The 137,016-nt window shown below is 38.6% G+C and overlaps 2 long non-coding RNA genes across 7 annotated transcripts, besides 4 other annotated features; one reads left to right on the top strand and one right to left on the bottom strand.

Annotated features, from left to right (window-relative positions):
* Nucleotides 37,614–38,254: an enhancer, noted in NCBI's record as "NANOG-H3K27ac-H3K4me1 hESC enhancer chr15:81989805-81990445 (GRCh37/hg19 assembly coordinates)". NCBI's record gives its function as "activates a minimal SCP1, AML or CMV promoter by ChIP-STARR-seq in naive H9 embryonic stem cells {active_cell/tissue: H9 hESC(naive)}" and the evidence as "EXISTENCE:reporter gene assay evidence [ECO:0000049][PMID:30033119]".
* On the bottom strand, nt 46,415–68,817 carry LOC105370921 (uncharacterized). The gene is made up of 3 exons (XR_932526.3): nt 68,537–68,817; nt 67,436–67,550; nt 46,415–47,308 (listed from the first exon to the last, which is right to left on the bottom strand). It is a non-coding gene; the product is annotated as an uncharacterized LOC105370921 (long non-coding RNA).
* Nucleotides 60,881–61,440: an enhancer, noted in NCBI's record as "H3K27ac-H3K4me1 hESC enhancer chr15:81966619-81967178 (GRCh37/hg19 assembly coordinates)". NCBI's record gives its function as "activates a minimal SCP1, AML or CMV promoter by ChIP-STARR-seq in naive H9 embryonic stem cells {active_cell/tissue: H9 hESC(naive)}" and the evidence as "EXISTENCE:reporter gene assay evidence [ECO:0000049][PMID:30033119]".
* A 1,839-nt stretch (nt 68,818–70,656) lies between the features above and the next one.
* LOC102723985 (uncharacterized) lies at nt 70,657–120,787 on the top strand. 6 transcript variants are annotated; one of them, XR_007064735.1, is made up of 4 exons: nt 70,669–72,620; nt 73,580–73,718; nt 75,008–93,709; nt 120,676–120,776. It is a non-coding gene; the product is annotated as an uncharacterized LOC102723985 (long non-coding RNA). The 6 variants fall into 6 exon arrangements; XR_001751636.2 differs by having other exon boundaries at nt 71,907–73,718; nt 75,008–75,704; nt 89,698–93,709; XR_007064738.1 differs by having other exon boundaries at nt 70,657–73,718.
* Nucleotides 83,179–83,679: an enhancer, noted in NCBI's record as "H3K4me1 hESC enhancer chr15:81944380-81944880 (GRCh37/hg19 assembly coordinates)". NCBI's record gives its function as "activates a minimal SCP1, AML or CMV promoter by ChIP-STARR-seq in primed H9 embryonic stem cells {active_cell/tissue: H9 hESC(primed)}" and the evidence as "EXISTENCE:reporter gene assay evidence [ECO:0000049][PMID:30033119]".
* Nucleotides 83,740–84,240: an enhancer, noted in NCBI's record as "H3K4me1 hESC enhancer chr15:81943819-81944319 (GRCh37/hg19 assembly coordinates)". NCBI's record gives its function as "activates a minimal SCP1, AML or CMV promoter by ChIP-STARR-seq in naive H9 embryonic stem cells {active_cell/tissue: H9 hESC(naive)}" and the evidence as "EXISTENCE:reporter gene assay evidence [ECO:0000049][PMID:30033119]".
* Nucleotides 120,788–137,016: the final 16,229 nt, after the last annotated feature.

Here is a 137,016-nt window from a genome sequence, read left to right as displayed (position 1 = left end):
TTGAACTAGTTTACAGTCCCACCAACAGTGTAAAAGTGTTCCTATTTCTCCACATCCTCTCCAGCACCTGTTGTTTCCTGACCTTTTAATGATTGCCATTCTAACTGGTGTGAGATGGTATCTCATTCTGGTTTTGATTTGCATTTCTCTGATGGCCAGTGATGATGAGCATTTTTTCATGTGTTTTTTGGCTGCATAAATGTCTTCTTTTGAGAAGTGTCTGTTCATGTCCTTCGCCCACTTTTTGATGGGGTTGTTTGTTTTTTTCTTGTAAATTTGTTTGAGTTCATTGTAGACTCTGGATATTAGCCCTTTGTCAGATGAGTAGGTTGCGAAAATTTTCTCCCATTCTGTAGGTTGCCTGTTCACTCTGATGGTAGTTTCTTTTGCTGTGCAGAAGCTCTTTAGTTTAATTAGATCCCATTTGTCAATTTTGTCTTTTGTTGCCATTGCTTTTGGTGTTTTGGACATGAAGTCCTTGCCCATGCCTATGTCCTGAATGGTAATGTCTAGGTTTTCTTCTAGGGTTTTTATGGTTTTAGGTCTAACGTTTAAGTCTTTAATCCATCTTGAATTGATTTTTGTATAAGGTGTAAGGAAGGGATCCAGTTTCAGCTTTCTACATATGGCTAGCCAGTTTTCCCAGCGCCATTTATTAAATAGGGAATCCTTTCCCCATTGCTTGTTTTTCTCAGGTTTGTCAAAGATCAGATAGTTGTAGATATGTGGCGTTATTTCTGAGGGCTCTGTTCTGTTCCATTGATCTATATCTCTGTTTTGGTACCAGTACCATGCTGTTTTGGTTACTGTAGCCTTATAGTATAGTTTGAAGTCAGGTAGTGTGATGCCTCCAGCTTTGTTCTTTTGGCTTAGGATTGCCTTGGCAATGCGGGCTCTTTTTTGGTTCCATATGAACTTTAAAGTAGTTTTTTCCAATTCTGTGAAGAAAGTCATTGGTAGCTTGATGGGGATGGCATTGAATCTGTAAATTACCTTGGGCAGTATGGCCATTTTCACGATATTGATTCTTCCTACCCATGAGCATGGAATGTTCTTCCATTTGTTTGTATCCTCTTTTATTTCCTTGAGCAGTGGTTTGTAGTTCTCCTTAAAGAGGTCCTTCACATCCCTTTTAAGTTGGATTCCTAGGTATTTTATTTTCTTTGAAGCAATTGTGAATGGGAGTTCACTCATGATTTGGTTCTCTGTTTGTCTGTTGTTGGTGTATAAGAATGCTTGTGATTTTTGTACATTGATTTTGTATCCTGAGACTTTGCTGAAGTTGCTTATCAGCTTAAGGAGATTTTGGGCTGAGACAATGGGGTTTTCTAGATATACAATCATGTTGTCTGCAAACAGGGACAATTTGACTTCCTCTTTTCCTAATTGAATACCCTTTATTTCCTTCTCCTGCCTAATTGCCCTGGCCAGAACTTCCAACACTATGTTGAATAGGAGTGGTGAGAGAGGGCATCCCTGTCTTGTGCCAGTTTTCAAAGGGAATGCTTCCAGTTTTTGCCCATTCAGTATGATATTGGCTGTGGGTTTGTCATAGATAGCTCTTATTATTTTGAAATATGTCCCATCGATACTAATTTATTGAGAGTTTTTAGCATGAAGGGTTGTTGAATTTTGTCAAAGGCTTTTTCTGCATCTATTGAGATAATCATGTGGTTTTTGTCTTTGGCTCTGTTTATATGCTGGATTACATTTATTGATTTGCATATATTGAACCAGCCTTGCATCCCAGGGATGAAGCCCACTTGATCATGGTGGATAAGCTTTTTGATGTGCTGCTGGATTCGTTTTGCCAGTATTTGATTGAGGATTTTTGCATCAATGTTCATCAAGGATATTGGTCTAAAATTCTCTTTTTTGGTTGTGTCTCTGCCCGGCTTTGGTATCAGAATGATGCTGGCCTCATAAAATGAGTTAGGGAGGATTCCCTCTTTTTCTATTGATTGGAATAGTTTCAGAAGGAATGGTACCAGTTCCTCCTTGTACCTCTGATAGAATTCAGCTGTGAATCCATCTGGTCCTGGACTCTTTTTGGTTGGTAAGCTATTGATTATTGCCACAATTTCAGCTCCTGTTATTGGTCTCTTCAGAGATTCAACTTCTTCCTGGTTTAGTCTTGGGAGAGTGTATGCGTCGAGGAATTTATCCATTTCTTCTAGATTTTCTAGTTTATTTGCGTAGAGGTGTTTGTAGTATTCTCTGATGGTAGTTTGTATTTCTGTGGGATTGGTGGTGATATCCCCTTTATCATTTTTTATTGTGTCTATTTGATTCTTCTCTCTTGTCTTCTTTATTAGTCTTGCTAGCGGTCTATCAATTTTGTTGATCCTTTCAAAAACCAGCTCCTGGATTCATTAATTTTTTGAAGGGTTTTTTGTTTCTCTATTTCCTTCAGTTCTGCTCTGATTTTAGTTATTTCTTGCCTTCTGCTAGCTTTTGAATGTGTTTGCTCTTGCTTTTCTAGTTCTTTTAATTGTGATGTTAGGGTGTCAATTTTGGATCTTTCCTGCTTTCTCTTGTGGGCATTTAGTGCTATAAATTTCCCTCTACACACTGCTTTGAATGCGTCCCAGAGATTCTGGTATGTTGTGTCTTTGTTCTCGTTGGATTCAAAGAACATCTTTATTTCTGCCTTCATTTCGTTATGTACCCAGTATTCATTCAGGAGCAGGTTGTTCAGTTTCCATGTAGTTGAGCGGCTTTGAGTGAGATTCTTAATCCTGAGTTCTAGTTTGATTGCACTGTGGTCTGAGAGATAGTTTGTTATAATTTCTGTTCTTTTACATGTGCTGAGGAGAGCTTTACTTCCCAGTATGTGGTCAATTTTGGAATAGGTTTGGTGTGGTGCTGAAAAAAATGTATATTCTGTTGATTTGGGGTGGAGAGTTCTGTAGATGTCTATTAGGTCCGCTTGGTGCAGAGCTGAGTTCAATTCCTGGGTATCCTTGTTGACTTTCTGTCTCGTTGATCTGTCTAATGTTGACAGTGGGGTGTTAAAGTCTCCCATTATTATTGTGTGGGAGTCTAAGTCTCTTTGTAGGTCACTCAGGACTTGCTTTATGAATCTGGGTGCTCCTGTATTGGGTGCATATATATTTAGGATAGTTAGCTCTTCTTGTTGAATTGATCCCTTTACCGTTATGTAATGGCCTTCTTTGTCTCTTTTGATCTTTGTTAGTTTAAAGTCTGTTTTATCAGAGACTAGGATTGCAACCCCTGCCTTTTTTTGTTTTCCATTGGCTTGGTAGATCTTCCTCCATCCTTTTATTTTGAGCCTATGTGTGTCTCTGCACGTGAGATGGGTTTCCTGAATACAGCACACTGATGGGTCTTGACTCTTTATCCAATTTGCCAGTCTGTGTCTTTTAATTGGAGCATTTAGTCCATTTACATTTAAAGTTAATATTGTTATGTGTGAATTTGATCCTGTCATTATGATGTTAGCTGGTGATTTTGCTTGTTAGTTGATGCAGTTTCTTCCTAGTCTCGATGGTCTTTACATTTTGGCATGATTTTGCAGCGGCTGGTACCGGTTGTTCCTTTCCATGTTTAGCGCTTCCTTCAGGAGCTCTTTTAGGGCAGGCCTGGTGGTAACAAAATCTCTCAGCATTTGCTTGTCTGTAAAGTATTTTATTTCTCCTTCACTTATGAAGCTTAGTTTGGCTGGATATGAAATTCTGGGTTGACAATTCTTTTCTTTAAGAATGTTGAATATTGGCCCCCACTCTCTTCTGGCTTGTAGGGTTTCTGCCAAGAGATCCGCTGTTAGTCTGATGGGCTTCCCTTTGAGGGTAACCCGACCTTTCTCTCTGGCTGCCCTTAACATTTTTTCCTTCATTTCAACTTTGGTGAATCTGACAATTATGTGTCTTGGAGTTGCTCTTCTCGAGGAGTATCTCTGTGGCGTTCTCTGTATTTCCTGAATGTGAACGTTGGCCTGCCTTGCTAGATTGGGGAAGTTCTCCTGGATAATATCCTGCAGAGTGTTTTCCAACTTGGTTCCATTCTCCCCATCACTTTCAGGTACACCAATCAGACGTAGATTTGGTCTTTTCACATAGTCCCATATTTCTTGGAGGCTTTGCTCATTTCTTTTTATTCTTTTTTCTCTAAACTTCCCTTCTCTCTTCATTTCATTCATTTCATCTTCCATTGCTGATACCCTTTCTTCCAGTTGATCGCATCGGCTCCTGAGGCTTCTGCATTCTTCACGTAGTTCTCGAGCCTTGGTTTTCAGCTCCGTCAGCTCCTTTAAGCACTTCTCTGTATTGGTTATTCTAGTTATACATTCTTCTAAATTTTTTTCAAAGTTTTCAACTTCTTTGCCTTTGGTTTGAATGTCCTCCTGTAGCTGAGAGTAATTTGATTGTCTGAAGCCTTCTTCTCTCAGCTCGTCAAAGTCATTCTCCATCCAGCTTTGTTCCGTTGCTGGTCAGGAACTGCGTTCCTTTGGAGGAGGAGAGGCGCTCTGCGTTTTAGAGTTTCCCGTTTTTCTGTTCTGTTTTTTCCCCATCTTTGTGGTTTTATCTACTTTTGGTCTTTGATGATGGTGATGTACAGATGGGTTTTTGGTGTGGATGTCCTTTCTGTTTGTCAGTTTTCCTGCTAACAGACAGGACCCTCAGCTGCAGGTCTGTTGGAATACCCTGCCATGTGAGGTGTCAGTGTGCCCCTGCTGGGGGGTGCCTCCCAGTTAGGCTGCTCGGGGGTCAGGGGTCAGGGACCCACTTGAGGAGGCAGTCTGCCCATTCTCAGATCTCCAGCTGCATGCTGGGAGAACCACTGCTCTCTTCAAAGCTGTCAGACAGGGACATTTAAGTCTGCAGAGGTTACTGCTGTCTTTTTGTTTGTCTGTGCCCTGCCCCCAGAGGTGGAGCCTACAGAGGCAGGCAGGCCTCCTTGAGCTGTGGTGGGCTCCACCCAGTTCGAGCTTCCAGGCTGCTTTGTTTACCTAAGCAAGCCTGGGCAATGGCGGGCGCCCCTCCCCCAGCCTCACTGCCGCCTTGCAGTTTGATCTCAGACTGCTGTGCTAGCAATCAGCGAGACTCCGTGGGCGTAGGACCCTCCGAGCCAGGTGCGGGATATAATCTCGTGGTGCGCCGTTTTTTAAACCGGTCCGAAAAGCGCAATATTCGGGTGGGAGTGACCCGATTTTCCAGGTGCGTCCGTCACCCGTTTCTTTGACTAGGAAAGGGAACTGCCTGACCCCTTGCGCTTCCCAAGTGAGGCAATGCCTCACCCTGCTTTGCCTCGCGCACGGTGTGCGCACCCACTGACCTGCGCCCACTGTCTGGCGCTCCATAGTGAGATGATCCCGGTACCTCAGATGGAAATGCAGAAATCACCCGTCTTCTGCGTCGCTCACGCTGGGAGCTGTAGACCAGAGCTGTTCCTATTCGGCCATCTTGGCTCCTCTCCCATCACTATATTTTGTAATTCTGAATTACTCTTATATTCTGGGGAATAAATTTTGGCTGCAATATTATTTTAATTTGTGACATGATTGGAGAACATTTTATTTAGAATATGTATAGACGTAAGTGAAGCAGTTTGCAATCTTCCTTTTTCGGTTATTCTTGTCTGGCTTTGTTATATGAGTTTTGCTGGGCCAGTAACATAAATCAGGGAATTTTCCATTTTTCTATGCTCTGAAACACATTATATTACATGGAAAGTTTCTGTTTCTAGAAAGTTTTATAGAACTTGCTGGTCAAATGTTCTGACTTATTTGTCTTTAGGGCATAGAATTTTAAGTAAGGACACAGCTTTTATCTTCCAATTGTTGGTAAAGACAGTTAAAAATATGAAGTTAAATTGATACTTTGACATTCCCTAGACACCCCCCGACACATCCTAACATACCACACACACACACAACACACACACACATAGACCCTAATCCACCAACAAGCAAAATCTCATATCGTTTCAGTTTGGATCAGTAGAAGGAATTAGAGAAGAAACTTCATAAAATTCATCATGAGGGTGAAAAGAGAAAGGCCTGGAGAGAAGTAGCTGAACTGAATTGAACACAAAGCCCTTTAAGTGATGTTAACCTCTTTTAATCACAAAGATAGCACAAAGGTTCTGTTCAGCTGGAGTCTTGTGCAGCTTAACACGTCAAGTTTGATTTAAGAGTTTTAAGCGTGGCTGACGCTGTTGTCAAAAAGTTCTTGTCCCAGAGGGCTAACAAAGTAGGGTATCATTTTACTTTGCAAATATGCAAAGAGTTTAGCACAGGGTCTGGCTCATGGTAGGTATTCAATAAAATTTGGTTTTCTTCTCCAGGACCCATTAAAAATTTCATTTCATCTGAATATATTCACTTCTATTCTACATAAAAGAAAAGGTAGCAGGTAGTGATGTTGTTTAACTTAGTAACTGGAAATGAATGCCAGCTGCGTGAACTTCATTTGCAATCAGAATTTCACAGACTCAAGCAAATCTGGAGGTAACAGAATAAAAATTATTTTGTAAAGGCACAGCAAATCCAGTCAGCCAAACCTCGTCCTTAGAGAAGATTGGATTTTCAGTTGGCTTCCATATGGATCTGAAATTCTTTTCCTTAAGATTTGGCAATTTATAATCCCAAGATGTGAAGAGGTGGGCAAGCATGCCTAAACTAGAAGTTTCAAAAACAATGAATGAATCAACCTTCCACTAGCAGAAATTTCAGCTTTGGCAACAAGTTCAGAGAAAGTCTCATTATATCACACACAAAACAAAAAACATTTGTTTTACTTTCACAGATCATTCCATACATTCTTTCCATATTTTGGCATAATTCACTGGTTCTAATATAATGCAAGCCTTACACTTCATTTTAATTCAGTAACTAGAGAACCATTGTTTTAAGGATGGCTGGGTTAAAATCAGCACAAGCAGATTGGGGTGTCAAGATACCAAACATCTGCTGAATGTGAACATATTTCAGATGGAAGTAATATAGCTAGATGTTTGATATCACATGGAAACAAACTTTTGTGATCAGAATCCCTGTATAATAGCTATAGAGAGCTATAGATAAACACATTGTTTATGAACTCTCCACTGGAAATTATACATATGTGTCAGACACCTCCAGTTGTCTACTCAGTTTTCACTCTTCCTTTCTTCCTAACAAAATGTCAATTTGGGTCAGAGTGGTGATATATTTTTCTAATCTGCATTGAAGCTAGGGATGAGTATGTGATAGAATTCCAGATAATTAGATATAGGGAGAAGTCCACTAAGGATTTCTGAGAAATGTTTTTGTTTTCTTTTCCTCTTTTTCGTGTTGTGTTTGTTGTGCTTGCCTCCATTTCATTTTATTTTCCTGCCTGGAACACAATATTGAGGTTGGAATTGGAGCTGCCCTCTTTTGACTCATGCATGTTTCATGACGGAACATGCAGAAGAGTAAGAAGCCATATGCCAAAGATGGTGGAATAGAAAGAGAGACAGTGCCTGGGACATTGCCTGTGGAGGATGACTTACTATTTAAGAAAAATAAACTCTCATTTGCTTAAGCCATGATAGTTCAGTTATTATTATTTACAGTTGAACGGAATTCAGTTTGACATTCCATAGACATTTTTTCTTTCTCTTAATTTATAATGATTACTTCCCCATATTACCTCTTTGCGGAGGGAAGAGTTGGGTTCATTTGAAAAACACAGAAGTGCTGATGCTTATATTTTCCTCATACTGAGATTATTGCTTCTTTCAGAGCTAATGATTCCCATCAGTGCATGCAGGATTATTTGGAAAGGCAAAACAATGCAGGTCTTTATAGTCAGTGGAAAGGCAGGATCCAGGTGACTCTTGAGTTCCCATTATAGATCTTTGCATGAAAGTTACGCTGTGTGCATAGACGCCTATGACTGCAAGAACTCAGGATTCCCAGAGACTTCAGAGGATCACCTTTCATGATTCAGTGGCTTCCATCTCCCAGATGAGGATCCCACAGATTCAGGAGTGCCCAAGAATTACTAATTGTATGTTTGGTATTTTCAGAGTTGACAATATAGAAAACCATTCAATAGGATACCAGGACATGCACAAATGAGAAAAGCGGTCCATATCATCTGGCTGCCTATGCTGTGCCCTTGACTTTGATGCAAAGTCAAAGTTGCAGTTTCCTATTGCTCCCTTATGATGGGAGAATATCTTGTCCAGTTTATTAATAAGTATTAATCTCAACACAGAGATCCAAACAAGTTAGTCCTTTATGACATAACTCAGACTAGAGCTAATGACCACCTAGTGACCAGAGTAGATCTTGATAATTTAGTACCACACTCCTTTCACATTCATTTCCAGGAGAGTTAAAGTCGTAAGTCTTTTTGTGCTTTATAAATGACTTTTTTAAATTGCAAAAGCAATAAAGATCGTTACAACTCAGCAAACCTTCTTGAGAGTATAACACACCTCTTCTAACCCTACTACCTCAAATACCAGAAACTCAGTTTATTCTCTCGAAGATTATAAGGGTTTTTCATTTCTATTATTTTGACTTCTGCAATTGCACTTGTGTCCTTCATGGTTTGTTAATGTCCCTGTCTATAGAAGGTGCATAGGGAAAAGGAGAAAAGGAAGTAACCCAAGGAGTCAAACCTACTTCTTAGTCCAGGAGTTGGGTAAAGAGTTGCAGGAAGCATTATAAGTAGATTGCTCTGATTCATAGCCCACTGCACCCTCCCATCTTATCCATTTCTATGGAAAATTAAAAATTGTTTACAAAAACAAATTTGAGGGACAGGAGGAATGTTGACATTAGTCATAGATGTGTCTTAACCATATGGCTTTAATAGAACTACTGTGACAAAAGCCTCCAAATACTTTTATCACAGAAAAAAAACTGCACCAACTAAATAGAGTTTTGTTTTGATTGGTTGTGTTAAAATATTTAGAGAAATGAAAAAAAATATTGGAGCCCATAGAATTTCTGGCTAAAGCCAAGAGTTTCAGGTGGAAAGGCAATGAGGAAGTGAGCTAACATCACATTGTCCAAAGAAATGGCCACATGTCTCCACTGAGGTGAGCCTTCTGGGGGATGAGAGATGGGGATATGGAAGCCAAGAGCCCCGGGGATTAAACCTACTAAGTCTTTTGTAGAGAGGACCATGACCAGAGTTAACAGAGTTCTAGAGGGGAAAGCAGTTGTGCCAGAGATAAAATGATTGAGAATAGCTTTGGTGAGGGTCACCAAGACAAAGAAAGCCTACAGGCTGGGGAAGGTGGGACAGAACCAACAATGCTATGGATCAGCCAACTGGTTGCTTAGCTGGTGAGGAGAGTGCACTGGGTGTGCCAGTTCAATGCAGGGAGAGATAGAAAAAGTATAAATGAGTACAGTTTGTGGCCAGATAAGTGACAGACCTGGCTAAACTCAAACAGAGCCAACATGTGAGACAAATGCAAGAAAAAGAATAAGGTAAGATTAAACCAGTAATCAACAAACTTTTTTCTGTCAAAGCTCAGACAGTACGTGTTTCTGCTTTGAGCACGTAAGGTCTCTATTACAATTACTCAACCCAGCCTTTGTAGTACAAACATGCAGCCTTAGACAAATGGGGGTAGCTGGGTGCTAATAAAACTTAATTTATGGAACTGTAATTTAAATTCACATAATTTTCATGTGTCACAAAATAATCTTTTTTTCTCAACAATTTAAAAATGTAAAAACTATTTTTAGTTCATAAGCTGTACAAAACTAGGCAGTGGGCCAGGGCTATAGTTTGCCAACTCTATATTAAACAAAGACAAAGTGGGGGCAGGGAGGGAGGGGGATGAGAAGGTGGGTACACAAGGCAAGTCTTGAGGTTTCTGATAAGATGAAAAGATTCCGGAGGCATCCACCATCCCCAGTTCCAATAGGCTTCTTCAAAGCCCAAGCAGGAGTCAATGTGTTAAGTAAGCACATCAGATTTAGGTAGCAATGTATCTTAGTGGCTGGAATATTTATAGCATTTTGTCCTTTAACAGAAATATCTTTCTTTATTAGCACAGAATAGAATGAAAATATTTTATTTCTGTTTTTAAAAGAAGGAATTATATCAAGCAAAATTAAATGGTTTTTTGTTGTTGTTGTTGTTCCTTATTCTTAATTTTTTGATATCTGGAATAAGAGTTAGCTATCAGATTATGCCATCCCTATAGGTACCACCACTCACTGGGGCTGCTACCAAGTAGCATAGTTCCTTACAATATCTTTTTTTTTAAGTTTTAGAATTTACCTCTGAAAATCATACCTTCATTAAGTGACATGAGATTTCCAGGGAGAATGACTTTATTTGGAATCTTTGTTCTTTTCTTCAGAGCCAGCATGTGTTAAATTGCAGGCTTCCCTGCAGCAATCTGCCAGAGTCCTCCTTCAAGGAGAATCTTTTACAAGTTTTCTCCATGGGAATTTGTACTTCTTATTCAGATGAGGCACTGAGATAATTGAATTTGATTGAAAATGATTCCTATTGCTGATTAGCTAATTGGGAAGCTTTTTTAAAGCCAGGCTTAGTGCATTAAGGCAGCCTCTGCCTCTTTTTCATCTTATATTTTTATTTCCTTAAGACAATCCTTGGGACATGGTGCAGGCTCAGTCAATGTTTCCCGATTGAGTGAATGAGTGAATGTATGGTTAAGTCATATGGGTGAGTGGGAAATAAATAGATGTTGTAAAACAGAAGATATTTCTGGTGGCTGTAACTATAGGTATCTATGCTTCTAGAATTATAAGCAGTTACATAAGCAAGTAGTTGGAATGCAAATTTCCTGGTTAGTGTGCCTTGATTTTTTTTCCTTCAAATCAGGGATTCTGGGTTTTGCAAATTTGGATCATGTGTCATTTGCATATGACTACACAGCTGTGGTTATTATTGGAGCCATTTCTTGCCCATAATTTGCTTTGTCGAATGTCCACTTTGAAATGTGGATTGGCAGGAACAGAATCAGGGATGTTTTCATGGTTATATGACATGCTTGAGGATTCTTGTGGGGATCTGTGGCAATTTGTGTATGTGATAAAGTCATCAGGAATGAACAGCTATGATAACTGAGGAATTATGGTGCTTTATTAGCCTCTGAACCCAAGATCAGACAAGGAGAAAAGCAGGAAAGACCTGATGTTCAGCCAGATTTTTTAGAAGGAGTAAACGTAACTCCCTCAATTCAGCTCCTTGCTTTGTGTTGTTTTTCTTTTAAACAATTTGTATGAAATCAATGAGACTCTTCTCATGATTCTTCTCACTGAAAACAGATAGTTTTCTGCCTTAACAGAAGAACTAGGTGTCAATGGTTCTACGCATTTCTGCCATAGAAGAGCAGGATTGCAAGTTTAGGGAGACAGGGGTAACCATGGTCAGATAAAAAGCAAGAGTTTCAGGTAGAAGGGTTAAGGAGGAAGTAAGCTAAGGACATGTCATCAATGGAAATGGCCATGTTTCTCTATTTCAGTCACACACGTTTAGGTGTCATGTTTACCTTGTGATCATGGCCTAAGACCTTCTAATAGTGCCCCTTTCCCTGGGGGTAGATCTGGATCTGGATTCTGGGGGCAGGTGGAACAAGCATCTGTGTGGGGGTTAAGTGTAATCAGCTTGCCCTGGCTTGGGCACATTGGGGTCCAGTCAGGCCAAAACGTTTCTTTATTCAGTCATCATGGGGATGAATAATAATTGCGCATATGGCCACTGAAATCTGTTTCCCCTGTCTGGCTTGAGCTGGGTTGGGATTTTGCAAATTGGCACTTGGACAACTGCTTTTCCACTGCTGAAGTGTCAGAGCATTGCAGATCAGCTCATAATCCTTTCTTGGCCCAGGACTTCCAGAGTTATTGCAAACTGTAATTGCAGAATGGAGTTGCAGGCTGTTCATGTGGCTGCAACATTTCTTTTACAAGCTTGTACAGAATGTCAGGGAAACTTTATTTTGCATTTTTATGGGCAACGTAAAGAATGCTTTGTAAATATCTTGAAACTGAAAAAACCTAACCCCAACTGAAAAAACACACACACACACACACACAAACACACAACTTTAAGAAAGCTTATTCTTGCTAATCACAAACATTAGGTATCTATCGATCAAGCAATTTCCTGGCAAGAAATACCACAAGAGAAGTCTCGAAGGGTTTTACAAATGTTGACTAGCTCATGAACCACAGCACATACCAAATCTTTACAGAAGGCTACGTGTAGAGGAATTTCACGTGCTGTTTGGGACTGCTTTCTTCTGCAATGAAATCTGGGAACAAAATGGCTATAGAGTAACTTGAGTCTAAATAGAAAATGGAAACATATGTGGGAAATTTTGCTGACCAGAAACTAAGCGTTTGATAAATGTTTGTAATGATTCCAAGGATATTTAGCTTCTCTATTAGTTGACCCAGAATAAGGTGTGGTGATCTGTGTGTTTGGCTTACAACCAAATACAAGAGAATGACCAAAGCAAACAACTGGATCTGGTGGATTCAGTAATCAGGGAGTGCCTTAAGTAAGTTGTAGTTACACTACATTCATTAATACAGAGCAAATAGCCAGGGCCAGGGTAGGTTTTCCTGCATCAGCATTTAAAATCCACAAGGTATTATATAAGCTACCAAGTCACAATAACAAATCAGTGCATTTCCTGGAATCACTGAATCAGAACTGGAAGGAACCTCAGAGGTCATTTAATCTGCATTTCCTTCCAAAGAAGATTTCCTTTCCTTTTAAAAAGCCATATCACTCTTGTCTGTCAGCATTTGGTTAAGTATTTTCAGGGGCAGGAGGCTCATTACCAAAGATGCCCTTTGGTTAATCAGTTTTCACTGTTTCATTGCTACAGCTTTTTTTTGTTATTGTTGTTGTTTTGTTTTGAGCCTCACTGTTGTTTCCACCAGTTCTTCTGTTCATTTCTGAAGGCTCACAAAGCAAGTCAAATTCCTAATCTCCATGGTGGCCCCTTAGATCTTTAAAGACAGTTCTGATGTTGCTCCTGGGTCTTCCAATTGGTTAACATTTAATGTTAACAGAAAACATTAAATGAGATGGCTAAAGAGAGTCCAAACATAAGTAATTACAATAATTGTGATCTTATATACAGCCACTTTACAGTTCTTGGGTAGACTCTAGACCAATAGTGGTGTCACCTGCAAGTAGTGACAGTTTGTTTCTTCCTTTCCAATGCTGACACCTCTTATTTCATTGTATGATTACCATTGGATAATCCATCAGGACATCTGTCATTCTGTATCCAAAGGCATGTGGGCTTAGCTACTTTTCAGCATCTTTACTGCCCCCTTCTTGGTCTAGGCCACTGTACTGTTTTCCTGGGGCCTCCATGACAAAGGAAATAGGCTGGGTGGCTTTAAGGACAGAAATATATGTTTTCACAGTTCTGGAGGCTAGAAGCTCAAGATCAAGGATTCAGCAGGGTTGGTTTCCTTTGAGGGCTGGGCAGAAGGACCTTTACCAGGTCTCTCTTCTTGGCTTGTATGTGGCTCTCTTCTCCTTTGTCTTCACTTTGTCTTCTCACTGTATGTGTACATCTCCATATTTCCTCTCCTTATAAGGATAATTAGGACCCATCCTGATGACCTCATTTTAACTTTATTACCTCTGTAAAAAGACCCTATCTCCAAATAAGGTTATATTCTGAGGTTCTGGGGGTTAGAACTTCAATATATGAATTTTAAGAAAAAACAATTCAGTCCCTAACAGCGGCCATCATCTCTCATCAGGATGACTTTGAACTGCCTCTAAAATGGCATCCCCATGTCTACTTTGGGTTTCTCAATCCAGTCTCCAAAGAATAGAGGTGACATTCCTAAATTGGGAATAATGTTATGTCATTCTTCTACTTAGTCTGTCAATAACTCTCTAATAAATTTAGAATCCAAAGACATACAGGCTCTTTACGACCTACACCTTCTCATCTTTATCAATTTCACTGATTTTTTTTGCTCTCCATGCTCTAGTCACATGAATCTTTAAATTTTAATACTGCAATTCTTTCTGGCCTCTGGGCCTTTGCTTGTGCATTTTCCTATACCTGGAATGCCCTTTGCTTTACTCTTCCTATAGCCAGATCCTCGTAATTCTTAGGTCTAATTCTAGGCTTAAATATTTCTCAAAGAAGACTTTCTGATCTTCTGATCTGTATTAGTCCGTTTTCACACTGCTATATGGAAATACCTGAGACTGGGTAATGTATAAAGGAAAGAGGTTTAATTAACTCACAGTTCCACATGGCTGCGGAGGGCTCGGGAAACTTGCAATCATGGCAGAAGGCGAAGGGGAAGCAAGAACCTTCCTCACAAGGTGGCAGGAGAAGGAAGAGTCGAGGAGGAACTTCCAAACACTTTCAAGACCACCATATCTCATGAGAACTCACTCAATGTCATGAGAACAGCATGGGGGAAACCGCCCCCATGATCAAATCAGCTCCCTCCCTTGACATGTGGGGATTACAGGTCCTTCCCTTGACACATGGAGATTACAATTCGAGATGAGATTTGGGTGGAGACACAGAGCCAAACCATATAACTATCTAAAGAAAGTCCCCCTCACTTCTCTATCTCAGCCTTCTGTTTGTTTTCAACACAACCTTTAAAATAGCTTGCAGTTATTTTGTGTTCACCTAATTTTGTCTTTCTTTTCTGTTAGACAGCAGATTCTAAGGTGCTTACTATTGTATTTCCTATATCTAATACAGTACATAGTACACAGTAGGCACTCACACAATATTGAATGAATTGCTAGATCTTTAATACAATGTTAAATACTAATGATATTCGCAGTCTTATCTTGTTCTTAACTTTAGGAGGGATGCTTCTAATTTCCCACCATTTAGTTGTGTTTTAAATATAATTTTTATTTCAGGCTTCTGGTAGAGATCTTTAACAGACACTACTGGCTCCCTAACTGACATCTTTATTTCCTTTTATTAAAACTCTGATTTTATTTGAGTAACCCATGCTCTTCCATATGTTTCCTCTCGGTAAATAATGGTAATTTCACTCTCATTACCAGTGATTTGTCCAAGACTGAGATTATGACGAAATTGTGGATAACGAGACAAACGTTTTCTAGATGAAGTTCCCTGTTTTAAAACGGGACTGTGAGAAAAAATAATCCTCCTTCCAAGACACGTTATTTTTGCAGAGTAATGTTATGACTGTGAACTAGTGAGTAAAATGCTAATAGACTAATATATGCTATATATATATATATATAGCATATATTAACACATATGTTATATGTTAATATATATATATATATAGCATATATGTTAATATAATGAGGATGTCAGAGTAAAAATATGGAGAGAAACTATAACCTTGGTGATTTTTTTTTTTTTTTTTTTTGAGATGGAGTCTCACTCTGTCACCCAGGTTGGAGTGCAGTGGTGTGATCTCGGCTCACTGCAACCTTTACTTCCTGGGTTCAAGCGATTCTCCTGCCTCAGCCTCCCGAGTAGCTGGGATTACAAGTGCCCACCATCATGCCTGGCTAATTTTTGTATTTTTAATAGAGACGGTTCCTCCATGTTGGCCAGGCTGGTCTCGAACCCCTGACCTCAGGTGATCCGCCCACCTTGACCTCCCAAAGTGCTAGAATTATAGAAGTGAGCCACTGCTCCTGGCCCCTTGGTGATTTTGAGCTACTTTGATTAACTATCCTGGGAAGCACTCAAGACTCCTCTTTTTTATCATTTAAGGCCAATGAGCAGGAACTTTCTAATACTTATAGCTAAAACCTAATTTTTTACAATATTGCTTATTAGATTATTGAAGTTTTCTTTTATATCTAACTTACTAGTTTTTTCCCCCCAAAGAAACAGGTTCAAATATTTTTCTTCCTTATCTTTTGAGAATGGAAGTATAATTTTTCTCTTTTAACCCATTAATGTAGTAAAGATCTTCAGTATGTGTCCTAATGTTGAAACTCGTTTGGCTTCCTAGACTAAACCAAGCTTAATTGTGAAGTAATATTCATTGTAATACTTAACTGGATGCAAACACTAATGAGTATTTTATTATCTGTGATATTTGCACCTGTTTTCAGAAGTAAGATATCTATACTTTTGTTATTTTGTTTTCATTTTTTGCTTCTATCTTCAGTTTTGAGTATCTAGGTATGCTGACTTGGTATAATACATTGGGAAGTTTTTCATGTTTCTCTATGCTCTAGAGCAGTTTCTTAATATTGAAATGTTCTCTTCCTTGAAGATCTGGTAAATTTATTCTATAAAATAATCTGAGTAGATCCTTTTGTAGCTTTTCAATCTTTTGTATTGTTTTGGGTTTGTTTACATTTTCCACTTCTTCCTGAGTCAATGTTGGTGATTAACCTATTCTCGAGAATTAATTCACCCATGCTTTCAAGTGTATTTCATAAGTGTGAACACGATACTCTCATATTTAAATATCCTTTGTATCTGTATATGTGTAATCTTCTTTATTCTTAATGTTGCACACTTGTACCTTCTCTAGCTTTAAAACATCAGCTTTTAATTAACACACGAACACAAAACCAAACACTGCACGTTCTCACTTACAAGTGGGAGCTAAACATTGAGTACACATGGATACAAAGAAGGGAAAAATAGACACTGGGGCCTACTGGAAGGTGGAGGGTGGGAGGAGGGTGAGGATTGAAAAACTACCTATGAGGTGTTATACTAATTCCCTGGATGACAAAAGTATGTGTACAACAAACACCCATGACATGCAATTTACCCATGTAGCAAACCTGCACACTTACCCATGAACCTAAAATAAAAGTTGGGAAGAAAAAAACTCAGTTTTACTAGAATTTTGTGTATTTTGTCTCTAAAAAAAACACTGATTTTATTGATTAAGTCAACTGGGATTTTCATTTCTTTATATTGCCTTAGACGTCTGACTTTATCTCAGCTTCTTGATATATTAACTTCAACTACCTTCCCAGATATACTAGTCTCCTTATTGTCCTCCTACTCACCAGATACTTCTTTTTAGCCTCCATGGTTTGCTCCTTCACTTCTTCCGAACTCTGAATGTTGCTGTTTTCCAGGGTTATGTTTGCTCTTTTCCTTATCCTCACAGACCCTCCAGGTAATCTCATCCAGAAATCAGTGAATAATGGTTGTGGATGTGGGATCTGGATTTAACGTACTTAGAGCCTCGTTTCAATTCTGCTACTTAATAGCTGTGTGACTATGGCAAACTTAAAAATGTCTGTGCCTCTGTTTTCTGAAGAAATAGTAACAGTACCTTCTTCAAAGAACTATTGTGAGGATGAATTAATTTATGCAAAAACCCTAGAACAATTCCTGGAACATAGTTCAGCTTTCTATACATATTAGCTATTATTACCACTATTCATTTCCAAGCTTTAAATATTATTTACCTGCCGATGAGTTTCCCCAGTGTCTCAGTGAATGGCACTACCATTTATTCAGTTGGAACAGTTGCTGGGCAGGACTTGATCTTATTTGTCCACTGAAGTCTCTCTAGCACCTCAGCAGTCTCTGGCACATTGTAGTTGCTCAACAAACATTGAGCATGGAAAAATCTACGAATACCATTTTGTCTACAACTCATGAATACAGTGCCATTATTTCTAAACAGTTTATAACTTCAGCTTTAATAGTAGAGTCATATGTGTATGATCATGAAAGCTTAGGAAAAAAGGTCACAGTAGAATTGAAAATAGAGTATGCATTCCAATTAGAAAGGCAAAAAAAAAAATGGAATGAATAATTATGTGATCAAACCCACAATTATAAGTAAAAGAAAAAAAGAACGTGTTTATGCACAATGAGTAACAAACATAAAGGAAGATGGAAGGAATAAAATTGAATGGCTCAGTTCTTGCATTACATATGAACAAGTTGAATTCTTTCATTAAAAATATATAATAGTTTTAGGTTTTACATTTAAGTCTTTAATCCATCTTGAGTTAATTTTTGTATATGATGAAAGGTAGGAGTCCAGTTTCAGTGTTCCACATATGACTAGCCTGTTATCGCAGCACCATTTACTAAATAGGAAGTCCTTTTTCCATGGCTTGTTATTATTGCCTTTTGTCAAAGATCAGATGGTTGTAGGTGCGTGGCTTTATTTATGGGTTCTCTAACCTGTTCCGTAGGTCTGTGTATCTGTGTTTGTACCAGTACCATTCTGTTTTGGTTACTGTAGCCTTGCAGTATAGTTTGAAGTCAGGTAGTGTGATGTCTCTGGCTTTGCTGTTTTTGCTTAGGGTTGCTTTGGCTCTTTGGGCTCTTTTTTGGTTCCATAAAAACCCCAGAAGAAAACCTAGGAAAGACCATTTTTGACACAGACCCTGGCAAAGATTTCATGACAAACATTCCAAAAGCAATTGTGACAAAAATAAAAGTAATTAAACAAAAAAAATTAAAAATTAAACAAAAAAAATAATTAAACTAAAGAGTTTCTGCACAGCAAAAAAAAAACTATCAACAGAGTCAAGAGAGAACCTACAAAATGGGAACAAATATTTGCAAACCTGTGTGTCTGGCAAAGGTCTAATATCCAGAATCTATAAGGAACTTAAATAAATCACCAAGCAAATAACAAACAACCCCATTAAAAAATGGGCAAAAGGCATGAACAGATACTTCTCAAAAGAGAAGACACATATGCAGCCAAGAAGCATATGAAAAAATGCTCAACATCACTAATCATTAGAGAAATGCAAATCAAAACCCCAATGAGATACCGTCTCACACCAGTCATAATGGGCTATTCCTAAAAGGTAAAAACAAAAAATAACACATGCTGGTGAGGTTGCAGAGAAAAGGGAATCCTTATACACTGCTGGTAGGAACGTAAATTAGTTCAGCCACTGTTGAAAGCAGTTGGAAGATTTCTCAAAGAACTTAAAACAGGTCTAGCATTTGACCCAGCAATCCCATTACTGAGAATATACCCAAAAGAATATAAATTGTTCTACCGTAAAGACACATGCACATGTATGTTCACTGCAGCACTATTCACAATAACAAAGACATGGAATAAACTTAGATACCCATCAGTGGTGGACTGGATAAAGAAAATGTGATACATATACACCAGGGAATACTATGCAGCCATAAAAAAGAATAAAATGATAGCCTTTGCAGCAATATAGATGCAGCTAGAGGCCATTATCTTAAGTGAATTGACACAGGAATAAAAAAAAAACAAATACTGCATGTTCTCACTTATAAGTGGGAGCTAAACATTGAGTACACGTGGACACAAAGAAGGGAATAGACACTGGGACCTACTTGAGGGTGGAGAATGGGAAGAGGATGAGGATTGAAAAACTTCATATTAGGAGCTATGCTCACTACCTGGGTGATGAAATAATTTGTACACCAAACCCCAGTGACACACAACGTACTTATGCAACAAACCTGTACATGTACTCCTTGAGACTAAAATGAAAGTTCAAAGGAAAAAAACATATAGATTGTGATTTTTAAAAATACACCTATATGTTGTTTTTAAGAAACACACTTAACACAAAATTACAAAGAAAACTTGAAAACAAAGGAGTGGAAAAGAGACACCAGGGGAAATAGAAACAAATTTCAAGCTCTGTTGAAATCATATCAAAGGGGAATATCATGTAATGATAAAGGGCACAATTTATGAATTGCAGTCTTAACCCTCCCCCTTCAGAAAAAAGCAGGTAAACAATGCCACACCAAATAGTACAGTACAGCTGTCCTCAACATTTTTGGCACAGGGACTGGTTTTGTTGTTCTTCTGGTTACATGATAGGGTTACACTTGGGTAAGACCATCTAATGCTGGCCAATACGTGTTAGTGGAAATGTGTTCACTCACTGGCACTGTTAGAGATAATTAATAAGAAATAAATTTTGAAATAATAATTGAATCAAATAAAAATTTAAAAAGTCATAAAATATCTTAACACAGTAAAGCATATGGGATGTGGTTATAGCCTCCAAGGGAAAGAGATTGCCTTAGACATTTGAATTATTAAACTGCAAAGGTCAATGCAAAAAACTAAGAATACAAAAAATTAATAAAAAGATAAAAAGTCAAAAGAGAATTAAAATTGAATATTAATAAAGATATAATCTGATACTGTTAAAGAAGAAAAATAAGATAAATAGATTTTAAGAAGTCTCCTTGCAAAGACTGTTGTGAGCTGGATCAAGGGGAAAAGAGAGAAAGGAGAGCCAAGATAAGGAATTTTTTTATAAGGCAAGTGTTCATAGCAGATTATTCACAATAGACAAACAGTGGGAGCAACCCAAATGTCCACCAATGGATGAACTGATCAAAAAACTGTGGTATGAATAATACAATGGAGTACTATTCGATATTTTTAAAAAGGAAGGAAATTCTGACACATGCTACAACATGGATGAACCTCGAGGCCATTGTGTTGAGTGAAATAAGTCATTCACAAAGAGAGAAATACTATTCCACTTCTGTATATTCCACTTCTGTAAGGTATCTAGAGTAGTCAGAGTCATAGAGACAGAAAGTAGAATGGTGGTTGACAAAGGCTGGGAGGCGGAGGGAATGGGGAGTTATTGTATAGTGGGCACAAAGTTTCAGTTTTGCAAAATGAAAAGGTTTCTGGAGATGGATGGTGGTTATTGGTGCACAGCAATGTAGAATGTACTTAATACCACTGAACTGTATACTTAAAAATGGTTAAAATGGTAAATGTTATGTGTATTTTATTGCAATTGAAAATAATAATTTATTAATATTTATAATTTTTTTGCTTTATTTTACTTTATTTTTATTATTATACTTTAAGTTTTAGGGTACATGTGCACAACGTGCAGGTTTGTTACATATGTATACATGTGCCATGTTGGTGTGCTGCACCCATTAAATCGTCATTTAGCATTAGGTATATCTCCTAATGCTATCCCTCCCCCCTACCCCCACCCCACAACAGGCCCCGGTGTGTGATGTTCCCCTTCCTGTTTCCATGTATTCTCATTGTTCAATTCCCACTTATGAGTGAGAACATGCGGTGTTTGGTTTTTTGTGCTTGCAATAGTTTGCTGAGAATCATGGTTTCCAGCTTCATTCATGTCCTTACAAAGGACATGAACTCATCATTTTTTATGGCTGCATAGTATTCCATGGTGTATATGTGCCACATTTTTCTTAATCCAGTCTATCATTGTTGGACATTTGGGTTGGCTCCAAGTCTTTGCTATTGTGAATAGTGCCACAATAAACATATGTGTGCATGTGTCTTTATAGCAGCATGATTTATAATCCTTTGGGTACATACCCAGTAATGGGATGGCTGGGTCAAATGGTATTTCTAGTTCTAGATCCCTGAGGAATCGCCACACTGACTTCCACAATGGTTGAACTAGTTTACAGTCCCACCAACAGTGTAAAAGTGTTCCTATTTCTCCACATCCTCTCCAGCACCTGTTGTTTCCTGACTTTTTAATGATCGCCATTCTAACTGGTGTCAGATGATATCTCATTGTGGTTTTGATTTGCATTTCTCTGATGGCCAGTCATGATGAGCATTTTTTCATGTGTCTGTTGGCTGCATAAATGTCTTCTTTTGAGAAGTGTCTGTTCATATCCTTTGCCCACTTTTTGATGGGGTTGTTTGTTTTTTTCTTGTAAATTTTATTGAATTCATTGTAGATTCTGGATATTAGCCCTTTGTCAGATGAGTAGATGGCAAAAATTTTCTCCCATTCTGTAGGTTGCCTGTTCACTCTGATGATAGTTTCTTTTGCTGTGCAGAAGCTCTTTAGTTTAATTAGATCCCATTTGTCAATTTTGGCTTTTGTTGCCATTGCTTTTGGTGTTTTGGACATGAAGTCCTTGCCCATGCCTATGTCCTGAATGGTATTGCCTAGGTTTTCTTCTAGGGTTTTTATGGTTTTAGGTCTAACATTTAAGTCTAACATTTTTGTTTCCATATGAACTTTAAAGTAGTTTTTTCCAATTCTGTGAAGAAAGTCATTGGTAGCTTGATGGGGATGGCATTGAATCTATAAATTACCTTGGGCAGTATGGCCATTTTCATGATATTGATTCTTCCTACCTATGAGCATGGAACGTTCTTCCATTTGTTTGTATCCTCTTTTATTTCATTGAGCAGTGGTTTGTAGTTCTCCTTGAAGAGGTCCTTCACATCCCTTGTAAGTTGGATTCCTAGGTATTTTATTCTCTTTGAAGCAATTGTGAATGGGAGTTCACTCATGATTTGGCTCTCTGTCTGTTATTGGTGTATAAGAATGCTTGTGATTTTTGCACATTGATTTTGTATCCTGAGACTTTGCTGAAGTTGCTTATCAGCTTAAGGAGATTTTGGGCTGAGACGATGGGGTTTTCTAGGTATACAATCATGTCATCTGCAAACAGGGACAATTTGACTTCCTCTTTTCCTAATTGAATACCCTTTATTTCCTTCTCCTGCCTGTTCGTACTATCCAGGGGGGGAGAGGGGGGTGATATTACTCCCCGCCTCGTAAGTACTGTCCACCATCCTTCTATATGGGGAGTAATATCATCCTTTCCCATGCTGGATATTAGGAATAGTTTCACCGAGTGTGTGTACACAGCCTGCGATGTTGAAAGTAATGTCATCCTCTCCCCCTCCGGATATTAGGAACAATATCATAAAACACTTTTTGCGATATTTTGAGTAATATCATCCTGTGATTCCCTGAATATTCGGAGACATATCACAGAGTGGGTGTACATCCACTGCTCTATTGGGAGTAACATCCTACTGTTCCCACTAGAAATTATGAGCAATATCACTGGGGTGCACAGCCGTTGCGATAGCAGAAGTAATATCATGTGCTCCCTCACTAGTTTTTAGGAACAATATCACAGGGGCGGTGTACACACCCTGTGATATTGCCAGTAATAGAGACTCCCCTCCCCCAAGGGATATTAGGAACAATATCAAAAAGGGGTGTATACAGCGATATTGGGATTAATATCATGCTCTCCCCGCGGATATTAGGAACAATATCCAAGAAAGGGTGTCCACCCCTTGCGATATTGGCAGTAATTTCATCCTCTCCCTCCATGGATTTTAAGAACAATACCACAGAGTTGGTGTACACGCACTCCGATACTGGGTGTAATGTCATCCTCTTCCCCCTGGATATTAAAAACAATATCACCGAGGTGGTGTACACCCCCCGCAATATGGCCAGCAATATCATCGTCTCCCCTGCTGGATATTAGGAACAATATCACAGGGGTGTGTACACCTCCTGCGCTATTGGGAGTAATATCATTCTCTTTTCTTCTGGATATTAGGAATAATATCACAGGTGGGGTGTACAACTCCTGCGATATTGGCAGTAATATCATCCTCTCCCAACCTGGATATTCAAAACAAAATAACAGGGGGGTGTACACACCCTGCGATATTGGTAGTAACATCATTCTCTCCCCCACCTGATATTACAAAACAATATCCCAAGAAGGGTGTACACCTTCTGAGATATTGAGAGTATTATCATCCTCTCCCCAACTAAATATGAGGAACAATGTTGGTGGGGGGGGTGTACACCCCCTGAGATATTGGGAGCAATATCCTCTCCCTCCCTGGATATTAGAAACAATATCAAAGGGGTCGTGTACACCCCCTGTGATATTGGGAGTAATATCATTCTAATCCCCCTGGGATATTAGGAAGACTGTTATGGAGGGGGTGTACACCCTCTGCCATATTGTGAGTCATATCATTTCTCTTCCCCTGGATATTAGGAACAATATCGCAGGGGCTGTGTCTCCTGTTATATTGAAATTAATACCATCCTCTCCCCCACTGAATATTAAAAACAATCTCACAGGGGTGTTGTCCACCCCTGTGATATGGACAGTAATATCATTGTCTCCCCCCCAAATCTTAAGAACAGTATCACAAGAGGGGTGTATAACCCCCTGCGATATTGGGAGTAATATCATCCTCTCTACCTTTGGATATAAGGCACAATATCCCAGGGGGAGAGTACAACCTCTTCGATATCTGGAGTAATAACATCCCTTCCCTTCTGGACATTAAGAACAGTATCACTGGGTGGGTGTACAGCCCCTGCGATATTGGGAGTAATATCATCCTCTCCCCCTCTCGATATTAGGAACAATATCCCAAGGTGGGTGTACATCCCCTGCGATATTGGGCATAATATCATCGTCTGCCAACGTGGATATTGGGAACAACGTCACGGGGGGGTGTACACCTTCTTCCATGTTGGGAGTAATATCATCCTCTTCCCCCGGATTGTAGGAAAAACTTCGAAAGGGTTTTACCACTTGTGCGATATTGGCAGTAATATCATCCTCTCCCCACCTAGATATTAGGAACTATATCACAGGAGGCTGTACACTTCTTGCGATATTGGGAGGAATATCATCCTCTCCTATCATGGATATTAAGAGCAATATCACAGGGGAGGTGTACACCCTCTGCGATATTGTGAGTAATATTATGCTCTCTCCTTCTGGATATTAGGAATAATATCACAGGAGGTGTGTGCAACCCTTGCAATATTAGGAGTAATGCCATCTTTTCCCCTCGAATATAAGAAACAATACCACAGGAAGATGTACACCCCCTGAGATATTGGGAGTAATATCATTCTCTCCCACTCCGGATATTCAGAACAATATAACGGGGGTGGGGCGGCGTGTATACCTCTGCGATATTGGGAGTAATATCTTCCTCTCCACCGCTGGCTATTAGGAACAATGTCACAGAAGGGATGTACACCCCCTGGTATATTGGGAGTAATATCATCCTCTCCGTCCCTGGATATTAGGAACAATATCACTAAGGAGTGTACACCTCCTGTGATACTGAGACTAATATCATCCTCTCACCCCCTGGATATTAGGAACAATATCACAGGGGTGGTGTACACCTCCTGTGAATTTGGGGGAAATATCATCCTCTCCACCTTTGGATATTAGAGACAATATCACAGGAGGGGTCTACTCCCCCTGCAATATTGGAAGTAATATCATCCTCTCCCCCCCTGGATTATCAGGAACAATATCACAGAAGGGATGTATACCCACGGCGATATTTGGAGTAATGTCATCCTCTACCCGCTGGCTATTAGGAACAACACAGGTGGTGTATGCCTTCTGTGATACTGGGAGTTATAGCATCGTCTCCCCACCGATATCAGGAACAATAATATTTATTAATATTAATAATATCAATTATTAATGTTAATAAAATGATGCTAATTAATATCAATAATTACTATTAGTAACTAAAGTGCTTACAATGAAAATAATGTTAATTATTAATATTGATAATAACGATTAATATTAATAATATCGATAATAGCAATAGTAAATAAAACCGTAGCAATTGATGTTGATTAATAACATCTATTACTATAAATAATTAATAATACCATTATGTTAGAAATCCCTATCAGTTACTATTAATAATAATAATAATGACTGATGAATAGTGACATTATCACTATTATCACTTCTAATACTGCACGGGGTCTACACTGTGATATTGTTCCTCATAGGGAGGGAGAGCATGATATTAGTTTCAATATCGCAGTAGGTGTACACCCACCCTGTGATACTGATTCTAATATCCATGGTTCAGGGTATGACGTTACTCCCAATAGAGCAGGGGGTGTCCAGCCACCCGGTGATATTGCTCCTAATATTCACAAAAGAAGAGAATGATATCACTCCCAATATCGCAGGGAGTGTACACCTCTTCTGTGATACGGTTGCTAGTATCACAATGAACAAATAGTCCTATTTGTACAAAATGAAATACAAATGACTAATAAATAGGTAAAAAGATATTCAACTTCAATAACAAAGGAATGTAAGTTAAAAAAAAGAAAGGTAATTTTCACTCATCAGAGTAACAAACTTTTATCATATCAAATATTGATGATGTTGCAAAGAAATTAATACTCTTTTTTTACAGCTTAGTAGTATTCCATGGTATACGTATATTCTGTATTTTCTTTATCCACTCATTGGTTGCTGGGCACTTAGGTTGATTCCATATCTTTGCAATTGTGAATTGTGCTGTGATAAATATACACTGTTTTTGTAAGTATAAATTTTTGCAGCTATTCTACAGTACAGTTTTGGCAGTGTCTATTAGAGTGAAAAATATGTCTCCTCTGACTCAGCAATTCATTTCTGTTTCTACCTTAAGGATGCACTTGCATGTGCCCTGTATGAAAGTACAAGCATGTTAACTGCAGCAGTGTTAGTTACAGGTAAAACTGGAAATGAACATCAAAACTGGGATAAGTGCACCATGGTAAATCTGGACTATGTAGTACTTGCAAAAGATGCAGATAAGCCTACATGTACCAATGTGGAAAGGTCTGTGAAACATATTGTTCACTGCAAAAAATAACAATTCCAAGAAAAAGAAGTATAGATAAAAAAAATTGGGTATAAAATCAACCCACATCCAAAATATAGATCTTTGTATAGTTGTATATCTCTCTACATGTTCATATATGTTTTACATACATATCTATCTATATCTATCTATCTATCTATCTTCTATCTATCTATCATCTATCGATCTATCATCTATCTATCTATATATCTATCATCTATCTATCTCTCTATCATCTATATCTATCTATCTATCTATCTGTCTATCTATCTAGAGATTGATTTCAATTCAAAGTAAAGTAACAGTATATTTGGATGCACAGCAAACATAAGAGTGGCCTCCTCTACAAAAGGGACTCAAGATAGAAATCTGAAAAGCACTGAAAACTACAAAGATAAAAATAAACAACTATATTCCTATGGTACCTTCTTTTAGCATTTTGCTGTATATCCTTCCAGCCATTTTTCTATATAGGTATAGGGCAAGTTGGAAGTCTTGATCTGCAGCAAAGGACCTTATTTTAGAGGCGAAAAATATATTAGTGTTAATGAATAGATATAGAAGAAATTGAAATCTGTGAACTCTGAGAATTCAGGGGACGATGTACCGATCACTGACACCTTGGGGAGAAACAGACAATGGGGAGATAAACTGTGAAATGTGCCCATTGCTGGAACTTGAAGAGTGGATGAGGAGTTTGATGGAATGGTATGGAGGGGCCAAATGCCACTGAATCACTCAGGCACCCTCCTCCCCCAGTCACCTTAATCATGCCCTGTTTATACAAACAATAGCACAATGAGAAAAATGTAGATACAACTGGAGGAACCCACCCAGGAAAAGTGTTTGGTAGAGTTTTGCAGAAGATAGGATAAGATCTAGAGGAGAAGAATTGGAATTATAAATACAGTGGTTAATTCTAGGCTCTACATGTGTGGGAATTTGGGCCAATTTTGCTTTTATATTTCCCAGGGGAAAAATGTCTGTTTCAACTATATTTTCAAATTTGTTATTATAAAGTTTTCCATAGTATTAACATCTTCTTGAAATTTTCAAACATCATACTTATCCACGTGTCAGGATTTTTTGGTTTTTAATGTTATTTGTTTCTTATCCTTCTTGATCCTATTTGCCTAGGGTTTATCTGTTTTATGAGTCATTTCAAAGAACAAGTTTTGGTTTTGCTGATTAACTCATTTCTGGGGAGGGAAAATGTTTTTCATTAATTTCAGTTTCTAGCTTATATTTTGTTCTTTCGAATTTCGTTGGGTTTATTTTCTTGCATTTCCCTGCCCACTAATGGGATTTTGGATTTCCTCTTCTCTGCATTGCCTGTACGTTGCCTGGAGGCAGCAAAGCATATGGTTAATAAAACATATTGAGGATGAATGAGAAAACAACCTGGTTCCTGGAAGGAGAGAAACAAGGTGGAGTCTTCTCACAGAAACAAGGAGAAGGTCAGAGAGACCTCCGGGAGCATCTCATCTTGGAGGTAGCTGTTTGCATGAGGGCAGTGCTTGTCCTGAGATGCTAGTTTCGCAGAGTGGTGTTCACAAGGGAAATAAGCTAGGTCATTACAGTCTACCCTTACACCAGGAAGAGGAAAATATTTCAGGCTTATATGCCAAGGCTTTCCTGCCCCTAAGCTGTCCAGAGTTGCCTTAGTATTGATTATCTTAATTTAATTACTATAAAGTTTGCTGGTAATGCTTTTGTATTAAGAGTAAAAGACAACCTTGAGAGCTGCAAACATGAGCCCAGCGATCCAGGAGATCAAGTTAATAATTGTGGATATCAAGAGATCCACGATTAGTCAATTCCAACCTGTTTTCCTTTGATGCCTTAATCAAAGTTTAGTTATAGTTAACCTACTTTCAAAATGCTTACTTCTACCCTCCCTCCAAGAATCACCCTGAGCATTTCCTCCACTCTCTAAGTTTAGGAATTTAGGACTTTCCCCCAAGAAAGGCACTGTAGAGAACAAAAATATGACATCTCAAAGACACTTGGCCATTTCAAATAGGAAAGAAAAATTTGCATCCAAACAGGCCAAATATTGCACTCACTGTTAATGTAATCATTTTTCTGACTTTGAATTCCTTTTCCCAAGTGACTAAATAAAGTCTTTATTCTAACCTTTCAGCACTAGGCAGTTTTTCTCCTGCTTTAGTTTCCTCTACAACCTCCGGAAGAGTTTTTCTCGGCCCTGCTACCTGTTTCTTCCATCACTCTGTTGCTCACTGGATTGGTTTTTACATTAGTGTGTTTTGATAGCACACAATGGTTTCCTCAGTTACACAACAGACTCAGTGCCAATAAACTTTTTTTTAGGTAATGTAAAGCATATTTGAGCACAAGAATGATTGCACTTTCATGGCTAAAAATAAAGTTGTTTTTAATTTTCCATGAGAATGCTGGCTCTCAGCACAAGGGGCCACCTCCTACCTGGTGAACTCTTTATGCCAAAGTCATCACTATGTGGCTGGAAACGTGAAATTCAAGTTTTCCTTATGTAACATAAAGGGAAAAGCCCATAGGCAAATCTCTCTTTAATTCCATCGTATCACTGCTCGTGCACAGTGCTTTTAAAACAGACTATAACAAACATATCTTAACAGAGAAACAAGTCCTACCCTAGCTAATTTACATAAAAAGACTATCTTTATTTTTATAGTAACAAAAAAAGCTAGGATTATCTCATTTAATCCTTATACCATCATTATGAAGTGGGTAATATTATACTCACAAAAGGAAGTTAATCATTTCTTATTTTCCACAGACACCACAAGCTCAGGAGGCTGCATCAGCGTTTCTTATTGGAGGCATTTTCTTTTCCTCCAGATTTTGTTTTTGACTGTTAAGGTAGCTTGTTATAGCTACAAACAATCGATCAAGCCTAAAAGGGCATTTATAAACCACCTACATCTACATTTTTTTCTTACTGTTGATGGATTTAAAAAGCCGTTTCAAGATGAAATCTTACAAGTCTTTTTCATGTCTTCTGAGGGCTGAGATATAACTTTGAAGTAGAGCCCAAACATGAAGATCATGAAGACGGCTTCTTCTCCAAATGATGTTATCTTAAAAACTTGAGAAAAAAAAAACAAAAAAACAAAAAAAAAAAGAAAAGAAAGAAAAAAGAGAGAGAGCGAGCCAAGGGAACTTGAATCAGACAAACCTGATTCAAAGTGATTATTCAACAAATGTAAGCTGTTATCATCTTGTCCTCCATCATTCAAATATGTCCTATGTAGATCTTCCATTAATTTCAAATATCTAATGATCTACACCATCAAATAATATGAAGGTGATGTTTAGCAGGTCATTGGCTAAGACAGGCTCTACCTCAGTCTCTAATAGAGAAGGAAAGACAAGTAGAATTTACTAACACCCACAGTATGCTTCATATTGTTGCCAAAAATTTCAAATGCATCATCTATTGATGCATGGAATCCTTTCAACATTCTTAGAAGGTGAGTGTTATCTTAACTTTTCGTTTTAGGAAAATGAAGCTGAGAGTGGTTAAGTATCTTGCTTAAGGTAATATTTATACCATGGGGAGGATCATTATAACTGACCAGTTAACGTGAATTGAAGGTAATATCACAGATCCCTGCTACTCAAAATGTGGTCCACTGACCAGCATCGCTGGCATTACTTGGGAGCTTGTTAGAAATGCAGCGCCTCAGGCGTCACCCTGTCCCTACGGAAGCAGAAGCTGCATTTTTCACGTGGATCTCCTGGCGATTTCTGCGAACATTAAAGCTTGAGTACTACTGTTATAGAAGAGACCCAAGCACCCATATCCACTACCTCTGTCATTTTACCAGTGAGGAAATACATTAAAAAGCATAATCACTTTATGAGCAAATAAATGTTAACTTTTTCAAGTATAAAATATCAAAACTCATCATTTCAAGGCCGCAAGCCAGTTTTTTTTTTTTCAAAATTTGGTAGAGTTTCCAAAATAAGCAGAGCCAATAAGAACTAGCAAGTAACAAGATGAAAATATAAAGGTCATGAGGCCAAAGAAGGAGCCTTTATTCAGAGGTATCAGTGGCTTTTAAATGCAAACTAAAATTGGGAGTTAAAAGGGCTCTTACTGACTTACCCAAATGAGATACATTAATAGTTAACACTGATTGAACATTTAATATGATATGTATTACCTCATTTAATCCCCACAATGACCCTGTGAATGAGTACTGGTATTGTTATTATTATCTGTTTTAGCAGTTAGGATATCAACTATCCTATGAAAGGATTATCAAAGAACTATCAAAATCACAGAGCTGGGAAGTTACCGAGTTGGGGCTGGAATCCCAGGCTTTCTATCCCAGGGCTGAGCTCATCCCCATAGTGTTATTCTGTCTCATAACATAGGAGACATATTTAGGGAAAGCAGCCACCCAAAAGTAAGATAGAACACAAGGGACCTGTAAGCAACTCCTTCACTGAAATGAGCCTGGGAGTGTGAAGAGCAGAGGATGGAGAGCCTTGCTTCTGAAGGCCTTGGTCACACCCTCACACTGTTCAAAGTGGAAGAGACTCATTAACTTTTTATCATTATATAAGATACTACTTATTTCTTTAAATCTCACCTCAACCCCCAAAACTGAAAGTTAGCAGGAGAACACTTTTGGCCAATAAGAAAACAGAAAATAAAATTAAAATGGTAAATTCAGTTTCCTGCGATATTTCAGTTTTATGCAAAGACAGTGAGTGGCTCTTTGAAACTCATAATAAAACTTTTAAACATCCCAGAAATATCTTTAAAAACATAAATTTTACTGTTTATCTTTCCTTTTATAAAATGGTACATGTTTGTTATGGAAATTTTAGAAAAAGGACAAAATTATACAGAAAAAAATGAGAAATCCTTTATATTCATGCAAGCAACAGAAACCAGTTAGTATGTTGTTATACTGCTTTTCAAATTTATTTCTATATAGTTTTATTTTTGCATATTTTGGTTTGTAGTCATATTACACATAAAATTTTGTACCCAATTTTTCCCTTTAACTTTATGTGTTTGGCATTTACCTCTTATTATAAACCCTGCATGACAGCTCATTTAAAAGTGAGTTAGTAATCGCTTGAGCAGACATATGGCAACTTAAGCAACTTTTATCCCATTGATGAGATTTGTAGGTTGTTTCTAATTTTTCCCCTTTGTAAAGAGTTCAGTGAACTTTTTGGCTCAAATATTTTTGATTATATATCAGCTTGTTTGGATAGATGTTATTTCAAATGATATAATGATTTGATGCATTTGCCAAATATCTTTCTAAAATAATTAATAATTTGGAAGCTCAGAGCACTATGCTCTCCCAATAATTCTATAATAAATTTATCAAAGCCACAATTTTCATCAAGATAGCTCTGCATGTAGATTGACTAATTACTGTTGTTTCCTTATCAGTGGTTCTACAGTTCAGCTCTTTATGAAGATGTGACGGTTAACGAGAAACTGATTAAGTTTGTATCTGTGGATTAGATAGCAGCAAGACTCTAGATATTTGGTCCTGAATAAAATAAGGATGCGTTTCTTTTGCATTTGCTGATAATATTTGTTTAGCTTGCCTTGTATGTTAAGATTTTACTAATTCATTAGTAAGAAAGATTTCACACATACACACACTCTTCATTATAGAAATTTGCAATAAAAATTCCAAGGAGTCCCTCCATTTCATTTATTGCTATTTTATCTTAATTTTATCATAGTTTCCAGAAAAAACATTTAAATTTCTTATATTATTATTATTATTATACTTTAAGTTTTAGGATATGTACCTATGCTCTAAAAATATTTGTACATACCCTAAATATATGTACATGGCGTGCAGGTTTGTTACATATGTATACATGTGCCATGTTGGTGTGCTGCACCCGTTAACTTGTCATTTAGCATTAGGTATATCTCCTAATGCTAACCCTCCCCACTCCCCCCACCCCACAACAGTCCCGGGTGTGTGATGTTCCCCTTCCTGGGTCCATGTGTTCTCATTGTTCAATTCCCACCTATGAGTGAGAACATGCGGTGTTTGGTTTTTTGTCCTTGCCATAGTTTGCTGAGAATGATGGTTTCCAGCTTCATCCATGTCCTTACAAAGGACATGAACTCATCATTTTTATGGCTGCATAGTATTCCACGGTGTATATGTGCCACATTTTCTTTTTTTTTCTTTTTTTTATTTTTTATTATACTTTAAGTTTTATGGTACATGTGCACATTGTGCAGGTTACATACGTATACATGTGCCATGCTGGTGCACTGCACCCACTAACTCGTCATCTAGCATTAGGTATATCTCCCAATGCTATCCCTCCCCCCTCCCCCCACCCCACCACAGTCCCCAGAGTGTGATGTTCCCCTTCCTGTGTCCATGTGATCTCATTGTTCAATTCCCACCTATGAGTGAGAATATGCGGTGTTTGGTTTTTTGTTCTTGCGATAGTTTACTGAGAATGATGATTTCCAAGTTCATCCATGTCCCTACAAAGGACATGAACTCATCATTTTTTACGGCTGCATAGTATTCCATGGTGTATATGTGCCACATTTTCTTAATCCAGTCTATCATTGTTGGACATTTGGGTTGGTTCCAAGTCTTTGCTATTGTGAATAATGCCGCAATAAACGTACGGGTGCATGTGTCCTTATAGCAGTGTGATTTATAGTCCTTTGGGTATATACCCAGTAATGGGATGGCTGGGTCAAATGGTATTTCTAGTTCTAGATCCCTGAGGAATCGCCACACTGACTTCCACAATGGTTGAACTAGTTTACAGTCCCACCAAGTGTGAAAGTGTTCCTATTTCTCCACATCCTCTCCAGCACCTGTTGTTTCCTGACTTTTTAATGATTGCCATTCTAACTGGTGTGAGATGATATCTCATTGTGGTTTTGATTTGCATTTCTCTGATGGCCAGTGATGATGAGCATTTTTTCATGTGTTTTTTGGCTGCATAAATGTCTTCTTTTGAGAAGTGTCTGTTCATGTCCTTCGCCCACTTTTTGATGGGGTGTTTGATTTTTTTCTCGTAAATTTGTTTGAGTTCTTTGTAGATTCTGGATTTGTTAGATGAGTAGGTTGCGAAAATTTTCTCCCATTCTGTAGGTTGCCTGTTCACTCTGATGGTAGTTTCTTTTGCTGTGCAGAAGCTCTTTAGTTTAATTAGATCCCATTTGTCAATTTTGGCTTTTGTTGCCATTGCTTTTGGTGTTTTAGACATGAAGTCCTTGCCCATGCCTATGTCCTGAATGGTAATGCCTAGGTTTTCTTCTAGGGTTTTTATGGTTTTAGGTCTAACGTTTAAGTCTTTAATCCATCTTGAATTGATTTTTGTATAAGGTGTAAGGAAGGGATCCAGTTTCAGCTTTCTACATATGGCTAGCCAGTTTTCCCAGCACCATTTATTAAATAGGGAATCCTTTCCCCATTGCTTGTTTTTCTCAGGTTTGTCAAAGATCAGATAGCTGTAAATATGCGGCGTTATTTCTGAGGGCTCTGTTCTGTTCCACTGATCTATATCTCTGTTTTGGTACCAGTCCCATGCTGTTTTGGTTACTGTAGCCTTGTAGTATAGTTTGAAGTCAGGTAGTGTGATGCCTCCAGCTTTGTTCTTTTGGCTTAGGATTGACTTGGCGATGCGGGCTCTTTTTTGGTTCCATATGAACTTTAAAGTAGTTTTTTCCAATTCTGTGAAGAAAGGCATTGGTAGCTTGATGGGGATGGCATTGAATCTGTAAATTACCTTGGGCAGTATGGCCATTTTCACGATATTGATTCTTCCTACCCAAGAGCATGGAATGTTTTTCCATTTGTTTGTATCCTTTTTTATTTCCTTGAGCAGTGGTTTGTAGTTCTCCTTGAAGAGATCCTTCCCATCCCTTGTAAGTTGGATTCCTAGGTATTTTATTCTCTTTGAAGCAATTGTGAATGGGAGTTCACTCATGATTTGGCTCTCTGTTTGTCTGTTGTTGGTGTATAAGAATGCTTGTGATTTTTGTACATTGATTTTGTATCCTGAGACTTTGCTGAAGTTGCTTATCAGCTTAAGGAGATTTTGGGCTGAGACAATGGGGTTTTCTAGATATACAATCGTGTCGTCTGCAAACAGGGACAATTTGATTTCCTCTTTTCCTAATTGAATACCCTTTATTTCCTTCTCCTGCCTAATTGCCCTGGCCAGAACTTCCAACACTATGTTGAATAGGAGTGGTGAGAGAGGGCATCCCTGTCTTGTGCCAGTTTTCAAAGGGAATGCTTCCAGTTTTTGCCCATTCAGTATGATATTGGCTGTGGGTTTGTCATAGATAGCTCTTATTATTTTGAAATACGTCCCATCAATACCTAATTTATTGAGAGTTTTTAGCATGAAGGGTTGTTGAATTTTGTCAAAGGCTTTTTCTGCATCTATTGAGATAATCATGTGGTTTTTGTCTTTGGCTCTGTTTATATGCTGGATTACATTTATTGATTTGCATATATTGAACCAGCCTTGCATCCCAGGGATGAAGCCCACTTGATCATGGTGGATAAGCTTTTTGATGTGCTGCTGGATTCGTTTTGCCAGTATTTGATTGAGGATTTTTGCATCAATGTTCATCAAGGATATTGGTCTAAAATTCTCTTTTTTGGTTGTGTCTCTGCCCAGCTTTGGTATCAGAATGATGCTGGCCTCATAAAATGAGTTAGGGAGGATTCCCTCTTTTTCTATTGATCGGAATAGTTTCAGAAGGAATGGTACCAGTTCCTCCTTGTACCTCTGGTAGAATTCGGCTGTGAATCCATCTGGTCCTGGACTCTTTTTGGTTGGTAAACTATTGATTATTGCCACAATTTCAGCTCCTGTTATTGGTCTCTTCAGAGATTCAACTTCTTCCTGGTTTAGTCTTGGGAGGGTGTATGTGTCCAGGAATTTATCAATTTCTTCTAGATTTTCGAGTTTATTTGTGTAGAGGTGTTTGTAGTATTCTCTGATGGTAGTTTGTATTTCTGTGGGATCGGTGGTGATATCCCCTTTATCATTTTTTATTTTGTCTATTTGATTCTTCTCTCTTTTTTTCTTTATTAGTCTTGCTAGCGGTCTATCAATTTTGTTGATCCTTTCAAAAAACCAGCTCCTGGATTCATTGATTTTTTTGAAGGGTTTTTTGTGTCTCTATTTCCTTCAGTTCTGCTCTGATTTTAGTTATTTCTTGCCTTCTGCTAGCTTTTGAATGTGTTTGCTCTTGCTTTTCTAGTTCTTTTAATTGTGATGTTAGGGTGTCAATTTTGGATCTTTCCTGCTTTCTCTTGTGGGCATTTAGTGCTATAAATTTCCCTCTACACACTGCTTTGAATGCATCCCAGAGATTCTGGTATGTTGTGTCTTTGTTCTCGTTGGTTTCAAAGAACATCTTTATTTCTGCCTTCATTTCGTTATGTACCCAGTAGTCATTCAGGAGCAGGTTGTTCAGTTTCCATGTAGTTGAGCGGCTTTGAGTGAGATTCTTAATCCTGAGTTTTAGTTTGATTGCACTGTGGTCTGAGAGATAGTTTGTTATAATTTCTGTTCTTTTGCATTTGCTGAGGAGAGCTTTACTTCCCAGTATGTGGTCAATTTTGGAATAGGTGTCGTGGTGCTGAAAAAAATGTATATTCTGTTGATTTGCGGTGGAGAGTTCTGTAGATGTCTATTAGGTCTGCTTGGTGCAGAGCTGAGTTCAATTCCTGGGTATCCTTGTTGACTTTCTGTCTCGTTGATCTGTCTAATGTTGACAGTGGGGTGTTAAAGTCTCCCATCATTGATGTGTGGGAGTCTAAGTCTCTTTGTATGTCACTCAGGACTTGCTTTATGAATCTGGGTGCTCCTGTATTGGGTGCATATATATTTAGGATAGTTAGCTCTTCTTGTTGAATTGATCCCTTTACCATTATGTAATGGCCTTCTTTGTCTCTTTTGATCTTTGTTGGTTTAAAGTCTGTTTTATCAGAGACTAGGATTGCAACCCCTGCCTTTTTTTGTTTTCCATTGGCTTGGTAGATCTTCCTCCATCCTTTTATTTTGAGCCTATGTGTGTCTTTGCACGTGAGATGGGTTTCCTGAATACAGCACACTGATGGGTCTTGACTCCTTTATCCAATTTGCCAGTCTGTGTCTTTTAATTGGAGCATTTAGTCCACTTACATTTAAAGTTAATATTGTTATGTGTGAATTTGATCCTGTCATTATGATGTTAGCTGGTGATTTTGCTCGTTAGTTGATGCAGTTTCTTCCTAGTCTCGATGGTCTTTACATTTTGGCATGATTTTGCAGCGGCTGGTACCGGTTGTTCCTTTCCATGTTTAGCGCTTCCTTCAGGAGCTCTTTTAGGGCAGGCCTGGTGGTGACAAAATCTCTCAGCATTTGCTTGTCTGTAAAGGATTTTATTTCTCCTTCACTTATGAAGCTTAGTTTGGCTGGATGTGAAATTCTGGGTTGACAATTCTTTAAGAATGTTGAATATTGGCCCCCACTCTCTTCTGGCTTGTAGGGTTTCTGCCGAGAGATCCGCTGTTAGTCTGATGGGCTTCCCTTTGAGGGTAACCCGACCTTTCTCTCTGGCTGCCCTTAACATTTTTTCCTTCATTTCAACTTTGGTGAATCTGACAATTATGTGTCTTGGAGTTGCTCTTCTCGAGGAGTATCTTTGTGGCGTTCTCTGTATTTCCTGAATGTGAACGTTGGCCTGCCTTGCTAGATTGGGGAAGTTCTCCTGGATAATATCCTGCAGAGTGTTTTCCAACTTGGTTCCATTCTCCCCATCACTTTCAGGTACACCAATCAGACGTAGATTTGGTCTTTTCACATGGTCCCATATTTCTTGGAGACTTTGCTCTTTTCTTTTTATTCGTTTTTCTCTAAACTTCCCTTCTCGCTTCATTTCATTCATTTCGTCTTCCATTGCTGATACCCTTTCTTCCAGTTGATTGCATCGGCTCCTGAGGCTTCTGCATTCTTCACGTAGTTCTCGAGCCTTGGTTTTCAGCTCCGTCAGCTCCTTTAAGCACTTCTCTGTATTGGTTATTCTAGTTATACATTCTTCTAAATTTTTTTCAAAGTTTTCAACTTCTTTGTCTTTGCTTTGAATGTCCTCCCGTAGCTGAGAGTAATTTGATCGTCTGAAGCCTTCTTCTCTCAGCTGGTCAAAGTCATTCTCCATCCAGCTTTGTTCCGTTGCTGGTGAGGAACTGCGTTCCTTTGGAGGAGGAGAGATGCTCTGCGTTTTAGAGTTTCCCGTTTTTCTGTTCTGTTTTTTCCCCATCTTTGTGGTTTTATCTACTTTTGGTCTTTGATGATGGTGATGTACAGATGGGTTTTTGGTGTGGATGTCCTTTCTGTTTGTTAGTTTTCCTTCTAACAGACAGGACCCTCAGCTGCAGGTCTGTTGGAATACCCTGCCGTGTGAGGTGTCAGTGTGCCCCTGCTGGGGGGTGCCTCCCAGTTAGGCTGCTCGGGGGTCAGGGGTCAGGGACCCACTTGAGGAGGCAGTCTGCCCGTTCTCAGATCTCCAGCTGTGTGCTGGGAGAACCACTGCTCTCTTGAAAGCTGTCAGACAGGGACATTTAAGTCTGCAGAGGTTACTGCTGTCCTCTTGTTTGTCTGTGCCCTGCCCCCAGAGGTGGAGCCTACAGAGGCAGGCAGGCCTCCTTGAGCTGTGGTGGGCTCCACCCAGTTCGAGCTTCCAGGCTGCTTTGTTTACCTAAGCAAGCCTGGGCAATGGCAGGCGCCCCTCCCCCAGCCTCGCTGCCGCCTTGCAGTTTGATCTCAGACTGCTGTGCTAGCAATCAGCGAGATTCCGTGGGCGTAGGACCCTCCGAGCCAGGTGCGGGATATAATCTCGTGGTGTGCCGTTTTTTAAGCCGGTCTGACAAGCGCAATATTCGGGTGGGAGTGACCCGATTTTCCAGGTGCGTCTGTCACCCCTTTCTTTGACTTGGAAAGGGAACTCCCTGACCCCTTGTGCTTCCCAAGTGAGGCAATGCCTCGCCCTGCTTCGGCTCGCGCATGGTGCGTGCACCCACTGGCCTGCGCCCACTGTCTGGCACTCCCTAGTGAGATGAACCCGGTACCTCAGATGGAAATGCAGAAATCACCCGTCTTCTGCGTCGCTCACGCTGGGAGCTGTAGACTGGAGCTGTTCCTATTCGGCCTCTTGGCTCCTCCCTACCTTTTGAATGTATCTTTTTTACTCCTAATATTGTTTATTTGGGTTCCCTCTCTGTTTTCTTGGTGATTATCACCAGAGTTATGTCAAATTTATTAGATTTCTCAAAGAACCACCTTTTGGCTTTGCTGATCCTTTTCATTTAATTTAATTTAGTTTCCATTTATTCAGTTGTTTTTTTCTAATTTGATAAGTTTATGCTTTGCTGATGGTTATCCCTTTTTCTTTTCAGAACTTAGCATTTTAAGTCATAAATTGGCCTCAAAACACAGCTGTTACTCTACTCCACAGTGCTTAAAATGTAGTATTTTGTTGTTCAGCTCTAGGCATTTTTGTTTTCATTTTTATTTCTTCTTTTGACCCAAGAATACTTAGGAAGTGTATTTTAAAGTTCCAAATATACGAAGATTTTTTTCTTTATTTGGGACTTCTAACATAGTTTGGCTATCTGTCCCCTCCAAATCTTACATTGAAATTTAATCTCCAGTGTGACAGGTAGGGCTGACTGGGAGGTGTTAGGGTTATGGGGCCAGATCCCTCATGAATGGCTTGGTGCCCTCTCCTCCTAATGAGTGAGTTCTTGCTCTATCATTTCATGCAAGAGCTTGTTTAACACAGCCTGGCATCTTCCCTCTCTTGTCTCTGGCCTCTCTCTTTCTTGTCATGTGACAAGTTGGCTCTCCTTCACCTTTTGCCATAAGTGCAAGCAGCCTGAGGTCCTTGTCAGAAGCAGATGCTGGCACCATGATTCTTGTACAGCCTGCGAAACAATGAGTCAAATAAGCCCCTTTTCTTTATATATTACCCAGCTTCAGACATCTCTTTATTGCAATGCAAATGGACTAATACAACTTCTAAAATGCATTGTATCAGAGCGCATGATCTGTATGATACCAGTTCTTTGTATTTTGTTGAAACATGCTTTATAGCCAAACATGTGATCAATTTGTGTAAATGTCCTCATTGCTTGACAAAAATGTATATTTTATTTCTTCTGTATCTTCTATAACTTAATTTTTCTACTAATTCTATCAGTAATTGAGAAAAGTGTGCTTAAATATCTCACTAAGATGAAAGGTTTGTCAAATTCTCCCAGTAGTTTTATCAATCTTTGATTTCTATTTTTGAGGCTACATTATGAAGTGCACACATATTAAGAACTGTTACACCTTTTTGAAATTAAAACTTTTATGACTATGTGGGAAATCACTCTACTCCCAATAACACTTTTTGTCTTAAAGTCTGTTTAGTGTGATTAACATCTCTATTAACATGCAGTTACCACAATTTTATTTTGGTTTATTATTTTCTGATATACCATCTTTTATTCTTTTACTTAGTTTCTTTTTTTTGAGATGGAGTCTCGCTCTGTCGCCCAGGCTGGAGTGCAGTGGTGCAATCTTGACTCAATGCAACCTCCACCTCCTGGGTTCAGGGTTCAAGTGATTCTCCTGCCTTGGCCTCTGGGGTAGCTGGAATTACAGGCGTGCGCCACCACACCCAGATAATTTTTGTATTTTTAGTAGAGATGGGGTTTCACCATGTTGGCCAGGCTAGTCTCGAACTCCTGACCTCAAGTGATTTGCCCGCCTTGGCCTCCCAAAGTGCTGGGATAACAGGCATGAGCAGCCGCACCTGGCCCCTATCCTTTTACTCTCACCTTTCCTGTGTCTTTATCTTCTGGGTGTGCTATTTGTAAACAGTTTATAGCAAAATTTTATTAATTCCTATATTAATCAACCTGTCCTAAGTTATTATATGATAATAAGCAAACCCAACAATCTCTTTTTCAAAATCTCCAGAGTTTATTTCTTTCTCAAATTGCATATCTGTCATGATTTGATTGGGAATTTTTCCATGTCTCCTTTATTCACTTTAATTAAGACTGATGTAGCAGCTTCTACCTCGGACATTGTGGTCTCATAGAAGAGGAAAAGGAGAGCTTGGCAAAAGGGGATAATGGGTGTTAAAACTTCCATTCAGAAATAGTACATATCACTTATGCTTATATTTCACATACCAAAGGATGTGACAAAAGGTCAGATGGCTAAGCCTGACCTTAATAGGGCTGGATATATAATTTTCTTACAGGGTGTCTCTGCAAAGATTTTCAATATAATACAGTGTAACAGACTTATCTGCCTTCTCTTTCTCATACAAAATCCACACATCACCTTTCTCCCAAGAGAAACAACTCCAAACTCCCATGCAATCACTGTATTAGGCTCAAAGTTTAGGATCTCATGTATTTTTTTTTCTCTTGTGCTTTCTCTGGATCAAGAGTTCTGGGAAGTAAAAGGACACATCATGCTTCTAAAATTCAGCAGACAATAGTGGGACAAGAACTTAATAACCCCCATAAACCCCCACATTCAGAAAGAATGAGGCTCACAGCAATTTGTCTTCCATCGTAATTCTGAAATCATATTGTGCAAATATTCTAAGGACCCTTATTCTAGGGGTGAGTATTTTTCCTTTGGGCTCAGGTTCTGCTCCAAGTCCATTGTCTTCCAACTTCTTAGCACTGTCCTCTGGGAGGTTCTGGCTTTTCCATTATTTTTCTTGACCTCGTCTGAGAAAAAACACTGGCGAATATGCCCTCTATGGAAGCTGAGCATCTTTCTCTGCCTGCTTTTTGCACATGGAGGGTTGGGAGCAACGATTCTTTTAAGTTTTGATTAATCAGAGTCTTTTAGTCAAGGCTAGTGGTCCCATGACAATAGCATTCACTAAAAACTTAGCTGGTTTTTATCTATTTGATTTCTGTTGGCTCCATACGCCAGTAGCTGCACCCTAATTATTTTTGAGACATAAATATCTTAAACCCATTCGAATTTTGTGGAAGAATCACACCTTTATTCTCATTTAGTTAAGCTACTATGTCTAACCTAAATGATTTATTGAGTGCTACCTTAGTCAAAGGTTTTAACTTCAAAGGTATCAGGGCTAAGATATTGTGATCTTGTTCCAAGGCTTATTTTTTTAACTTCTCTTTTGAAAAATTTCAAATATACACAAAAGTAGTAAGAATGGTGTAATTCCCATATATTCTTTTCCTTTTCACCAATTAATAATATTTTTCCACATTTACATTCTCTCCCTCCTTTTAGATTTTTCTCTTTCTTTCTGGCTTTCTTTAGACACACACACACACACACACACACACACACACACACACTGATTGTTGCTGAACCATTCAACAGTAAGTTATCGTGATTATATTAAATCCTAAATATTTCAGCATGTGATGAGGACATGCTTTTATATAACCACATTATCATAATCAAATTCAAATAATTTAACATTGATATAACATTCTTATCTAACATATAGGCCATATTAAGATGTATTCAATTAACCCAATAGTGCTATTTATTTTCTAACTCAGGACCCCAGATTGCATTTAGTTGTCATGTATTTTTAGTGTCCTTCTTTGTCTTTCATGACACTGATATTTTTGAGGAGTATGGGTCAGTCGTTTGATTGAACATTTATTCATTTGGGGTTGTCTGATTGTTTAGCCATGCTTACGTTCAGTGTATGCATTTTTAAAGGAGTACTGTGTAAAGGATGTTGGGTCCCTTCAGTGGCTTGCCTCAGAGCTCTAAGTGTTCATTGTTACTGGACAAGGCTAAATATTAATTGTCCTTTCTTTTTCAAAGGATTGCCGAGGAGTAACAGTGGCATCTTTCAATTTGCCATCCTGAAATTTCTAGGCTCTAGTTCCTTTAATCTCTGTAAATGGGTAATTCTTAAGAAGTTCATCTCTTTATTCCAACACTTTGTCAAATATGGCCAATAACAACCAATACTTGCTAATAACATTCTCCTTCCCTATTACTTTAGTTAAAGTCATCAGTTCATTTGTTATATTATCTGTTTTCCAAGTTGCCAGAGAAAAGTTTTGTTGGTTTCACCACTGCATAATGTGAATTACCATCTTTTCAGCTGCAACATGTCATTCTCCATTATCTGGCCCTAAAGCCAGTGCCATATATCTCATGTACTGCTGTATTCCAAGCATCCTACTCTGAGTACCATTATCTGTATCAGTCATCTTAGGCTAAGGTATGCTGTCATGTGAAAATGGACAAATGTATGTGCTACGGATGGATTTTCAAATTAGCACAGCCTGAAGACTATAGAAAAATAAAAGGAGACTATGATAGATTCTATGAAAAAATTCGGTGTCTATATCTTTCTATTAAATAATTAATAGCATTTGTTTAATAGTTTCTAATTGTTTAATAGAATTAAACAATTCTATTGTTTAATTCTGGTAAAGTTCTATCCTATGAGAAATATTAGGATATATCCACAAAGATATATACACAAAATGCTTACTTTAGCATTGTTTTCAGTAGTAAAAAACTGAAAATCACTTAATGACTATCCATAGGGGAATGTCAAATTACAATGCAGTCATACTACAAAACACTTTTGCAACCATTAAATAAAATGAGATATCTCTGTATGTTCTGCTATAGCAACATCTCTAAAACTAGTGCTCAATAGAAATATATAAATGAATGGAGACATATCAAATCTGAACTATAATTCCATTTGTATAAAACAAGAACAAATTACCGTTTGTTTTTGTATATGCACATACAGAATGTGAATGTATAAAACTGAATCTGAGAGAATATATATCCAACTGTAAAAAAGTTTACTTCTGAAGAGAAACATGGGAAGTGGGTGCTATAAGGTGATAAAAGGGGACTTTAGCATTTTATTCTAGATATGGCTCTATTGTTTAAAATTTTATAAAAATATATTTTTTCTTATGTAAATTAATACCTTGGGTAAATAACATAATTTGTAAGTAAAGGGCATAATGAAAATTCAGCGGCAACCAGAAGCCTGAGGTGAGAAAGAAGGAATGGGTAATAAGAAGAGTGTTCATGACCATTGTTGTCAAATATTGAGGTACTCTCAAAACAAAAAAGTTCTACATTTATTTTGTACACCCCCAAAGAGCAGGGAGATGGCTAAAGTAAAAATAAAAATCAATTCAATTCTTAGAGCCAACTGCAGATGCAGTGGGATACTCGTGAGATATAATTAATTTCCTGGCCATGGGGATTTTGAGGAATAAATCCAAGCCAAAAAAAAAGTTCAAACTAAAATACATTTAATCTAGATGGCTTTTCTTTTCTTTTAACTTTTTTTTTTTTTTTTTTTTTGAGACGGAGTCTTGCTCTGTCGCCCAGGCCGGACTGCGGACTGCAGTGGCGCAATCTCGGCTCACTGCAAGCTCCGCTTCCCGGGTTCACGCCATTCTCCTGCCTCAGCCTCCCCAGTAGCTGGGACTACAGGCGCCCGCCACCGCGCCCGGCTAATTTTTTGTATTTTTAGTAGAGACGGGGTTTCACCTTGTTAGCCAGGATGGTCTCGATCTCCTGACCTCATGATCCACCCGCCTCGGCCTCCCAAAGTGCTGGGATTACAGGCGTGAGCCACCGCGCCCGGCCTTTTTTAACTTATTTTAAGTTCAGGGGTACATGTGCAGGTTTGTTACATGGGTAAACTTGTGTCATGGGGATTTGTTGTATAGCTTATTTCATCACCCAGGTATTGAGCCTAGTACCCATTAGTTATTTTTCCTGATCCTCTCCCTCCCCCTACCCTCCACCCTCTGAAATGCCCCAGTGTGTGCTGTTCCCCTTCATGTGTCCATGTATTTTCATCATTTAGCTCTCACTTATAAGTGAGAACATGTATTTGGTTTTCCGTTCCTGTGTTAGTTTGCTAAGGATAATGGCCTCTAGTTCCATCCATGTCCCCACAAAGGACATGATCTGATTCTTTTTTATGGCTTCATAACATTCCATGGTACATATGTACCACATTTTCTTTACCCAGTCTATAATTGATGGGCATTTAGGTTGCATCTAGATGTTTCTTAGACAGCCTAATTTCAATTTTTGATTGATTGTTGCTAGAAACCACCACATGTATTGTGAAATGCATAGCTCTTGCAGTTAAGCTGTGGCTCCTAAAGAGGTTCAAAGGAACGCTTGGGTCTTGACTGTCGATTCACTCCATTTTTAAATATACTCATGGGACCAAATTCCTTAAGAGCTCCTTCAACAGGAAAACATCAGCCACACTGAAATCACCCAGCCTTCCTCAAAAACAGAGTGATCTCTCAGGTCCTCCCATTGAGTTTTGCCTCAACTACTTACTTTTCAAGGTTCTCAGGAAAATAATGAGAAGCTCTGGATGTTGGATGTTGGAATTTAAATTTCTTTGCTTCTTCCTTTCCTTTCCTTTCTTTCTTTCTTTCTTTTTTTTTTTTTTTTTTTTTTTTGAGTTTTGCTTTGTTGGCCAGACTGGAGTGCAATGGCGCCATCTCGGCTCACTGCAAGCTCTGCCTCCCAGGTTCATGCAACTCTCCTGCCTCAGCCTCCCAAGTAGCTGGAATTACAGGCGTTCGCCACCATGCCTGGCTCATTTTGTATTTTTAGTAGAGATGGGGTTTCTCCATGTTGGTCAGGATGGTCTCAAACTCCTGACCTCAGGTGATCCACCCACCTTGGCCTCCCAAAGTGCTGGGATTACAGACATGAGCCACCGCACCCGGCCTATGCCCTCTTTCTTGAGGCAAGCATACGTACACTGTACCACATCCACCCATGGTTTATTGGCCAAAGCAAACCATATGGCCATGTTTAACTTCAAGGGGTGTGGGAAGCATAATTCTCTTGCACAAATGGAAGGGAAAAATCATCAGAAATTTGGATGGGCACTAGTAATATTTATCACAGTGAGACACCCTCACCTCTTACTGGCAACATTATATGGGGATTCCTAAAACCCTGTGCCCTTTTCAAGCCTTGCACTAAATTGTATGATAATATCTAATACCATTCTATATCAGCAATAAACAAATGAATCACTGAAATTAAAATAATTTTAAGAGAGTTTAGGTTCACCCAGACGTTGAGACAAGAATTTTAGTGCAACTTCTTATTTGGAAGGTGAAGAGGTTGCTAGTAGGGGAATGGGGGTGTGACAGAGGAAAGTACAGCTTTCCTCTGTATTGGGGAGGAAAGGCAACTATCCTACTGCTATCCTCTAATGGGAGAGGAAAGGCAGCTGTCCTAGTGTGTATGGTAGATTGAAAATGATTGTGAATTCTGAAGAGCAAGACTATTTCCCTAACCCTTGAATCTTGTCTGGCTTTGTGATTTGCTTTGATCAACAGAACATAGTGGAAGTGATATCGGGGCTAGTCCTCAAGAGGTCTTGCTGTTTATTTACTAGTCCTCTTAGAAATGTTCTGAGATGACCCTGGGAAGAAGCCCACACTAGCCTCCCAGAGGATGACACCATGTGGAACCTGAGGTCCTCTAGAGAAACCTGCTGCCACTTGATCCCCCAAGTGATGTAGCCAAATGACTAATCCCAGATGAGATCAGTAGAAGAAGCACCCAGCTGTACCCAACCAAAATTGCGGATCCACAGAACTATAAGCAAATAAAATGTTTATTGTATTAAGTCAGTCTAAGTTTAGGTTGGTTTGTTAGGCAAGAATAGATAACTGAGAATGGGTGACTAGAGTTTATTACCTAGGAAAACTCTGTGCATAGTTGTTGAAAACACATGCCTTAGCATGATACCACCCAAGGATGAGGGAGCTGGGTATTCATTCACCAACTCCTGAGAGCCATTGTTGGAGATCTGCTCATGGGTGGAGGATGTTAGTTTCCCAGCACAGCTGGCCTCCTAGAGTTGTGGGCAAAGGAGACTTCCAAGGTTCCAGAAAATGTTTGCAGGCACAGGATGCAGGTGCAGCAGTTGTAAGTCAACCAAAGCATGCCAAAATGCTTCAAGAGATATGGGAGAACATTGAGAACCACAGTTACTGCATATTTATTAAATCACTCTTTACAAAAGTGTGGTCACAGTATAGGAAAACCATGAGGAATAGTATTATTATCAAGAGTATCACTATCCACTGTTATACCCAAAGAGGCAAGAGGAGAGGATGGTCACCAGAACCCAATGAGAGAAGGGCTGCATGGAGTGGCTACCTGTCAGGAGCTGAAACCATGGGTCAAGAGAAGCAGCCATCCCACAGTGGACCTGTTAGGGAAATGAGAACTGAAAAGAGAACTGTCTTGACCCTTAAGGACTCCATCCAATCCTCTGCACGAAGAGATGTAAACCCTAGCATAGTCTAACAGCTCAAGGTCACATCCCTAGGATTATGATTCCAGTCCCCTTAGGTTCCTGCCTGGGAAAGCCTGCCAAAAGAATTTACTATTTGTTCCAGCCAGCACCTGAAGATAGGGCCCTTGTCTCCTAGTCTCTGCAGGGATCAGGAACCCAACTTTGATAAACACCAGTTAACAGACTCAGATGGCCTAAGCCCATGGACCAAGCCCTGTTCTTCTTCCTGTCAGTGCCTTTCCCCTAGCATACCCCAGCCTTTAAAAAGACTCCAGCTTTTTGTTTTGGTGAAGTTCAGTTCACACTGGACTCTCTACTCCATTGCGATAGTTATTACCATATAAAATCTGTCCTGAATGCCTTTAACTAGTGTCTGATTTTGTGTACCTTTGGCAGAAAAGAACAGAGAAATAAATAAACATCTTGACTGTACTTTGCTCCTTTCTTTTGATCTCCTGCTGGTACTTCCCACTGGTTGAGTTCAGCTAGACATGAGGATGCAGGAAGCTTGTTGATGTCGTTCAAGCAGAGCAGCCGACTGGGTCACAGAGCAGGGTGGAGATGATGGAGAATGGGATCTGGAGGGGAAAATAGAAGATATCCAGCATATATTCTCTAGATAACACTCAGTGTGGCTGTGGACATTGTGTGTGCCTATCCCTACCCTCAGACCCTTTCATTTGAAGGCCCACATACACAACAAATCTGTGTACATGGGTTGGATTTGGAGTCGATTACGGGGATTGATCAGTTAGGAAATTCTTCAGAGTTGGAAGACATAGGATGAGAGGGGAACTTAGCATCATTTTGGAGACAAAGAGAAACTGGATGAGAAGAAAGAGTGATAATTGGCAATTTAAGACCCAGACTTCTACATTTGAATTGGAGCTCATCAAAGATCTGGAAACCTGTAAGGTGAAGACAGCTCCTAGGGAGCAGGCTGTGGCCAATATGCTGTGGTAGAAGGCTGAAGTCTTGACTTCACAAGTTGATTTAATGGTCAAAGATTCCCCTGGCTTCTTGTAAGATTATAACCTGCTTCTGATTGTTTCCTCTTGCACTTTTCAATGAGGCTGAAGCATTACTTGGCTATTTGGAGCATGGGCCATGTGCACACCAAGGCCAGTAATGCCTGGAGTCCATTCCTGGTTAGATAGAGCAAGGTCAGGCCATGGGCTAGAAGGGTTGACTCAATTCAGGCTGCCATAAAAAAGTACCACAGACTTATAGGTAGGCCTATAGGATGGCCTATGAACAACAGAAATTTATTTTTCACAGTTCTGGAGGGTGGAAATCCAAGATCAAGGTGTTGGTATGATTGAGTTCTGGTGAGAGTCAGCTTCTGGGTTGCAGATGGCTGCCTCCTGGTTGTATCCTCATGTGGGAGGAGTGAGAGAGCTCTCTGGGGTCTATTTTATAAGGGCACTAATCCCATTTATGAGGGCTCCACATTCATGAACTAATGATCTCACAAGGATCCCATCTCCTAATACCATCACATTGGGGATTAGGATTTCAACATATGAATTTGAGGGAGACACAAACATTCAGTCCATCACAAAGGGGCTACTCAAATTCAGAGATGCTGTATTGCAGTGATTATGGCTGCATTCTTCTCTGCCATCAGGACAATTTCAATCCTGAACCCAGCCCTTGGTCCTCTTGCAGAGTGAGGATTCTGTGGGGCAAGGGTGGCAGGGTACATACTGGAGGCTCTATTTTACAACCCCTTCCACATGGATTAGCTGAAGCCTGCTCTCCATCCACTGAATTTCTAATCCACAAGTATTTCTCCACACCTCTATCCATTCCAAGCATGAGGATGGCTACTCATATCCTTTCCTTCAGCTTTCTGTGCTCATCCCCTCAAGCCATCTCTCTCTTCTTCTTGTTTCCTCCTGTGCTTCCTTCTTCCTTTTCTTTTTAAAATTTCCTCTATACCACTTCTCCTTTCTTTGTTTAGAACATTTATTTATTTTTTAAAGATTTTATTTTTTAGAGCAGTTTAAAGTTCACAGCAAAGTTGAGAAGAAGGTAGTACAGAGGGTTCCCATAAATCCCTGCTCCCACATACACACAGCCTCCCCCATGAATAAGATCGAGTATTTGATAGCATGACACGATGACTATAGTCAATAATAATTTAACTGTACATTTAAAAATAACTAAAAGAGTATAATTAGATTGTTTGTAGCACAAAGGATAAGTTCTTGAGGTAAGGATAACCCATTTACCCTGATGCGATTACTACACATTGTATACCTGTATAAAAATATCCCATATACCCCATAAATATATAAACCTATTATGTACCCACAAAAATTATATATAAAAATAAAAGAAAAGCAACCCTCCACCAAAGTGGTTCATTTGTTGCAACTGATGAACCTACATTGACATCCTAACTACCCAAAGTCCGTAATTTACATTAGGGTTCAACTCTTGGTGCTGTGCTTTCTATGTGTTGGGATAAATGTATAATGACATATATTCACCATTATAATATTATGCAGCGTATTTTCACTACCCTAAAAAATCCCTTCTGCTTCTCCTATTTATCCCCCACCAATTAACCTCTGGCAACCACTCTTTTGCCTTTTCCGCGGTTTTGTCTTTTCTAGAATGTCACATGAGTGGAATCATACAGTATGTTGTCTTTTCGGATTGTCTCTTCTTACTTAATAACATGCATTTAAGTTTCCTCCATGTCTTTTCATGGTTTGATTGCTCATTTCTTTTTAGTGCTTAATAATATTCCATTGCCTGGATATACCACAGTTTATGTATCCATTCACCTATGGAAGGCTGAACATCTTTGTTGCTTCCAAGTTTTGACAATTCTTGAATAAAGCTGTCATAAACACTCATGCGCAGGTGTTTGAATGGACATAAGTTTTCAACTCCTTTGGGTGAATGCCAAAGAGCTCAGTTATTGCTTGGTCATATGGTAAGAGTATGTTTAGATTTGTAAGACTGTCAAGCTGTCTTCCAAAGTGGGGGTACCATTTCACATTCCCACTAGCAATAAATAGCATTTCTGTTGCTTCACATCCTCATTAACATTTGGTGTTGTCAGTGCTCTAGATTTTGGCCATTCTAATAGGTGCGTAGTGGTATTCATTTTTTTCCCTCTCTTTTCTATGTTTATCTCCTTCTCTTTTTTGCTGTCTCTCTCTCCTCTTTCTTTCCATCATTTTACCTTTACTCTACTATTAACTTCATGTCATCTTCATTGTCTCTTAGCCACAGAAACGTTTTATGATGGGATATACTTGACCAAGAAGAGGTGAGAACTGTCAGAATTTTTAAGTCAGAGAACACCTTAAAACGTAGCTAATATAATCTTTTTTTCCTGATTGGTGTTCCTTGCAAAGCTGACCTAGGGCCTTGCCCATGCCATACTGATATTCAAACCTTGAGTTTCTCTCTTATATGGGAAGTGAGATGCTTAGAAAACAAATGTCAGTGATGTACCAGAACACAGAGGTCCTCACTGGTCTGTAGCATATGAGTCAACATATTCATTTACTTCACATTTACTGAGACTTCAGTAATAAGGGCATGGACATCCATCCTCATGATTCATTCATTGGCTGTCTCAGCATATGAATGAGCTCAGATGGTATCAGATGTACTTCTTTTGTGAATGGTGGAATATAATATAGGTTAAGACATAGATGTAGATATAGATAGATCTGTTTTCCCATAAGAATGTTTCACCTTGAGATAATCATATTTCTTTCAGGTAGTCGAGGATCTCTGTGCTTTAAAAGTGAGGCAAGAAAATAGCAGAGTTCACCACCCTACCCTTTTAATTAGCATCCCTGCATTTCAGAAATTCAGCGTTTCAGCACTGGATTTTACGATTTTAAAGACGGAGCTAGCTCTCCTTTGCTTAAACCATAATCCTTCCCAGATGATAGAGGTGAAGTCTTGTCCAAAAGATATTATTTATCACGATGGATTTAACTACTTTTCTCACATTATTCCATTTAGAGAGACAAGTTTATACTTCTGTGTCTAATACCTCACTTTTCACTTGTGTGACTAGTTTACAAGAGTAACTGACTACCATCAGAAAAGTGAAAATATACTAGCCAAGTTTAACCAAATGCGTGTTTAATTGATGAATGGTATTGAAAAAGAGTAACTTAGTTTGGTAAGTTTAGTAAAAACACACTACTTTTGGATCTATGAATCTTGTGAAGTATCATTTGTCACAGAACATCAAATTTCCCTTATTATGCTGTAAAGAAAATGAATATTATTGAAAGACCCTACATCATATTTGATAGTAGTAAATTACCCTAGCATCCCCCCTCCTGAATGGTCTTCATTTCCATTTCTGAAACTGAGACCTAAATTTCCCATTGAGAAAGAGGGTTTGTGGTTTTTAAAACATACTTTTGTTTTAGTAAAAGATCTAAGTTTATCTAAATGTATGCAATAAAATGGGGATAATTCCAAGGAACACACAATTTTAAAATCTTGAAAATAAAGTTCTCATAAAAGGAAACTAAACATGACCATATTTATTTGATCACTACATAAGTCTTTGAACTGCACTGTGCCTTTTAAATTGTATGCATTTTTATTTTAGTTTTGAAGTTTCATTTTATAGAACTGTTTCTTAAATGTAAAGCAGTTTATAATTTTTTAAATCAATATTTCATTTATGATGCATGGTTTGCTAAGTGGATAATGTAATGCCTTAATGGATGAAAATGGATCATGGCAAGGAGGTCAGAAAGCAATTGCTGCCATTAATAATACACGTTCTACAAGGTAATCGACAGAGAGTGATTAGGTGACTCTTTAGAATATTCCTGCAAGGGTTTGGTGTATGGGATGTATACAAAGATAGCAGCTGATTTTAAGAAGAGCATATGTCAAAGAAGCACACATATTTGTGTGAATGTTATCAAGACTTTGCCTTCAGCAAATAGTTTTTCCACTCATTCAAAAACGGTAGGAAGTTAATTATAGAAGAACTACCTATTATTAGAGAAATCAGGAAAAATAAAGTGTGCTAGAAGCTGTAATTGCAGGAGGCACTAGGCACAACATTCTTTTGCTAGATGATGGTTCATCTTTTATAGTTTTCTATTCAGAATTCATACAATTGAATATTCACCTGACAATGCTACAGAGTCCAACTTTGAGCAATGTTTGCCTGATGGATAGGGAAAGTATAAGAAATTTATCCTTAAATATGTGCAGCACATGCACATATGATTGCATTTGATTCTCACGACAATTCTGGAAGATAGTTGGGATCACCAGTAGTAGACTTATTTTACAGATGAAAAAACTGAGGCCTATATGGTGCAAGGAATGGCACAAGATCTTAAAACGAATAAGTGATTGACTTGGGACACATTCTTAAGTTTTCTGACTCCAAATCCATATTTCCCTCTATTATTTGATGCAGTGACATGGGTTGGGAGTGTGTGTGTGTGTGTGGGGGGGGGGGGAGAGAGAGAGAGAGAGAGAGAGAGAGAGAGAGAGAGAGAGAGAGAGAGAGAGAGAGAGATTCTGTCACCAATGTGATGCCCTTTATCTCAAAATTGGATTTCCATGATTTTTTTTGTCAGTGTTGCATGCTGCAACTAGCTCATCCTGTCTTACAAGAGCTGACTCTGTGCATCACATTTTTTCTTATTACAAAAATTTATTTTAACTTCAGGGGTACATGTGCAGGTTTGTTACCTAGGTAAACTTGTGTCATGGGGGTTTGTTGTGTAGATTATTTTATCACCCAGGTATTAAGCCTAGTACTCATTAGTTAGTTTTCCTGATCCTCTCCCTCCTCCCAGCCTCCACCTTCTGATAGGCTGCAGTGTGTGTTGTTCCCCTCTGTGTGTCCATGTGTTCTCATCGTTTAGCTCCCACTTATAAGTCAGAACATGTGGTATTTGGTTTTCTGTTCCTGTGTTAGTTTGCTAAGGATAATGGCCTCCAGCTCCATCCACGTCCCTTCGAAGGCCAGGATCTTATTTTTTTAATGGCTACATAGTATTCCATAGTGTTTGTCCAATCTATCATTGATGGACATTTAGGTTGATCCCATGGCTTTGCTATTGTGAATAGTGCTGCAACAAACATACCCATGCATGTGTTTTCATAATAGAATGATTCCTAGTCCTTTGGGCATATACCCAGTAATGGCATTTCTGTCTTCAGATCTTTGAGGATTTGCCACACTGTCTTCCACAATGGTTGAACTAATTTATACTCCCACCAACAGTGTATAAGGGTTCTTTTTTCTCCATAACCTTGCCAGCATCTGTTATTTTTTGACTTTTTAATAATAGCGATTCTGACTGGTGTGAGATGGTATCTCATTGTGGCTTTGATTTGCATTTCTCTAATGATCAGCAATGTTTTAATTTTTTTTCATAATGATTGTTGGCCACATGTATGTCTTCTAAGAAGTGTCTGTTCGTGTTTTTGCCCACTTTTTAGTGGGGTTGTTTGTTTTTTTCTTGTACATTTGTTCAAGTTCCTTATAGATGCTGGATATTAGACCTTTGTTGGATGCATAGTTTGCAAAAGTTTTCTCTCATTTTGTAGGTTGTCTCTTTACTCTGTTGATAGTTTCTTTTCCTGTGCAGAAGCTTTTTAGTTTAATTAGATCCCATTTGTCAATTTTTGCTTTTCTTGCAATTGCTTTTGGCATCTTTGTCATGAAATCTTTGCCTGTGCCTATGTCCTAGATGGTATTGCCTAGGTTGCCTTCCAGGGGTTTTATAGTTTTGGGTTCTACATTTAAGTCTTTAATCTATCTTGAGTTAATTTTTGTAAATAGTGTAAGGAAGGGGTCCAGTTTCAATTTTCTTCTTATGGCTAGCCAGTTATTCCAACAGCATTTATTGAATAGGGAATCATTTCTCCATTGCTTGTTTTTGTCAGATTTGTTGAAGATTTGGTAGTTGTAAGTGGTGTTTATTTCTGGGTTTTCTATTCTGTTTCATTAGTCTGTGTGTCTGTTTTTGTGCCAGTACCATGCTGTTTTGGTTACTGTAGCCTTGTAGTATAGTTTGGAGTCAGGTAGCATGCTACCTCTAGCTTTGTTCTTTTTTCTTAGGATTGCCTTGGCTATTCTGTGCTATTTTTTGGTTCCATGTGGATCTTAAAATAGTTTTTTTTCCTAGTTCTGTGAAGAGTGTCAATGGTAGTTTAATGGGCATAGCAATGAATCTATAAATTTCTTTGGGCAGTACGGCCATTTTCACAATATTGATTCTTCCTATCAGCATGGAATGTTTTTCCATTTGCTTGTGTCATCTCTGATATATTTGAACAGTGGTTTGTAGCTCTCCTTGTAGAGAACATTCACTTTCCTAGTTAACTGTATTCCTAGTATTTTATGCCTTTTATGGCAATTGTGAATGAGAGTTTGTTTCTGATTTGGCTCTTGGCTTGACTGTTGCTGGTTTATAGGAGTGCTAGTAATTTTTGCACATTGATTTTGTATCCTGAGACTTTTCTGAACTTGTTGATCAGCTTAAGAAGCATTTGGGCTGAGACAATGGGGTTTTCTAGATACAAGATCATGTCACCTGCAAACAGGGATAGTTTGACTTCCTCTCTTCCTATGTGAATGCCGTTTATTTCTTTCTCTTGCCTGATTGCCCTGGCCAGAACTTTCAATACTATGTTGAATAGGACTAGTGAGAAACAGCATCCCTGTCTTTGCCAGTTTTCAAGGGGAATGCTTCCAGCTTTTGCCCATTCAGTGTGACGTTGACAGTGATTTTATCATATATGGTTCTTATTATTTTGAGGTATGTTCCCTCAATAGTAGTTTATTGAGAGTTTTTAACATGAAGGGATATTGAATTTTATTGGAAGCCTTTTCTGCATCTATTGAGATAATGATGTGGTTTTTTTTTTTTGTCTTTAGTTCTGTCTATGTGATGACTCACATTATTGATTTGCATATGTTAACTAACCTTGCATCCTGGGGATGAGGCCTACTTGATCATGGTGGATAAGCTTTTTGATGTGCTGATGGATTCAGTTTGCCAGTATTTTGTTGAGAATTTTTTGCTTTGATATTCATCCAAGATATTGGCCTGAAGTTTTCTTTTTTTGTTGTATCTGCTAGGTTTTGGTGTCAGGATGATGCTGACTTCATAGAATGAGTTAGGGAGGAGTCCCTCCTCCTCAGTTTTTTGAAATAGTTTCAGTAGGAATGGTACCAGCTCTTTTTTGTACCTCTGGTGGAATTCATCTGTGAATCCATCTGGTCTTGGGCTTTTTAGGGTTGGTAAGCTATTTATTACTGCCTCAATTTCAGAACTCATTATTGATCTGTTCAGGGATTCAGTTTATTCCTGGTTCAGTCTTGGGATGGTGTATGTGTCCAGGAATTTATCTATTTCTTCTAGATTTTCTAGTCTATGTGCATAGATGTGTTCATAATATTATCTGATGGTTGTTTGTATTTCTGTGGGGTCAGTGGTAATATCCCCTTATCATTTCTGATCGTGTTTATTTGAATGTTCTCTCTTTTCTTCTTTATTAGTTTAGCTAGTGGTCTATTTTATTAATGTTTTTCAAAAAGCCAGCTCCTGGACTCATTGTTCTTTTGAATGGTTTTTTATGTTTCTATCTCCTTTAGTTCTCCTCCGATTTTGGTTATTTCTTGTCTTCTGCTAGCTTTGTGATTGGTTTGCTCTTGGTTCTCTAGTTCTTTTAATTGTGATGTTAGGTTGTTAACTTGAGATCCTTCAAACTTTTTGATGTGGACATTCAGTGCTATAAATTTCCCTCTTAACACTGCCTTAGCTGTGTCCCAGAGATTCTGGTATGCTGTATCTTTGTTCTCATCAGTTTCAAAGAACTTCTTGATTTCTGCCTTCAATTCATTATTTACCCCAAAGTCATGCAAAAGTGAATTTCTTAGTCTTGAGTTCTAATTTTATTGTGCTGCGGTCTGAGAGACTGTTTGTTATGATTTTAGTTCTTTTACATATGCTGAGGAGGGTTTTACTTCTGATTATGTGATCAGTTTTAGATTGTCATGTGGCAATCAGAAGAACATATAGTCTGTTGATTTTTGGTGAGGAGTTCTGTAGATATCTACCAGGTTCCGTTTGATCCAGTGCTGAGTTCAGGGCCTGAATATCTTTATTAAGTTTCTGTCTTGATGATCTGTCTAATGTCAGTTTGTTGTTAAAATCTCCCATTATTATATTGTGGGAGTCTATGTGTCTTTGAGGGTCTCTAAGAACTTGCTTTATAAATCTGGGTGCATATGCACCCAACACAGGAGCACCCAGATTCATAAAGCAAGTTCATTTAGGAAAGTTAGATCTTCTTGTTGAATTGAATCCTTTACCATTATGTAATGTCCTCTTTGTCTTTTTAAATCTTTGTTGGCTTAAAGTCTGCTTTGTTAGAAACTAGGATTGCAACCCCTGCTTTTTTCTGTTTCTCCATTTGCTTGGTAGATTTTTCTCCATCCTTTTATTTTGAGCCTATATGTGTCATTACATGTGAGATGAGTGTCTGGAAGACAGCATACCAATGGGTCTTAGCTCTTTATCCAGCTTGCCACTCTTTGTGTTTTAATTGGGACATTTAGCCCATTTACATTTAAAGTTAGTATTGATATGTGTGGAATTGACCCTGTCATCATGATGTTAGCTGGTTATTTTGCAGACTTGTTTTTGTGGTTGCTTTATAGTGTCACTGGACTGTGTACTTCAGTGTGTTTTTGTAGTGGCTGGTAATGGTCTTTCCTTTCCATATTTAGTGCTTCCTTCAGAAGCTCTTGTAAGGCAGGTCTGGTGGTAATGAATTCCCTTAGGATTTGCTTGTCTGAAAAGGATTTTATTTCTCCTTTGCTTATGAAGCTTAGTTTGGCCCAATATAAAATTCTGGTTTGGAATTTCTTTTCTTTAGAATATCGAATATTGGCCCCCAATCTCTTCTGGCTTGTAGAGTTTCTACTGAGAGGTCTGCTGTTAGTCTGATGGGCTTCCCTTTGTAGGTGACCTGGCCTTCCTCCCTAGCTGCCCTTAACCTTTTCTTCTTCATTTTGACCTTGAAGAATCTGATGATTATGTGTCTTGGGGATGATTTTCTCATGGAGTATCTTACTAAGATTCTCTGCATTTCCTGAATTTGAATGTTGGCCTGTATAGCTAGGTTGGGGAAGTTCTCATGGGTGATATCCTGAAATGTGTTTTCCAGGTTGGTTCCATTCCTCCCATCTCTTTCAGATACACCAACCAGTCATAGATTTTGTCTCTTTACATAATTCCATATTTCTCAGAGGTTCTGTTCATTTCTTTTCATTCCTTTTCTCCATTCTTGTGTGTCTGTTTTATTTCAGAAAGCCAGTCTTCAAGTTCTGAGATTCCTTCCTCCACTTGGTCTATTCTGCTATTAATACTTGTGCATTATGACGTTCTTGTAGTGTGTTTTTCAGATCTATCAGGTCAGTTATGTTTTCCTCTATACTGACTATTTTGTCTGTCAGCTCCTGCACTGTTTTATCATGATTTTTATCTTCTTTGCATTGGGTTACAATGTACTCCTTTAGCTCAGTGAAGTTCGCTCCTATCCGTATTATGAATTCTACTTCCGTCATTTAAGCCATCTCAGCCTCAGCCCAGTTCCAAACCATTGCTGGAGAGATATGTGGTCATTTGCAGGAAAGAGGACACCTTGGCTTTTTGAGTTTTCAGCATTCCTGCACTAATTATTTCTCATTTTTGAGGGCTTATCTACCTTCAGTCTTTGAGGTTTCTGACCTTTGGATATTTTTTATTTTTTTATTTTTTATTTTTTGCTTTTTAATAGTCTGGCCATGGGCTGGGCACGGTGGCTCATGCCTGTAATCCCAACACTTTGGGAGGCCAAGGCAAGTGGATCCCATGAGGTGAGGAGTTCAAGACCAGCCTGACCAACATGGTGAAACCCCTTTTCTACTAAGAATACAAAAATTAACTGGGCATGGTGGCGGGTGCCTGTAATCCCAGCTACTCAGGAGGCTGAGGCAGGAAAAACACTTGAACTTGGGAAGCAGATGTTGCAGTGAGCTGAGACTGCATCATTGCACTCCAGCCTGGGAGACGAGTGAAACTCCAACTCAAAAAAAAAAATTGTCTGGCCACTTTTCTATAGGGGTCTTTTGCTTTGCTGGTGGTCCACTCCAGTCCCTAGTCGCCTCAGATTTTCTAGTAGCTGGAGGTATCACCAGTGAAGACTGCAAAACAGCAAAGATGGCAGCCTGCTCCTTCCTCTGGGAGCTCTACTCAGGACCTGTTCCTGGCCTGAACACACCTGTAAGAGATGGTTGGAGACCCCAGTTGGGAGGCCTCACTCTGTCAGGAGGAACAGGATTGGAGACCCACTTAAAGAAGCACTCTGGCCATGCTTTCATAGATCAGCTGTGCTGGGTTGGGGTACCATTTCCACCCTTGATTGTCTTGTGCTCTCCAAAGCCTGGAGGCTGGAACAGCTAAGTTGCCCAAACAGCAAAGATGGCAGCCCACCTCTCCCTCTGGGAGCTCTGTCCCAGGAAGTTTTCAAATCTCTGTCAGCCAGAGAACATCGGTATGTGTGGCTGGAGGCCCCAGTTGTGAGATTCTGCCCAGTGAAAAGGAACGGGATCAGGGACTTGTTTAAAGAAGCAGTCTGGCCATGCTTTCATGGAGCAACTGTGCTGTGCTGGGGTACTGCTTCTGTCCTCGTTGGCTTGGGCTCTCCAAAGCCCACAGACTGGAGTGGCTGAGTCACCCAAACAGCAAAGATGGTGGCCTGCCCTTCCCTGTTCTCTGTCCCAGGGAGAATTCAAATCTCTGTCGGCTGGTGAACACTGGCAGGGATGGCTGAAGGCCCAGTTGAAAGGTCCCACTCAATGGATTGCGTGCCTCTCTTCCAACCTCAGCATTCAGCAACATCTTGGTAGCTTGAAATTGACCATGGTGGAAGTATTTACACCACAGAAATAGGTAAATGCTAAATCAGGGCTTTTGTCTTGAGAGCAGCTGTAAAACATTTACCAGCCCAACACTGTTTTTAATTCAGTTTTTATTTTCATATCAATAATCGTTGAACCTTTTAAAGTCTGCAGCTTGCTAAAAACTCAGGCTGAAAATCAAGTCACTGCCTTGACTTATCAAGGCCTGGATAAGGGTGAGAGGAAGTGCACAGAGTTTGGTCTTCCCTTTACTTTGCTGTGGGACTCCAGGAGTACATTGCTATTACTTCTCTAGACTGTACAATGGTGTATAAAGGCTCATGTACCTGAGCTATGTGTGGAGTAAGTTATCAATATGTACTTGGGAAAAGACTCTTCTGAACTTACTCTACTTAAAACAGTGGTTTCCAAACATATTTTTGATCTTGTCCCCCAAGCATTGCAAATATTTAAGTGTACAGCACACACGTGTATGTACATATATGTATATATACACACACATATATGTATTAAACACACTATTACATATGTACACATTGGGATTGTATGTGCATATAATTTTATATCTAAGTATACGTTTATAAATTATATACATTACTAATAAGTGTCAATTATACATTAAATAGCAAATTTTTAAAGGATGAAAAAGAAATTAGTTTTAAAAAATTTTTTAAATTGTTCAACTTATTTTACTCTCACTAAATATTATCCATCACATTATTAAATTTTAGTAATGTTTTATGAAAAGATGTATTATTTTTTAAAGTATGCATTAATTTTTTTTGATACAGTTATTTAAAGTCATGGCTCTAAGTTGATTTTATTTTGATTCTCTTCGTAATGCCTCTCAGAACTGAAAAGCCATTTCACGAGATTCATAGATCACAAAGGAAATGGTGTATTTTGGCTAAATTTGCCAAATTAGGTTACTCCTTTTTAATACCATTCACCAATTATACTTCATTAAATTCAATATATATTTCAATATATTTCATTAAATTTGGCTTTCCTGGTGGTACATTTCCACGTTTCCTGATGGTAATCAGTTGCTCTTGCAAGCTAGTCACATGATGGTTTGTTTTTATATTTTTAACAAAAGATTTCAAAGCCCAGTCAAACATTTTGTTTATTATTTAAACTTACTTAAAAAATTTCATTTCCATGGTTTTTAAATTTTGCACATCTGAGTGTTACCTTCTCATTTGCTGTTAAAATTTTATTTTCACTTTGAAGGAGTGGATCAATGATGTGTGTGTGTATGTGTGTGTGGGGGGTTGTGTTTATAATATCTACTGGGAGATGGTCTGGGAGTCACTTCTTACCAAAGAAAATGTTAGCAAATGTGCAATATTTATATGCTTAAAAATAAAAATGTGTATGCATCTTTCATTTTGAAAACTCTTCAAATATATTGCTGCAAGGCAATCAAGTAACCTTTTTGTGGTTACAAAACACATGGGATACACATAACGCAAGCATATTCAAGCCTTTGTATATACATATACTTAATCATATCCATAAACATTTTCTTAGAAAACATCCGTTAATCACATATGCAAAACATCTATCTATATAGACACATATGTTTTGTGAGTACTTATATAAACACATGATATCATATATATACACAGAAAAACATAACTCTATACAGATTTATTATCCTATTGTAATCAGAATTGCATATGTACTTATGCCTTTTACAAAAATTTTGAACATAATTTTATACATCTAAATATCCTTAATACTTTATGTACGCATATTTATCTATATAGACATATATAATCCTTTACATAATATTATGCATATGCATATACATTTGGATAATCCTATACAAAATATAATGGTGCTAAGTTTATAATAAATAATCTTAGCTTTAATCTGTGCATATGTGTGTATATGCACTACTTAAGATACTATAATCCATAAACTTACTTAGCAGTGGCACACATAAAGTGCATGCTGAATGCCCACAGATACGCAAGGGCACTGGCTCAGCCCTTCTCCACAGTGGAATTTCAACTCCCCTGTAAGGGTTCTTCACAATTCACACTCAGGGCTGCCCAACATAGGCCAACTCAGGGTGCCAGGTCTGTATTTAAATGTTATCTAGCTTAGTTTATTTTATTTTATTTTCTTAGATTAAAAAGTAAATATAAATTAGGGTTCTAATATTTTCTTCCTACACCCCAATAGTTCATCGTGTGCCTCGGACTCAACTGAACTCTATGCCTAGCATGGCCTCTTCACTGCCCTAGGCTGCCCATGCCACTCTGGAATAGCCTGACTCTGGCTTCAGTGCCTTGTAGCTGTACATCTTCCAGGAACAGCTACCTGGGAGATCAGCACCTTTACCTATGGGCCTCCTGATCTGATGTGATGGAAATGACCTGTAGAGGCAATATTCCCAACATTTTAAATAAGAAGTTGATAAATTCAACACGGAGAACCTGCTGACAAGGAGGGGGGCTACGGATATGAACAAATAATTCAAAATGGAGTGGACACAAATGAACAATCAAATGGTGGAAATTAAAAAGTCAACTGAGAGAGAGGAGCCAAGATGGCCAAATAGGAACAGCTCCGGTCTACAGCTCCCAGCGTGAGTGACGCAGAAGACGGGTGATTTCTGCATTTCCATCTGAGGTACCGGGTTCATCTCACTAGGGAGTGCCAGACAGTGGGCGCAGGTCAGTGGGTGCGCACACCGTGCGCGAGCCAAAGCAGGGCGAGGCATTGCCTCACTTGGGAAGCGCAAGGGGTCAGGGAGTTCCCTTTCCGAGTCAAAGAAAGGGGTGACGGACGCACCTGGAAAATTGGGTCACTCCCACCCAAATATTGCGCTTTTCGGACCGGCTTAAAAACCGGCGCACCACGAGATTATATCCCACACCTGGCTCGGAGGGTCCTACGCCCACGGAATCTCGCTGATTGCTAGCACAGCAGTCTGAGATCAAACTGCAAGGCAGCAGCGAGGCTGGGGGAGGGGCACCCGCCATTGCCCAGGCTTGCTTAGGTAAACAAAGCAGCTGGGAAGCTCACTGGGTGGAGCCCACCACAGCTCAAGGAGGCCTGCCTGCCTCTGTAGGCTCCACCTCTGGGGGCAGGGCACAGACAAACAAGAGGACAGCAGTAACCTCTGCAGACTTAAATGTCCCTGTCTGACAGCTTTGAAGAGAGCAGTGGTTCTCCCAGCACGCAGCTGGAGATCTGAGAACAGGCAGACTGCCTCCTCAAGTGGGTCCCTGACCCCAACCCCTGAGCAGCCTAACTGGGAGGCACCCCCCAGCAGGGGCACACTGACATCTCACACGGCAGGGTATTCCAACAGACCTGCAGCTGAGGGTCCTGTCTGTTAGAAGGAAAACTAACAAACAGAAAGGACATCCACACCAAAAACCCATCTGTACATCACCATCATCAAAGACCAAAAGTAGATAAAACCACAAAGATGGGGAAAAAACAGAACAGAAAAACGGGAAACTCTAAAACGCAGAGCACCTCTCCTCCTCCAAAGGAACGCAGTTCCTCACCAGCAACGGAACAAAGCTGGATGGAGAATGACTTTGACGAGCTGAGAGAAGAAGGCTTCAGACGATCAAATTACTCTGAGCTACGGGAGGACATTCAAAGCAAAGGCAAAGAAGTTGAAAACTTTGAAAAAAATTTAGAAGAATGTATAACTAGAATAACCAATACAGAGAAGTGCTTAAAGGAGCTGATGGAGCTGAAAACCAAGGCTCGAGAACTACGTGAAGAATGCAGAAGCCTCAGGAGCCGATGCAATCAACTGGAAGAAAGGGTATCAGCAATGGAAGGTGAAATGAATGAAATGAAGAGAGAAGGGAAGTTTAGAGAAAAAAGAATAAAAAGAAATGAGCAAAGCCTCCAAGAAATATGGGACTATGTGAAAAGACCAAATCTACATCTGATTGGTGTACCTGAAAGTGATGGGGAGAATGGAACCAAGTTGGAAAACACTCTGCAGGATATTATCCAGGAAAACTTCCCCAATCTAGCAAGGCAGGCCAACGTTCAGATTCAGGAAATACAGAGAACGCCACAGAGATACTCCTCGAGAAGAGCAACTCCAAGACACATAATTGTCAGATTCACCAAAGTTGAAATGAAGGAAAAAATGTTAAGGGCAGCCAGAGAGAAAGGTCGGGTTACCCTCAAAGGGAAGCCCATCAGACTAACAGCGGATCTCTCGGCAGAAACCCCACAAGCCAGAAGAGAGTGGGGGCCAATATTCAACATTCTTAAAGAAAAGAATTGTCAACCCAGAATTTCACATCCAGCCAAACTAAGCTTCATAAGTGAAGGAGAAATAAAATCCTTTACAGACAAGCAAATGCTGAGAGATTTTGTCACCACCAGGCCTGCCTTACAAGAGCTCCTGAAGGAAGCACTAAACATGGAAAGGAACAACCAGTACCAGCCGCTGCAAAATCATGCCAAAATGTAAAGACCATCGAGACTAGGAAGAAACTGCATCAACTAACGAGCAAAATCACCAGCTAACATCATAATGACAGGATCAAATTCACACATAACAATATTAACTTTAAATGTAAATGGACTAAATGCTCCAATTAAAAGACACAGACTGGCAAATTGGATAAAGAGTCAAGACCCATCAGTGTGCTGTATTCAGGAAACCCATCTCACTTGCAGAGACACACATAGGCTCAAAATAAAAGGATGGAGGAAGATCTACCAAGCCAATGGAAAACAAAAAAAGGCAGGGGTTGCAATCCTAGTCTCTGATAAAACAGACTTTAAACCAACAAAGATCAAAAGAGACAAAGAAGGCCATTACATAATGGTAAAGGGATCAATTCAACAAGAAGAGCTAACTATCCTAAATATATATGCACCCAATACAGGAGCACCCAGATTCATAAAGCAAGTCCTGAGTGACCTGCAAAGAGACTTAGACTCCCACACATTAATAATGGGAGACTTTAACACCCCACTGTCAACATTAGACAGATCAATGAGACAGAAAGTCAACAAGGATACCCAGGACTTGAACTCAGCTCTGCACCAAGCGGACCTAATAGACATCTACAGAACTCTCCACCCCAAATCAACAGAATATACATTTTTTTTCAGCACCACACCACACCTATTCCAAAATTGACCACATACTGGGAAGTAAAGCTCTCCTCAGCAGATGTAAAAGAACAGAAATTATAACAATCTCTCAGACCACAGTGCAATCAAACTAGAACTCAGAATTAAGAATCTCACTCAAAACCGCTCAACTACATGAAAACTGAACAACCTGCTCCTGAATGACTACGGGGTACATAACGAAATGAAGGCAGAAATAAAGATGTTCTTTGAAACCAACGAGAACAAAGACACAACATACCAGAATCTCTGGGATGCATTCAAAGCAGTGTGTAGAGGGAAATTTATAGCACTAAATGCCCACAAGAGAAAGCAGGAAAGATCCAAAATTGACACCCTAACATCACAATTAAAAGAACTAGAAAAGCAAGAGCAAACACATTCAAAAGCTAGCAGAAGGCAAGAAATAACTAAAATCAGAGCAGAACTGAAGGAAATAGAGACACAAAAAACCCTTCAAAAAATCAATGAATCCAGGAGCTGGTTTTTTGAAAGGATCAACAAAATTGATAGACCGCTAGCAAGACTAATAAAGAAAAAAAGAGAGAAGAATCAAATAGACACAATAAAAAAGGATAAAGGGGATATCACCACCGAACCCACAGAAATGCAAACTACCATCAGAGAATACTACAAACACCTCTACGCAAATAAACTCGAAAATCTAGAAGAAATTGATAAATTCCTGGACACATACACCCTCCCAAGACTAAACCAGGAAGAAGTTGAATCTCTGAAGAGACCAATAACAGGAGCTGAAATTGTGGCAATAATCAATAGCTTACCAACCAAAAAGAGTCCAGGACCAGATGGATTCACAGCCGAATTCTACCAGAGGTACAAGGAGGAACTGGTACCATTCCTTCTGAAACTATGCCAATCAATAGAAAAAGAGGGAATCCTCCCTAACTCATTTTATGAGGCCAGCATCATTCTGATACCAAAGCCAGGCAGGGACACAAGAAAAAAAGAGAATTTTAGACCAATATCCTTGATGAACATTGATGCAAAAATCCTCAATAAAATACGGGCAAACCGAATCCAGCAGCACATCAAAAAGCTTATCCACCATGATCAAGTGGGCTTCATCCCTGGGATGCAAGGCTGGTTCAATATATGCAAATCAATAAATGTAATCCAGCATATAAACAGAGCCAAAGACAAAAACCACATGATTATCTCAATAGATGCAGAAAAAGCCTTTGACAAAATTCAACAACCCTTCATGCTAAAAACTCTCAATAAATTAGGTATTGATGGGACGTATTTCAAAATAATAAGAGCTATCTATGACAAACTCACAGCCAATATCATACTGAATGGGCAAAAACTGGAAGCATTCCCTTTGAAAACTGGCACAAGACAGGGATGCCCTCTCTCACCACTCCTATTCAACATAGTGTTGGAAGTTCTGGCCAGGGCAATCAGGCAGGAGAAGGAAATAAAGGGTATTCAATTAGGAAAAGAGGAAGTCAAATTGTCCCTGTTTGCAGACAACATGATGTATATCTAGAAAACCCCATTGTCTCAGCCCAAAATCTCCTTAAGCTGATAAGCAACTTCAGCAAAGTCTCAGGATACAAAATCAATGTGCAAAAATCACAAGCATTCTTATACACCAACAACAGACAAACAGAGAACCAAATCATGAGTGAACTCCCATTCACAATTGCTTCAAAGAGAATAAAATACCTAGGAATCCAACTTACAAGGGATGGGAAGGACCTCTTCAAGGAGAACTACAAACCACTGCTCAAGGAAATAAAAGAGGATACAAACAAATGGAAGAACATTCCATGCTCATGGGTAGGAAGAATCAATATCGTGAAAATGGCCATACTGCCCAAGGTAATTTACAGATTCAATGCCATCCCCATCAAGCTACCAATGACTTTCTTCACAGAATTGGAAAAAACTACTTTAAAGTTCATATGGAACCAAAAAAGAGCCCGCATCGCCAAGTCAATCCTAAGCCAAAAGAACAAAGCTGGAGGCATCACACTACCTGACTTCAAACTATACTACAAGGCTACAGTAACCAAAACAGCATGGTAGTGGTACCAAAACAGAGATATAGATCAATGGAACAGAACAGAGCCCTCAGAAATAACGCCGCATATGTACAACTATCTGATCTTTGAAAAACCTGAGAAAAATAAGCAATGGGGAAAGGATTCCCTATTTAATAAATGGTGCTGGGAAAACTGGCTAGCCATATGTAGAAAGCTGAAACTGGATCCCTTCCTTACACCTTATACAAAAATCAATTCAAGATGGATTAAAGACTTAAACGTTAGACCTAAAACCATAAAAACCCTAGAAGAAAACCTAGGCAGTACCATTCAGGACATAGGCATGGGCAAGGACTTCATGTCCAAAACACCAAAAGCAATGGCAACAAAAGACAAAATTGACAAATGGGATCTAATTAAACTAAAGAGCTTCTGCACAGCAAAAGAAACTATCATCAGAGTGAACAGGCAACCTACAGAATGGGAGAAAATTTTCACAACCTACTCATCTGACAAAGGGCTAATATCCAGAATCTACAATGAACTCAAACAAATTTACAAGAAAAAAACAAACAACCCCATCAAAAAGTGGGCGAAGGACATGAACAGACACTTCTCAAAAGAAGATATTTATGCAGCCAAAAAACACATGAAAAAATGCTCATCATCACTGGCCATCAGAGAAATGCAAATCAAAACCACAATGAGATACCATCTCACACCAGTTAGAATGGCAATCATTAAAAAGTCAGGAAACAACAGGTGCTGGAGAGGATGTGGAGAAATAGGAACGCTTTTACACTGTTGGTGGGACTGTAAACTAGTTCAACCATTGTGGAAGTCAGTGTGGCGATTCCTCAGGGATCTAGAACTAGAAATACCATTTGACCCAGCCATCCCATTACTGGGTATATACCCAAAGGACTATAAATCATGCTGCTATAAAGACACATGCACACGTATGTTTATTGCGGCATTATTCACAATAGCAAAGACTTGGAACCAACCCAAATGTCCAACAATGACAGACTGGATTAAGAAAATGTGGCACATATACACCATGGAATACTATGCAGCCATAAAAAATGATGCGTTCATGTCCTCTGTAGGGACATGAATGAAATTGGAAATCATCATTCTCAGTAAACTATCGCAAGAACAAAAAACCAAACACTGCATATTCTCACTCATAGGTGGGAACTGAACAATGAGATCACATGGTCACAGGAGGGGGAATATCACACTCTGGGGACTGTGGTGGGGTGGGGGAGGGGGGAGGGATAGCATTGGGAGATATACCTAATGGTAGATGACGAGTTAGTGGGTGCAGCACACCAGCATGGCACATGTATACATATGTAACTAACCTGCACAATGTGCACATGTACACATATGTAACTAACCTGCACAATGTGCACATGTACCCTAAAACTTAAAGTATAATAAAAAAAAAAAAGTCAACTGAAATTGCATTATCTATTCTTACTGAATACCCTCTTACATATGTTAGCTGAAATTTTCAAAATACCCCTCTTAAGCAGGCGTCATATTTTCAATTCCAAAGGTGAGGAAACTGAGGCCTGGAGAAAGGTTAAATGATTTGTCTAAAGACCACATACCTGTCAAGTACCAGAGCTAGACTTCACCATCTAGGTCTGTGGCTCCAGAGCATACACGCTTTACCGCTTTACATTCCGCTATGCTGCTTTCTCCAGCAAAACGCCATTTCTTTTTCTAAGAAAATCAAATTAACGAAATTTACAAATTTGCTGGTCTGCAATACTAACAAACATGCATGAAACAGATGAAACAGGCCAACTCCTATGAATGAGAGGGTAGATGAACTTAACTTTTCTGCACTATTTTAACAAATATAAAAAAAATCCTTACAAAGGTCCATTCCCTATGTCTATTTCTAGGACTCTAGCATGTAAAAAGAATCCTACCACCTTTATGCTTAAACATAATAAGGGTTGTTAAAATAATAAGCCTTATTAAAATTAGGCAAACAACTTTCATCTGCAATGGTAATTGAATGGGTTAGTACATGATGCTAGATTTTTGTTCAGAATATAACATAATCAATCAGTAAAAGATGTTCATAAGTGTTAAATATTCATGTTATATTAAGCGAAATAAAGGAGAATAGAAAATGGCACATATATTATAATCACAACTTTGGAAATGTATATATGTATACATACTGTGTGTGTGTATATATGTGTATATATGTATATACTGGAAGGATACATGCTGTGGCAATATATTTAGAGAAAGGAAGGAAACGCTATGATGATAGTAGAGTGATTTCTGTTTATTTTACAATAAATGTATAATCTGAGAAAATTAAATACTTTATTTTTTATTTTATTTATTTATTTTATTTCGAGACAGGGTCTCTCATTCTGTTGCCCAGGTTGAAGCACAGTGGCACAATCTTGGCTCACTGAAACCTCTGCCTCCCGGGTTCTCACGATTCTCTCATGCCTGGCTAATTTTTTTTGTATTTTTTGGTAGAGATGGGCGTTTCACCATGTTGCCCAGGCTGTTCTTGAACTCTTGACCTCAAGTGATCCATCTGTCTCCACCTCCCAAAGTGCAGAGTTTACAGGCATGAGCCACTGCACCTGACCTTTTTTTTTTTTTTTTTTTTTTTTAAGTTGTGGGTTTGGAGGCAGAAAGATCAGCATTCCAATACAGAAGAATTTATTTAAACATACCATGCTTCAGTCTCCTCCTCTGTCATGTGTGGGTAGAATCCTTCCCACATAGGGACTTAGGCTTATGGCACACAGCAAGTTCTCAAAAAGTGCAAGTTCCTCTTCTGTTTTCCCTTTGCAGGATCCTTAGTAGGACGTTTAGCTTCTCAGGACACTGATGACTCATAGATATTCTGTTATGTGGTGGAAAACCCCATTACTCCTTTGCTCATTTAAAACAACTAAGGGGAAAGGTAATCAAAATACCCAAACCTGAAAACTGACCTCATTGACTGTCTTTTTATTCAAGTAGACTAACATAAGGCCATGAGCCCACTTCCCTAGCACAGCTTATGGTTCTTAATTATTTTTAGGAATATACTTAAGAATATTATATAAACAAGAATATATTGAAGACTGTCAAAAATTATCCACTTCTACATGCTCATAGATGCCAAATTCTGCATGTAGTATCTAGGAACTCACAAGTGATCTTAAGTTTCCACAGGCCCCAGGTTGCAGAGCTTTGGAAATGGACCTCATTTCAGAAAAAAAGGAGAGGAAGGACTAAGGAGTCAGAGAGTGACATGCAGAGGAGTTCCTTTCCTTCTCCTTGGCCTTGCCCCTCAGCGACCCATTACTCAGATGAATAGACCAGCTCAGAGAGTGAGCGACCTTCTCAAGGAGCACAGCATTCGAAACCCATCATATTAATTATTTCTTTCACAACACTTCTTCTGCAACAAACTCTGGAGTCACAGCCTTTATGTGACAAGAAGTGATGATTATTAAACCACCTCTACTCTGCACTTTTATTTAGAACAAAACCTTGAGATATTTCTAGGAGTGGAGATGCTACCTGAAAATCAAACAGGTCCAAGCATTCATAATAGTGACAAGCAAATAAAAACAGTTCTTTGAACCTAAAACTCAAAGACATAGATAAAGTGTAGAGTCAAAAGAATGATCTATGCACACATTTATCACTTACTAGGATTTTAATGCAAAAATGTCCATCACCTCCTGTCACTCCTATCAGAATCAAACGTGTCTCTGAGGATGTGCTTCAGACAGAAGGTTATCAGAAGTTAGCCCAGCACTTATTTGAAAGTCTGTGTAGGTTAGTGGTTTAAAGCAGGGATCAGTACTTTTGTTCTGTAAATGGCCAAGTAGTAAGTATTTTAGGTTTTGTGGGCCATAGATAGTCTCGATCACATATTATCCTTTGGTTTTTGTTTGTTTTTACAAGTCTGTAAAAATGTAAAAGCCACTCTTAGCTTGTGGCTGTACAAAAACAACCATAGTTTGCCTACCCATGGTTTTGAGTGTGAACTATAAACCCTGACTACTTAGGTTCAAATCCCTCCACTTCTAGCTTTGTTACCTTTGGTTAGATGCTTACTATTTTGAGCCTCGGGAAAATGCTGTGTGTGGCGGGGGTCATATTAGTGCCTCCTTCATTAGTCTTGTGAGGATTCAATGATGAATGCATATTAAATATTTAAGACAGCAATGATATAATTAGCAAAATGCAGGCCTTAACTTTTATCAGTAGATTTGGGAAGAGGGTCCAAGCCTGGTTGGTTTCCCCAGGGTTACTCAGGACCTCAAACTCCCCTGGGGAGAATGGCCACTGCAAAAGGTCAACCGATTTTGCTTTTCTTGTGACTTATTGTACACAGGGAGGGATAAATACTGTGTGCTTAGAGTTTTAAAATAGTTCCCATATGCAAAGTGGGATAAAAATAGCTCTCACCTTACAGGGTTGTTTTGCAGAAAAAATGGAATGATGAATATGAATTTGCTCATTATAATGTATAACTTCGGTTATTATTATGGAAGATACCCGATGATTATAATTACCAATTAGACAAGAGTTTTTGGCAGAATGTTTTTCTGGGTGATAGTCATGATGTAATATATTTTAAGTATGTTTAATTGGTTCATGTTTCTTTCTGTCCTTACTTAGGCTGTGCACTTCCATAGAATGAGAAGGTCAGATTTACTCCTCAGTCTCAGCACTGAGCACAACGCTGTGGCTGGATAAATATACACACACACACACACACACACATATATATATATATATATATATATATATATATATATATATATATATGATAAAATCACTTTGTTTTTAAGGGATAAAATATTTATGATTTATGTGTTTGCTTGTGCTTTCCTTTACTGACATTTTGAAATCACAAAGGACTTGCAATTCAAAATGGCTGTCAGAATAAACGCATGCTGAACATTCAGTATTCCCCATAATAACAGCACAAGTAGATACAAACAAAATAAACCATCCATCCCTATGCTGGAAAATAAGACAAGGCTTCCTTAGTGGTTAAGAAAATGTAAGGATTCCTGAAAGGGGGAAGGCACATGGGATCGGATTGGAGAAGGAAACTTAGGCTTAGCAGGGAGCAGCTGTTGAGAAAGCTGGGAATGGCTCTAGAGATGCTGCAAGCCTGGGTGCAGATATCAGAGGAGCAGTGAGGGGACTAGTCCAGGGCAATCATCAGGGAGCCCGCACCACAGAAGAGCAGGATACGTTGTCTGTCTCCTGTGTTTCACCATATTCACCACCCAGTTGGTAACTCTAGGAGAAATGAGAAGACCCTGTACCCAAAAAAGTTGTACTGGAAGTACATCCCACATGTATAGGGTCCAAATAACACTTCAGACATGCACAGATTTAGAAAGTTAACCATCTACAAGTCCTCCCTGAATGGATTATGAAAGGGTGAACTTCAGTAAAGCAAAAATAATATTTGGAACATATTATGATACTTGTTTCAAAATGAAACATATTGGCTGGGCGGGGTGGCTCACGCCTGTAACCCCAGCACTTTGGGAGGCAGAGGCGGGCCTCAGGAACACCTGAGGTCAGGAGTTCCAGACCAGCCTGGCCAACATGGTGAAACCTCATCTCTACTAAAAATACAAAAATTAGCCAGGCTTGGTGGCATGTGCCTGTAATCCCAGCCACTCGGGAGGCTGAAGCAGGAGAACCTCTTGAACCCGGGAGATGGAGGCTGCAGAGAGCCGAGATCACCCACTGCACTCCAGCCTGTGCGACAGAGTGAGACTCCATCTCACAAAAAAAAAGACATTATTCTCATGAAAACAGTCATGACAGTCATGAACAAGTAGTCCTATTTGTACAAAATGAAATACAAATGACTAATAAATAGGTAAAAAGATATTCAACTTCACCAATAACAAAGGAATGTAAGTTAGAAAAAAAGAAATGTAATTTTCACTCATCAGAGTAACAAACTTTTATCATATCAAATATTGATGATGTTGTAAAGAAATGAATACTCTTTTTTACAGCTTAGTAGTATTCCATGGTATACGTATATTCTGTATTTTCTTTATCCACTCATTGGTTGATGGGCACTTAGGTTGATTCCATATCTTTGCAATTGTGAATTGTGCTGTGATAAATATACACTGTTTTTGTAAGTATAAATTTTTGCAGCTATTTACAGTACAATTTTGGCAGTGTCTATTAGAGTGAAAAATAATGTCTCCTCTGACTCAGCAATTCATTTCTGTTTCTACCTTAAGGATGCACTTGCATGTGCCCTGTATGAAAGTACAAGCATGTTAACTGCAGCAGTGTTAGTTACAGGCAAAATTGGAAATGAACATCAAAACTGGGATAAGAGCACCATGGTAAATCTGGACTATGTAGTACTTGCAAAAGATGCAGATAAGCCTACGTGTACCAATGTGGAAAGGTCTGTGAAACATATTGTTCACTGCAAAAAATAACAATTCCAAAAAAAGAAGTATAGATAAAAAAATTTGGGTATAAAATCAACCCACATACAAAATATAGATCTTTGTATAGTTGCATACCTCTCTACATGTTTGTATATGTTTTACATACGTATCTATCTCTATCTATCATCTATCTCTCTCTCTCTCTATCTATCTATCTCTCTATCATCTATCTATCTATCTATCTATCAAGAGATTGATTTCAATTCAAAGTAAAGTAACAGTATATTTGGATGCAGAGCAAACATAAGAGTGGCCTCCTCTACAAAAGGGACTCAAGATAGAAATCTGAAAAGCACAGAAAACTACAAAGGTAAAAATAAACAACTATATTCCTATGGTACCTTCTTTTAGCATTTTTCTCTATATCCTTCCAGCCATTTTTCTATATAGGTATAGGGCAAGTTGGAAGTCTTGATCTGCAGCAAAGGACCTTATTTTAGAGGCAAAAAATATATTAGTGTTAGTGAATAGATGTAGAAGAAATTGAAATCTGTGAACTCTGAGAATTCAGGGGACGATGTACCGATCACTGACACCTTGGGGAGAAACAGACAATGGGGAGATAAACTGTGAAATGTGCCCATTGCTGGAACTTGAAGAGTGGATGAGGAGTTTGATGGAATGGTATGGAGGGGCCAAATGCCACTGAATCACTCAGGCACCCTCCTCCCCCAGTCACCTTAATCATGCCCTGTTTATACAAACAATAGCACAATGAGAAAAATGTAGATACAACTGGAGGAACCCACCCAGGAAAAGTGTTTGGTAGAGTTTTGCAGAAGATAGGATAAGATCTAGAGGAGAAGAATTGGAATTATAAATACAGTGGTTAATTCTAGGCTCTACATGTGTGGGAATTTGGGCCAATTTTGCTTTTATATTTCCCAGGGGAAAAATGTCTGTTTCAACTATATTTTCAAATTTATTATTATAAAGTTTTTCATAGTGTTAATATCTTCTTGAAATTTTCAAACATCATACTTATCCACGTGTCAGGATTTTTTGGTTTTTAATGTTATTTGTTTCTTATCCTTCTTGATCCTATTTGCCTAGGGTTTATCTGTTTTATGAGTCATTTCAAAGAACAAGTTTTGGTTTTGCTGATTAACTCATTTCTGGGGAGGGAAAATGTTTTTCATTAATTACAGTTTCTAGCTTATATTTTGTTCTTTCGAATTTCGTTGGGTTTATTTTCTTCCATTTCCCTGTCCACTAATGGGATTTTGGATTTCCTCTTCTCTGCATTGCCTGTACATTGCCTGGAGGCAGCAACGCATATGGCTAATAAAACATATTGAGGATGAATGAGAAAACAACCTGGTTCCTGGAAGGAGAGAAACAAGGTGGAGTCTTCTCACAGAAACAAGGAGAAGGTCAGAGAGACCTCCGGGAGCATCTCATCTTGGAGGTAGCTGTTTGCATGAGGGCAGTGCTTGTCCTGAGATGCTAGTTTCGCAGAGTGGTGTTCACAAGGGAAATAAGCTAGGTCATTACCGTCTACCCTTACACCAGGAAGAGGAAAACATTTCAGGCTTATATACCAAGGCTTTCCTGCCCCTAAGCTGTCCAGAGTTGCCTTAGTATTGATTATCTTAACTTAATTATTATAAAGTTTGCTGGTAATGCTTTTGTATTAAGAGTAAAAGATAACCTTGAGAGCTGCAAACATGAGCCCAGCGATCCAGGAGATCAAGTTAATAATTCTGGATATCAAGAGATCCACGATTAGTCAATTCCAACCTGTTTTCCTTTGATGCCTTAATCAAGGTTTAGTTATAGTTAACCTACTTTCAAAATGCTTACTTCCACCCTCCCTCCAAGAATCACCCTGAGCATTTCCTCCACTCTCTAAGTTTAGGAATTTAGGACTTTCCCCCAAGAAAGGCACTGTAGAGAACAAACATATGACATCTCAAAGACACTTCGCCATTTCAAATAGGAAAGAAAAATTTGCATCCAAACAGGCCAAATATTGCACTCACTGTTAATGTAATCATTTTTCTGACTTTGAATTCCTTTTCCCAAGTGACTAAACAACGTCTTTATTCTAACCTTTCGGCACTAGGCAGTTTTTCTCCTGCTTTAGTTTCCTCTACAACCTCCGGAAGAGTTTTCCTCAGCCCTGTTACCTGTTTCGTCCATCATTCTGTTGCTCACTGGATTGGTTTTTACATTAGTGTGTTTTGACAGCACACAATGGTTTCCTCAGTTACACAACAGACTCAGTGCCAATAAACTTTTTTTTAGGTAATGTAAAGCATATTTGAGCACAAGAATGATTGCATTTTCATGGCTAAAAATAAACAGTTGTTTTTAATTTTCCATGAGAATGCTGGCTCTTAGCACAAGGGGCCACCTTCTACCTGGTGAACTCTTTATGCCAAAGTCATCACTACGTGGCTAGAAATGTGAAATTCAAGTTTTCCTTATGTAACATAAAGGGAAAAGCCCATAGGCAAATCTCTCTTTAATTCCATCGTATCACTGCTCATGCACAGTGCTTTTAAAACAGACTATAACAAACATACCCTAACAGAGAAACAAGTCCTACCCTAGCTAATTTACATAAAAAGACTATCTTTATTTTTATAGTAACAAAAAAAGCTAGGATTATCTCATTTAATCCTTATACCATCATTATGAAGTGGGTAATGTTATACTTACAAAAGGAAGTTAATCATTTCTTATTTTCCACAGACACCACAAGCTCAAGAGGCTGCATTAGCGTTTTTTATTGGAGGCATTTTCTTTTCCTCCAGATTTTGTTTTTGACTGTTAAGGTCATAGCTACAAACAATTGATCAAGCCTAAAAGGGCATTTATAAACCACCTGCATCTACATTTTTTTCTTACTGTGGATGGATTTAAAAAGCCGTTTCAAGATGAAATCTTATGAGTCATTATCATGTCTTCTGAGGGCTGAGATATAACTTTGAAGTAGAGCCCAAACATGAAGATCATGAAGATGGCTTCTTCTCCAAATGATGTTATCTTAAAAACTTGAAAAAGACAAAAAAAAAAAAAAAAAAAAAGAAGAAGAAAAAGAAAAAAGAAAGAAAAAAAGAGAGAGCGAGCCAAGGGAACTTGAATCAGACAAACCTGGTTCAAAGTGATTATTCAACAAATGTAAGCTGTTATCATCTTGTCCTCCATCATTCAAATATGTCCTGTATAGATCTTCCATTAATTTCAAATATCTAATGATCTACACCATCAAATATTATGAAGGTGATGTTTAGCAGGTCATTGGCTAAGACAGGCTCTACCTCAGTCTCTAATAGAGAAGGAAAGACAAGTAGCATTTACTAACACCCACAGTATGCTTCATATTGTTGCCAGAAATTTCAAATGCACCATCTATTGATGCATGGAATCCTTTCAACATTCTTAGAAGGTGAGTGTTATCTTAACTTTTCATTTTAGGAAAATGAAGCTGAGAGTGGTTAAGTATCTTGCTTAAGGTAATATTCATACCATGGGGAGGATCATTATAGTTGACCAGTTAAATACGTGAATTGAAGGTAATATCACAGATCCCTGCTACTCAAAATGTGGTCCACTGACCAGCATCGCTGGCATTACCTGGGAGCTTGTTAGAAATGCAGCGCCTCAGGCGTCACCCTGTCCCTACGGAAGCAGAAGCTGCATTTTTCACGTGGATCTCCTGGCGATTTCTGCGAACATTTACTGCTGTTATAGAAGAGACCCAAGCACCCATATCCACTACCTCTGTCATTTTACCAGTGAGGAAATACATTAAAAAGCATAATCACTTTATGAGCAAATAAATGTTAACTTTTTCAAGTATAAAATATCAAAACTCATCATTTCAAGGCCGCAAGCCAGTTTTTTTTTTTTCAAAATTTGGTAGAGTTTCCAAAATAAGCAGAGCCAATAAGAACTAGCAAGTAACAAGATGAAAATATAAAGGTCATGAGGCCAAAGAAGGAGCCTTTATTCAGAGGTATCAGTGGCTTTTAAATGCAAACTAAAATTGGGAGTTAAAAGGGCTCTTACTGACTTACCCAAATGAGATACATTAATAGTTAACACTGATTGAACATTTAATATGATATGTATTACCTCATTTAATCCCCACAATGACCCTGTGAATGAGTACTGGTATTGTTATTATTATCTGTTTTAGCAGTTAGGATATCAACTATCCTATGAAAGGATTATCAAAGAACTATCAAAATCACAGAGCTGGGAAGTTACCGAATTGGGGCTGGAATCCCAGGCTTCCTATCCCAGGGCTGAGCTCATCCCCATAGTGTTATTCTGTCTCATAACATAGGAGACATATTTAGGGAAAGCAGCCACCCAAAAGTAAGATAGAACACAAGGGACCTGTAAGCAACTCCTTCACTGAAATGAGCCTGGGAGTGTGAAGAGCAGAGGATGGAGAGCCTTGCTTCTGAAGGCCTTGGTCACACCCTCACACTGTTCAAAGTGGAAGAGATTCATTAACTTTTATCATTATATAAGATACTACTTATTTCTTTAAATCTCACCTCAACCCCCAAAACTGAAAGTTAGCAGGAGAACACTTTTGGCCAATAAGAAAACAGAAAATAAAATTAAAATGGTAGATTCAGTTTCCTGCAATACCTCAGTTTCATGCAAAGACAGTGGCTCTGTGAAACTCATAATAAAACTTTTAAACATCCCAGAAATATCTTTAAAAACATAAATTTTACTGTTTATCTTTCCTTTTATAAAATGGTACATGTTCATTATGGAAATTTTTAAAAAAGACAAAATTATGCCAAAAAAAATGAGAAATCCTTTATATTCATGCAACCGACAGAAACCAATTAGTATGTTGTTATACTGCCTTTCAAATTTATTTCTATAGAGTTTTATTTTTGCATATTTTGGTTTGTAGTCATATTACACATAAAATTTTGTACCCAATTTTTCCCATTAACTTTATGTGTTTGGCATTTACCTCTTATTATAAACCCTGCATGACAGCTCATTTAAAAGTGAGTTAGTAATCGCTTGAGCAGACATATGGCAACTTAAGCAATTTTTATCCCATTGATGAGATTTGTAGGTTGTTTCTAATTTTTCCCCTTTGTAAAGAGTTCAGTGAACTTTTTGGCTCAAATATTTTTGATTATATATCAGCTTGTTTGGATAGATGTTATTTCAAATGATACAATTATTTGATGCATTTGCCAAATATCTTTCTAAAATAATAATTTGGAAGCTCAGAGCACTATGCTCTCCCAATAATTCTATAATAAATTTATCAAAGCCACAATTTTCATCAAGATAGCTCTGCATGTAGATTGACTAATTACTGTTGTTTCCTTATCAGTGGTTCTACAGTTCAGCTCTTTATGAAGATGTGACGGTTAATGAGAAACTGATTAAGTTTGTATCTGTGGATTAGATAGCAGCAAGACTCTAGATATTTGGTCCTGAATAAAATAAGGATGCGTTTCGTTTGCATTTGCTGATATTTGTTTAGCTTGCCTTGTATGTTAAGATTTTCCTAATTCATTAGTAAGAAAGATTTCACACATACACACACTCTTCATTATAGAAATTTGCAATAAAAATCCCAAGGAGTCCCTCCATTTCATTTATTGCTATTTTATCTTAATTTTATTATAGTTTCCAGAAAAAAAAATTTAATTTCATAAAATAGAGGTTAAATGAGAAACATTCTTTCAAAAGCCAGTTACTGGCAGCCCCCTAATTTTTGCCACTACTTCTTTAGCCTTTGCAACTCTTTAAAAAAATACAAGGAATGCAAGTTTATTGTAAAATAACAAAAATATTAATAAATGAGTAGAAGCAATCCATGATATTATAATTCAGAAATAAATAGCTAAAATTGTACTGTATAAATTCCAGGTATTTTTATGAGTACCTAATTATATGTTTGATTTTTAAGTATAACCATTCTCTATATATTTTTTGACAGCTTTCTTCACTTAAGAGTATGTAGTCAGGAAAATATATCAATGCACATAAGTATGTTTTGTAATATAATGAGTACATAATACAATATATAGACATCCCACTATTCATTTTATCCATTGTCTATTGTTGGACAGAAATTATGCATTTTTTATTTACTTGTAACTTTGCATTAAGTGGCTTTATTCCTAAATTTTTGCTACATGCTGAATTATTTTCTCAGACAAAATTCCTTGAAATATAAATACTGTGTCAAAGAGGAACCATATTTAAAAAAATCAACAATAATATTTAAATATCCAATATCTTTTAACTGTAGAAAATTAGCAAATAGAAATAACCAAATGAAAAAATATTGAAAACAATAATAATAATTCTACCACGTGCACATAACCATGTCTGGGTTAGTGCTTTTTTCCCTGTATCTTTTCTATTTAGCTTTACGTAAATATGTTTAATATAATTTTTCTTATATATTAATCTCTCTATACATTTCATATATATATATATGTATGTATATCTACCCACAAAAAAGGCATTTTTAACAGGCTTACCACATACTGGATAATTGTAAATACTTATTGAATTAATGAATAAATGAATAAAAATAGGATAATTTTGTAGATGCTAGATTATAACCTAATATTTTTACTTAAAATATCTTTGGCATCTATTCATGTTAATAGTTGTCACCCACAACATTTCAATAATGATTTAATGGAATTTATAATGTACAAATAAGCCATCTCGGAAATAACAGAACAATTAAGACAAAGCATACCAACGCCAAATTTATTGGAAAATTTAGAGCACTAACTGTATTTATTGTAAAATAAAAAGGAATTAAAATAATTGAAATCAGTACTCCACACAAGAAGTCAGAGAATGCATAATTAAATCAATACTTGAAGAAAGGAGCAAGGAATTAATAGCAACATAGACTTTAATAAACTGGAAAACCAACTAATTTAGAGTGTACACACACAAGAGCTAGATCTTTGAAAAACAAAACAAAAGAATCAACTCCCCCCAAAAAATAGAATAATCAGAAGAACACGACCATTCTGAGTTCTGAGTTCTAACATAAAAACCTTAATTAAATACAAATACACCTTAAGAAGGTGGCTATAACCCAAGATGCAAATGGGATTACAAAATCATAAGAGACTACCATATGGAAATCTATGCTAATAGACTTGATGATTTTGGTGAAGCATATGACTTTCAAGGGAGTTATGAGTTAAAATTTATTTATGAGCAAGAAAAAAAACTGAATAGACCAATGACTTTGAAAATTTTAAAAACCCATCCATAAAAACCCTAGAAGAAAACCTAGGCATTACCATTCAGGACATAGGCATGGGCAAGGACTTCATGTCCAAAACACCAAAAGCAATGGCAACAAAAGACAAAATTGACAAATGGGATCTAATTAAACTAAAGAGCTTCTGCACAGCAAAAGAAACTACCATCAGAGTGAACAGGCAACCTACAGAATGGGAGAAAATTTTCGCAACCTACTCATCTGACAAAGGGCTAATATCCAGAATCTACAATGAACTCAAACAAATTTACAAGAAAAAAACAAACAACCCCATCAAAAAGTGGGCGAAGGACATGAACAGACACTTCTCAAAAGAAGACATTTATGCAGCCAAAAAACACATGAAAAAATGCTCATCATCACTGGCCATCAGAGAAATGCAAATCAAAACCACAATGAGATACCATCTCACACCAGTTAGAATGGCAATCATTAAAAAGTCAGGAAACAACAGGTGCTGGAGAGGAAGTGGAGAAATAGGAACACTTTTACACTGTTGGTGGGACTGTAAACTAGTTCAACCATTGTGGAAGTCAGTGTGGCGATTCCTCAGGGATCTAGAACTAGAAATACCATTTGACCCAGCCATCCCATTACTGGGTATATACCCAAAGGACTATAAATCATGCTGCTATAAAGACACATGCACACGTATGTTTATTGAGGCATTATTCACAATAGCAAAGACTTGGAACCAACCCAAATGTCCAACAATGACAGACTGGATTAAGAAAATGTGGCACATATACACCATGGAATACTATGCAGCCATAAAAAATGATGCGTTCATGTCCTCTGTAGGGACATGAATGAAATTGGAAATCATCATTCTCAGTAAACTATCGCAAGAACAAAAAACCAAACACCGCATATTCTCACTCATAGGTGGGAATTGAACAATGAGATCACATGGACACAGGAAGGGGAATATCACACTCTGGGGACTGTGGTGGGGTGGGGGGAGGGGGGAGGGATAGCATTGGGAGATATACCTAATGCTAGATGACGAGTTAGTGGGTGCAGCGCACCAGCATGGCACATGTATACATATGTAACTAACCCGCACAATGTGCACATGTACCCTAAAACTTAAAGTATATAAAAAAAAAAAAGACTGACAAAATTAGGTGAAATAAAGCATATAAGGTGTTTAGCACACAAAAAAAATAAAAATAAAAACCCATCATATAACTAACTCTTAGGAAAAAAAACAGCCAGACAGTCTCATAGGTGCAATGTTTCAACTCTTCAAAGAATGAATGATTTTTCTAATATCTAAACTCTTGCAGAGAATAGGAAAGTAAGCGTCATCATTTTGTGCAGCTAGCACTAGTGTCATAGAGAAATCTGACAAAGATAACCCAAAGGTAAGAACCACAGACCCGTTTAATTTATGAAAGTAAATACACAAACTATAGATAAAATTACTTGCATTGAAACACTAAATTAGAATAATACATGATAACCAATTATATTTTATTACATGATTTTAAAGAGGATTCTACATTGTGAAATATATTAAACACTGGCTATGCATTATCGTCATTATTATTTTGCAATAGTCTGGAAATAACAATAGTGCTATGATACTGAGAGATCCTAGATTTAACTGGAAACTTTTTCTTAATTCTCTTGTCACAGAATCTTGAGATCTCACATGGAGAAGTCAAGATTATTTGAATGAGTTCTCTGGGTTCAAAAATGTCTCAACTAGGGGTAAAGTTATCAGTAGCACATGTATTATAAGCTAACTTGATAATTCTTACGTTGTTTATCATGTAATCTGTGTTTTGATAGTGATGAAGAATATTCATTGCACTTCATTAAGAGAGAATATTTTTGTTTCTCTTCAATAATTGTTCAAAAAAATTTGAGGCAAGTTTTGCTTCTTATAATGGTGAGAAAACTTTTTTAGACTAACTATACCCCTCCTCACTGAGAGGTGAAGCCAGACTTCTGGGCCGGGTGGGGACTTAGAGAACTTTTCTGTCTTACAAGAGGATTGTAAAATGCACCAATCAGCACTCTGTAGCTAGGATTGTAAAATGCATCAATCAGTGCTCTGTGGCTAACTAGAGGTTTGTAAAGTACGCCAGTCAGTGCTCTGTAAAAACGCACCAATCAGTGCTCTATGGCTAGCTAGAGGTTTGTAAAATGGACCAATCAGCACTCTGTAAAATGGACCAATCAGCGCTCTGTAAAATGGACCAATCAGTGCTCTGTAAAATGGACCAATCAGCAGGACATGGTGGAGACAAATAAGAGAATAAAAGCTGGCATCCCAGCGAGCAGCAACAACCCCCTTGGGTCTCCTTCCACGCTGTGGAAGCTTTGTTCTTTCACTCTTGACAATAAATCTTGCTGCTCCTCACTCTGGGTCCATGCCACCTTTAAGAGCTGTAACATTTCACTGCGAAGGTCCGCAGCTTCATTCTCGAAGTCAGCAAGACCAAGAACCCACCGGAAGGAACCGACTCTGGACACACTGCCACAGATAACAATTACAAGCTCTGGACATAATATTTCTTAAAAACCAATTATTTGAAGATATTGGAGCGTGACAAAATGTGGAAAGAAACAAGAAGATTGAACTCTTGAAATAAGTGAACCACACTCCCTCGATGAGACCATTTTTAGATTACTTTTCCCCTGAGGTACTTTCCAGTTCATGTGACATCTCAAACAGTATTATTAGCATGTGGTGTCAAGAGATGAAGTTGGTGCTGCCAGAGTGGCTGAAATATAAAGAGGGGAATCCTAGAATGAAGACAGCCTCAGAGGAAGTCCCCAGATTAGCTTATAGACACCCTTTAATCCTTGGCCAATCCCAAATTGCACAAGCACAGGGGAGACTTCAGGGGGCTCACCAACAACAGCTGGGGGCTGAAAGAACTGTGCAGGAACTTTACCTACTGCCTACCACAGGAGATCCAGTTTGGAGTTTGTGGCCTGTCAAAAGTTGAGAGGTTTACCAAACGACTTGGGCTTTCCATACACCTGTTCAGCAAGGTGAAACACCAAAACTCCTCAAGTTACAGTGATTTGACAGTAGTTTACCTGCCAGAAAAATAACCAACACTTTATGGAGGAAGATATAGAAATCAAAATCTCTGTATCATCCACAATGTCCAGTATTAATATAAATATGGAAAGAAAAAATGAAGCGTAGACTCATAATCAAAAAATAAAGCAGTCACCATAAGTTGACTTGAGATCATTCAGATGTTGGAATCAGCTCACAAAATATTTTGAAGCAGCTGTTTTAAATGTATTAAGGAATTTTGATTGGGAGTAAATTGAACATATATATCAATATTAGTGTTACAGGATCTTTGGTTGTCATTTTTCTGGCTGAAAAACTTTGCAGCCAGTGGTGCCTCTGCCTGAGTTTTGCTCAGGCCCCCTGGGTTCATTTTGCCCACAGCCTCGCAGGCTGTGCTTGGCTCATGCTACCGACCTGGGTCCTGAGCCTGCCATGGGCAAGTCAGGCACGAAATGGTGAGAGGTGTGCAAGTGAGCATGGGGTCCGGCCACTGCCCACAGTCAGATATACTGGCTGCTGCAGTGGGGCAGGCAGCTCCAGGTGCCAGGGCAGGCAGCTCCAGGTGCCAGCACAGGCACCAGCTCTCTGCAAGGCTGTGGCCAGACCAGGTGCACCACAAGCGGCTTCCACAGCTGGCACTGGGGAACACAGTGGCATCCAGAAGCTTGGAGATGCCAGGAACTGCAAGGCCCCAAAGAGGGAGTCATGGTCTTGGCACAGGGAACTCCCAGGTATGGGCTCCCCAAAGGGCCACAGCTCTTACCTCCTTCTCTTCACCTTCAACGTGGCAAGCAGGGGGCATGTTTCAGCCCTGTTGGTGTTACAGCTTTTTTGGCCCTGCCACTTGATGGGTCTTGAGTTCTTGTCCTGCAACTAGGAAGAATGAGGTATGCAGACAAGTGGTGGGGTGAGCAGGATGAAGAGGAGCTTTATTGAGCAAGAGAATAGGTAAGTCTCCTGCAGGGGGCAGCTCCTTTCCACAGCCAGGGTGTCCTAACGAGTGTTCAGCTCCTAGGAGACCCATGAGTGGTTTGCTGTTTTCTGTAGGCAGGTAATCCCATCATGTCTGCAGCTCTCAGCAGACGGGGGGTCCTGGAGTGGGTTGCTCCTCTCTGCAGGCAGGTCATTCCATAATCTCTGCAGCTCTCAGCAGAGAGGAGGCCCTGAGGTGGGTAGCTCCTTTCTGCAGCAGGTCATCCTGACATTGCCCAGCTCTGGCTGAGCCTGGGGCTTTTATGGGCCTAAGAGGGGAGGAAGTGCATGCCAGTTGGTCCATGGGTGGCCATGAGTGGGCCCAGAAAAGGTACCACAAGTTCCCACTCCAGTCCACGGGACTGGCAGCCTGGCCCCCAGCCTTCAGGCCCTCCCTGGCCTGAAGGTGGGGCTTCTCTGGGGACTTGCCCCCTTCTGCCCAGGAGCCTGTTTGCCTCTCACTGATGTTCATGGTGCCCAGGCTGTTCATGCCAAGAGGTGTCTGCAGGCCAGGGCTGAGTTGCCCTCAGTCCCCCCTTGGCTTCCCTTCCATGCTCATCAGTGCCCAAAGTCCAGAGGGGGTGAGGCAGCAGGGGACTGGTGTGTCAGCACTGCCTTGAGCGTGCACACACCTGGTCAGGCTGTGACAGCCCCCAGGCTCAGCCCAGCCTTTGCTCTAAGATCAGAGCAAGCACTGACAGCAGGAAGAAGCCAGGCAGTGGAAGCAGGCACTTGCAAGCCTGTGAGGATAGGGGAGGCCTTCATGGGCCTCCAAAGTGCAGGAATGCCTGGGTCCACAGCCACAGTTTGGGTGGCTGCAGCTGTGACTGGGAGGGTAGGGCTCCTGCCTGCTCCCAGGCCCCAAGAGCACAAGGATGCCCAGGTCCACAGCCATGGCTTGGGCAGCTGCAGCAGCACCCTGAGAGCTTCCACCCCAAGTCAGAAAGGGCAGGGATCATGCTTGTCCCTGGCTCCTGCTTGTCCCTGGCTCCTGCTTGTCCCTGGCTCCTGCCAGCTCCACGGAGTGTGTAGTCCTGGCTGCACCTCCCTGCTGCAGTCAGCATGATGGCAGTGGCCACTCCAGATGGCCCACCACTGCCATCATTTCACATCTATAAATATGGCAAATTTTTCAATTTATTTCCGTATGAGCTCATGGCTTTCAATAGAGACACATAGAAATATATTTATATATACATACCAACAACATACACGCATATGTATGTATACATTCTTAAGCTCTGTCCATTGAAAAGGCTTAGAAGCAATGACATATGAGAAGCAATGGGCAAGCTAGCACTAAACTTTGGTTTCTAAATATTATTCTCTGTGATAAGGGGCTAGTTTGAGAAAAGGCTGATTCCAGATCTGGGCAAGAAAATTTCATAATGAGCCTAAAATATGGTATTGTGACAAAAAGCAAAGAACTACTCAAAGTATTATGAGGATATTTAAAAAGGACATAGCAACTAGCTTGAAGGAGTCCCTACTTCCCAAGTCTGGCAATTTGAGAATCAAAACAAAGAATGAAAATAATGTATTTTAACTCATTCAATTAAATAAGAATCCATGATTATATATATATGTATGCATATATATATAGATATAGATATGTATGCATATATAGATAGATATAGATATACACACACACACACACACACACACACACACACACACACACACACAGACAGAGAGGGAGAGGGAGAGAGAAAGAGAAAAATGGAGAATAACCTGCTACAGTGAAAACAATGAAAGGAAGAGTTGTCTCTGCAGGGGAGACAGGCTGGGAAGAGACACGGAGGAGCTTCCTGGGCTGATGGAAGTGTCTATATATTGAATATAGAATAAGAACTAATAAATATAGAAGGAATGATGTCAGAAAATCATCAATGATGCAAAATGTTATAGATGAAAACATGATAATGAACAGAATATTTACAAAGACATTTCTTATTTATCACAAAGGGAAAATTAGTAACTTTATAGTGGAGAAATCTGGAAGATATCAGTTAACATCAATATTGGGACAAGTGACAGTGTGTATCTCCTGGTATGATATACCAGTGAGGACACAACATAACTTCCATAATATTCCTGTCAAAAATAAATAATGTGAATCCAATCATGATAAAACATCACACAAACCCAAACGGAGAGATATTTATAAAATAACTGATCTGTGCTCTTAAAAAAAAAAGGTCACTCATCAAAGCATTCAAAAACATAAATTAGGGAAAGGACACCCTATTCAATAAATGATGCTGGGAAAACTGGCTAGTCACATGCAGAAGAATGAAACTGGATCCCTATCTCTTACCCTATTCAAAATTTAACCTAAGATGGATTAAAGACTTTAAGACCTGAAATCATAAAAATTCTAGAAGAAAACCTAGGAAAAACTGTCCTAGACATTGGCCTAGGCAAAGAATTTATGACTAAGATCCCAAAAGCAAATGAACAAAAATAAAAATAAATAAATGGGATCTAATTAAACTAAAAAGCTTCTGCACAACAAAAGAAATAATCATTAGAGTAAAGACAACTACAGAATGAGAGAAAATATTTGCAAATTATGCATCTGACAAAGGACTAATATCTAGAATTGACAAGGAACTCAAACAGGTAAGCAAGAAAAAACTAATCCCATTAAAAAGTGGGCAAAGGATATGAACAGACATTTCTCAAAAGAAGATATTCAAATGGCCAACAAACATGAAAAAATGTTCAACATCACTCATCATCAGGGAAATGCACATTAAAGCCATAATGAAATACCACCTTACCCCAGCCAAAATGGTCATTAATAAAATGTCAAAAAACAGTTGATGCTTGTGTGGATGTGGTGGAAAAGGAATGCTTATACATTGCTGGTGGGAATGTAAATTAGTACAACCTCTATAGAAAACAATATGGAGATTTCTCAAATAACTAAAAGTAGATCTACCATTCAATCCAGCAATCCTGCTTCTAGGTATCTACCCAAAGGAAAAGAATTCATTATATAAAAAGATGCCTGCATGTATATGTTTATTGCAGAACAATTCACAAATGCAAAGATATGGAATCAACCCAAGTGTCCATCAACTGATGAGTGGATAAAAAAAATGTGGTATATGTATACTGTGGAATACCACACAGCTATAAAAAAGAATGAAATAATGTCTTCTGCAGCAACTTGAATGAAACAGAAGGCCATTATACTAAGTGAAGCAACTCAGGAATAGAAAACCAAATACCACATGTTCTTGCTTATAAGTGGAAGCTAAGCTATAAGTGCACAAAGGCATACAGAGTGGTATAATGGACATTGGAGACTCAGAAGAAGGAAGGGTGGGAGTGGGGTGAGGGATGAAAAACTACCTATCGAGTGCAATGTACATTACTTGAGTTATGGGTGCACTAAAATCCTAGACTTCACCACTACACGATTGATCTGTGTAACCAAAAACCATCTGTTTTCTTAAAACTATTGAAATTTAAAAGAAGAAAAGAAAATGCCACCCATGAAAGACAAAGATTGAGGAAATGTTCCAGCTGAGAGAAGACGCATGCAAGTAAATGCAATTTGTGACCTTGGATAAGATCCTGGATGTGGAAAATAAAAAAGTTATAAAGGACATTATTGAAACAATTGATAAAACCGCCCTGTGGACTTTGTATTAGAAAATGACGTTATATCATTATTAAATTTCTTGGTTTTAATAAATGTTCTCTAGCAAAGTATTGTTCTTCAGAGTTACCAAAATTTAACCAATTTACTAATGGTTTCAAAGAATAGTATGTAGATATAGATATGGGTATATATTAGATAGATAGATAATAGATAGGAAGTTAGATATAATGAAAAAGCAATAGAGTAAAATGTAAACTATTGATGAATCCGAGTAAAGGGTGTACATGAATGTTTTGCACTATTTTTTGCAACTTTTCTGTAACTTTCAAATTTATCGAATTTAAAAGTTATAAAATTTGGCACAAAGACTGTGGGCAACTGGAGTTTTAAAATACATTTAAACATATACCTCCTCTATGGCCCAGGGTTTCCACCCTTAGATATTTTCCTAAGAGAAATGAAAACATGCTCATCGTTTTGAACGTATTTTCAAATAATGACAACAGGCATCCTAAAGAGTTATCCAGAAATATTTACTGCAGCTATATTTATAATAATAAAAAATTTGTAAACAACCCAAATGTTCACCAACAGAAGAATGAATTAAAAAATTTGATATAGTTATACAATAGAACACTACTTGGCAATAAAAAGGAATGAACTAATATGTGAGACAATCTGGTCGAATCTCAGAAACAGTATATTTAAAAAGTAAGCCAAAACCAAAAACGACATACCATATGATTCCATTTATATGAAATAGTAAAACAGGCAAAATTAATCTGTAGTGGTAGACATTAGAACAGTGGTTGCCTATTTGTGGAAGAACTTTCTGGCATGATGGAAATGTTCTATTTTTTTTCATTGTGGTGGTCACATGAATATATGTAACTCATAGAATTATATAATTAATATCTGTGCATTTTGATAGGTGTAAATGATACCTCAGTTTTAGAAAGTAATCTGGAAGTGTAGCATTTTCCATATTTGGGAAATATTGCAGATAATGACAACAGGCATCCTAAATTCATTATACATTCTTAAGATATTACCAGACAAGTCTAGCCTCTGAATTTTTTACTTACATCGAGATTTCAAAGAGTTTCTAATTCCCAAGATTGAAGATGATCCCCTGAGCACTAATAGGAAAGAAAAAGGAAAAATTGTAGTAATTTGACATTATTCCTGGAAAATAAACAAAAAATCCATTGAAAACTTGTTAACAACAGTGACAATTAAGGAAGCCAGTTACAAAATGATATTTTAAGAAAGTAATAGATTTTTCTATAAAATAGAAGCTATCAAGATATGAGGGAAAAAAATACATATGCCAAAATATAAAATATTTAGCAATAAATTTAAAGGAAATATATAGAATGTATTTGAAAAAAACTATTGAACTCTACTAACAGGCATAAAAGAATAGAGAAACAGACAATGTTCCTAGATAAAAAGAATCACTATGGTAAAAATGCCAATTCTCCCTAAATTAACATAGAAAGTACCTTCCTAATCAAGATCTCAATATGATTGTTCTTTGACCTTCACACGATTATTATCTGTATCCCTAAAGGTACAATGAACCTGTTACCAGACTATTATAGACCAAGAGCAAAATAGAAATTCCAGAAACAGTTCTAACTAGATATTTGGATTCAGAATATAATTTTGCTCTTTCAAAAAGTGCAAAGCGGATAAAGGATAGGGCTTTCCAGTATATATTGTTGGAACAACTGGCTATTTAAGAAGAAAATAATAAATTGAGATTCCTACAGTCTACCCTGCCATAAAATAAATTCCAGAATGGCTGAAAGTAAAAGGTAAAGCTATAAAAGCATCAAAAGAATAGTTGAATATTTATACAATTTTAGACTATAGCAAAAACCATATCAAAAACAGAAATAATGTTTTCTGACATAACTGAACATTGATAGATTTGAATATATAAAAATTATATTTCCATAGGTTTAAAAATACAATTAAGTGCAAAAAACAAACAAACTGGAAACAATTCACGACATCTATACTAGACAAAATACATTAATGTCTTTAATATATAAAAATATTTTCCAAACCAAAGAGATTCACGCATCTCAAACCTGGTTTCTCAACCTGGACACTATTGACACTTTGGGCCAGATAATTCTTTGGTTTGTGGGGCTATCCTGTGCATTTTAGCAGCATCCTTGGCTTCTATCTGCTAGCTGCCAGGAGCATCCCTTCATCGTGACGAGCAAAAATATCTCCAGACATTGCCAAATGTCCCCCAAGAAGACAAAATCACTCCTAGTTGAGAACCAGTGGTCTAGAAAGAAACATTCATATTTTTTCTCTGCAAGGTGGGACTGGCAGGATGGGGGCCTGGGGGAGGTAGATTTAAAAAATGGATATCTCAGTCTGTCTTCTAAGTTTATATAAGCCTTACAATTCTGCGGGTGTTAATGTAGTTCCATTAATTGTAATAACTAATATTTAATTGGTTCTTGCCCCCTCTCATTCAGACAAGACCTCCACCCTCTGCAAAACATCTTCCCAGGATTATGGGAAGTGCCCAAGATGTGGTCACGGGTGTACCACAGCCAGTTGGCTTCTGTGGTACTCTGCCGCTGCGCCTGCCTCCACTTCTGTGGTTCATCCCCAACTCCCATGGAAGTTGGAGCACTTTCACGGAACCCTGCGGTTCTTTCCAACATGCAGCAGCCACCAGCCACAGTCACCTGCAACCACAAATCAGCAAAGCCCCACAGCCCCGAATCTCCACTGAGGTTTGTAATGAAGTGGGACTTCAAGTTTAAGTCTTTCTCCGAGGCTATTACGGCCTGCCAGTAGGGGCTCTCCATGTGCACTGCTCAAACCATTATGCTCTATAACTGTTTTCAGTGTAAGGCTCTTTACGCTTTGTTAGTAATCTCTTGCTCTCCGGAGCCCAGAGAGTGACAGATTCGTAACAGACCCCTGTTCACTCCTCGTTGCCTCTCCCCTGTGCTGAGAGGGCTTCTCATTGGCTCAGGTGCATCCCCTGTGCTGCTTCTCCCCTCAGGATGCCCTCTTCATCTAGAGGTTTCTCCAGGGAACCTGCCTGGCTCACTCACCTAACAAGCTAAGAAATGTCTGAACCGTCTTTAAATTCAAGCCAGGAGCCTAGAAGTAGTCCTAGGGAAAACGAAACAAAACAAAACAAAACAAAACAAAACCAACAAACAAACAAACACGACTGGAAAGAAATACATGGAGAAGTTAACAGGAGGGCTCCTTGGAGAGATGGTTAATTCTGGGGCTGGCCTGGGAAGGATGAGATGAGGCTGAAGCACCTTGCTGTGCCGGAACATCAGGACGTGCTCAAAAAGTGATGAGGCCAGGGCCTGATGGAAGAGGCTCCCAGCAACCAAACCTGCCAAGGTTTGAGCACCAAAAAAACAGCAACAGTGATTCTATAACCCATGAGAATAAAAGAATCAGTCCATGATGACATAGGTAAGTAAATAAAGAGAAATACATAGAAAGCTTCTTTTTACAGTAGAATTTCAACTAATAAATATCCAAGAGATGATGGGGAAAATGTTGAAGTGGTTTATCACATAGATGAGACCATGGATTTTTTTTCTTTTTTCTGATCACCCTTTCTAATTATTTTTATTTTTTTGCAATGAATAATTGCTTGTATAATAAAAATGCAAAAAGTCACCTGCAGTAGATCGCCTGTGAAGTTATATTCTTATTGTATCTCTCATGAGCGACATTTGTCTCCTACTTTTATGCTAATGAATTTTTGATAGGCCCTATCTTGCATTTCTTTTTCCTATTTACGTATTTTAGAAAGAGGACAGCACAGGTGCTTCCCAGCAGGGCCACCCTGCACAAAGGCACCCAGTAGGCTGCAGAGTGAGGCTGAAAGTTAACCCCTGATCTTTGCGTTAAACTGTGACGACTGGTGCACGGTTGCATCTGCCCATAAGGCCACTGTTTCCTAACTCACACATGATTCTGTCCTAGCTGCTGTGTCCTTCAAAATAGTCTGTGTGGGTTTACCTGGTTGCTGCTAGAATTCTTCTTTTTGATCTCAAGGTCAAAGCCTGGTGGCATGAACAGCATTACCTGTTCAGCCGTGCGTCACTAAAGGTGTGAGGAGGTTGAGATCAAGAGCAGTCTAGTTAGGAAGTGTCATCTCTTCAAGTTTCCTCCCCTGAGTTTGTTGAACTTGCAGGGCATGAGGTCACCTTCCTCATCTGATTTTCCCATTCTCTATTCCAAATACATGGCATGGCTGTGGCCAGATTCTTGCCACTCTAGGAGGTGAGTGGAAGGATGTCCAGTTGCTTTAGGAAACTGTTCTTCCATCACTGAGAAGCCAGGCCAGCTCACAATTTATGTTTCATGAGGATTACTTGTTCTTTCAGAAGTCACTGACAAATGTTGGTCCCTACTGGCAATGAGGTAGCTCTGCATCTTTTCTCAGAACCACTCTGACAGGTAACTCTTGCCTCTCTCTAATTCAGAGATGTTGGTGAAATACTCCTCTGCTCCGTTTACTCTGCATCACTTTCTAGGAAAGAAAAGTGATGAGTCAGCTCTTGACACTGTGCCTTCAGTGTGATCCCCCTACATTCTAGAAAACAGCAATGCCTCAAAGCTGATTCTCAACGCTGCTACAGGCTTTTTCTCTATTTGGGGTTTCTATTGATTCTTTCCGTCATTATCTTTCCTAAAAGGGCAGCGTATAAAGGGGAATAGTTGCACAAAGGGGTATTTTAAGAATAATTCGCCTTTAGGTGTGTGCTTCCAGAAGACACTGGTGGAGAAACTACTTCTGTGGGAGAAAAAGTACAGTGGCCTCTAGGGTGAGAACTCAAGGTGTCAGCAGCACCTACATAAAGCAAGACACCAGCCATGTGCCACCACACTGCCACCAGGAGACAGGTCCTGCTTGTGTTGATCCCTGGTGACATGACCAGAACCAAAACAAACGAACAAACAAACAAACAAACAACCTTAAAGTAGGTAAAGATCTTGAAGGTGGCAAAATGATGCCAATCCAAGAAGAAACCAATTCCTAATGTGAAATGGATACACTGACCCTGCCAACCAAGGGCATTGTCTTTCCCAGTTTGAACAAAACCACAATCCATTAACTCCAGTATTGATGATTTTCTTCTATTCTAGGCCCTGAGCTCTTTTTGGGTCAACTGCAGCTGCAACTCTAGAGCGACAATAAGGATGTGTTTGAGGTGCTGAGGGAGGAGGAGGATGGAGTGAGAAGGTGACAACATTCAGCCAGGTGCCCCCAAAACATGGAGGCAAGAGAAAGAGAATTTGTCCAAGTGCAAGGTCTGCAGGCAGTGCAGGGCAGCTACCAGCAGGGCCCATTTTTATGGGATTGTGAAAGGTGATTCTGGAAAGGCAGGCAGCAGCTACAACATGAAAGATCTTTGGACTGTGTCTGTATATGATAAGAAGTCAAAGAAGTATCTTTAAAACAAGAGGAGCAAAGAGAGCTCATCCTGGTAACAGATGGAGGGTTAGGCTTGCCTAAGTTTACAGAAGTAGGTAATGACAGGGCTAAGAGAGAACTCAGCTCATTTTAATTCCATATTGCTTATCTTTCTCTTGTGCTTTGCAGTGTGTGTGTGTATGTGTGTGTGTGCGTGTGTGTAGGGAGGAGGGGTGAGATTGGCAAAAGTTGAGCCAGATTATACTGATTAATTAGTTCAACACCCATTTTGCTGAGAGCATACCGTGCCCACAGTGCTGAGTTGAGCAAACTTAAGAGGTGATATGAAAGGAGCAAAAGTGCTTAAAAATCTGGGAAAGGGTATCCATCCCTGGTGCATTGGTTTTGATTATTCCTCAGCTATATAAACATCCAAAGAGATGACCTCATATATTCCACAGGCATGACCGAAGATTATGGCACAGATGTTCTGAAATAAACAATGTTAGTGCAAGCACATAGCTGCACAGTCCTGTAATGGTCCCGAGAAGAGCTTAGACCATTTTTTTAAAAAACATAAACCACAAGTTAAGGCTAAATCAGAAAGAAAATAGAAACCTTTCTTCATCTGCTCTGTTCTTGGTTTCATGTTTTATAGATGGCCTGGGAAGCCCTCTGCACGCCTTTCTCAACTAAGGAATTTGTGGAAGTAGAATTTCTTCTGTTGACAGAATTCTGCTGAGAACTGAATTTTCTGCTGTTTTCATTACTCTTTTCTAAATGTTTCACAGTTCTGTTTTTTTTACAGCCAGATTTCCATTTGATACTGGTTGTGGTTACACTAAAAGTAACATCTATGGCCAAATGGCTGGAAATTTTACATTTTTGACACCGAGATTTTTCCTGTACTTCACGGAGGGCAAGGGTTATACCCTATTTTTTCCCAGTCTCCCACAGTGCCCAACCCAGACGACCGTACATAATAAGCGCTTTATTCTCAGCACTGCTGTATGCCTCATTGGAACAGGATGCCCAAGGTGATGGCTGCAGAAATGGATGGATTGGAGCGTGACTTGCCAAGACAGGTACGACCCCAGCCTGGACTTGTTTCATTCCGAAATAAAATCAGGAAGGGAGTCTCAGTTCTGACTAATAACATTCTGTCATTCAGGCTAGTGGGGACTCAGAATCATATTTAAATTATTTAGATAAAAAATTGAACTTGAGAGCAAATTCATACCTCTAAAAGTTAAGAATGTAGTTGCTACTGTGACCTGCTGGTATAAGCTGAGATCAGCATAACCTTCTCACTAGTTGAGACGTTAGTTCATAAAAAGCTTTATTCACGCAAGGAAAATGTTCTTAAAAATATTTAATGTAATTCACATAATTCATAAGGAACTACAATTACAAAATCTTTTTATTAGTTATTTTATATTCTGCAAAGGTACAATTTTGGACTATTATAATACTTTCCCAGAACTGCCTCGGGGGAAATATTTTTATTACCTAGCAAAGAAACCTGATTTTAGACCAGGGTAGTTCTACAGAACATTTTAATGTAACTATTTTTCAATAGCTACATAAAATTATATTCATTTATATCATAACAAAGGTATACAAAGACCATAAAAATAGAAGTACAGATTCCAAATAGTTTACTATTAAAATTATGCAGATGTCACTCAATCTCAATTAACTATGATCTCAGTCTCCTTGTCACAGGGGCATGATCAACCACGTTACAGTGATAAAGAAAGTGGAACTCAGGGACGTTAAATTACTTGCCCAAGGAAACATGTACTAGGTGGAAAAATCTAGATAAAAATCTGTGATTGAAAACCTGTAACTCATCAAAAATTGAAGTACAAAAAACTTATATTCACAAATGAGAAGGAAACTGAGATATTTATTAAAAAATATATTCTTCTCTCCACTATCTCTCTTTCCTTCCCCAAGTACCCCAAACCCAACCTAGTTTTGAGACTAGCTCTTTTTCTACATGAATTATCTTTAGATTCAAGAAAAGAGATTTTAATTCCAGTAGTGGCAGAGTGGCTTCTATTTGACAAAGCCTTCTGAAGAGAACAGTTGTACCCTCTGGAAGGGCTTGAAGAAGAACTTCTTGAGGATACTGGAAAGATAGCTGAATCAGGTAGAAACTGTTAGAGAGTGGATGCTCTTACTGCTCTTTGCCTGTGAGCAGACTCCAGTCAGTATCACATGAAGCCGCTAAGACTCAGATGGAAACTCACAATCCTAGAATAGAATCTCTCCATCCTAATGGCTGGAAGAACCAGAAGGAAGAGGATCACTGCAGATCAAAGATATTCTAAAATAGAGAGAGCCAGAGAAAAGGAGACACCTTTTTTTTGTATATTCTCTTGAACTATATATACAGGATAACTCCAATAAGCCCCAATGAGAATAAAATTACAAAACAGAGATTTTAACTACCTCCTACCCAGGGGAGAATAAGTTTGGAGATTGAGTTCAGACAAATTAAATGCCTGGTAAAATAAACAAAGCAAAAAGTCAAAGCTCTTTAGAGGAATATAACAGGATATACCATCTCTAAAATGTATCATTCATGATGTTCAGTATACTATACAAAATTACTAGACATACAAAGAAAGAGTAACATGAGACCCATACTGCAGAGACAAAGTTGTCAGTAGGAACTGATCTGAGGTGAGCCAGAAGTTGAAATTATCAGATTTTTTTTTGAGACACAGTCTCACTCTGTCCCCCAGGCTGGGGTGCAGTAGTACGATCACAGCTCACTGCAGCCTCGACCTCCTGGGCTCAAGCCATACTCCCACCTCAGCCTCTCGAGTAGCTTAGACTAGAGGCATGCACCACCACACCCAGCTAACTTTTATAGTTTTGTAGAGATGAGGTTTTGCCAAATTAGATAAGAATTTTAAAGTAGTTATGATAACTATGTTCAAGGATATAAAGGAAAATATGTTTATAATAAATTAATAAATAATTCAGCAATAAATAGAAATTATTTAAAATATAGAGAAGACTCAGATCTTGCTAGATTGAAAAATAAAACTTTCCAGCCTTCCCAAAACCTAGGTTGAGTGAAGTAGTTGGGATAAGAAAGGGAGAGAATGGAAAGAAGTAATGTTCAAATATATGCAGAAGTAATTTTTAAATCAATAAATAGCAATCTGTCTTGAAGAGATTTTTGGATGTGGCCTTTGTCTGATGGACTGAACTGCAATAGGATTCATAAGAAATCCACACTTTTGAAAAAGAGAATTATACCACCATAAGCACTGACAATTTGGACTAAGGGAGACAGAGACGTTCACAACGGGCAGAAAGCCCAGGCAGAGGAAGCGGCTCAGCTGCAAAAACAGGTCTTTTCTTATGGAAAAAGAATGAATCAGAGGGAGAAACCAAGAGCTAACAGAGCAGAAAATATGGTTCCAGGGAAGATGACCAAGTTTTAATAAAGATACTGGAAAATGAAGCCAGCTGGTTTTCAGAAATGCTATGCATCAGTGATTGCGATGTGCCTCCTGTTTTTCTCTTTTTAAATGGCAGTGTCTATTGCTGTTTTCCTGTCCTGCCTCATCGCTGTATATTGGGTTTTCAGGTGAGCAGAAAATAAATATATCTGTATAGCTTACAGGGCTGTAGGTTGAAATAAGTCATACTCAAGAAACCTTATCCTCATCTAAGCTAATTTGGATGCCAAGATCCTGGATTTCAAGTCTAAGCCAGTTATCATAATGGGATGAGACCTTGAGGGTCCTGGGAGGTGGAAGAGACGTGACAGGTGGAAGAGATATGAATCATTAGGGTGGAATGTAGCAAACTGACGTTTTGACGGTCTCAAGTGACCTTTACTTCTTTAGTTGCACGCTTTGGTAGTCTCACATTGACTCTGGGCTTGGCTATGTGCCTAACTTCGGACAATAGGACATTAGCACACCTGACGCAAACAGAGACTTGATGTGTGCTTGCAAAAAGGGACTTGTCCTCTTGGAACATTACTTACTGGAACCCAGCCACCATGGTGAGAGGTAGCCCAAGCTAGTCAGGAAGAGAAGTTATAGGGGAGAGATACACCGAGCCGTCCCAAATAAGGCGCCAGGCATGTTAGAGAAAAAACTGTCTCAAATGTTCCATCCCCGCAGATACAACATGGAACACAAATGAACCATGCCCTCCATGCTTTACCCAAATTGAAAAATTGTTAGTAAATAAATTATTGTTGTTCTTCTGAGCCACATTTATTAGAGTAGACCATGCAGCTATACATGGCAGGAAAAAAATCCTTAATAAAGTATTTGTGAATAGACTTTAACAGTAGTGTAAAAAGACTAACTTATCATGGGCAAGGTAGAATAAAGTGACTCAGTAATAGATCAATTACTAGAGTAAATAAAGAGATAAACAACAACCAATAACTATTGATATAATACATCACACAATTCAAGTTAGAAAAAAACTATAATGATTTAAAAAAATAAGTCTTTGATTAAAATTCAAACCTCAGTACTCTTTTCTTAAACAAATTAGGGTAGTGGACACTCTTGGTGTCCTGCCCAGATTCTCTAAGATAGTAACAAATCCCCCCGGTTGCTGTGCTAACGGCTGAAAGCTCACAGCTACAACTTCTCTAGAAAGGTATACTCTGCAGAACAGAAATTGCCTTAGCCTGAGCTTTACTTTCCTCTTGGGTAGCCTGCAGCCAATAGCTGACTGATATAGAGCTACAAAAGGCAGACATCCTTGCCTTAATGGTGGGCTGCCTCTGTGGTACAGTTCATGCTCAGGCTTGAGCTGGACTCCAGTTGAGGCCATTTCTCTATTTATCCCCCTTCTCTTCCCTCCCTGCTTCCTTCATTTTTTTCCCTGCAATCCCTTTCTCAGTAGACTACATGAACTCAAATCCCTAGCTTGAGCAATATTTCTGGCATTTGAGCAATATGAGGAAAATGATAATTATAAGGTCTGTGGAATCTGGTGGCTGTTGTTGAACACCACTGATGCTTTGAAGAGAAAACAGAAAGCTCAGTACCATTAATCACCAATTCAAAGCCAAGTGTAAAAGCCTCTTTGGGCTTTCTTTCCTTCAGGGCTTCTTTGGCAACATTCAAAGCAATCCTCTTTTCCTGTAGTTGTGGTGGAGATAGGGACAAACTGAGGAAAAGTATTATGACCCAATTCTGAGAGTAGCAAAACATCAGAGAACATTGGATTTGCAGTCCTGGGAGAATTCTAACACCAAAGTCAGGGACCTGAAAGAGAAGGAATGGGACCTGGAGATTTGGGATGAGGCTATCCGGGTAGGTACACATACAAAAGTTGAAACCCAGATTACTCAGAAATTTGTGGAGATGAAGAAGTATTTCACTATTCTCCATACCCCAATGTAATAAAAGCCATTTATGGCAAACCCACAGTCAACATAGTACTGAATGGTTGAAAGTTGAAAGCATTCCCTCTGAGAACTGGAACAAGACAAGGATGCCCATTGTCACCACTCCTCTTCAACATAGTACTGGAAGGCCTAGCCAGAGCAATCAGACAAGAGAAAGAAATAAAGGGCATCCAAAATGGTAAAGAGGAAGTCAAACTGTCACTGTTTGCTGACAATATGATCGTCTACCTTGAAAACCCTAAAGACTCCTCCAGAAGCCTCCTAGAGCTGATAAAAGAATTCAGCAAAGTTTCCAGATACAAGTACAAAAATCAGTACCTCTTCTATACACCAACAGTGAGCAAGTGGAAAATCAAATCAAGAACTCAACCCCTTTTAAAATAGCGGCAAAAAATTAAAATACTTAGGAATATACCTAACTGTATTAGTGTTTTCACACTGCTGACAAAGACATACCCAAGACTGGGATGAAAAAGAGGTTTAGTTGGACTTACAGTTCCACATGCCTAGGGAGCCCTCAGAATCATGGTGGGAGGCAAAAGACACTTCTTACATGGCAGTGGCAAGAGAAAATGAGGAAGATGCAAAAGCGGAAACCCCTGATAAAATCATCAGATCTCGTGAGACTTATTCACTACCATGAGAACAGTATTGGGGAAACTGCCCCCATGATTCAAATTATCTCCCACGGGTCCCTCCCACAACACGTGGGAATTATGAGAGTACAATTCAAGATGAGATTTGGGTGGGGACACAGAGTCAAATCATATCACTAAACAAGGAGGCAAAGGACCTCTACAAGGAAAACTACAAAACACTGCTGAAAGAAATCATAGATGACACAAACAAATGGAGACACATCCCATGCTCATGGATGGGTAGAATCAATATTGTGAAAATGATCATGCTACCAAAAGCAATCTACAAATTCAATGCAATCCCCATCAAAATACTGCCATCATTCTTCACAGAATTAGAAAAAACAATTCTAAAATTCATATAGAATAAAAAAAGAGCCTGCATAGCCAAAGCAAGACTAAGCAAAAAGAATGTCACACTATCTGGAGGCATCACACTATCTGATTTTAAAATATACTATAAGGCCATAGTCACAAAACAGCATGGTACTGGTATAAAAATAGGCACACACCAATGGAACTGAATGGAGAACCCAGAAATACACCCAAATACTTACAGCCAACTGATCTTTGACAAAGCAAACAAAAACATAAAGTGGGGAAAGACACTCTTCAACAAATGGTGCTGGGATAATTGGCTAGCCACATGTCGGAGAATGAAACTGGATCCTCATCTCTTGCTTTATACAAAAATCAACTCAAGATGGATTCAGGACTGAAATCTAAGACCTGAAACTATAAAAATTCAAGAAGATAACGTGGAAAACCCCTTCTAGACATTGGCTTAGGCAAGGATTTCATGACCAAGAAACCAAAAGCAAATACAATAAAAACAAAGATAAATAGCTGGGACTTAATTAAACTAAAGACCTTTTGCATGGCAAAAGGAACAGTCAGCAGAGTAAACAGACAACCCACAGAGTGGGAGAAAATCTTCACAATCTATACATCTGACATAGGACTACTATCCAGAATCTACAATGAACTCAAACAAATCAGCTAGAAAAAAAAATCCCATCAAAAAGTGGGTTAAGGATATGAATAGACAATTCTCAAAAGAAAATATACAAATGGCCAACAAGCATATGAAAAAATGCTCAACATCACTAATGATCAGAGAAATGCAAATCAAAAGCACAATGTGATACCGCCTTACTCCTGCAAGAGTGACCGTAATCAAAAAATTAAAAAAAAAAGATGTTGGTGTGGATGTGTTGATCAGGAAACACTTCTACACTGCTGGTGGGAATGTAAACTAGTACAGCCACTATGGAAAGCAGTGTGGAGATTCCTCAAACAATTAAAAGTGGAACTACCATTTGATCCAGCAATTCCACTACTGGGTATCTACCCAGAGGGAAAGAAGTCATTATATGAAAAAGGTACTTGCACATGCATGTTTATAGCAGTACAATTTGCAATTGCAAAATCATGGAACCAACCCAAATGCCCATCAATCAATGCGCATATATATATATATATATATATATATATATATATATATATATACACACACACATGCGATATATATGATATATATATACACATGCGATATATATGATATATATATCACAGTTTCTTCATCCATATATATTATATATGTATATATTATATATATTTATATATATATTATATACATATATAATATATATGATAGAATACTACTCAGCCTTAAAGATTCACAGTGATCTGAATGAGACTGGAGACTATTATTCTAAGTTAAGTAACTCAGGAATGGAAAACCAAACATTGTATGTTCTCATTGATATGTGGGAGCTAAGCTATGAGGACACAACAGCATAAGAATGATACAATGGATTTTGGGGACTTAAGGGGAAGGGTGGGAAAGGGGTAAGGGATAACAGACTATAAAGAGGATGCAGGTATACTGCTGGGGTGATGGGTGCACCAAAATCTCACAAATCGCCACTAAAGAACTTACTCATGTAACCAAACACCACCTGTACCCCAACAACCTATGGAAAAATAAAAAATAAAATAAAAATAAAACAAAAATGTCAAATAAAGAAGTATTTCACTATTCCCAGCTTCTTGCTTGAAGACTATGATGAAACAAACCTTAAATGACACAAGTCCACTATAAAACAATGCTTATCTGAGGGTCTCTCCACCTGCCCCCCGGCCTCCAGACCAATACTTAGGGTTATTTCCCAGTGTATGTCCACTAAGCTAGTAATGGTGGAGCTAAGATATAACTCAGACCATGTAACTCCAGAGCCCATGCTCTTAACCATTTTGCTATACTGCCTTGGTCATCTAATAAAGCAGCAATAATCACATAGAACTATGTTGTCCCATATTGTAGCCATATGTGGCTTTCATTGACATTTATTAAAATGTACACATGCAGCTCTTCAATTACACTAACCCCATTTCAAACATTCAATAGGCTAGTGTTGGCCACATTGGTCAAGGCAAAGGGAGAATATTTATATCATCCCAGAAAGTTCCATTAGAAAGCACTGACCGAGAACATATCACACTCAATTATGTTAGCAACAAAGTATAATGCACTTAAAAAAAAAAAAAACCTTAAAAATAAATTCAACTACAGAGCCCATATGGGAAAAAAAAAAAGTCAAAGCTTTATTAGGTAACACAAAAGAAGTATAACTTAAAAAGCCTTTCCAGGAGCCTAGGTATAAGGATGAAAATGGTAGACGTCTGTTGTCTCCAATTTCCTTTATACATTTAACATTATTCTAGGTAGTATCAGCATACAATTTTATTTTTCACTACCCTCTGACAAAAAATGATTCTAAAATTATTCTGGAATGGAGAAAACATTAACAGTAAAGAATGAAAGGAGATTTGCATGTTTAAAATTAATCTGTTGTATTTATTTCTTAGGGCTGCTGTAACAAACTACTACAAACTTTGCCGCTTAAAAACAGAAATGGCTTCCCTCACAGTTTCTGGAAGTCCAAGGTCCGGCAGGATTGTGCTCCCCCTAGGAACCCTAAGGGAAGATGCGTTCCTGGCCACCTCCAGCTCTGGTGGCTGCCTGGCTGCTTTCCTGTGCCTGATATCACATCACCCCATTATCTGCCTCCGTTTTCACATCGCTTTCTCCTCTTGTGTCTCTCCAATCTCCTTCTGCCTCCCTCTTCTAAGAACACTTATCATCGGATTTATGACCCACTCAGATAATACAGGATTAATTCTTCCTCTCAAAACCCTTAATTGCATCCATTGCCAAATAAGGTAACATTTACTCTTTTACCGATAAGGTAATACTCACAGGTTCTGAGAATTAGGGCATGGACATATCTTTTTGGGGCCCACCATTCAGCGCACTACATTTACACGAGAAAATGATAATATTCAAAATAGCGTGAAAGTACCAAAACGAAGGTAGGCACTGTAGGAGACGAAAATAGAGATGAGGTATGAGGGAGATTCAGGGACCAGTCCGCATGTTATAAATTTTCAATCTCGCAAGCATTCACATTTTTTAAATATTGAATTTTTGCCTTTGTTTTCTGCAATCACCAAAGATTTCAGGTTTTATTAAATATCCAAAGTTGGTGGTGGCATGGGAAAAGAACACTATTTTACTGCTGGTAGAAGTACACATGGAACTTTAATAAAGCCATCCTCAAAGACATTTTGGAACCATTAATCAAAAGCTCTAAAAAGCACATATCTTTTGATCCAGCCATTTACCCTAATAATCAGAGATATTTGTAGACGTGTATAGACAAAGGTAATGATAACTTGATTATTTTAAAAGTAAAACTGGGCGGAAAACATGAATGTCTAACAATGGAGAACTGCTTGTCTAAACAATGGAATAGCCACATAATGATAGAGTGAAGAACAGTTAGTGACAGAGGAGAAATTTATAACATATTTCTATATAAAACAAGAGTAGGCTTCAAAACAATGTACAGGATGACCTAATTGGTATGGGCTATATACTTGTGTAGTTAGGTATTGTGCATGTGTGTGTAATATATACACATAATACACACATGGAACCAAAAAAGGAGAAACATTAAAATATTAGTGATACATTTTATTAACAAAATTAGCACATTTACTAATTTATTGTATTCATTCATTGTATTTTTAAAAACAAAATTTGTGGCCTATGTAATGATAAAAGTTGATAAGAATACGACTTCGAATTAACAACTCAATAAATAGTCTTCGCAGAAAATAAAATTTAAATCGCCCAAAACCAGACATCAGATAAGAACAAAGGGTTCTTAATCTCAGTTCTATTCTATTCCATTTGCTTTGAATCAATTTGGTCCTTAAAGGTCTTTGTGAAGCAATTTTGAAAAATTCACAAGAGGGCAGAGACAAACATTTACATTAAAGTTTAAGCAGAGATATGGGATAAAACACGTATGGATGCTGAGAAATATCACTTTGTAAAACTATCATTTCAACCTTAAGGACATATCAGAAAAAAAAGTGAGCAGTTTTATTAGTTGAGGTAATGCAATTATTTTGCAAAACTTTATTTTTTATTGATTTTCTATGAGGCATTTTTATGTCTGCAAAGGAAGTTCAAGTCCCACTTTTCACTTGTACTTTTGCTACCTGTTTATGCAGAATTGGCCACTGGGCTTCCTAACCTCTCTGTTCATTTCAGAGCAAAGTGTCTCCTTGTTCCCCATTGCAATTCTTTTCCACTCAGTTTTTTTAAGTTGAAAACAGAAAATTATAAACACCTGTGCTGAATAAAATCTCCTGGCTCTGCAAAATAAAAAATTATTCTTATTATTCCAATCAAGAAAGTTTTATTTTTGCCTGATCTATTTCCCTTGCTCAGTTCGGTCATATCAAAGCTGAGAGCCTGTGTTCAAGGACCTTAACAGAGACTTGGCTCTATTATAACGGCCTGTAGTCGGTTTCTAAAAGGTTAAGAACCTCCTTGCTGGGCTGGGCGCCATGGCTCACGCCTGTAATCCCAGCACTTTGGGAGGTCGAGGTGGGCGGATCACAAGGTCAGGAGATTGAGACCATCCTGGCTAACACGTTGAAACCCTGTCTCTATTAAAAATACAAAAAATCAGCCAGGTGTGGTGGCGGGCGCCTGTAGTCCCAGCTACTCGGGAGGCTGAGGCAGGAGAATGGCGTGAACCCAGGAGACAGAGCTTGCAGTGAGCCGGGATCATGCCACTGCACTCCAGCCTGGGTGACAGTGCGAGACTCCATCTCAAAAAAAAAAAAAAGAACCTCCTTGCCTATCAGACATTCAGTGGAGCCAACAGGTTTCTTCCAAAACAGTTCTGAAAATATTCACATAAAAGGATAGTTTGTGTATATTCTTGTACTTTACTTTACTTGGACAATATCTCTTTAAACATAATTTCACGCTAGGACTAGTTAATATTTATGCCTTGCTGTTTTCGTTGAGTTGTATTTTTATGTAGAAAAATAACAGTGGGTGGGAAAACTCGCTGTGCTGAATATGCCCACCCCAAAGCCACAGCTGAGTTATGGCAGGCTCTCTCAACTTTCTGCCAGACTCTTTTTCCAAAGACAGATGTGTGCCCCCCTATTAGCTTACTCTCCAATCTCCACACCTTGTCTATGCTTCTGTCCCATACCTTCTTCATATGAAACTTTAAATCAAAGATAATCATATGAAACAGGTCTGAGATCACATTGCAACTTGCATTGTTTCTTGGAAACAAATACAAAGGATGAATTGTTTCAATGATGTTACTTTCACATAGAAAATGGTGAAAGTAAGGCTGCTTATAGTTCTGCAAAGTTCAAAAATTACTTTTACAGAGCCCTGACAATTTGGAAGACTGTATTTATACACACACACATACTCTCAAAAGATCATTTAAACGGATTGATTCATTGCCCATTAGTGTTTAATTCATCTTAGCTCCTCTCCCCTCCCCAGACTTTGTGGGGTGGGGCTGAAAGTTCCAGATTTCTAATTTGGATCAAGCTAAAGGCTTGATCTTTCTGGCAACCAACTTCCATCCTAACGCTATCTAAAAGCCCACTAAGACCCACCTAATTAGAAGAAAAGACAAATTCCAAGGGTTTTAGTAGCTCTCTGCCAGGAACTAAGAACCAAGACTATCCTTCTTCTTATGTCACAGCCTATAATAATAATAATAATAATAACAATAATAATAACTACATAATAAAAAGAAATAAATAATATTCCAATAGAGGAGCTTGAACTACTACTTTGGATACATACAGTGCACCTTGAATTATAAGTAAGGTTCAAGAAGACTGTAGGGACAACTCAGTAAAGAAAAGAGCATACTACTGAGAACCATTTTAGGTTTTGTTCCTTACAATTCACAACCTTGGGTAATTCATTAATGTTCTCTGGACCTCTGTCTTCTCCTCTGCAAGTGGAATTAAACTATCATCTGAAAAGTCTCTTTATTTTAATTTCATGCTCAGGAACCCACTGGTATTTTCATGACTGAGATCATCACAACAACTTGGGAGTTGACAGACAATGAGAAAGGGAGGCAATACAAAATATGTTTTGGAAACCACTGGATTCAAGAAATGACTTTATTCTGGGACATCTCATATGCAAAAGCATAGAGAACTCTGTAGGTGAGCTAAATATGTTTAATACAATTCTTGGAATTTGGTTTTGAGAGCCTTCCTGCCAGTAACAGCCATGGTGAAGGAGAAATAAAATAAACACAGTGATTACAAAACACTTGAAGGTTCCTGTGTTTCATTTCTTGGACTGAAGACTGTGGACATTTTCATCGTCCCTGAGCCACCTGAACCACAGTTTCTGTAGTGGCAGCAGCAAAACCATAATTTTATGGTGAGAAGAATCCCAGCAACCAATCCATGTCCATGCCTGTATTTGTATTTCCCATCTTGTCCCAGAATATATTTCATGTGCCTGTAAGCAGCAGGTGCATAATTGCATTGTATGGATTAGTCATTCTTGATAATGCTTCTGCTGTTTGTGTAATGCTTAGATTTCAAACACTGATGATCTAAGGACACTGGAAAGGTACAATGGTAATTTTTAAAAAAGGCATTAATAGGTACTCATTTCAAAAATGAACATTCGTACCCCTGTGCATTCATTTGTTGGGAGCACATAGCCACACACTATTGGATATAGAAAGAAGAAAGGAAGCTCTGAACTGAAGAAACAGCTGGGAAGAGGAAATAACTGAAAGGATTGTTTCCCTATATATTAAAAAGACTGGGTCATCTCCTGATGTTTGATTGTTATTATTATTATTTGAGACAGAGTCCTGGTCTGTCGCCCAGGCTGGAGTGCAGTGGTGTGATCTTGGCTCACTGCAACCTTTGCTTCCCGGGTAAAAGCGATTCTCCTGCCTCAGCTTCCCGAGTAGCTGAGACTATAGGCACACGCCACCACACCCAGCTAACTTTTTTTTTAAATTTTTTATTTCCGTAGGTTTCGTGGGAACAGGTGGTGTTTGGTTACATGAATAAGTTCTTAAGTCGTGATTTCTGAAATCTTGGTGCACCCATCAACTGAGCAGTATACACTGTACCCAATGTGTAGTATTTTATCCCTCACCCCCTCCCACCCTTTCCCCCTGAGTCCCAAAAGTCCATTGTATTATTCTTATGCCTCTGTGTCCTCATAGTTTATCTCCCACTTATGAGAGAGAACATGCGATATTTGGTTTTCCATTCCTGAGTTACTTCACTTAGAATAATTGGCTCCAATTCCATCCAGGTCGCTGCAAATGCCATTATTTCATTCCTTTTTATGGCTGAGTAGTATTCAATTATATATATATATATATATATATATATATATATATATAAATATGTATAAATATAAAATATATAATATATATAACAATATTTTAATATATTTTAAGTTCTGGGGTACATGTGCACAAAGTGCAGTTTTGTTACATAGGTATACATGTGCCACGTTGGTTTGCTGCACCCATCGACTCGACATTTACATTAGGTATTTCTCCTAATGCTATCCTTCCCTCAGCCCCCCACCCCCCAGGAGGTCCCGGTGTGTGATGTTCCCTGCCTGTGTCCATGTGTTCTCTTTGTTCAACTCCCACCTATGAGTGAGATCATGCGGTGTTTGGTTTTCTGTCCTTGGGATAGTTTGCTGAGAATGATGGTTTCCAGCTCCATCCGCGCCCTGCAAAGGACATGAACTCATCCTTTTTTATGGCTGCATAGTTTTCCATGGTGTATATGTGCCACATTTTCTTAATCCAGTCTATCATTGATGGACATTTGGGTTGGTTGCAAGTCTTTGCTATTGTGAATAGTGCCACAATAAACATAAGTGTGCATATGTCTTTATAGTAGAATGATTTATAATCCTTTGGGTATATACCCAGTAATGGGATGGCTGGGTCAAATGGTATTTCTAGTTCTAGATCCTTGAGGAATCGCCACACTGTCTTCCACAACGGTTGAAATAATTTACACTCCCACCAACAGTGTAAAAGTGTTCCTGTTTCTCCACATCCTCTCCAGCATCTGTTGTTTCCTGACTTTTTAATGATCACCACTCTAACTGGCGTGAGATGGTATCTCATTGTAGTTTTGATTTGCATTTCTCTGACGACCAGTGATGATGAGCATTTTTCATATGTCTGTTGGCTACATACATGTCTTCTTTTGAGAAGTGTCTGTTCATATCCTTTGCCCACTTTTTGATGGGGTTGTCTTTTTTCTTGTAAATTTGTTTAAGTTCTTTGTAGATTCTGGATATTAGTCCTTTGTCAGATGGGTAGATTTCAAAAATTTTCTGCCATTCTGTAGGTTGCCTCTTCACTCTGATGATAGTTTCTTTTGCTGTGCAGAAGCTCTTTAGTTTAATTAGATTCCATGCGTCTATTTTGTCTTTTGTTGCCATAGCTTTTGGTGTTTTAGTCATGAAGTCCTTGCCCATGCCTATGTCCTGAATGGTATTACCTAGGTTTTCTTCTAGGTTTTTTATGGCGTTAGGTCTTACATATAAGTCTTTAATCCATCTTGAATTAATTTTTGTATAAGGTGTAAAGAAGGGATCCAGTTTCAGCTTTCTACATATGGCTAGCCAGTTTTCCTAGCACCCGAATCCTTTCCCCATTGCTTGCTTTTGTCAGGTTTGTCAAAGAGCAGACAGTTATAGATGTGTGGTGTTATTTCTGAGGCCTCTGTTCTGTTCCATTGGTCTATATATCTGTTTTGGTACCAGTACCATGCTGTTTTGGTTACTGTAGCCTTGTAGTATGGTTTGAAGTCAGGTAGCGTGATGCCTCCAGCTTTGTTCTTTTTGCTTAGGATTGTCTTGTCTACGTGGGCTTTTTTTGGTTCTATATGAACTTTAAACTAGTTTTTTCCAATTCTCTGAAGAAAGTCCTTGATAGCTTGATGGAGATGGCATCGAATCTATAAATTACCTTGGGCAGTATGGCCATTTTCGTGATATTGAGTCTTCCTATCCATGAGCATGGAATGTTCTTCCATTTGTTTGTGTCCTCTTTTATTTTGTTGAGCAGTGGTTTGTAGTTCACCTTGAAGAGGTCCTTCACATCCCTTGTAAATTGGATTCCTAGGTATTTTATTCTCTTTGTATTTTTAATAGAGACAGGGTTTCACCATGTTGGCCAGGCTGGTCTCAAACTCCTGACCTTAAATGATCCACCCAGCTCAGCCTCCCAAAGTGCTGAAATTACAGGCATGAGCCACTGCACTCGGCCTGATTATTACTATTTTGACATAGGAAAGCATTGCATGGATTCAATAGACATTTTGTGATCACCCCGCTATGTCCCTAATCATAAGGATCAGGTAAATACTTCACAGAATGATGCCTGGAATGCAATCAAGATAAAAATATCTTCAAAACTGTGTGCCCATTTCTATTTCTGCCATCTTTAGATTCACTTAAACTTCCTGGGTCTGATTTTTTCATCTGAAAAAATGGAAACACAAATAATTGTTCCACCTGCCTGTCTGGGTTTCCATGAGAATTGAATATTTGTAAAAAGGTGCTGTATACAATATGAGAACTATAATGTCAAATCCATGACAGGAAAACTGTGTGAGAGATAAACGGCATTGTCCCCTATATCGTTCCATAATCACATATGAAATTGTGGTTTTCTTGGTGCACTTGTGGTTATTCAGGAAGACGTGATAGAATGAAAAAAAAATTGAAACTAGAGAAGAGTTGAAAGATTTCTTGTAGAACTCTTTCATTGTAACGTAAAAGCACTGCAGCTCAGGAGGAGGATACCGCTTGCTGATGGCCAATAGTTGGATATAGGCAAACACACCAAAAATCAGTTCTTTAAAATTCAAAATTGGTTAAATGCAGATTTCAGAATGACCAATTTGCTTCATCATTGTTTTGCTAAATTCTTAAACCCAACACTTGCATCTGTTCCCTGCCCCATGCCACACCTCCTTTGATCGGCACCACTGTCCCTGTAGGTGCCTTAGCCTAAGCTGTTGCTTTGTCTTTTAGTATCAAATGGCTACAAACTATACTCAATTCTGCATAAGGAATCTATCTTAGTTTTTGATTAACATGTGATTTTTAACAAATCTATTTATTTTTACTTATGAGTTCCTTTTCTGTCTTTAAAATATATACTTTTAATAAAACATCTGCAAACAGCATTCATTACAAAATTATAAAGCAGCCATTGAGAAACTAACTTTCAAGATAAAGATTTTGTTTCATTTGGGAGAAAGGCAATGGTTTGAGAAACTTGCCATCTTTGCTTGGTTCCTGGGTATAAAGACCAAAGAAAGTAGATGTCATCTCAATTTTCAGCCCCTTTTGACCTAGGCTTTTCTCTCATTGGCAAAGATGTCACACCAGTTGTGGGAAAAAATAAAAGAGCGCTGGCTTTCCTATCTCTGTGTTTTTAAACTTCAGACATACTTTTCACATCCAGAGTGACTTAATGGAGTCTAACAACCAATTAATGGCTTTAAAACCAGTGGGGATCCTGTTCTGCCCCGTAACCTGAAATGAATTATTGATAGATGCTCTCAGCCCTGTGTCCTGTCAGATATTTCAAAGTCAATGTCAGGCTGTGCATTTTCTCATTCACTCTCTACTAAGGTCAAGATTTGTGAAGCAACACTCTTCCAAAGGGGAGAAAATAAAAGCCAGCTGCCTGCAAAGTGTGGAGCTAGACATAATTGGCCTCCCTTTAAACCCAATCTCTTGAAGATATTAGCAACCTCAACATGTATTATAGGACTGGTGGCATTGTTCCCTCAAAACAGGTGGAACTTTGCACATTTAGATGGAGAATGACATTAATAAGTACTTTCATAATTATAACAGTCACTCTCCCTTATTGTGTTTTCTTTCAATTGAGTCTTGGAACAATCCTGTGAGGCAGGTTGGGCAAGTATTATTTGCACCTAATATGGAAAAAAGAAAAACCTAAAACCTAGAGTTTTATGAGCTTCCCCCTTCCTCTTTTCTTTTTCCTTCTCCTCCTCCTCCTTTTTTACATTTGGGTAATAGTAGTGCAATTGTGATAGCTCTGCTTGACCATAAGACAGCTCTAAAAAGGTGATTTTTTAATGACTTAGATTTTAATGTCATTCTTCTATGGCAATTTCTGAATTAGCCACTTCTTAGCAAAATAATTAGTACATTTCTAAAGTGTTCCTTTCAAATACTTTAATCTGACTGATGGCTTAAGAATAGTAACACAATAAAATGTAATGGGTAAATATATGATAAAATAAATCTTAGAAAACTTCCAAATAAAAGTCACTAAGGGTCATTGAAATATTTTATATATACAGTTTAAAACTTTGAAAAATCTCTTATTAATGTAATCTCTTAAAAAGGAAGAAAAATTGCTCTCTGCTAAATAACCGTGTATATATACATCTTTTACATATATGTTGCTATAGTGTTTCATTTTGCATTTAACAACAAATTATATTCATAATATTTTTTCTGGGATATTATATAGTTTTCATAATTATTATTTTAATTAATAAATACTATTTGTTTTTGAGACAGAGTCTCACTCTGTCGCCCAGACTGGAATGCAGTGGTGCAATCAGGGCTAACTGCAACCTTGACCTCCTGAGCTCAAGAGATCCACCTCAGCCTTCCAAGCAGCTGGGACCACAGGTGCATGCCACCATGCCTTGTTAATTTATTTTTAATTTTAATTTAATTTAATTTTATTTTTGAGACAGAGTCTCCCTCTCGCCCAGGCTGGAGTGCAGTGGCACAATCTTGGCTCACTGCAACCTCCGCCTCCGGGTTCAAGCGATTCTCCTGCCTCAGCCTCCCTAGTAGCTGGGACTACAGGCGTGTGCCACTACGTCTGGCTAGTTTTTTGTATTTTTAGTAGAGGCCAGGTTTCACTGTGTTAGCCAGGATGGTCTCAAACTCCTGACCTCGTGATGCGCCTGCCTCGGCCTCCCAAAGTGCTGGGATTACAGGCATGAGCCACCGCGCCTGGCCCAGAATGAGGAATATTTTTTAAGTATGATATAGAACACAGAAGTCATAACGTAAAGATAAAAGTACATGAAAATACAAAATTTCTGCATGATGAAATCCACTAGAAGTAGCTGGGCACAATGGCTCATGTCTGTAATCCCAGCACTTTGGGAGGCTGAGGCAGGAAGATCACTTGAGCCCAGGAGTTTGAGACCAGCCTAAGTAACATAGTAAGACATTGTCTCTACCAAGAAATAAAAAAATTGTCTGGGTGTGGTGGCACGTGCCTGTAGTCCCAGCTACTTGGAAGGCTGAGGCGAGAAGGTCAATTGAGCTGGGGAGGTGGAGACTGTAGTGAGCTGTGATCCTGCCACTGCATTCCAGCCTGGGCGACAGAGTGAGAACCTGTCTCAAACAAACAAACAAACAAAACACTACAAAGCAAAACTAAAAATTAGATAAAAACTAAGGAGTAAATTATTGCATATCATATCACCAGAAAAGACTATTTTCTCCAATAGATAAATAGTTCCTACACATTCACAACAAATGAACCAAAATCTCAATTAAAAAATGGACAAAGCATATAAAAAAGTTGTCCATCAAAAGTATATATAGTTGTCTGGAACTTATGAAAGTGCTTAATCTCATTAATAATCAAAATATACATTAAAACCCCTCTGAGAAATTCTTTATTAAATTGGTGAAGATAAGGATATTTGACTACATTACTTGGGGGAGAGTATGTAGCGAAATGTACCCACTGACATACATTGATGATCTAATTTGGTAATTTGTATAGGGTCCAATTTGGAAATATTAAAAATGCATTTTTTGATCCAGAAATTTTAATTTTGGAATAAAAACTTACAAAGATGTGGCTATAAAGTCATTTTTTATACAATTATAAGAGCAAATAACTGGGGGGAAATCTAAATGTCTGTTAATACAGGATTGACTGGTTAAATAAAGTACACCCATAAAATGAACTAGTACTCAGCTATAAAAAGATAAGAAAATAGTTTAGGATTCTGAAATAGAAAGATCTCCATTTCATATTAAATAATAATGAGGGTGCAAAACAATTTGTATAATATGCTATCATTTTATAAAAATATAATACATAAATATTTGTGTGCATATTTGTATAATACATTCTTGAATATGCATAAAATATTTCTAGATGGCAGGAGCATAGAAAGAGAAAAGAGAGATTTCTCACTGTATGTCCTTACAGATTTTTAAGATGTTGAACCATGTGCATGTATTACTCATCAAAAAGTTTAATTAATAAAAAATTTTTGCTACTTTAATAATTCAAAGGGAAAACACTGTTCACTGAATATGTATCTTATGCAGTACTGGAAGATACCATGTATGAGTTAAACAAAGTAGAAGTCCACCAAATTTATTCCAAGTCATTTTAACTCAACTACCAGTAACAGTACTTTACTAAAAGTAAAAAAATCTGAGACAAATGCAAAACCGCACAGGACCTCAGGACAACAGTCTTAAACCAGGAATGTCTTTTGAAAACTGGGTTATAAGGATGCCCTCCTTATAAGCCACAGAGTAGGGAGGAACTCAATGTGATATAAGAGTACTTTATCTCTGCATAAGAAGACGATTAAAGCCCTGTCTTGATTGGGGAACTATTAGAGGAGATAAGATTAGTGGTTAGAAGTGACATGTACTCTCTCACCTAAATTGCAATCCCAGGGGAGATTACAGAATGAGAGAAACAATTCTACACAGTTTAGAGGAGCTGAGGGGAGAAGGGGGCTTCCTGTGACTCCTCTTTGGAGCTATGGAAGATTATTTGCTCACAGAAGTCAACATGGAATGGCTGAATGAGAGCAATAGCGTTGTGACTAGTTTAGGTGGCACAACCATATGACTAAATACAGTATAGCAATTACCAAAAAATTCCACTGTTGTTCAGAAGAGCTAAGAAGACTGGTGAACCAGAAGAGCTGTGTCCAGAGCTGACAGATGGCAAGATATACCTAGACCCCAGCCTCAGGCCATGGCAAGATCCGGGGACTCATGAAGTAAATGCACAATGAACAATGGCCTTTCTATCTACCAGTGATGAACAATTGGAATTTGAAATTTAAAAACTAGCCTTTACAATAGCACCAAAATATAAAATATTTACAGGATCTTCATGCAGAAAACTACACAACTCTAATGAAAGAAACCAACAGAGAAATCTACTATGCTTATGGCTTGAAGATTCATTTTCTTAAGATTCAAAATGTTTGTTCTTCAAAAGATACTATTAAGAGAATAAGAAGAAAAGCTAAAGCTTGGGATAAATGAGTTTTATTTAAAATGGACAAAATTCTTAAAACCCAATGATAAGAAAACAGGATAATTTAAATATCTTAACAGACATCTTGCCAAAGAAGATATACAGGTGGCAAACAAGAATATAAAAACATGCTCAACATTACGTGTTGTTAAAGAATTGCAAATTAAAACAACAATGAGATAGCATTATATACCTTCTAAAATGGCTAAAATTAAAACAAAAACCCAAACCTGCCAACACCAATTGCTGGCAAGGATGCAACACAGAACACTCATTTATTGCTGATGGAAATGAAAAATGACACAGCCGTCACTTTGGAAGACAAGCAGATAATTATTAAGTAAACATAATCTTACCGTACAGTGCAGTAGTTGTGCTATTAGGTATTTACCCAAGTCATTTGAAAACTTAGATCCACACAAAAACCTACACACAAGTTTTTTATTTGTTTGTTTTTTAATTTTTCTGTTGTTTTGTTTTTTGAGACAGGGTCTCACTCTGTCGCCCTGGCTGGAGTACAGTGGTACAATCACTGCTCACTGCAGCCTTGACTTCCTGGGCTCAGGTGATTCTCCCACCTAGCCTCCTGAGTAGCTGGAACTCCAGGCATGCATCACGACACCCAGCTAGAGTTTTTTGTAGAGACAGGGTTTCACCATGTTCCCAGGCTGGTCTCGAACTCCTGGGCTCAAGTGATCTGACCACCTCGGCCTCCCAAAGTGCTGGGATTAAGGTGTGAGCCACCATACCTGGTCACAAATGCTTATAGTATCTTTATTCACAATCACCCAAAACTGGAAACTACTAAGATGTCATTCAATAGATGAATGGATACCAAAACTAGTAAATCCATATAATTGACTAATATTGCACAATAAAAAGAGATTAGCTACCAAACCATGAAAAGATATGGAAAAACCTAAAATACTGTCTTAGTCCAGTTGGACTGTGTTGACAAAATGCCATTAACTGGCTGGGTGCAGTGGCTCACACCTGTAATCCCAGCACTTAGGGAGGCCAAGGTGGTGGATCACTTGAGGTTAAGAGTTCGAGACCAGCCTGGCCAACATGGCCAAACCCCATCTGTACTTAAAATACAAAAACTAGCTAGGCGTAGTGGCACATGCTGGTAATCCCAGCTACTTGGGGAGCTGAGGCATGAGAATCACTTGAACCTGGGAGGTGGAGGTTGCAGTGAGCCAAGATTGTGCCACTGCACTCCAGCCTGGGCAACAGAGTCAGGCTCTGTCTCAAAAAAAAAAAAAAAAAGGCATTAACTGGATAGCTTATAAACAATGTAGTTTTTTTTTTTTTTCTCTCATAGTTCTGGGGACTGGGAAGTTCAAAATCAAGGCAGACTCAATGTCTCATGAGGACCCGCTTCCTGGTTTATAGATGGTGTTTTATCACTGTGTCCTCCCAAGGTGAAAGGGACAAGGCAGATCTTTGGGGCCTCTTTTTTATAAGGGCACTAATCCCATTTACGGAAGTTCCACTCTCATAACCTAATCACCTCCCAAAGGCCCCAAATCTCAATACCATCACGTCGGGGGTTAGTATTTTAGCATATACATTTTGAGGGGACAGAAACTTTCAGACCATAGTACCTGCATATTGCTAAGTGAAGGAAGCCAGTCTGAAAAAGGTTACATACTGTATGATTTCAATTATATGCCACTCTGGAAAAAGCAAAACTACAGAGGTAGTAAAAAAGTTAGTAGTTTGCTAGGGATTCAGGGCTAGGAAAGGGAGGGTTGAATAGGTAAAGCACAGATGTTTTCAGGGTGGGAAAGCTATTCTGTATGGTACTATAATTTTAAATTCATGGCAGTCTGCATTTTTCAAAGCCATTGCATGTTACAGCAAAAAGAATGAAATTTAATGTATGCAAATTTAAACAAATAATTTGTCACTTTGCAGAAATCTCAGGATGGAATGCAGAATTTGACAAAACAATCTAACTGTATTCTAAATGTATAAAACAACCTTCCTGAAAGGGGTGAGGGAAAGGTGCTGAGTGAAGTAATTCTGGAAATGAGCGAAGTCTGTAAAACTAAAGGCGAAAGAAACCGTATATAAGTACTATACCGTAGATGATAAAGTTGTATCCCACAGTAGTGTGGGTTAACTGAGATACATATATATTCATATTGAGCAGTTAAGCAAATGGATGGTGGATGGTGAGAGATAGTTTCTCACTGTTGTAGTGAAAGTTTACAGATGCCAAGGGAAGGAAGCTAGTTTCATCCATGTAGGAATGTGCTAGAGTTAGCAACATCAGTAGAAACTCATGCTTGGTTTAACATGTTGCATATAGCAAAATTTATAGATATGTGTATATACTTGGGTTAGTATGTGCACATAAATCTCCTTGTTCTGTCATTTGAGCAGGCATAAAAAAATAACACTACAGTAGGAACAAGCTCACCTAGCACGTTGATCTTGGTTTCTAATACCATTCTCCAATAAAAGGAAACAAAGCTCCTTGGAGAAATGGCTGATTCTAGGACTGGGACAGGAAATATACAAGATGGGCCTAAAGCATCTTGTAGAGCCGAAAGGTAAGGAAATGCTAAAACACAAAACCCCACAATGATGAGGGAATGCCAAGGGGACACAGGAGATAACTGAGGAAGCTCTTAATGGCCAAAACTGGAATAATTTGAGCAAAAAATTCTTCCAATAATTTATATTGGATAAAATAAAGTAGCATTGGATAAAACTTGAAGTATAAAATAAATATTCATGAGTCTATATTGATATAAATAAACGACTGAAGTAATTAAAAAACAAGGGAGAAGAGACAAATCCCTCATGAAGAAGATTGCTAAATGAATTATGTGGACTCTCCACCCTCAAGGAAGAGGAGCATACATGCCCTACTCTCCTCTGTGGAATACAGCGTGGATAGAGGGGCAAAAAAGAGTCATTTTCCTGACAGACACTGCTGCAGCCAGGTAGTCAAGTGATAGGCTATGTTGGTAGTGAGTACCCTTGATATGAAGTGATGAAAATGGCACTTTATTTCCACCATCCTTCTCCCCAAAATCGATCACATTAGTCAAATCATGAGAAAAACATTAGACAGATCATACCTGTCCAGTACACCCCAAAACTGTCAAGGTCATCAAAAACATTGAAAGTGTGAGAAACCATCAGAGCCAAGAGGATCCTAACTAAGTCGGCGGCAAGACAACTAACTGTAATGTAGTGTTCTGGATGGGATACTGGGGCAGAAAAGGACGTGAAAGCTAAGGAAATCTGACTAGAGTATCACTTTATTAATTATCATATATCAATATTGGTTAACCCATTGTAACAAGTGTGCTGTACTAACCTAAGAAGTTAACAGTGGACACTATGGGAGGCCAAGACGGGCGGATCCTGAGGTCAGGAGATCGAGACCATCCTGGCTAACACGGTGAAACCCCATCTCTACTAAAAATACAAAAACAAAATTCGCTGGGCGTGGTGGTGGGTGCCTGTAGTCCCAGCTACTCGGGAGGCTGAGGCGGGAGAATGGCGCAAACCCAGGAGGCGGAGCTTGCAGTGAGCTGAGATCTCGCCACTGCACTCCAGCCTGGGCGACAGAGCGAGATTCCGTCTCAAAAAAAAAAAAAATGTGTGTGTGTGTATATATATATATATATATATATATATATATATATATATATATATATATATATATATATATGTTAACAGTGGAAACTGGGTACGGGACTTATGCAAACTCTCTGTACTACTTGAAAAAATTTTCTTCAAAATCTGAAACTGTTAATGGAAGTTAAAGTTTTTTTCCTTTTTTCTTTTTCTTTTTCTTTTTTTTTTGAGACGGAGTCTTGCTCTGTGGCCAGGTTGGAGTGCAGTGGCGGGATCTCGGCTCACTGCAAGCTCTGCCTCCCGGGTTCAAGCGATTCTCCTGCCTCAGCCTCCCTAGTAGCTGGGATTACAGGCGTGCGCCACCACGCCCAGCTAATTTTTGCATTTTTAGTAGAAATGGGGTTTCACCATGTTGGCTAGGATGGTCTAGATCTCCTGACCTCATGATCCGCCTGCTTCAGCTTCCCAAAGTGCTGGAATTACAGGTGTGAGCCACCGTGCCTGGCCATAAAGTTTATTTTTTAAAAGTGTGAGTTAAAAATGCAAAGGTCACAGAGAGTTTAAGTTATCTATATTATCATCTTTAAAGAATGGCCTGTAGTTTCTTTATAAATAAGTTAGGGTGATAAGAAGTTATTTTCAGATTCAAAAGACGGAGAAACTTTGCAACTCAATGACTATCACTTAAATAAATACTAAGGAATTTTCGTCAATGACAACAAAAAATAAAATTCCCCAGAAAGAATGGGATGCAAGAAATAATGTATTCAAGAATTTGGTTAGTATTTCGATAAATCTAAATAATCTAAATAAATTGAAATAAAACACTAAAGAAAGTGAATTTTGTGGAATTTATTTTTAAAAGAAGAAATTAAATGCTAAGCAGTAATAATGTGAAACCAATAGAGGAAAATTACAGTTAGAGCTTGCCCTTGTATTGTCTGGTAAGCGGAGAGATATACTGAATTAACTGTAGACTTTATTATGTTAATAAATGCCTGTTAAAAATTAAAGAGTAACCACTAAAAAAGAATAGAATGAATAACTACAAAAGGAGTAATGAAAATGGAGATAAAGGAAACATGGGAAAAATGAAATGAAAATAACTTGAGTAATAATAATAATACTTATATCACACTGTGTTCCAGGTGTTATTCTAGTCTGTGTGTGTGTGTGTGTGTGTGTGTGTATGTGTGTGTGTGTGTCTGTGTTGTGTATATATTTAATTAATTTAATAGAATAATTGGAGACCGGAAAGAAAAAAAGAAAGCATAGATAAAATAATTGCAGAAAAAAAGAAGATAGTAAAAACAAGCCCAAATACGTCAGCAAACACAGCAAGTATAAACAGATGGAATTTAAAAGGTACAGATCCTCAGATCAGATGAAATAAAAACACAACTCAGATATATACTGTTTTAAAAAATACAACCTAAAACAAAATAAAAAGTTTTAAAATAATAAACTGGAAAAATATATGCTAATCTGGCAAAGAGAATGTCAGATAAAAAGGATTCTGAGACAAAAACATTAGTGAATCTATAAAGAGAGCATTCAAAATGATAAGGAGATAAACCATCACAAAAATAAATGTATCTAACAATAGAGCTTCAAAATCTATGAATCAAAATTTAACCAAATCATTGCTTTTAGCAGCAATAATGTTGCTATTTTAAAAAATTTAATTGTTAAATAAAGATTGAATACATTCAAAGTGTACAATGTGTTAATTTTCTATGAGTACACATTTTGCAATGGTTATTACAGTCAAATTAATTACACCCATCACCACCCATGCTGCACATTAGACCCCCAGAACTTGCTTATCCTATAACTGAAAGGTCCTACTCTGACCAACATCTCCTCATTTCCTCTACTCCCTAGCTCCTGGCAACCACCATACTACTTTCTGCTTTTATGACTTGACTTTTAAGAAAAATAAAACAATTCCACACTTAAAGTGGAAAACATTTTAACAAAGCCTCTCTAAGAGCAATCAAGTAGCCAAAAGTTAGTAAAGTCAGAGAAAAGTTGAGCACTATAATTAACAGGCTTGATCATAGATATATGGTCAAAGAAATAAAGAAAATATATACTTTTAGAACTTATGTGAAACATTTATAAACAATCTCTACCTATCAAGCCCCAAAGAAGTTTCATCAAAAACCAAAGAACTGGTATCAAACAGATGAAATCTTTGACTATAAAACAATTAAATTAGACAAAAAATCCAATAAATATATTATTTTAAAATTAACAAAATGCAACCCCATATAGCTATGTTAGCTAAAGTACCACTGGTTCCTATGATAAACAAGCATCCACTGCATAATGGCTCAAACATAACAGAAGCTTACTTTATTCCTCAATGAGAGCCTCCAAGGGGTGTTTATTTTTTGTGAGCAGTTCATTTTCTCCCTTTTGCTTCATCTGTCTTCAGTGCTTGATTTCCAAGGTCTGTGAGCTCGTCTGCATGAAGCCAGGGGAAGGCAGAAGAGCATGGAGGGTCAAGTGTGGGAGTTCTTAGGGATCAGGAAAGGTGATAATGGACATCACATCTGATCACATTTTGTTGGCTGCAATGCAATTGTGGCCACTTACAACTGCAAAGGGAAATAACAGCTGACTGTGTTCCCAGTAAGACAAAGGTTCTCATAAGTAGCTATATAGTTGTGTCTTAATAATCTCTAGTCAATGAGAGAATTACAATAGACATTACAAAATATTTATGACTGTCAACAAAATCTCAGCACATCAAAGCACATGGGATGCATCTAAAGTGGGACTTAAGACAAAATATAAAGCATTAGTTACATTTATCTATTAACCACATACACGAGAAAAGCTGGAAATAAGCAACATGTTTAATAAAAGTAAAGAAAAATATTGTAAACCTAAAAGAAGCAAAAGAAAAGATATTATAAGGATGACTGTTGAAAGAAAACAAAATAGTAAAACAAACCAGAACAAAAAATAGCCAGAGAAAGAATAAGAGTCTAAATTCATGCTAGTTAGAATAATGCTAAGATTTTAGAGACATATTCAGACTTTTAAAAATCATATGAAAATATTATGAACAAATTTACACCTATCTAGAATCTAAAAGCTTAGATAAATTAATAACTTCAAAGAAAAAATATAAACAAAATTGACCAAAGAAAAAAGTAGACAAATGAATCGGAAATTATTTAAAATTTTCAGTTCTTACTAAAAATAGTAGTTCCCACAACACACCTCCCTCTTTAATAAAAGGACAGGAGGTCATGTACTAGATTGTTAACACTATCTATAAGAACCCCAAACTGGAAACTACTTCCAGAGTCCCTCAAGAACAGAATGGAAAAATAAATAGTCTTGTTCACACGAAGTAAAACTGTGTAACAATGAGAAGGAATTATCTACACCGACGTGACAACATGGATGCATTTTGGAAAACATAGCATTGGGCAAAAAATTTCAGACACAGGAAGAGTATATCTTGTCCTATTCAATTTATATAAAGCACAAAGCGGGTAAATTAGTCCATGCTATTTGAAGTTAGAACAGAGGCTGTCCCTGGTGGAGGAGGAGACAGTGATTGGAAGGGATATGAAGGAGTTTTCTGGGGTGCTAGTAATGTTCTCTTTCTTTGTAGAGCACTGAGAATAAAGGTATATTAACTTTGTGAACATTCATAGGTATGTAGAAATTATTGTGGAGTGACGTGGCATGATCTCAGCTTACTGCAGCCTCAACCTCCCGGGCACAGGTGATTCTCCAACCTCAGCCTTGGAGTAGCTGGGACTATAGGTGAGTACCATCATGCCTGGCTAATTTCTTGTATTTTTTGTAGAGACAGGGATTTCACCATGTGGCCCAAGCTCTAATAATAAATTTCAGTAAAATGTTTTTTAACAGTTGACAACCAGGTCTAGACAAATTTTAAGGTGAGTTTTTTACAAAAATCTCAAGGAATAGATTATCTTATTTGATACATTAAAGATAGAAAGAAAAACGTGATTCTTTTGATAGGTACAGGAAATCATTTAGCTAAATTCGATACATATGAATAGTCAGAAGAAAGCAAAACAAAATCTCTTAGTAAACTAATCGAAAGGAAACTCTCTTAACTTAGCAAAGAACTTCTAACTACAAATTTATGGTAAACATCTTCCTTACTGGTGAAGTAGTCACACATATACATCATAGGCAGGAACAACTCAGGACAGAGATGACAACCAATTGTAATTAACATTGAATATGAGGCATACGTCAATGCAGAAAGAAACAAAATAAGGACCAGAAAGGAATAAATGAAACTGTCATTCTTGGTGACATTCTAATCCTTCTGTTGAATGGCAGTATAATGTATACTACAGTACAGCACAGCATAAAGTCAAGTCTCAGAGAGTTGAGTAGAGTATACAGTAGTCAAGACATGAGTTCTAGAACCAGGCAGTGTGGATTTGTATCCCAGCTTCATCACCTACTAGCTGTGTGACTCTGGGCCAGTTTCTTTACCTCCCTGGGCCTCACTTATAAATAGAGATAGTAACTACATGCTTAATAGAGTTGTTATAAGGACTAAACAAGTTCATACATATAAAGCACATACTAAGTTTGCAATAAACATTTAGTAGCTTTAATTTTTGCCCTTGAGTTTTTGTTGTTGATATCTAAATACTAACCCTGTATTTGGTTCTTCTATTAATATGATCTTGTCTTTTTGTTTTACATTCAGAGACTCTTTGTGATTTTTGGCTCTACCAGAGCACATTTCTTTTTATTTTCTTGTGCAGTCAGAAATTGTTAATACTGATTTTTGTTGACTGATAGGCTAAGGGGGGTTATCACTTGCTATGCTGTATATTTATGAATTGATTTATTATTTTATCAAAGGGCATATGTTTTTTATAGAGGGGGATATAACAAATATTTTTAAACTACAAAAAAAATCAAACAATCTATCCCTCTTAGTTTACAATCAACCTACTGAGTGTAGATAATTTATTGAATCAATTAAGGTCTGGTAAATAATAATTAACTATGATCTTTGCAAAATGATTCACAAATCATTTTAATTTCAAGAAATAACATCAACTCACCTCTAGAGAATATATGAGTGGAAAACTGCATTTGTAGTGCAAGGCACCATAGTGATACTTAGTGAGTATAATGTGGCCTCTGCCCTCATGAAGCTTATCATTGAAACGACTTTGAAAGGTAGCTGTGTTTGTCATCTAATGGATTCTGTGGCAGAATGTCCTATAGGATTACATCACTCAGAACCAGGGCTGCCCCAACATGCTCTTTCCTTAGACTCTCTGAGGGTTGCTCATACGCAGAGTGGCTACACAGATTGCATGAGGCTTTACATCCTTGGGGTAATGGTAAATGTCTCACTGAGTAAGTGTCCAGGATTTCACATTTGGCAACCCAGATATCTCAGAGACACTTAAAGGGGACTATATTATGGACATTTAAATTTTTATTATTCATTTTTCAAATTATTAAAAGTTTTTGTTTGTTAGTGTTTTTTTTTTCAAGGTTTCGCACTAGGGATTTCTTTTTAAATCCAGGAAGCTACCAAATGCTAAGGAGATATATGAGAGTGCAAAGAGCACGGGCCAAGACAGCAAGAAGACCTTTCGGTCATTAGACAGAATCTCTGAAAGAGATGGCAGCTGGGATCAGATTAGAGGGGTGTCTCATAGAATGAAGGATACAGAGTGGAAGGACTGCTGCCCCTGGGGTATTGGCTGTTGAGGAGCTCTGCTGGGAAGCTGTCAGCAGGAGGAGGAGGCGGGAGCAGGCATAGCCTTGTGGCCACCATCAGGAAATTGGGAGGTCATGGTAGATGCAGGAAAGCCCTCCTGTACCAGAGAGAAGACAGCAGAGGGGGCTACTTAGAGGCAGGAGCTGTGAATGGGGTGCCTGAGGCCAGAGAAGGAGGCAGTGCTCTGTGTGCATGGGGACACCCAGTGGGAGCAGCCAATGGGACACCTGTGGGTCGTGTTCCTATCCCACCTTAACAATCACTGGGGGCAGGCTGTAGTAACAAAGCCTGCACTTATACTGGATGCAGGTTCTCAGATTCAGAGGCAGGAACACACGCGAGAGTGATCAAATGTCGGAAGCAAATGAGTACCCCGAAAGGGGATTAACAAACCCAACAAAGGGAGCAACTGCCATCCAAGGAAATGGTCAAGTGGTTTCAGATTGATATGTGAATATTCTCCACGAGATAACAGCAGATATTGCATCTATAAACGATCAGCTGGAAAACTGAATGCTTGAAATAAACAGCAGAAGGCAGCTAAAGACCAAATTAATAAGGTGATGTTTAAGCCAAGTCCCCAGAATGCAACAGAAATGGACAGGGAGATAGAAACTATATTTAAAAAAGTGATATGGAAGGCAGGCTCAAAAGTTTCAGTGACTGCTTAGTAGGATTCCTGAAATTAAAAAAAAAAACAACAGCAACAGCAACAACAACAACAACAAACAGAGAGAAGTGGAGGAAGAAATATTTGAAGAAATAGCAACGGACAGAATTTAATCTCCAAGAGAGCTTTTGATGAGTCTCAGTTCTCTGGCTTTAAATTAATCAGCCCAATGACCTGTGGTGGAAAACTGACTTGCATGGTGCCAAAAGCATTCCTGTTTTTGTTCGCTGACCTGTAGACACTGATACTTTGAAGCAGAGCAGGATTCTTCAGGGAAGCTTGTACTGGCCTGAAGGGCAGTGTGGAGCAGTGGTTAGGGTCACAGACACTGAAGTAGGACGCTAGCCTGTGTGTGCATTGCACTGTTTGCCAAGACGGGCACTTCAGGCAAATGTTTACTGAGCACCTACTATGTGCAAGGGTCATAGTAGGTGCTCAATAAAGGCTCATAAAGATTATGTGCAAGGTTCATAAAGCAGGGGAGACAGTGGTAAATTGGATCAATTCCTTGTCCTTGTGGAGTTTACCTTCTAGTAATAGTGAGTGACAGGCAGTAAACACGTGTGTGTGTGATATAATTTCAAGTGGTGATAAATGCTATAAAAGGAAACTGAGTAGAGTTAGGCATTGGGGAGCAAATTGGGATGCTGTTTAAGTCTGGGTGTCAGGAGGTCCTCCCTGAGGAAGTGACATGTGAGCACACATTTGAAGCATGTGAAAGGTCAGCCATGAGAAGATTTGGGGAGGAATTGTTCCAGAAAGCAAGACTAGCAAATGCACAGGTGTGAGGTGGGAGCAAACTCAGTGGTGAGGAATGGTCAGAGGCTCCCAGCCTCTGAATGGCCAGAGGTTCCTCATCTGTAGGAATGCAGATAATCTTAGAACCTAACTCTTAAGCCTCCATAAGGATTAAATGGCAAAATCCATGAAACGCAACTAGCACATTTGCTGGCATGTGAAAAATTTCTCAAAAATGTTAACTTTCATCCTCATTAAGATCTTTTTGCCTTGAATAGGTTATAAATTAGCTCTGAGCAGCACACTACTCCTTTATGCTTAATTTCTCCAAGGCTGCCTTGTTAAGAATATGCAGATCACATCATTAATATGCTCTTTTTTCTCCAGAGAGCTGGTCTTCAAACTGTTCTCTGCTCAGGCCTCTGCTGACTGACAGCTGCACTAGTCCCTCTGGGCTTGTCGGGTTAGGGGTACCTGAAGTGGTGGTAGTCTTAAGAAACTACTTAATGGTAGGGCTTAGCCACATTTCCATACTTTTAGCTTTCCTCATGCGATTTACTTCTCTTCCAGAAAATTCTGGCCTGGATATTAGAAGACCCAGACTTGAATCCTAACTCTTCATCTCTCTGGTCTTTTCTGGATTTCCTCAATTGTAAAACAATCAAGAGTTTTCAGTGGCGTTGATGAATGGCTGAAAAATTAAAACACCACCAAAGTACTTAGCAGCAATTATTGTTGTTTTTATTTCACTTTTATTTTAAATTCAGGGGTACATGTGCAGGTTTGTTACATAGGTAAACTTGTGTCAAGGGGGTTTATTGTACAGATTTTTTCACCATCCTGGCATTAAGCCTAGTACCCATTTGTTATTTTTCCTGATTCTCTCCCTCTTCCCACCCTCCACCCTCTGGTAGTCCCCAGTGTGTGTTGTTCCCCTCTATGTGTCCATGTGTTCTCATCATTTAGCTCTCACTTAGAAGTGAGAACATGCGGTATTTGGTTTTCTGATCCTGCATTAGTTTGCTAAGGATAACAGCCTCCAGCTCCATCCATGTCCCTGCATCCAGGGCATGATCTCGTTCTTCTTTACGGCCTTAGCAGTAATTATTAACTACCACACTATAACTGTGTCTCAACGTATTTCTAAAAAGATCCACAGTACACTTCAGTTACTCAGATTGGTGTTTTGCACCATGTCACCGTTTGTACAGAATCGTTCACCACCTAGAGCACACCATCTATCAGCCCATTAGGTGCAGCATTTGATTTCACTTGACACCCTATTGAGGTGGTGATGAGAGTTTTTATTCCCCATCTTCATGTTTCCAAGAGGGAATTTGGCCTCCCAGGATGAAGCAATTTGAAGCAACACTTACTTACATTCTCCTTTCTACCTCCTTCATGCCCTTCCTCCCTGAGAAGCCTCTGTTTTTGAGCGTGTGTGCTGCACAGCTCCGTTAGCTGTCTGTCACTTTGGATCAGCCGTCTGCAGGACGCAGCAGTTCTCTGCCTCTGCATGACGTTAGCTCACCATGGCAGGTGTTGTCCCTGAGAAAAGGTGATGGAAGGAAACCCTGAAGCTGTGGGACAGCATCTTTAAGCTCAATTGCAAGGCAAATACAAGACCCAGTTCTCCAGTCTTTCCCCACACTCATAAAACCGGTAATTTTACCTCTAACTTCCTGACTCCTGTATCCTGTTTCTCAATGGTAACCAAATTGCAGAAAAGAGAAAAGAATATAATTATTCCCCCTAAACCCCAGGAACCACTTCTTATACTCAGCAGGGGAACTAGCTTTTGTTCAACCCATTTAGTTTCATCTTCCCTCTAAAAGATTTCTCTGTGATCATCGGCACCCTCAGTTTCAACAAATATCCACTTTACACATTGATCAAAATGTAGTGGCAAACTGAGATGAGCTTTAAAGAAAAAGTGGAACCACTAGCCTAATATTTAACACGGAACTTGCCAGCCCCGGGATCATGACACCCAGGTGTGTTGCGTTATCACCAGCTGTGTGTTCATTCCAATTTTTCATGCTAAGGGTCAAATACTGATGTTGTGAAAGATGAAATTTTCTAAAATGAAACCTGAAATTTATCAAGTGCTCATTACATGTGAGATACATTAATACCGAGTCTTCAGAGCAGCCTCATAAATATGGGTGATTACTCTCCTCACTTTACAATGAGAAACTGAGTCAGCCAGATTAAGAAGATTGGCCCAAAGTTAATTACAGAGTGAGTCAATGGCAGAGGTAAGACGCAAACCTCTGTTTCCCGTAGTCCTCGTTTTTCCCTAACACCAGGCTGCCTCTCTCATCTATTACCTGTCTGTTGGTAGATATTCCAATATTTAGGCTGAGAGATTCTCTGTTCATGAGGGCAGTCCATACTTGATTTGCTATTTTGAGAAGCAGTTCCCTTTAAAATTGGAATAAAACCACAGATGCATTTCAAGGGGATTTCAGCTCCCTTATCAGCGAACATTCCCAGGGAGAGGATGTTTATGGTCTCTTTCCTCTATGATGTATTTTGAGGAAATGTCTCTCCTTTTATGAAAGGCTGACCTCCTTTCACCTGTGCTCTGATTCACATCTCTTCCCACCTCCCCAGGAAACTTTTATCTTTCCATCAACATCCTAACATGATCGAGTTTCTCCCTTTTTAAAAAGCAATCCATTCCCATCCCAGACTTCATTTCCTCCTTCGTTGCTATCCTGTCTTTATCCTTTTACAGACAGATTATCCACTGCTTCATTGCTCAATCACTCCTCAGTCCACTCAAAGAGGTTTTGCTGCCTCTGTACTCCATGACAGAAAAAAAAGAGAGAGAGAGAACGAAGGAAGGAAGGAAGGGAGGGCGAGAGAGAGAGAGGGAAGGAAAGAAAGAAAGAAAAAGAAAGAAAGAAAGAAAGGAAGAAAGGGAGAAAGGGAAGGAAGGAGAGAGAAAGAGCAAAAGAAAGAATGAAAGCAATGAGAAAGAAAGAAAGAGAAAAAAGAGAGAAAGAAAAGAAAAGAAAGAAACCTATTGAAACCTATTCTTGCTAAGGTCCTTATTATCCTCTAGTTGACTAATCCAGTGTATTCTTTCCATTCTTCCTTTTAGTGCACCTTGCAGTAGTCCTTGGCTTCATCAACCACTTTCTCCTTCCTGAAACCCCCATCAATTTATCCTATTGCTGCTTAGTCCTGGCTATTCCTTCTCAACTTTGCCAATTTCTCCAATTCTAAAGAGCCTTCAAATAATTTCATCAAATACTCATAAGTATCCTTTGAGTTGGTGTCACTATCTCCATTGTATAGAAGAAAAAGACTGGGACTCAGAGATATGAACTAACTTATTCAAGGTTATAGAATTAGTAGAATTAAATATCTTAGTCTTGTCTGATTCTAAGCCTTATATCCTTGATCCCTCCAGAGCTCAGGTCCCCAAGATCTTAAGAGAGGGGCAGTAGGGACCAGAAGACCTGGATTGTGTTGCATGTTTGAATCACTGTCTGCATGTCGTTTCTTCTCATTGGGATTTACTTTCAAATCCAGGCCCTACCACTTTCTGGTTCCACAATTTTCCTACTTGCATGACCAAAACCAAATTATTCCATCTCTCTAGACCTGAGTTTCCTCAACTGCAAAATGACGATAATTACAGGCCCTATCTCACAAAATTGTTGTGAGGATTAAATGAAATAATACATGTAAAACATTTAGGAGCGTGCTTAGTATGCAGTCAGTTCTCAGTAAATGCTAGTTTTGATGATGAGGTTGATGCAAAGAAAGAGGAGGAATGGTAGTGTATGGACTAGGTGATTTCGAGAAGCCCTTTCATCACTGATATAGTGTAATTTCCCAAGGAAAATGGTCCTTTCCAAGAGGCAGTCCTCTGATTATACAGGTAATGTGGCCTGAAAGGTGACTTTCATTTTGGAATTAAATTTAGATGACACGCTTCCATTACCTGTTTCTCATTGCAGGCTGTGATGCTGCTTGGAGGTGCCACAATCCAGTAGAGCAGTGCACCTGAGGCCATGCTGAGGTCACAGTCTTTTTTGTGAACCCTTATCAAGGGAATCAAGGAATGCAATCAGGCAGAAGGGCTTTTAGAGATCTGCCCTACACGGATGAAAGTTCAGAGGCCCTGCTCCCTGTGCCCTCTCCACATGGCCGTCACAGTGGCCAGCATCATCACTCGCTTCTCGGTGAAGGGTCTATCAATTCACCTTTGTTGGCATGGAGGGGAGGCCTTCACCAGACAAGAAATAAGGTCTGAAGGGCATCTCCTCTTTGCTGCCACCAGGCCTGAGCCACCTGATGGCATTGTTCCTCTGACCAGGTCAGTGTTTGTGACAGGGTGTAATTAAAGAGCTCGCCAGCCTCGGTAGGAAAACTGGAGAGACTGGGGGGAAAACTTCATTTCCTCAAGGGCAGCCAAGGGTGAACAGACTCCACATTGTGCTTGGGGCTGACAGCCAGGTCAGCCACTGGAGGGAGAGAGGATAGTCCTTCTGTTGCCCATTGATTCCCCTCACATTATGTGAAGGCAGCTTCCTGTCCAAAGGGCAGACGTATGCTCCACCCAACCTAACAATTAGGAACTACTCAGCAATGAGATGGGCCCCAGAAGTGTCTCTGTCACAGAAACATTAGGCTGCTGGAATTTCAAAGCTAAGGGTGAGAAAGTATGGAAATTTGTAGAACGTTTAGTTCCTCCACCCCCATTTTGTAGAAGGCAATCTGCCCAGGAGTTCGAGACCAGCCTGGGCAACATGGTGAAACCCCATCTCTACTAAAATACAAAAAAAATAATTAGCCGGGCGTGGCAGTGCGCGCTGTAGTCCCAGCTACTCGGGAGGCTGAGACAGGAGAATTCCTTGAACCCGGGAGGCGGAGGTTGCAGTGAGCCAAGATCGCGCCATTGCACTGCAGCCTGGGTGACACAGTGAGACTCTGTCTCAAAAAAATAAAGAGAGAAAACAGGCTCAGGGAAGTTAAGCACTGTAGCTCACACAGCAATAGTCTGTGCAGTTAAGACCCTCGGTCTCCACCCGTAAAGGTCCTTCAAACAGAAATAGTTGAACCCCCATCAGGATTCTTTCCCATGGCGGGTGGGTGAGGGCATCAGTGAAGGCCCTTCCCACATTACAGTTCCCCAAACCCAAATTCTTCACGGAGCTTTCCAGAACATCTGAATGTCTTTTGGATAATGCTTCTGGGATTTTATGGAAACTTCATAAAATGGGGCCTAAGTTTGTTTGTCTGTTTTCCTGGAGATGCATGCCATACCAAATTAGAATCAAATTGACAGACTCACTAAATGGTCTGTCACTGTAACAGGAAATCTTGCAGGCATCATGTTGTGTGGGAAAGACAATGAGGCTGGGGTGCCAGAGACCTGAGCCCCAATCCTGCCCAGCTGCAGGCGGTTACCTAGGACTTGCTCCTTCTCTAACCTCTCTAAGCCTTGGTTTCCTTGCTTTTCACGGAGACTACTGCAGCATCCCTTGCTCTGATGTGTTGGCCAACATCGCACACTGCCCTGGCCTTCGCAGAATACACAGCGTTTACCGTCACCCAGTGCTGCCTCTCTCTAATGAGTGTGTTGAATTCCCTTCACTGCTTTGAGCCAGTAAAACTTCTAAAGCATGTCTGTCAATTCAGAAAGCATTTGCTGGACACCACATGTCTTCTGGACTCCGCTTTGCATAGTGTGTGTGTGGCAGGGGATGGAGGCAGAGCAGGTAACATAGCCTGCATCTTGCTCCTGCAGTACCCAGATGCATGCTCCAGGAGGTGAGGCAGACATGCCCACATTTCACTCAAGGATGGTCTGTGCCCACCCAGTGTGCCTGAGTCCAAGATTACATGGGAAAGGGAGTGTGTGTTTGTACATATGTGCGTGTGTGTAGGAGATAGTGGGAACCCAGTGGGAAGGCGCCATCTTTCAGTATCAAGTGAGAATTTGGATTTGATTCCTTGATTCTCTGGACAGTGAGAGCCATTGAGCTGTTTTGGCCTGGGGAGACAGCCCTGGAGCTGTGTTTTTGCGTGCTACTTCTGGTTGTGTGTATAAAATGGATGGTAAGCAGAAAGCTAACATCAGAAAAAACCCTTTTCAAAGGCTGATATGAAGCCTTAATTACTGTGAAAACAAGGGCAGTGGTGGCCAAGAGACTGAAAAGGACTGCAATTAACAAGCCTCGGTTTGCCTCCATAGGAGGTGGCAGGAAAAGGAGAAGCCAAAGAGAACTATGCCCAAGGAGCTGGGAGGAGGGAGACACCCTAAACTAAGGAATAGGGAGCCACAGTACATTCCCCTGGAGCACACTGGGCACATTCAGGCAATTATTCACAGATCTTCCTTTTTCTCCAGACGATGAGTTTTTTGAGGGCAGGGACTAAGCCACCTGATTTTTGTATCCCCAAAATGAAAGAGCCCACCACTTAGTAGATGTTCAAACAAATGGGTATAGGATGGATGACTCACAATGAGTTTAGTTTTCAATATTTGTATTTGAAATAGAGACAGTGTGTTGCTGTAGGGAGGTTCAGCAGGCAGGTGGAAATACAAAAATAGCAGTCAGGAGAGAAATCAGTGTGTCGATAAAATCAAGATTATTATTTGGAGTTGTGGTTAAATGAGGTTTTCGAATGAAAAGACGTAACGTGAGAAGATAAGAGAGTGAAAGATGAGCTTACAGCCAGAGAGCAGGCTATGCAAAAGATAACTGGAGGAGGATGAAATTCAGTCAAGCAGGAAGAAAACCAAGGGCAGGAGCCTCTCGTTTTTTGAAGGATAGTGAATGGAAGACTGTTGCTAGGTGAGGCACATCTGAAAGATAGCAACTTTCTAAAGAAAACTTTTTGCATTGCACTTGTGATTGGCTTCTCTTATGAGGCTTCAAAATTTTATTCTAGACTCCTAAAAATGTCATTATACCATCCTTCAAGGTTTGAACAGATTTTTAATTCCGTCTCAAAAAAAAAAAAAAAAAAAGACAAAAACAAACAAACAAAAAAAACAGCAGCCTTTGGTGTAACCGGCTGTGAATCTTGTTTAGAAACAGGATAGACTTGTGCCAGGCACAGTGGCTTACGCCTGTAATCCCAGCACTTTTTGGAGGCCAAAGCAGGCGGATCACTTGAGGTCAGGAGTTCGAGACCAGCCTGGTCAACATGGTGAAACCCCGTCTCTACTAAAAATAAAAAAAATATCTGGGCGTGGTGGTGCATGCCTGTAATCCCAGCTACTCAGGAGGCTGAGGCAGGAGAATCGCTTGAACCCAGGAGGCAGAGTTTGCAGTGAGCCGAGACCACGCCATTGCACTCCAGCCTGGGCAACAACAGCGAACTCTGTGTCAAAAAAAAAAAAAAATTGATCTTTTATTTCCTTTTTTTTTGAGACAGAGTTTTGCTCTGTTGCCCACCCTGGAGTGCAGTGGCATAATCATACCTCACTGTTGCCTCAAACTCCTGAGTTCAAGCGATCCTCCTGCCTAAGCCTCCTGAGTAGCTGGAACTACAGGCATGCACTATCATGCCTGACTAATTTTATTTTTTGTAGAGACGGGGGTCTGGCTATGTTGCCAAGGCTGGCCTTGAACTCCTGGCCTCAAGTGACCCTCCTGCTGTGGCCTCCCAAAGCACTGAGATTACAGGTGTGAACCACCTCAACTGGCCACCTTCATGTAAAAGTTGAATACCAGCACCAGACACTATTTTTATCCCTTCAAAATTGTATCTGTATGTTCTTAAAGATATCGATCGATTTCATTTTTATTTGATCTATATGTAATCCAAATAAACGTTCTTATACTGTATGCATTATCATGACTGTCAAAGGTTTCAATGTATTTTAATAGCCTGAAAGTTTATATGATTATTGCAATATCTGTCATGTTAAAAACTAATTAGAAACAAAACAATGTAGGCAAACTTTAACCAGATTGGGTAAGAATGAGACCATTAATTTTCTTTTTCAAATTATTAGAAAAACATATTGCATATATTAAATTATATTCTTTATATATTTTGTCTGATTCTCTATTATTAGCAGATTCTCTATTATTATTAATAGATTTTTTTAAAAAGCCCCTGTAATTAAATAGAATTAAATAGGATTACTCTTTATTGTATCAGATAATAATGAAATATCACAGTACGTACTGAAGTCAAATAATTCATCAAAATGAACTTGCTGCTGACTTTCATGTGTACTCTATTGAACATATGAATTACACTTTTATTTACTATTATTTTTATCTTCCTTCTGCTTTTCCATTTTGTTTCAGAATGTTCTTCTAATCTTCAGGATCTCCTCTCTTGTTGATTTCATTATCAATATTTTCTTAGCTATCATAATTCTTTTAGGTATTGTCATGATTTTGATCATCAGGCTTAAAATTTTATTTTTCATTGCAATATAATGAAATAAATTTTGGACATTTTGAAGCTTTTGTAAGTCTTTTTTTAAGTTTATTGTCTTCCAATATGGTACTTTCTTTTCATTATATTTGAATTTTGGTATAATCATTAATACACCAAAAATAGTCTAAAATTGAAGATATGCAACAATGACTTCAGTGCACTTTAAAATGACTGCTACATTGGATTGAGATAAACAAACACATAATCAAATTACTCTAATATGATACACATTGATTTATGAATGAATATGTGTAAGCATTTTATTGCAGCAACATGTTTCTTCAGGTCATTTCACCATGTAGATGCTAATTTTGAGTACTGTTTCATGGAACCACTCAACTCTGTTAGGGTGAGAAGTGTCAGATACCTAATAAGATGTAATAAGATGAGATAAATACAACATGACTTCACAAAACATTACTCACTGCTTATAGTATGTTGTATGTTTATTCCCTACAAACAAGAATGTTGATAAATTTTACTTCAAGTGATATCCATCAAAGAAAAAAATAATATGTATGGTATGTTTGCAATTGTTTATGCTAACTTATCTAGTCAAAATTCTGTTTTGAGTAGGTATTGGTGAGAAATGAATCCTCTACTTACACAGCTAGTAATCAGAAACTTTTTTATAAGGGTAACTTTGGTTCTATACATCAAAAACCTTGTTTACCCATATCCCACATATTTTCAGTTCTGGGACCCACAAGACATTTTCACAGCACAATACATTCTCTGGCCTGTCCCTTTGTGTGAGGATCCTGAGTAAAGTAGCAGCAATGGGTGGGGGTATTCCTGGAAGTCATTTTACACTAGCAATAACTAAATATTTTTCCATAATTTTAATTTAGTTTCAATGTTTTTGAATACTTATGTTTTAGATTTCTCATTAAAGTGGTTTACAGTGGGGTATTTTTTCTTACTGTCTGATATATTTGGATTAAAACTACCACCTTACTATGTGCATACCTTTTGTCCTTCTTGTTTTATGTTTCCTTTAATCTCTTTGGTTGTTTTCTTTTGGATTGAATATGTTTTATTCTTTTAATATTCTTCCTTCATTAGTTTGGAAGCTACGTTCTCTTTTATAATTCTTTTGGTGGTCAGTCTAGAAACTACAATGTGATTTTAACTTGTTACAACTTAATGTTAACTGATATTTTTATACTCTTTCTGCTAATAATGCAAGTACCTTAGAATAGCTTAACTCCATTTTCCATGTTCTTATTTAGATGTTGGTGTGTAGTTTTATTCTTTACATACTTTAACCTTTGCAAGACAATATTATTCTTGCTTTACATAGTGAAACATCATTTACATTTGGTTTTAGTTGATAATTTCATGGACCTTCTTTTTTTTTTTTTTATCTCCAACATTCCTCCTATTTGAGAGTGTCTTCCTTTTATCACCTTTGTTCTCTTTGGGCTTTTGCAAAATGTAGATCTCTTGGTGGAAAATTGTTTCAGCTTTAATTTTTTCAAAATGTATTCATTTTGCTCTCATTCTTGAGGGGTGTGTTCACTGGATAAACATAGAATTGGCAGTTATTTTTTCTTCCATCCATTAAATGTGTCCTTCCATTATTTCTGGCATCCATTATTGTAGTTCAGAAGTCAGCTGTCAGTCTAATTTTTGAAACTTCGAGGGTACTCTGTCTTTGTGTTTTCTTTTCTGTTTGGTGCTAAGGTTTACATTTCTTTTCTTTCTTTCTTTTTATTTTTTTTCTTTTTTTTGAGACAGAGTCTTGCTCTGTCGCCCAGGCTGGAGTGCAGTGGCACAATCTTGGCTCACTGCAACCTCCATCTCCTGAGTTCAAGTGATTCTCCTGCCTCAGCCTCCCAAGTAGCTGGAACTACAGGCACCCACCACCACGTCCAGCTAATTCTTGTATTTTTAGTAGAGATGGAGTTTCACCATATTGGCCATGCTGGTCTCAAACTCCTGACCTTGTGATCTGCCTACCTTGGCCTCCCAAAGTGCTGGGATTACAGATGTGAGCCACTGTGCCCAGCCTACGTTTCTTTTTATTCTCTGCTTCTGACTTGTTGGGCTTCTTGAATCTATGAATTATTTCTTTTCATTACTTCAGAAAACTTCTCAGCCATTAGTCTTCAAATAATGCTTTTTACTCATTTCTCTTTGCCTCTGTGACTCCAGTTAAATGCTTTTAGAATTTTTCACTTTTTTCACTTCTTACTCTTTCTTATGTATCTTTTTTATCATTTGCATTTCTGTACTTTATTCTGGATAGTTCCTTTGCCTCTCTCCCAGTTCACTAATTCTCTTTCCAGCATATGCTCATATGTCTCATATGTTCCTCAACCTATGTGTAAATTTTATTTATTGTGTTTTTCTGTTGTAGAATTTTCTCATTGCTCTTTTCAAAATCTGTGTTGGTTTTTTTACAGTTTTCCATTCCCTGCAGAAAATTTTAAGCTTGGCTTTAATCTCCTTTATCATGGTAAACATGGTTATGTTACAGGATGTGTCTGATAAGTCTAATATCTGGAGTACATGTAGACCTGTTCTATTCTTATGTTTCTCTATAGGTCTCATTTATATTTTATGGTCTTCTTGGATTTCCTGGTTATCTTAAATTTGATACTGGATATTGCATGTATAAAACTACATTTAGAAATAATTTGAGGTCTAGAGTGATGTGATCCTCATTTGGAGAGAACTTGTGTTTGCTTTTGCCAGGTGCTTTGGGGGCATTTGAAGAGTGGGATATTTGCCACAATGATAGATGAGAACAATTGGATCTCATAGCAACTGCTGAATTTTACATTTTTAAAAACTAGGGGAATATCTGATTAAATATTTTGTATCCACTAAAAATTTTGGACAATGCAGACAAGAAGGGAAAAGATAAATAACCAACGGCCCTACCATTCATTAACAGCCGTTAAATATTTAAATATTTAGTTAAATATTATATTTGATTGATAAAAAAACTGAAATAAGAACTGGCTTACAGTTATACTACTGGTTAGTGGTATAAGCAAAGGTAGAATCTTCTAGTACACTATTGTCTTCACTACGTAAAACTAATTTATGCCCCTAAATTAGGTTAGTGAGGAATGTACCAATGTGTCTATAGTGTTTTATTTATTTAAATTCATAAGATTATCTATTTTTCTGTTTGAAATATATATGTATGTTTATGTGTGTACCCACAATATTTTGAACTTTTTTTTCTTATGCATTTTAATACCATTTTATTTTCCCCACTAGTCAAGGAGCCGAGACAACTTACTAGATGAACTAGTCTCAGGGTAGAAGAACAGAGCCCAGGCCCTAGAATAAAGACAACAGGCATGAATGGAGTAGCTGAATGAATTTGTTAGACTCGTTTAAATAATAGATTTTTAAAGCCAACATTTTCAATTGAAGAATATAAGTCTTTAGTTTTGTTTGATTATTTGTTTTTGAGAGAGAAAGAGAGTCTTTTGAGACTAAACAGACCAAGAACTCTAAAGAAGGAAGGCATAAATTTTCTATTAAAAAAAAACCCTCAATAGTTTAGAAGAGAATGCATGCTGTTAAAAGATTTAATTTCTACCCAAAAGGAAATAAAAATTCAACATTCTGGCAGGAGAAGGACATGCTGCCTCACAGAAGAGTTTGGCAAAAAATTCCAAAGGGTTGTAAGGAGAACCTGAGAGCAAAGGTGATTTACGTTTTGCTTCTTGGAGTGGCTTCTGTGAACCTTTCTTAGAGGCCCGCCATCCTTTGTAAAACCAGAGGAACAGAGTAGCAATGACTAGATGAGGTGCTCAGAGCAGTGGGGCACTTGCAGAGTCCTAAACACTCAGGACTGAATCACAGCACCCATGGAGGTAGGGCTTAAGGCAAGGAGACATTGTGTATGCAGGTGGCTCTCAGAGCCCATAGAAGAATGGTGCACATCAAAAATGAATGTTACAGATAAATAGTTCAAGGGAACAGGAAGGAGATCAGCAATTAGACCCATAGAAACATAATTTATCTTTGACAGAGGAACAAAGGCATCACAATGCAGAAAAGAGAGTGTTTCCAACAAATGATGCTGGAACTACTGGACACCCACACGCAAAAACACGAACCCAGACTGACCTTACACCCCTCATAAAAATTAACTCAAAATGGATCATAGACCTGAATGTAAAACACAAAACTATAAAGCTTCTAGAAAATAACATAAGAGAAAATCTAGGTAACTCTAGGTCTGGTGATGACATTTTAGATAGGACACCAAAGGCACAATCCATAAAAGAAATAATTAATAAGCTGGACTTCATTAAAATTTTTAAAACTTCTACTCTGTAAAAGACAATGCCAAGGGGATGAGAAGATAAGCCACAGACTGGGATAGAATATTTGCAGAATACATTATCTGATAAAGGATATTATCTGAAATATACAAAGTATGCTTAAAACTCAGCAATAAGA

Source organism: Homo sapiens, chromosome 15 (genome assembly GCF_000001405.40).
Source record: "Homo sapiens chromosome 15, GRCh38.p14 Primary Assembly".
NCBI lineage: Eukaryota > Metazoa > Chordata > Mammalia > Primates > Hominidae > Homo > Homo sapiens.
Note: the sequence above shows the minus strand (reverse complement) of the source record. Positions and strands in the feature narration are given on the sequence as shown.